Source organism: Hyla sarda, chromosome 8 (genome assembly GCF_029499605.1).
Source record: "Hyla sarda isolate aHylSar1 chromosome 8, aHylSar1.hap1, whole genome shotgun sequence".
In the NCBI taxonomy this organism is placed as follows: domain Eukaryota; kingdom Metazoa; phylum Chordata; class Amphibia; order Anura; family Hylidae; genus Hyla; species Hyla sarda.
The window spans coordinates 107,704,826-107,826,721 of NC_079196.1; the positions used below are offsets into that span (position 1 = coordinate 107,704,826).

General features: G+C 43.8%; 1 protein-coding gene across 4 annotated transcripts; it reads right to left on the minus strand.

Moving 5' to 3' along the window:
• Positions 1-27,549: 27,549 nt before the first annotated feature.
• DYTN (dystrotelin) lies at positions 27,550-120,256 on the minus strand. Of its 4 annotated transcripts, XM_056534208.1 has the most exons (8): positions 114,631-114,816; positions 113,449-113,552; positions 110,448-110,536; positions 110,033-110,244; positions 71,988-72,058; positions 68,073-68,232; positions 36,388-36,832; positions 27,550-28,438 (listed from the first exon to the last, which is right to left on the minus strand). In XM_056534208.1, the coding sequence occupies exons 4-8, from the start codon at positions 110,033-110,035 to the stop codon at positions 28,335-28,337; spliced, it is 783 nt and encodes a 260-aa protein (XP_056390183.1). In that variant the 5' UTR covers positions 110,036-110,244; positions 110,448-110,536; positions 113,449-113,552; positions 114,631-114,816; the 3' UTR covers positions 27,550-28,334. The 4 variants fall into 4 exon arrangements, with proteins under 4 accessions (XP_056390183.1, XP_056390181.1, XP_056390180.1 ...); XM_056534206.1 differs by lacking the exons at positions 110,033-110,244; positions 110,448-110,536; positions 114,631-114,816 and adding an exon at positions 114,853-115,523 and having other exon boundaries at positions 27,554-28,438; XM_056534205.1 differs by lacking the exons at positions 110,033-110,244; positions 110,448-110,536; positions 114,631-114,816 and adding an exon at positions 115,556-120,256 and having other exon boundaries at positions 27,555-28,438.
• Positions 120,257-121,896: the final 1,640 nt, after the last annotated feature.

Here is a 121,896-nt window from a genome sequence, read left to right on the forward strand (position 1 = left end):
GGAACGTGATATTGTTATCCTTTTGCAATTCTAGAATGGCTTTTTCTCTTTAAAAGTGATATTATTGTTTTTTTGGTTGGGTTTAATGTTTAATTTTCTGATGTCTGTTTCAACAGCTTTTTTAAAAATGAGGATATCAGGGCCTATCTCATGTTTGGGATAAAAAGTGGATTTTAAAGTGCGATTAGTGCGAGTGTATTTGGTTTTGGGAGAGATAGGGTTAGTGATGGGCTTTTTGATAAAGTATTTTTTAAGACATAATTTTCTTATATACTTCTCTAAACCAATATATGTGTCTAACTTGTTCAGCGGTTGACTGGGTGCAAATTTTAAGCCCTTATTGAGTAGTTTAGTTTGTGTATCTGTAAGTGATTTTTTACTTAGATTGACAATATTGGAGTTTTCTAGATGGTTTTCCTTATTTTCAGTGGTGGTTGTGTTCCTCGTTGTGGTTCGTTTTTGTCTTCTTCTAACCCTCTTTTTTTTTGGGGTGTTGGTGTGTAGTGGAATGGTGGAGGGGATCAGGTGAATCTCGGCTTGTACTGACTGTGTCTTGGGATGGTATGGTGCTAGATTGTGTGTGTGTGGATGACGTGTGGGAGGTGGGTAGCATGTACTAATTTGGCCCCTTCTATTTGCCTGTCCAGACCCCTTTTATGAGTTTATTTTTATTTTACTTTTATTTTTATTTAATTTTTAATTTTTAATTATTTTTTATTTCATTTCTATATCAATTTTTTATTTTTATTTTATTTTATTCCTTTTTACTCCCATTCTTGTATTGATGATTTTTTCACATTTTTTACCTACATATTGCATTTTCATATTCATCTGTATTTCTATATCCCCATTTATCCCTATTCCCATCTAGTCCCAATTTTTTTTCATTGTTTCATACCTATATATCTTTTGCACATCTGTTGTACATAGTCCATATTTTATACACATACAACAGATTTTATATAGATATATATATATATATATATATATATATATATATATATATTTTCTACACCCTTATTTTTATACATTTTTTATTTTCATTTTTATTTACATTTCCATGCTATACACACGTTCCTCCTAATAATGGATAATAAATACTGACTAAATGAGTCATTATGCATATCTCTCCCTCTTTCTTTTTCTTTTCTCTTCTTCTTTTCCCATGTGTGGATCCATCCCTTATTTTATACTGAACTTCCACTAGCCAGTTTCCATGTTTTACTTGCCTCTTTAACCATTATGACATCACTGTATGTAGACCATATAAATACAGACCTTTCTATTCATTATACATACCTTTTGGTCACTGGTCAAGAAAAGGTCCGTGGCTTTGAAACACGTCTGACCAAAATCCATTGTGTATATCACTTTAAAAGACTCTATCCACTTATTCCCGGCTTGCAACTGATGGGTGCCCGTGGAATTAGGACCACTACAAAGCGCATTGCTAGCACATCATTTAGACACGCACCTGTTGTCAGCCATTCACTCACAGCCCCCGATGGCAGAGCTCCTGGATACCATCCCACTAGGCCGGACGCCTCCCTGTGCCAGTCCAGGACACTCGGAGTCCCCCGGAGAACCACTCACCCTGACCGCAACACAGACAGGCACCGCAATACAAGCAAGACATCGCTCTTACAGGACGTGGCTGTACAAGTTCGCTAAGGAGGGTGAGTGGTGCTGTGCACCGCGATTCATCGCTGACACTATCTTGCTACATTGTATCCAAGACCGCAACATAGTTGTAGGTCTTATAATTGATGTGATTCCCACAATCTACCACTGACGATCAGCGCTATTAACATTGAGACTTTCTGATGCTTCTGGTACTTGTGGTATTCCTGACATTTGTGATATCTGTGGTACATCATTCATGATTGATGGACTTGGTCCTTGTACATTAATTGAAAGAGACTTATAATAACTGAAAGAGACTCTTTGCAAATCCATCTTCTTCAGTTTTTTACAGCGGATATTCATTATATTTTTACTAATAATAGTTTTTTGAGCTATTTTACTGTTTTACCTGTATTAGTATTATTTAATTAGGAATATACCTTTCACGTGATGCAAGGGCCCTGCTAGGTGATCGGTTATATACCTTCGATTATTATATTATATTATATTCCACATATTAAATCTATTTTAATTCAATCATCTGGATCCACATATTCTTTCTTTTCTCTTTTCTCTTTACTACATCCCCTGTGCTCTTGAGGACTGGTATATACATACATTCCTTCTCATATTGTTTCAGGCCCATTGGGTAAGGACATCACCTTTAACCTTGAGCACTTCACCCCTCTCCATATCCTAAGTGAGCTACACATTTTTATTAATTTTCTTTTGTCAAAGTGTTGATGTGGCACCATGGATATTCTAATCTGATGCATCAGGCATTGGTGGGTGGAAATCCTGACTGATCCAAGCCTGATTCATCTTGAAAAAGGTCAGTCTCTGCACATTTTTGGATGACAGGTTAGTTCTCCTTGGGGTTACCATGGCCCCTGCCACACTAAACACCCGCTCTGATGCCACACTACTGGCCTGGCAGGACAGCTTTTCCAGGGCAAATTCTGCTAGTTCCAGCCACAAATTCATTTTAGCTGACCAGAAGTCCAGCAGATATTCCATCTTGGTTGGCAGGGTCATGACCAAGTATGCCACCACCTGCTGGTTCAGTTCCTGCTTAAGGTCTACCTGCTTCTACTGATTAGTTGCTTCACTATGCGTGTGAAGAAAGCTACTCATCAGAAACTGTAGACTAAGGCTGCTGCTGATGGAGCTGGTACTGCTCCTGCCACTCCACCCCTTCCCAGCAGTCATGGCAGTGGAATGTGAGGGCAGAGGGCCCCCCAGTCAGACCTGCGAGAGGATGGACGATAGCGCAGATAGGCATCGGCCCATTGACTAAGTAGAATGTCTCTGTAGTAGGTCAGTTTGTCCTCCCTCTCAGTGGGTGTATAAAAGCCCCCCATTTTGTGCCGTTACTGAGGGTCCAACAAGGTTGGACAAGTGACTCGGAAGGACTTCCTGACTCCATCTCCACTTTATACTGCCACGGTGTGTCTAGGTCCTCTGTCTCATCTTCCTCATCACCCTGTAGCTCCACAGCCTGCTCCTCCTCTCCTGTCAGCTGAGTATAAAAACCACCCATTTCACTACACATTGCCTGTGCTCCACTGTTCCCCTCCCCTCCTCCTCTTCCAGTTCAGCCCCCACCGGGCTCATGTGGCCGTGAGATGTAGGCACCAAGTCTCCAGTGCCCTGACCTGCCATTGTTTCCACCATCTGTTGTAGGAAATGAATCAGTGGAATGACATTGTTCATCCTGTAATCCTGGCGAATAACTAATAATGTGGCTTCCTCAAAGGGCCTGACCAAACGGCAGGTGTCACGTATGAGCTGCAACTGGTTGACATCGATGTTACACAGGGGAGTACCCCTATCCGCTTAGATCAGCAAGTAATCGTTGATGACCTTTCTCTGTTTGTATAGTCGGTCCAACATACGGAGGGTGGAATTCCAACGGGTAGAATCGTTGCATATCAGACTATGTTGGGGGATGCCGTTCTGACGCTGCAGCTCAAGGAAGGTGTGCTTTGCGGTATACGAGTGGCTGAAGTGCATGCAAAGTTTCTTCCATCTTGCGAATCTTAGGATGTCTTGCAGATGGGCGGAACACTTTTGGAACTGCTTGACAACCAGATTGAACATGTGTGCCATGCAGGGCACATGGCTCAGTCTTCCTTGACGCAGCGCAGACAAGATGTTCTTCCCGTTGTCAGTCACCATGGCTCCCCCATTTTCAGTCATGGAGAAAGCCATGATTTGATTTCTTAACAAATCACTTTCAGCAGTTCCTCCCCTGTGTGACTCCATTCGCCAAGGAAAACCATGTGAAGAACAGCCTGACACCACCATGCGCTGCACACTTGGTACGCAGGAGGGGCACTGTGTCTTGTCGGTGCAGTGGAGGCTGAGGACATGGCGGAGGATGAGGAGGCAGAGTCAGGCATTGTCGCAGGACCAATGGCGTGAGAGCGTAGAAGCAGAAGCGGCGTGACCTGGCCAAGTTGCTGGTGTGGCTGTGCAGGAACCAAATTCACCCTGTGGGCCATAAAGGACATGCATTGTCCCTGATTGTAGTTACAGCTCCACGCGTCGGTGCTGCTGTGCACTTTGGTACACACCGACAGGCTCAAGGACTGACCCACCTTCTGTTCTACATGTTTGTGCAGGGCTGGTACTTCCTTTGTCGAAAAGAAATGATGGATTGGGACTCTCCACCTCAGCTCGACACAAGCCATCAGTTCTCTGAAAGGTGCAGAGTCTACCACGTGAAAAGGGAGGGACTGCAACACCAGAAACTTGGACAGGAGCACATTCAGCTTCTGCACTATTGAATGAGTGGGCGCATACTGCTGTCTCTTGGAAATCGCTTCCATGAAGGATTGCTGCTGGAATGACTGATGAGAAGTAGAAGGAGCAGAAGCATCTGGACCAACAGAAGATGGGAATGACAGACAGCTCGCTGATGTGGTGGAGCCTTGGCTGGCTGAAACAGGGAGCGGCGTGCCACTGGTTGATGCATCGATTGCTGCAGCAAGCTGGACCACCACATCAGAGTCACGGTTCTCCCAGGCCGCTTTATGGTGACGCTGCATATATTGACACAGGGCCGTGGTGCCAAAATTGGCTCCCTGGCCAAGCTTCACCTCCTGCCGACATATGTTACATGTGGCTATGTTAACCTCCTCCGGATACTTGACAAAAAACTGCCACACCGCCTAGTAGCTGATTTTCCCCCTAACCATCCGCACAGACTGACTGCTACTACTGCGGACTCCGGCTCCACTACCTCCCGGGCAGCTAGGCTGCCGCAAAGCAGTTGGTCTACCCCGGGCATGTTTGGCTCCAGGCTTCCCACTGCTGCCACCCTGCTGACTCCCAACCATGCTACCACCTTGCTGGCTCAGCTGCTGCCTCACAGGCAACCTGCTGCCCTCTTCTCCTGATGATGATGAAGCCCCTTCTGCACCCGGCATCCAAGTTCGATTGGCTTCATTATTATCGAGTTGTGTCTGCACGTCACTGATGTCATCCTCAAGTTCCTCAACGGTGTCTGTTTCAGGAGACCAAACGCTCGCAACACCACCTCCCATGCCACTCTCCTCATCCCTATGTCCTCGCTGTATAGTGGATCTGTGCCCACAGCATACAATACTTCTCTGCTTAAGGGAACAGCATAGGACAGAGGCAGTTGGAGGATAGGGATTGCTCCTGGGCCATGTCAACTGAGGATTGTGTCTGAGGAACCCACCGACTGTTGACTGGATGTCACTTGAGATGAAGTGGATGACCAAATAAACCAATCAATGATGGCTGCTGGGTTGCTGGTTGAGACACGACCGCTAGCTGACAGCGAGAGCTCAGACCTATCGCTGCGACTGCTGCTGCTACACGCGCCCCTACTCTGCTGTGACCTCTGCCTGCGCCTGATAAATTTAGGCCTCTGCCATTCCTCTGTGCATGGCATGGCACTTCTCTGCCTGACATACTTGTAGAACAGTATGGTTGCACCAGAAATAAGCGTAACAATCTAGTGCTTTTATATTTACTGCCTATTAGCTTTAACCAAAAAAAATGTTGAACTGCAGAGTGCGTATATTTTTCACTTTTTTACACTAATACACCCCAGTACAGTTGCACCAGTAATAAGCGTAACAATCTAGTGCTTTTACACTTACTGCCCCCTATTAGCTTTAACCAGAAAAAACATAGAACTGCTGAGTGCGGATATTTTTCACTTTTTTACAGTAATACACCCTAATAAGGTTGCACCAGAAATAAGCGTAACAATCTAGTGCATTTACACTTACTGCCACCTATTAGCTTTAACCAGAAAAAACAGAACTGCGGAGTGCATATATTTTTCACTTTTTTACAGTAATATACCCCAATACGGTTGAACCAGAAATAAGCGTAACAATCTAGTGCTTTTACACTTACTTCCCCCTATTAGCTTTAACCAGAAAAAACGTAGAACTGAGTGCGTATATTTTTCACTTCTTTCTACAGTAATACACCCCAGTGTTGGTTGCAACAGAAAAAAGCATTTTCTCTCTCTCTCTCTCTCTCTCTCTCTCTCTCTCTCTCTCTGAACTCTGCCTGCCTGCACTGTGGTTGCTTGCAGTCTTTGAATGGGGAGTCACAGTGCTTCCTGTGATCACTGATGATCTCAATTGGCAGACTATGAAATTAAGTCTAAACTCTCCCTGCCTGCCTGCAGTGATGCAGGCTTGAGGTCAATGGATTTCCTCTCTGTTTTGTCAGTAACAGAAACGCTGATTAGAGACCACAGAGTGCCTGCTCTCTCTCTCTCTAGCCACAATGAATGCAGGCTTGAGGTGAATGGATTCGCTGCTAGACAGATCTCTATTGTCAGTAAGTAACAGTCCCTGCTCTCTCAGCAGAATGCAGGTCTTCTTTAATGGTTGCCAAATATGTAGGGCTGTGACATTACAGGGCTGGCTGGCTGCTGATAGGCTGCATGCCTCCATGTGATTCAGGGTGATCCTGCTTACCCACCTTCCCAGAGTTCCTTGCCCCATGTCCTCACACATGTAGCTGCCATTTTAGCCCCCCGGCCCATACAAAATGTGGAATATTATTGTGGATTTCTACGAGTTTATATAGGGGCAGAGGAAAAAAGAGAATAATGAGCAAAAGAAGAAAATGAGAAGCAGTCCACTTCAGCTCATTCCTACTTTGCGTTCAAGAGGTACTCGGCTTTCCATTTTTCACATTCAACTTGGTTAAACTTTCTTTGACCCTTATTTGAACATGCTATTTACTAAAGCACTTAATAAAGCACAATGACTATGAACCAGAATAAACTTTGAGAAAAGCAAACTTACTGCAATTTTCTTATTGAACATTCTTAAAGAACTAAAAATTAGATATGTATTTATTGTTAAAAACATTTTTATTTGGTTTTGCCAAATTCAAAAAGTACATCACATCATAAAATGACATAAGCAATAAAAAGCAAGAAGATTTTATCAGACATAACACAGTAGCACTAACCCTTTGCATTTACTTCCAAGGAGATACTACAGGAGAGAGGAGACTTTTTGATACCTTTAAAAGTGAACAAAAGGAAGCAAGTGTGTGAGCATGCTAGTGTCGCATACAAAGTGTATGTGAATACAAATTATGGGGGTTTAAGACTAAGGGACTTAAGAAAAATGTCCTCCTGTTTGTTTTAAAATATACTCCATGTTTGACAATGCTATCCATTGTACATCTTGCTCGTATGTAATCCTTAAACAGAGGTTCGATTAGTCTTGCACATATTGCTGTGCGAAATTTGTGTTAGTTGTTCATTTGGAAGCCCAGATCCTAGATCTAAAGGAGCAACTGGCAAGTCTGACAGTGGTATAGAGGTGCAGAACAATAAGGCAGCTAGCTGGGTTGCAGTTAGAAAACCAGGTAGGAGGAAAAGTGTCAAGGAAGTTAGTCCTGATCCAGCACACCCCAACAAGTGTGCCCAGATTGGGGTGGATATTAGTATAAAGGTTTGCTTTTTATATATATATATATATATATATATATATATATATATATATATATAAAAATACCCCAATTAATGATTACGAAGTAGGAGATATAGCCAAAAACAGACCACTGATTAATTATCACAAGAATAAAACTTTTGCCGACATATTGAAAAAACCTTATAAAAATATACTGCTAGAAGAGATCGTCCGCATCAGACTATGAACGTCAGTAGTATTAATTTAGGTAGTCAGGAGATACATAAAAAAGAGTTTATTACTTGCAGGAGTTCATATGTGGTCTACTGCCTATGTTGCCCGTGTGGGTATTTTTATATCAGTAAAACTAAGTGACAACTATATACAAGGTTGAGTACAATTGAGAGCACCTCAATTCACTCCAGACAGGAAAAGGAGCCCCATGATTTATCCTTCATATGAAACACTGCCATACTAGTGATTCAAAATTACTTAGATTTCAGGGAATCCCTGTTCTGAGTGACAGGAGTGATAGAGATACTTACCTCATATAATGTGAAACCCGATGGATAATAAGTTGCAATGCTCTCGGCCCCTTAGGTTTCAATGATCGTGCAGAATTTGGGCCATTCTTGTACATATGATTTAACACTTTGTATTTGCAGATTTTAATGTATTTTTTTTCCACGGGTGGTAGTCCCTCCCTTTTCACTTGTGATATAACACACCCAGGATGTAGAGTAACAATTTGCAGAAGCTGGAAGAAGCACCTGACAGGTGCAAAACTTTGCATGAAGTCCTACTTGTCTGTGTATGTCTCTCCACAATAGCTGTTACCTATGTTTGGATTTATGAAGATTCAAAGTATTTTTATGCAGCATAAACGGTGATCTGTCCATTACCTTCTTTACAGATTGTTATTAGTAGAGTTAGCACTACAGCAGCAAGACACTGCCTCTGACAGCCAGGGGGTCTCGGCACCAGTGAGGAGGAGAGGAGGAGTGAAGGGCACACAGGGGATGGTAGGGAGGGACTCAATTATTAAAGGAACAGACAGGGCAATCTATTATAAAGACCAGATCATTTAACAGTGTGTTGTTTTCCAACACAAATTCGGGACTTTGCGGATTGGTTTGACAGATTGCTAGAAGGGCCTGAATTAGACCCAGTGGTCATATTGCACAATTTCACCAATGACAAAGTAAGAGGTAAGTGGAGTGTCCTTAAAAAGGAACTCAGTTTGACTGTAATTCATCAAATGATAGCATTTTGTTGTTCCTAAGTACATCAGAGATGTATTTAATGCCCAGATCCTCCCAATGTAGAATGTTCAGTTTAGGGAGAAAGAGCTGGAGAGATTGGAGTGGTATCGGGGAGTCCATGGTACCCTCAATTTTGTCAATGTTTATAATACTCGAACTCCACACTTTTCCCGCTATTGAGAGGGTTGGGGGAATTCCAGGTCTATTAAGTAATTGGAAGCGTGATTTATTTAATAGGGTAGTGCTCCAGTTCTCTATTTTAGTAATATTTGATTCAAGCTTAACCCATGGTTTCTGTTGTTCTAGGGGTATTAGCCATTCCAGGGATTGCCTGATAATAATAGATTTATAATAGGCATGATAATTGGGTAGTCCCATTCCTCCATGTTTAAAAGATTTTTGTAATGCCACTAGGGAAACTCTGGGTTTAGACTGACCCCATATAAATGATGTCATTTGTTTATTAAGACTGTTTAGTATGTTGGCTGGCACGTAAACTGGAAGGGATCGCATAACATATAAAACCCTGGGCATAATAAACATTTTGTATATGATGGAACGACCCATCCAACTCCATTCACCTTTCGTATATTTATCTAGAGAGGATTGGAGATCTGACTTTAGGGTGGAGAAATTTGTTTTCACCATGCACGAAATGTTTTTGTTTAAGATTATGCCTAAATATTTCATTTTCGGTGGGTCCCATTGGTATAAGAAGCGTCTCATTAATTGCTCCTTGGTGGGTGGGTCAATATGAATGCTTAAAATATTAGATTTAGGTTCATTGACTTTGTAATATGTGAGTTTGCCGAATCTGTGTAGAATATTTTGTACTATCGGGAGAGAAGTGAGAGGTTCAGATAGAGATAAGATTATGTCATCTGCGAATAATCCTATTTTCTGGCTTTCTTTAGATATAGGGATGCCTTTGATGGAAAGATTGTCTCTTATCATTTTTGCTAATGGTTCTAATGAGATAAGGAATAATAATGGAGATAGGGGGCAACCTTGCCTAGTTCCATTTGTTATCTGAAAAGGGACTGAAAGAATGCCATTGACCAGGACTGAGGCGCTCGGGTTGCTGTATAGGGCAAAGACGGATTTTATAATTTCATCAGGAAAGCCGAATGATTTCATTGCTTTAGACGCATAAGTCCAGTGGATCCTATCGAAAGCTTTCTCTGCATCTAATGATAAATATATGGATGGATGTTTATTTTTGTTTGACCAGTGAATTAAATCAATTATTTTCCTGACCCCATCATTTGCTTGTCTATTAATCATAAATCCTACTTGGTCATCGTGTATAATGTGGGACAGGACTAGCGAAATTCTATTAGCTAATATCCTAGCATAAATTTTCACATCGTTATTTAGTAAGGATATGGGTCTAAAATTAGATGGCCATGACGGATCTTTCCCTGGTTTCGGAAGAGTCACTATAGTCGCCTCTAAAGATTCGTTAGGGAAATGTCCATTCAATTTTGATTCATTGAAGAATTGTTCCAAATAGAGGAGAAGTATGGACTCAAACGTTTTGTAATATTCTGACGTAAAACCATCTGGCCCAGGGGATTTATTTAGTTTCATGGAGGTAATGGCTTCTGATATTTCTTTTGGAGAGATAGGGTGGTTAATTACAGTCAAACTACAAAATACCCGAATCCGATAAAAAATATTACAACATTCTACAGAAGCACTTGCAAAAATTCCCTGAATCCTATTCTACGCTCCCAAAAAGCCTTCATACTTGGTTCCTTGATCCTGTAAAGGAGAAAGAAAAGGGACTTAAAAACTTTTATTCCTATTTTAATGAAGACAAATGGTTAAACAAAAATTCGGGGATGGTACGATGGGAATCCGACTTGGGACAATCCTTCTCTGAATCTAAATGGCTGAATACATCCTTAAAGATAAAAAAAGCAACAGTATGTGCTAATTTATGGGAACATCATTGCAAGTTTGTCAATAGATGGTACTACACACCTAAAAAATTATCTTTGATTTTTCCTCACCTGTCGCCACTATGTTGGAGGGATTGTGGGGAACAAGGCTCCCTAAAACATATCTTCCTCACTTGTCCGGCCATAGTTACCTTTGTTTCAGAAGTAAAAAGTATGATTTTGAAATTGATCCCTCATTGCTCACAACCTAAAGATGAATTACTTCTATTACTTCTGGGTCTGGAAGATCTCCCAAAAAACATACAAACTCCGATTGTACACATATGTTTGTCATATAAAATGTTACTAGCCTCCAAATGGAAATCAAAAGAGATTCCACACATTAACGAATTAATAAATACACTGCTATCTCATTATAACTATGAGCTAATATTTTTTGGTCAAAAGGGAAAAAGAGATGAGTGTACAGCCTCATGGGAATCCTGGATTAAGCTTTATAAACCCCCATAGACCCTTACTATCTAAACTACGTTATGATACAATTTAGCTTACTACACACAAAAGAGCGGTTCTTCGAGTGTATAAGACGGCTGACCCTTGTGACACCCTTGTGACACCTCGATTCTGAATTCTACCAAATACCAGACAACTGCCTGATTCAGCAATTTTGATTGATTTTGTAGAAGTTATGGAGACTCACTATTTTATTGTTTTATTGTTTTCCTTCTTATTGTTATTTTCTTGCTCTCAAATTTCAATTAAGGTCCCTTTGGACCTGATAGATCCTTTGTGAATATGCATGACACTGTTTGGATGAACAATTATGCTCCACCAGTCAAGGTTGTTATGCATGTTCATATGTAAACTCTGACACATCTGATGTCATAATATGTTATATGTTACATTTCTTATGTTTATAAAATTCAATAAAAACATTGTGAAACTTAAAAAGGAACTCAGCATCAAGCTAAAGGCAAGACCTTGAAAGTAATAATGGTTTGGAGAACTGGCCTGACTTCTACTTTGAGTGGTGCTCAGGGAGATGATAGCCAGAAAGGTGTAGAAGTGTTTAAACTAGAGCCTGGCAGTGGGGGTTACTTACAATATTAGTGGACAAGACATTGTATATAGAGAAGTAGGACTGATTAATGTACCTGGGGGTTAAGTGGAGGGAGGGTTCAGAATAATTAATAGGAATAGGCTTAAGAGCATAAAAACTCATACACCTCAAAATTGTATGATGCCCAATGCTAGAAGTCTGACCAATAAAATTGACAAACTGGAGTTGATAATATTTGAGGAAAAAATATGACATAGCGGGAATAACAGAGACATGGTTGGACAATAGCTATGAATGGGTTACTAAACCTACAAGGTTATAGTCTGCTTAGGGAGAGGAGCTTTCCTTAATTTAATTTATGATAAAATGATAAAAGGGAAATGATAGTCAATATGTGGAGTCAATATGGGTGGAAATATATGGAGAAAAAAGTAATACAATTTTGATGGGATTTTGCTATAAGGGAAAGGATCCATTATTGAGGCAAATAAACAAGGCAGCAAATCCCAATAAGGTAAGGTGGTTATTATGGGGGACTTTACTTATCCCAATATAAACTGGGAAACTGAGACCTGTGAATCTCATAAAGGAAACAGGTTTCTGACTATAGCTAAAGACAATTATCTGTCCGAAACGGTGCAGGGACCAAACAGAGGGGGATGCCCTTCTTGACCTAACATTAGCTAGCAGAAACAGACAGTGTAACTATTGTGCAGCTAGGAAGACACCTAGGTAATAGTGATCATAGTATAATACTATGTCCTTCAATAAGGAAACTTTTTGAGAAGTCACAAGAACAATGGAAGGCAATGTTTTATCAGCTCAGAGAAGTTTGATCAGCTCCTTAACTTATAGATTGTCCTTAAAAAAACAAGAGTAAAGTTTAAAATATTTTAAAGTGAGAGGTGCATAACTTATGGGCACAAAAAGGTCAGGAAGAAAGAAAGCTAATGTGGATGTACAAAAATATAAAGCGGCCAATAAATCACAGAAAAGGCTTTTTTAAGGTTTTTATTTCAAATATTGGAAACAACATCTTGATGGACAAATGCAAAGTCTTAGGGGAGAATGTATCATTGTCTGTGTAAATGAAGTTATCTTTACCTGTTTCCCTGGCATACGTCATATGTCCTTCCCCCACATTTATCAAAGAGGTGCGCATTCAAAGTTATTTGTGCAAAAACTTTGCGACTTTCACCCACTGCGCAAACAATTAGCACATTTTTAACACACACAAAAAAGGGTAAAACCAATTATAAATTACCCCCTTAGAGTTTCCTTCATAGGTTTCTTTATTTATGATCTGTTCCAGGCTTTGTATTCAATCCTTGCAATTAAAAAAAATTTACATGTAAACATATCCCTACACAATATAACATTTCAGAACATTTACTTATTTTAAGCAGCTACTGGAGGTGGTCAGAAAGCAGAGAACAGCAAAGCAGGCGGTTTTACGCAGTTTGTGTAACACCCATTGACTGTGAGCTACATTGTTTATGTAATTCCAGGAGTTACAGAAACAGTATAACTGACTGTACTATGCTGTTCATGTTGATTAAAGTCAATGGGAGTTATGCAAATTGCGTAAAACAGCAGGCTTGGCAACATGACGAAAGCTGCAATAATAACAGTCTAGAGAAATGCTTATCTTCACTGGCATTCTTACATGTGAGGGTATATGAAAATGCTTTATGGATCGATAAAGGAAAACCTGTAAGGGTCCTTTCACACTATGAGCATTCATCCATTATTTAACATCCGTTTTCTGTGTAAAAATGGACAGGGGCGGGCCCTCGTCCGAAGGCGCGCACGGGGGAAAGGGCCCGCTGTCCGCCGCCTGCCACATTAAATAAAATAAAAATGTTATCTAATTGCCCGGCACACACCCAGACCCAGGCCTGGCACACACCCGGACCCTGAGAACGGTGCTGCTGACTGCTGTTTGGCATCTCCCAAACAGCCACGGCTGCCCTGTAAGAGAACCGCAGTGGCTGCCTGGGAGATGCGCTTTGAACTTCGGCGTGGCGGTGTGACGCCGCGGCGCGTGAGGTCGCATCACCGTGGCCACGTCGGAGGTCACGTCACCACGCCCACGTCGGAGCTCACTGTGCGCCCGCCGCCCTGCTCGCTCGTACAGGGCCCACTTGTCCTCAGATATGGAACCCCGCTTTTCCTCAGGTATTGAGCCCTGCTTGTCCTCAGTGTACGGAGCCCCGCTTGTCCTCAGTGTACAGGGCCCCACTTGTCCTCAGTGTACAGGGCCCCACTTGTCCTCAGTGTACAGGGCCCCACTTGTCCTCCGAGGACAAGCGGGGCCCTGTACACTGAGGACAAGCGGGGCTCTGTACACTGAGGATAAGCTGAACTCTGTACACTGTGTACAGAGCCCGCCTGCCTCGGTGTACAGAGCCCCGCTTGTCCTCAGTGTACAGAGCCCCACTTGTCCTCAGTGTACAGGGCCCTTCTTGTCCTCAGTGTACAGGGCCCCCGATTGTCCAGAGTGTACAGGGCCCCGCTTGTCCTCAGTGTACAGGGCCCCGCTTGTCCTCAGTGTACAGGGCCCCGCTTGTCCTCAGTGTACAGGGCCCCGCTTGTCCTCAGTGTACAGGGCCCCACTTGTCCTCAGTGTACAGGGCCCCGTGTGTTCTCAGTGTACAGGGCCTGCTTGTCCTCCGAGGACAAGCGGGGCTCTGTGCACTGAGGACAAGCGGGGCACTGTACACTGAGGATAAGCAGGGCTCTGTACACTGAGGATAAGCGGGGCTCTGTACACTGAGGATAAGCGGGGCTCTGTACACTGAGGATAAGCGGAACTCTGTACACTGTATACAGAGCCCCGCCTGTCCTCAGTGCACAGAGCCATGCTTGTCCTCAGTGTACAGAGCCTTGCTTGTCCTCAGTGTACAGAGCCCTGCTTTTCCTCAGTGTACAGGGCCCCGCTTGTCCTCAGTGTACAGGGCCCCGCTTGTCCTCAGTGTACAGGGCCCCGCTTGTCCTCGGGTACAGGGCCCCCTTTGTCCTCAGTGTACAGGGCCCAGTGTGTCCTCAGTGTACAGGGCCCAGTGTGTCCTCAGTGTACAGGGCCCAGTGTGTCCTCCGAGGACAAGCGGGGCTCTGTACACTGAGGACAAGCGGGGCTCTGTACACTGAGGACAAGCGGGGCTCTGTACACTGAGGACAAGCGGGGCTCTGTACACTCAGGACAAGCGGGGCTCTGTACACTGAGGATAAGCGGGGCTCTGTACACTGAGGATAAGGGCCCCGCCTGTCCTCAGTGTACAGAGCCCTGCTTGTCCTCAGTGTACAGAGCCCTGCTTGTCCTCAGTGTACAGAGCCCTGCTTGTTCTCAGTGTACAGGGCCCCGCTTGTCCTCAGTGTACAGAGCCCTGCTTGTCCTCAGTGTACAGGGCCCTGCTTGTCCTCAGTGTACAGAGCCCCGCTTCTCCTCAGTGTACAGGGCCCCGCTTGTCCTCAGTGTACAGGGCCCCGCTTGTCCTCAGTGTACAGGGCCCTGCTTGTCCTCAGTGTACAGGGCCTCACTTGTCCTCAGTGTACAGGGCCCAGTGTGTCCTCAGCGTAAAGGACCTGCTTGTCCTCCGAGGACAAGTGGGGCTCTGTACACTGAGGACAAGCGGGGCTCTGTACACTGAGGATAAGCTGGGCTCTGTACACAGTGTACAGAGTTCTGCTTATCCTCAGTGTACAGAGCCCCGCTTATCCTCAGTGCACAGAGGATAAGCGGAACTCTGTACACTGTGTACAGAGCCCCGCCTGTCCTCAGTGTACAGAGCCCTGCTTGTCCTCAGTGTACAGGGCCCCGTGTGTCCTCAGTGTACAGGGCCTGCTTGTCCTCCGAGGACAAGCGGGGCTCTGTACACTGAGGACAAGCGGGGCTCTGTACACTGAGGATAAGCAGGGCTCTGTACACTGAGGATAAGCGGGGCTCTGTACACTGAGGATAAGCGGAACTCTGTACACTGTATACAGAGCCCCGCCTGTCCTCAGTGCACAGAGCCATGCTTGTCCTCAGTGTACAGAGCCTTGCTTGTCCTCAGTGTACAGAGCCCTGCTTGTTCTCAGTGTACAGAGCCCCGCTTGTCCTCATTGTACAGGGCCCCGCTTGTCCTCAGTGTACAGGGCCCCGCTTGTCCTCAGTGTACAGGGCCCCGCTTGTCCTCAGTGTACAGGGCCCCACTTGTCCTCAGTGTACAGGGCCCCGTGTGTTCTCAGTGTACAGGGCCTGCTTGTCCTCCGAGGACAAGCGGGGCTCTGTGCACTGAGGACAAGCGGGGCACTGTACACTGAGGATAAGCAGGGCTCTGTACACTGAGGATAAGCGGGGCTCTGTACACTGAGGATAAGCGGGGCTCTGTACACTGAGGATAAGCGGAACTCTGTACACTGTATACAGAGCCCCGCCTGTCCTCAGTGCACAGAGCCATGCTTGTCCTCAGTGTACAGAGCCTTGCTTGTCCTCAGTGTACAGAGCCCTGCTTTTCCTCAGTGTACAGGGCCCCGCTTGTCCTCAGTGTACAGGGCCCCGCTTGTCCTCAGTGTACAGGGCCCCGCTTGTCCTCGGGTACAGGGCCCCCTTTGTCCTCAGTGTACAGGGCCCAGTGTGTCCTCAGTGTACAGGGCCCAGTGTGTCCTCAGTGTACAGGGCCCAGTGTGTCCTCCGAGGACAAGCGGGGCTCTGTACACTGAGGACAAGCGGGGCTCTGTACACTGAGGACAAGCGGGGCTCTGTACACTGAGGACAAGCGGGGCTCTGTACACTCAGGACAAGCGGGGCTCTGTACACTGAGGATAAGCGGGGCTCTGTACACTGAGGATAAGGGCCCCGCCTGTCCTCAGTGTACAGAGCCCTGCTTGTCCTCAGTGTACAGAGCCCTGCTTGTCCTCAGTGTACAGAGCCCTGCTTGTTCTCAGTGTACAGGGCCCCGCTTGTCCTCAGTGTACAGAGCCCTGCTTGTCCTCAGTGTACAGGGCCCTGCTTGTCCTCAGTGTACAGAGCCCCGCTTGTCCTCAGTGTACAGGGCCCCGCTTGTCCTCAGTGTACAGGGCCCCGCTTGTCCTCAGTGTACAGGGCCCTGCTTGTCCTCAGTGTACAGGGCCTCACTTGTCCTCAGTGTACAGGGCCCAGTGTGTCCTCAGCGTAAAGGACCTGCTTGTCCTCCGAGGACAAGTGGGGCTCTGTACACTGAGGACAAGCGGGGCTCTGTACACTGAGGATAAGCTGGGCTCTGTACACAGTGTACAGAGTTCTGCTTATCCTCAGTGTACAGAGCCCCGCTTATCCTCAGTGCACAGAGGATAAGCGGAACTCTGTACACTGTGTACAGAGCCCCGCCTGTCCTCAGTGTACAGAGCCCTGCTTGTCCTCAGTGTACAGGGCCCCGTGTGTCCTCAGTGTACAGGGCCTGCTTGTCCTCCGAGGACAAGCGGGGCTCTGTACACTGAGGACAAGCGGGGCTCTGTACACTGAGGATAAGCAGGGCTCTGTACACTGAGGATAAGCGGGGCTCTGTACACTGAGGATAAGCGGAACTCTGTACACTGTCCTTACAGAGCCCCGCCTGTCCTCAGTGCACAGAGCCATGCTTGTCCTCAGTGTACAGAGCCTTGCTTGTCCTCAGTGTACAGAGCCCTGCTTGTTCTCAGTGTACAGAGCCCCGCTTGTCCTCATTGTACAGGGCCCCGCTTGTCCTCAGTGTACAGGGCCCTGCTTGTCCTCAGTGTACAGGGCCCTGCTTGTCCTCAGTGTACAAAGCCCAGTGTGTCCTCAGCGTACAGGGCCTGCTTGTCCTCCGAGGACAAGTGGGGCTCTGTACACTGAGGATAAGCGGGGCTCTGTACACTGAGGATAAGCGGGGCTCTGTACACAGTGTACAGAGTTCCGCTTATCCTCAGTGTACAGAGCCCCGCATATCCTCAGTGTACAGAGGATAAGCGGAACTCTGTACACTGTGTACAGAGCCCCGCTTGTCCTCAGTGTACAGAGCCCTGCTTGTCCTCAGTGTACAGAGCCCTGCTTGTCCTCAGTGTACAGAGCCCTGCTTGTCCTCAGTGTACAGAGCCCTGCTTGTCCTCAGTGTACAGGGCCCCGCTTGTCCTCAGTGTACAGGGCCCCGCTTGTCCTCAGTGTACAGGGCCCCGCTTGTCCTCAGTATACAGGGCCCCGCTTGTCCTCAGTGTACAGGGCCCCGTTTGTCCTCAGTGTACAGGGCCTGCTTGTCCTCCGAGGACAAGCGGGCTCTGTACACTGAGGACAAGCGGGGCTCTGTACACTGAGAATAAGTGGAACTCTGTACACTGTGTACAGAGCCCCACCTGTCCTCGGTGTACAGAGCCCTGCTTGTCCTCAGTGTACAGAGCCCCGCTTGTCCTCGGTGTACACATCCCCGCCTGTCCTCGGTGTACAGATCCCCGCCTGTCCTCGGTGTACAGATCCCCGCCTGTCCTTGGTGTGCAGATCCCCGCCTGTCCTCGGTGTGCAGATCCCTACCTGTCCTCGGTGTACAGAGCCCTGCCTGTCCTCAGTGTACAGAGCCCCGCTTGTCCTCAGTGTACAGAGCCCCGCTTGTCCTCAGTGTACAGAGCCCTGCCGAAGAAGTGCCCTGATCTCTCTGCCAGCTTTCTCAGTCGGCATCTGCATGGACACATAAACAGGCTAGCCTGGCCAGGTGGGTGGCTTATGAATTGTATAATTGTATGTATCTTCTACCTGCCTTTCACCGCTCCCTACATGATGAAACAGTCTGACTTAGTTATATGTGAAATTTAACTTATATCTCTGACTGTGCCATCATGTAGGGGGCTGTAAAAGGCAGATAGAAGATGGAGTAGGCTTCCCAGCAGCACAGAGTATTTCAGACAGTCTGCCTCACTACAGTTCTGTGCTGCTGTGCTATTTCTGTAATAAATCTAAGAGGCCTCAGCCTCACCCAAGCAAGGGAAAAAAAAGGTAAAGTGTGTGGCTTAAGAATGGACTTGTTGCTATTTTCTACCTGCCTTTCACCGCTCACTATATGATGGCACAGTCAGAGATGAGTTATATATCTGACTGTGCCATCATGTAGTGAGCGGTGAAAGGCAGGTACTCCTGTGAAAAACTTTTTTTTTTTTAAATCCACTGGTACAAGAAAATTAAACAGATATTTAAATTATTTCTATTAAAATTTTATAGTCCTTTCAGTACTTATTAGCAGCTGTATACTACAGAACAATTTCTTTTCTATTTAAGGGATTTCTTTTCTGTCACGACCACAGTGCTCTCTACTGACACCTCTGTCCATTTTAGGAACTGTCCAGGGCAGAAGAAAATCCCCATAGCAAACATATCTCCCAACATGGACAGAGGTGTCAGCAGAGAGCACTGTGGTCGTGACAGAAAATAAATCCCAAATAGAAGAGAATATCCTCTGTAGTATATAGCAGCTAATAGGTACTGGAAGGATTAAGAATGTTTTTATAGAAGTAATTTGCAAATCTGTTTAACTTTCTGGCACCAGTTGATTTAAAAAAAAGTTTTCCACCGGAGTACCCCTTTAAAGGTGAGTGGAGGCTGGAGCCAAGTTGGACTGGGTATCACAGACAGAGATCCCAAGTTGACACAAAAAGGAGGAGTTCAGTGTTTTAAGGCACTTGGGGGGGGGGGGGGGGAGATTCATCAAAACCTGTCCAGAAGAAAAATTGCTGAGTTTCCCATAGCAACCAATCAGATCATTTCTTTCATTTTTGAAAAGGCCTCCGAAAAATGAGAGAAGCAATTTGACTGGTTGCTATGGTCAACTGGACAGCTCTTCCTCTGCACAAGTTTTGATAAATCTCCCCCTCTGTGTAGTTAAGGTGATTGGCATTGCCATCCCTAAAAGTACCCCATAGCCTCAAGCCCACTGCACCCCCTATTCCTTTCTATGGCAAATATTCATATGCATACTGTATTCAATCCTTGCAATTAAAAAATTTTTACATGTAAACATATCCCTACACAATATAACATTTCAGAACATTTACTTATTTTAAGCAGCTACTGGAGGTGGTCAGAAAGCAGAGAACAGCAAAGCAGGCGGTTTTGTGTAACACCCATTGACTGTGAGCTACATTGTTTATGTAATTTCAGGAGTTACAGAAACAGTATAACTGACTGTACTATGCTGTTCATGTTGATTAAAGTCAATGGGAGTTATGCAAATTGCGTAAAACAGCAGGCTTGGCAACATGACGAAAGCTGCAATAATAACAGTCTAGAGAAATGCTTATCTTCACTGGCATTCTTACATGTGAGGGTATATGAAAATGCTTTATGGATCGATAAAGGAAAACCTGTAAGGGTCCTTTCACACTATGAGCATTCATCCATTATTTAACATCCGTTTTCTGTGTAAAAATGGACAGGGGCGGGCCCTCGTCCGAAGGCCCGCACGGGGGAAAGGGCCCGCTGTCCGCCGCCTGCCACATTAAATAAAATAAAAATGTTATCTAATTGCCCGGCACACACCCAGACCCAGGCCTGGCACACACCCGGACCCGGAGAACGGTGCTGCTGACTGCTGTTTGGCATCTCCCAAACAGCCACGGCAGCCCTGTAAGAGAAGCGCAGTGGCTGCCTGGGAGATGCGCTTTGAACTCCGGCGTGGTGCCGCGGCGCGTGAGGTCACATCACCGTGGCCACGTCGGAGGTCACGTCACCACGCCCACGTCGGAGCTCACTGTGCGCCCGCCGCCCTGCTCACTCGTACAGGGCCCACTTGTCCTCAGATATGGAACCCCGCTTTTCCTCAGGTTTTGAGCCCTGCTTGTCCTCAGTGTACGGAGCCCCGCTTGTCCTCAGTGTACAGGGCCCCACTTGTCCTCAGTGTACAGGGCCCCGTGTGTCCTCAGTGTACAGGGCCTGCTTCTCCTCCGAGGACAAGCGGGGCCCTGTACACTGAGGACAAGCGGGGCTCTGTACACTGAGGATAAGCTGAACTCTGTACACTGTGTACAGAGCCCGCCTGTACTCAGTGTACAGAGCCCTGCTTGTCCTCAGTGTACAGAGCCCCACTTGTCCTCAGTGTACAGGGCCCTTCTTGTCCTCAGTGTACAGAGCCCCCGATTGTCCAGAGTGTACAGGGCCCCGCTTGTCCTCAGTGTACAGGGCCCCACTTGTCCTCAGTGTACAGGGCCCTGCTTGTCCTCAGTGTACAGGGCCCCGCTTGTCCTCAGTGTACAGGGCCCCGTGTGTCCTCAGTGTACAGGGCCCCATGTGTCCTCCGAGGACAAGCGGGGCTCTGTACACTGAGGACAAGCGGGGCACTGTACACTGAGGATAAGCAGGGCTCTGTACACTGAGGATAAGCGGGGCTCTGTACACTGAGGATAAGCGGAACTCTGTACACTGTATACAGAGCCCCGCCTGTCCTCAGTGCATAGAGCCCTGCTTGTCCTCAGTGTACAGAGCCCTGCTTGTCCTCAGTGTACAGAGCCCTGTTGTCCTCAGTGTACAGAGCCCTGCATGTCCTCATTGTACAGGGCCCCGCTTGTCCTCATTGTACAGGGCCCCGCTTGTCCTCAGTGTACAGAGCCCTGCTTGTCCTCAGTGTACAGGGCCCTGCTTGTCCTCAGTGTACAGAGCCCCGCTTGTCCTCAGTGTACAGGGTGCCGCTTGTCCTCAGTGTACAGGGCCCCGCTTGTCCTCAGTGTACAGGGCCCTGCTTGTCCTCAGTGTACAGGGCCCCACTTGTCCTCAGTTTACAGGGCCCAGTGTGTCCTCAGCGTACAGGGCCTGCTTGTCCTCCGAGGACAAGTGGGGCTCTGTACACTGAGGACAAGCGGGGCTCTGTACACTGAGGATAAGCTGGGCTCTGTACACAGTGTACAGAGTTCCGCTTATCCTCAGTGTACAGAGCCCCGCTTATCCTCAGTGTACAGAGGCTAAGCGGAACTCTGTACACTGTGTACAGAGCCCCGCCTGTCCTCAGTGTACAGAGCCCTGCTTGTCCTCAGTGTACAGAGCCCTGCTTGTCCTCAGTGTACAGAGCCCTGCTTGTCCTCAGTGTACAGAGCCCTGCTTGTCCTCAGTGTACAGAGCCCTGCTTGTCCTCAGTGTACAGGGCCCCGCTTGTCCTCAGTGTACAGGGCCCCGCTTGTCCTCAGTGTACAGGGCCCCGCTTGTCCTCAGTGAACAGGGCCCCGTTTGTCCTCAGTGTACAGGGCCTGCTTGTCCTCCGAGGACAAGCGGGCTCTGTACACAGAGGACAAGCGGGGCTCTGTACACTGAGGATAAGTGGAACTCTGTACACTGTGTACAGAGCCCCACCTGTCCTCGGTGTACAGAGCCCTGCTTGTCCTCAGTGTACAGATCCCTGCTTGTCCTCAGTGTACAGAGCCCTGCTTTTCCTCAGTGTACAGAGCCCCGCTTGTCCTCGGTGTACACATCCCCGCCTGTCCTCGGTGTACAGATCCCCGCCTGTCCTCGGTGTACAAATCCCCACCTGTCCTCGGTGTACAGATCCCCGCCTGTCCTCGGTGTGCAGATCCCCGCCTGTCCTCGGTGTGCAGATCCCCGCCTGTCCTCAGTGTACAGATCCCCGCCTGTCCTCGGTGTACAGATCCCCGCCTGTCCTCGGTGTACAGAGCCCTGCCTGTCCTCAGTGTACAGAGCCCCGCTTGTCCTCAGTGTACAGAGCCCTGCCGAAGAAGTGCCCTGATCTCTCTGCCAGCTTTCTCAGTCGGCATCTGCATGGACACATAAACAGGCTAGCCTGGCCAGGTGGGTGGCTTATGAATTGTATAATTGTATGTATCTTCTACCTGCCTTTCACCGCTCCCTACATGATGGAACAGTCTGACTTAGTTATATGTGAAATATAACTTATATCTCTGACTGTGCCATCATGTAGGGGGCGGTAAAAGGCAGATAGAAGATGGAGTAGGCTTCCCAGCAGCACAGAGTATTTCAGACAGTCTGCCTCACTACAGTTCCCTCCAGAAATACTCTGTGCTGCTGTGCTATTTCTGTAATAAATCTAAGAGGCCTCAGCCTCACCCAAGCAGGGGGAAAAAAAGGTAAAGTGGATTTGTTGCTATTTTCTACCTGCCTTTCACCGCTCACTATATGATGGCACAGTCAGAGATGAGTTATATATCTGACTGTGCCATCATGTAGTGAGCGGTGAAAGGCAGGTACTCCTGTGAAAAACTTTTTTTTTTTTTTTAAATCCACTGGTACAAGAAAGTTAAACAGATATTTAAATTATTTCTATTAAAATTTTATAATCCTTTCAGTACTTATTAGCAGCTGTATACTACAGAACAATTTCTTTTCTATTTAAGGGATTTATTTTCTGTCACGACCACAGTGCTCTCTACTGACACCTCTGTCCATTTTAGGAACTGTCCAGAGCAGAAGAAAATCCCCGTAGCAAACATATCTCCCAACATGGACAGAGGTGTCAGCAGAGAGCACTGTGGTCGTGACAGAAAATAAATCCCAAATAGAAGAGAATATCCTCTGTCGTATATAGCAGCTAATAGGTACTGGAAGGATTAAGAATGTTTTTATAGAAGTAATTTACAAATCTGTTTAACTTTCTGGCACCAGTTGATTTAAAAAAAAAGTTTTCCACCGGAGTACCCCTTTAAAGGTGAGTGGAGGCTGGAGCCAAGTTGGACTGGGTATCACAGACAGAGATCCCAAGTTGACAAAAAAAGGAGGAGTTCAGTGTTTTAAGGCACTTGGGGGAGGGAGATTCATCAAAACCTGTCCAGAAGAAAAGTTGCTGAGTTTCCCATAGCAACCAATCAGATCATTTCTTTCATTTTTGAAAAGGCCTCCGAAAAAAGAGGGAAGCAATTTGACAGGTTGCTATGGTCAACTGGACAACTCTTCCTCTGCACAAGTTTTGATAAATCTCCCCCTCGGTGTAGTTAAGGTGATTGGCATTGCCATCCCTCAAAGTACCCCATAGCCTCAAGCTCACTGCACCCCCTATTCCTTTCTATGGCAAATATTCATCTGCATACTGGGCGGGAATAGGGACGGGGCAGAGGTGGGTCCAGGGGTGGAGTCTTGCTGGGGGCCCTTGCTTTATTTGGTCCGGGGGCCCCGGGTGGTGTCAGTCCGCCCCTGAAAATGGATGTATAATAACGGATGAAATAACAGGTGCTAAAGGCTGAATAACCTCTGTCAAAATAATAGGTATATTCATCCGTTAAGACCCGTTATAACATCCCTCATGTACGGCCGTTATAACACCTCTACCTACAGACTCCCACAGCCGGGGACTACTACTACTCCCATCGTAGAACAGACTTGTTTCCATGATGGGAGTAGTAATCCCCTGGCTGCGGGAGTATGACAGTGGCTGGGGAGGCTACATTAGTGTGTGTACTACTACCCCCATCATGAAACAGAGTCTGTTCCATGATGGGGATTGTAGTACAGGGGCTGAGGGATTGATCGCACTGGGTCTCACTTCTGAGACCCTATGTGATCATAAGTTATTAAGCAGGGGAGCGGGCGGCATGCTCTGAAACCCTGCGAAGTATCGTGTTTTAACTTTCATTTTTAAATCCCCCACAGGGAGGCCTGAATGACTGGTACCGAGGAGCCATTCAGGGCTCCCAGGGTTTTTTTTTTTTAAATGTACATTGTGAGTGGCAATGGGGGGCCATATTTATATTAAAAGCGCTGTGGGAGGCAAGATATATAGCGCTGCAGGGGGGGGCAGACATATAGCCTATATATCTAGCCCCCCCCCCCCCCCCGCGCATTTATAATATGCCCCCGCATCTCATTAATAAAGACATGAGCCACGTCAGCGCATATATGTATATATACCCCCGCCAGCGCATTTATATATATATATATATATATATACATATATATATATATATATATATTATATATACACACCAACCGCCGGTGCATATATATATATATATACATATATATACCCCCTGCCAGTGCATTTATATGTATATATATATATATATATATATATATACACCTCAGCGCATTAATAAAGACATGACCCCCGCAGTGCATGTATATATACACCCCCGCAGCGCATTTGTCATAATATGCAACCGCAGCGCTATATGTGAAAAGTATTTCTATCAGCAGGGCATAGTGCCAGCAGCCGGCCGGCCCAATGATGCTGATAGAAATACTTTTCTTACATAGCCCTGCGGCGGCATATGTATATAGAAGCGCTGTGGGGGGCAGATAACGCTATAGGTCTTCCCCCCCCAGTGCATCTATATACATATACCCCTGCAGCGCTATGAATGAAAAGTATTTCTGTCAGCAGCGCATAGTGCCCTGAATGGCTCCTCGGTACCGGCAATTCAGGGCTCCCCGAGGGGGAAGTAAAAATGAAAGTTAAAACATACGATACATCGCAGGGTTGCGGACCCTGCTGCCCGCTCCCCTGCTTAATAACTTCTGATTGCATCGGGTCTCAGAAGTGAGACCCGGTGCAATCAATCCCTCAGCCACTGTACTACAACCCCCGTCATGGAACAGACTTTGTTCCATGATGGTGGTAGTAGTATAAACACTAATGTAGCCTTCCCAGCAGTCTGCAGACTCCCGCAGTTTACTACTCCCATCATGGAAACCAGTCTGTTCCATGATGGGAGTAGTAGTAGTAGTAGTCCTTCAGCACTGCAGAAGTCTGCTGATGCCACCTCTTCTGAGCATGCTCAGAAGTAATAACGGATATTATAAACCAAGTGCAAACGGATGACATAAAGGCTCCCCTGTTTGCCATAGACTTCAATGTTAAAAATAACGGCCGTTAATTTATCCGTTTCTTGTGACGGAAGAAAAATTAGTGTATGTGCCGTTTTTTCTTCCGTCACAAATAACGTCCTTTATTTATGAGGGGCTATAACTGGTCATAACGGATAATCAAAAAATCCCATAGACTTGAATGGGATTTTGTAACAGACATTTAACATCTGTTATTAAGGCTTTTCTAATGGATGTTTATAACAGATCTTTTAACAGAACAATTTTATAGTGTGAAAGGGGCCTAAGCCATGATGGTGAGTGCAACTCTTCTTTTCCTTGTATGGGATAATTTTGACAGACAGTTCTATTATAATAGAATTTGAGCACCACCATAGTAATACCAGTAACTACAGCTTTCTTGGCAACACTAAAGGAAAGATTTATTAATCTGCCTGAAAGCAAAACTGTATTGTTTGTCCATAACAACCAATCACAGCCAGTGCAGTCTTTAATTTTGATTGGACCCCGGGCAAGCAATTTTTCTGACCACCCCCCCCCACACACAAACAATCGCACAGGCAATCTCAATGCCTCATTACCACATTAGGTACCATTAGGTACCACAGCATAGCTCCCCCACATTAGGTAGACAGCATAGTTCCCCCACATTAGGTGGACAACATAGTTTCCCCACATTAGGTAGACAGCATAGTTTCCCCACATTAGGTAGACAGCATAGTTCCCCCACATTAGGTAGACAGCATAGTTTCCACAGATTAGGTAGACAGAATAATACCCCCACATTAGGTAGACAGCATAGTACTGCCACATTAGGTATGCAGCAGTGTTCCCCCACAAGGTTAGACAGCACACTCCCCCCCCCCCGCCTGACTGAAGTACACACACTAACAGCCTGCGTGAGTCTGTGAAGGAACATCACTTGCGCGACGTCCCCTGTCAGTTCCGGCTGCAGGCTCACTGTTTTAAAGGCCGCGGCGCCGCTTTAGAACAAACACTGAGCCGCAGCGCAGCAGCAGAGCCGGCCCAAGACATTGTGCTGCCTTCAACCAAGAATGAAATGCTGCTCTCCCCCCCCCCCCCCCAAATAAAAAAAATCCTCAAATACACGTGCACATATACATAGTTAACATGACAATACTGTATACCTAAATATACTAGTCGTGCAGTTAACAATTGATACCACTAAATAAGGAGCAAATAATACCTAACATTATTGCAACCTGACCAGATCGGGCATACTGAGACCAACAATACCAATAATACCGGTATGCCAAGATAAATATTATTAATATTACTGCTATATAAGGGACACATAATACTTTCACACAAGGACCATTACATCACAAAGCGACTAGTGACTGGATAATTCCACTATACTGTTATTAAATAAAATCCACTAGATAAAAACCAAGATTCCCCAACTACCACCCCCCCCCCCCCCCTGTGCAATTTTAATTTCCCCCTATGCCATTTCATTCACAACCCCCTCCCCTGTGCCATTTTAATCACCTCCAATCCCCCTGTGCCATTTCATTAACCCCCCTCCTCTCATCCCCTGTGCCATTTCATTAACCCCCTCTCCCCTCTGGGCCATTTCATTAACCCCCCTTCTCCCCCAGTGCCATTACATTATCCCCCTCTCTCTCCTCTGTGCCAATTCATTAACCACCCCCTCCACTCCTCCCCCCTCTGCCAATTCATTAACCCCCTCCCCTCCTCCCCCCTGTTCCAGTTAATTAAACACCCCCTCCCCTCTGTGCCAATTCATTAACTCCTTCTCCCCTCCTCCCAACTATGCCAATTCATTAACCCCCTCCCCTCCTCTCCCCCGCTGTGCCAATTTATTAACCCCCTTCTCCCCACTGTGCCAATTCATTAACCCCCCTTCCCCCCACTGTGCCAATTCATTAACCCCCCTCCCCTCTGTACCATTTAATTACCCCCCCTCCCCTCTGTACCATTTAATTACCCCCCCTCTCCCTCCGCTGCTGCCTCACCTTAACACACACTCACCAGGCCTGTGAATCCAGCAGGCTCAGGTGGTGCACTTTGTCCGCAGTGTGCACGCCTGCTCTCCTGCGACGGCCGCGACTGACGTGTGATGTCAGTGACGTCCTCCTGAGTGGGTCAGCGGAAGAATGTCGCAGAAGCCGCAGGAGAGAAGAACATCTGCATGATTAAGTCGGAGCAGGCTTAATTAAGGTGGCCTTGCTGACTATTGAGCAGTTTGGGCTGTGCCGTGGCCGCTTTACAACAATGAGCCGCGGGCTAGCTGCTTTGGGCCCCCAGGAATGACAGGGCCCAGGGCAGCTGCCCCTTTTGCCCCGCATTAAAGACAGCCCTGATCACAGCTCAGCTTTCATGCTGCCAGAGCTTGTTAAGATATGGAAGCTAAACTGTGATTGGTTGTTATGGGCAAAACCAGACAGCCTAGAACCATTTTCTACGTGTAAGAAAATGTTATCAATGAACAGCACACTGATCCTGGCTGAATGACAGACCATGTTCTCTCCAAAATTATTTGAATGCATTTAAAAAATATTATGGACACGTAGTTTTTATTAAAGACACTATAAGTTTACAGACAATGGGCAACCCAGGCCACACATGCAAGAGAAAATCCATGAATACATTTCTCTTCTATTAAATATTAGATTGGGCTTAGAACACATCTGTATTTCTGAACCAGCATGTAAGCACTCTACCACTAAAACGTGAGCCATAGCTTGCCCATATAATATGTAAGCATGTACAGTGCATGGATGGAAAGGAAAGACCAAATATTTCAAAAGTTACAAATGCTGGAGCATAAACATAACAATATCATCTTAATGTTGGCTCAATTATTTTGCTCAAAAGATTAGTGTAGCATCTGGAAACTTGCCCCGCAGCGTGCAGCAGTTCCTGTTTGATACCTGGTATTTGTCCTAGAAAAAAATAAAAATTACATAGACTGATTAACTTTTTTTTAATTCAAAATATGTCAACATCTATATATCATAACTATATATATATTTGCTAAGCAAAGAACCTACAAGTTGCCAGATTGTATGAACACATTTATACAACTAGTGGGGTTGTTTTAAAGCAGTACACACCCAAAAAAAAAAAAAAAAAATTACTAAATATGTGTCCAGAGGTACTACAGCAAAAATAACTTCTTCTTTATCCATAAGTGTCAGGTCGCAGGGGGTCCAACCGCAGGGACCCCCCACCATCTCCTGCACGGCCCTGGCTCTTTGAGAAGAGTGCATGCTGAGGGCGGCACACACTCCATTCATTTCAGTTTGGTTGTCTCAAGCTAAAAATGTAGCAGTACATTGCAGTATTAGAACATGATAATCTATTGAAAAATGTAGTTGAGGAAGTTATTAGTGTAGTAGTGAGTAAAACATGCACACTGCCAACTATTGTCCCCCTGTGAATTTGGTAAAAATAATTCAAATAGTACTTTTCTTTCTTTCACAGGTAACTATAAGTGCTTACATACACAATATATCACATGTTCTGTTATGACCAGGTCACCTACTTCTTATGTGACAGGTAAAACTTATAAAATAAAAAATTTCATAAATTGCAATACAAAACATGTGACATATGTGGGTGCTTGCAAATCCTGCAAGGTACAATATGTAGGATGTGCAACAAACCCATTGAAGAAGCGCACCAGATGGCCTATTTCAGACATTAAAAATGCCAATTTCACTAATCTACATTTTCCAGAGACTTCAGGGAAAGTCATGTAGGAGACATTACATGTATGACAGTAATGGGCATCTATGAGGAACACTGTGTAAATACACAGGGGGAGATGTATCAAGGCCTACTGTATATAGAGGAAAAGTCAAACAGTTGGCCAAAGCAACCAATCAGATAGCTTGGGGGGGTGGGGGGTGGAAGGGATTTGATGAAGCACAGTATCTGTAATATTAAATTGTATCTCATTTTGGAACAGGGGAACATCTTATCTGCCCAGAATTGAATCTACTGAACACTGAGTGACCCTCTCCCTATTGTATTCTACATATGACTATGATGATATGAAGAAGGTTGGGGGTAAGAAAAACACTGCACATTTGCATTAATATTTTTTTCAGGTGCCATTTATTGTTGGTATTAAACACGTCGGAGGGGAATGCCTCCCAAACCTACACAAAGAAGATCGGGTGGGAGCAATTCCCCCAAGTACTCTGTACTAACAGCATCAGGGAAAATTGGAAAGTACCCATAGCAACAGGCATACATCTCCATCTTCAAATCAGTTTAAACAAACAAATGCTATATCAGGATCACTGTTGCGTTATGCGCTCTGGCCACACATGCTGGCCGTGAGTGCATGGTCCCCTTACCTTCTGCTGCTGACGGGGCTGGGACTCGCATCGCGGGCTCTCTCTGGGTGTTTCTCCTGCCTCTGCCTCTCTGCTCAGGCGTGCATGTCCCATTCCCCGAGGGCACCGTAATCCACCTGTGGCTCATTTATAAATTCCTCCACCCTCCTCAGTTCCCTGCTGGATCTTTGTTGCCTTGTGCCTTTGAGAAAGCTTTCCTCTGTATTGCCTTGCAGTGTATCAGATTTCTTGGGACTTGACCTTGCTCCTCTGCCGCCTGTCCACTGAACTCCTGCTTCGCTTTGACTACGCTACTGTGCCGCCTGCCCATACCTTCTGCTATCCAGACTACGAGTTGCCTTATCCCTCCTGTGCTTTGTGTCTCCTCAGCCGCCTGTGTGGTCAAGCCATGCCAGGGGTAGCGACCTGGGTGCCGCCTGCCGCAGCAAGTCCTTCCCACTTTGCGGTGGGCTCTGGTGAAAACCAGCGGCACCTTAGACTCCACTCCCTGGTACAGTGCGAGTCATCTGACACACAGGTCAAGCAGATGCACATCCACCGGGGTTCCTGTCTTCAGAAACGTGAGTGTTACAATCACGTTATTCGGTGATACAAGAAGGAGACATAGGAGGAGAGTAGGAAGATCCTGGGGTCAACCCTCCTGTATTAGAAACCATATTAAAAGTGGTCCAGCAGTCTAATGGGGGAGGTAGAGAGGGGGCATGAAACTGATGTCAGGAAGAGATCTGCTGGGATGGCAGAATTGTTGGGGAAGGGGGAGTGGAGGGGGGACTCCCTGTGTGGAATTTTTTTTTCTTTTCTGATTTAAATGGCACTTAGGATTATTCTATGGAAAGTCCGTGGGATGGGAGGGAGACGTAAAAGACGGGCAGTTTTTGACCATGTTTTGACCAGTTTTTGACCTTCCTGCAGTGATAGCCCTGGTTGAAACTCATGTAAGGGCTGAAACAGAGCAATCACTGAATAGGAAGTGGTCAAAAATTGTATTACACTAAAAATTTTATAAATTCTCCTCAGGGGTGTCAATATATTTTCATAGGAGTCTTCCAAATTGATTTAATTGAAAAAGTAATTGAACAACGGGGTAGATATTTTTTGTATGCTAATATGCTGATATTGCCATTCTTTTATATTCCTCCTCCATTTCAGGTGGGTCCACTGAATTTGTTTCTGAAATTCTTAAAGGGGAAAGAGGATATTCCGATGTTTATTTGGGGCTATTTTAATAGTGTAATGTATAAGGAGAAAGATAGGAGGAATGTCGGGAGGAGTAAAGATCAGTTAAAATCACCTCAAACTCATTTGGCTAGATTATTGGGAAAACTAGGTTGGAAAGATATGTGGAGACAATTATATCTGACAATAGATGTGTTCTCCTGTTATTCAAATTCCCACCAATCTTCCTCTCGCATAGACCTGGGGTTCTGTAATGATAGCGATCTTCCAATGGTGAAATATATGTCATACCACCCAAGATTAATTTCTGACCACGGTTTAGTGGTAACTGAGATTGGTGGGGAGTTGTTGGGAAGTTCACTAACTTTCGAGTAAACCCCTATTGGTTGAGTATTATTGATAGGAGAAAATGTAATTGAAACCCAGCTTAAGGATTTTTTAGATATAAACCTTACATCAACATTGATACAAATAGTATGGGACTTCTTTAAAGCCTACATTCAAGGGTTACTGTTTTGGGAAATATCTTATATGAAGAAGGAATTTGGAGAATTTGAAAAAAAAATTGAAGGAGGAAGTTATGTAAGGGGAGAGGGAGTTTGCTAGGAATCCGGTACAAATAGAATATGATTGTTTCAAACAGTCACAAGATAATTTTACGAAATATTATTGCCCACATTATTGAATGTTTTTACTGAATCGTTTAAGGGTGGCAAACTCCCCCCATCTATGATGGAGGCAAATATTACCTTAATTCCTAAGAAAGTACAGTCTATAATAGAGCTCACTGCATTGAGACCAGTCTCATTATTAAACGTGGATGTGAAAATCTTAGCAAAAATTCTGAGACTTAGGTTGGTTGAGGTAACACCGACGCTGATTAACTGGGACCAATCCGATTTTATACCAGGTATGCAAATCCATGATAATATAGCAAAGGTTTTGGCCACTATGCAGATGGAAGGGGATTCCTCCCATTCCGCCCTGTCATTGGATGCAATGAAAGCCTTTGACAGGGTGGAATTGGAGTTTCTATGGAGAGTTATGGACCAGTTTGGGTTTGATGAAAGATTTATTAGATGGGTGAAATTGTTATACAGTGACCCCGTTGCTAGTATAATAATTAATGGAAGATTGACGGATCCTTTTCCACTTTCTAGGGGAACTAGACAATGCTGCCCCCTCTCCCTGCTCCTTTTTGTATTATTTATAGAACCACTGGCTGAGGCAGTTAGGAGGTTGGTAGATATAAAGGGATTCAGTATAAAGGGAGGGAATAACAAGATCCTTTTATATGCTGACGATATGATATTATTTCTAGATAAACCCAATGATGTGATACCAACTGTTATGGAAATTGTCAAGGAATTTGGAGAAATATCTGGAATGAAGGGGAATTATGAGAAATCCTTTCTATTGCCAGTAGTGGAAGAGACAAATAATAAATCAGGGGATAACATGTTTTAAAAAAGGTGAATCCTTAAAATACTTAGGGATAGAAATTACATCAATGGTAGTAATTACATCAATAGTAAAACATTCATGGACGCAAATATTAAACCTTTGAAGGAAAAAATCTAGAAAAAGTTAATATATGGTGTAAATTACCGTTATCGCAGGCAGATCGGGGGCAGCACTAAAAATTATCTTCTTATCGCAGACTTTGTATGTTATAAGGGCCCAACTCTTGGTTTACAGGTCTTGAAGCAATTCTTAATAGATTAATATGGGGATGAGGTCGAGTAAGAATAAAATACTCAGCTCTTACTCTTCCAGAAGGGAAAGGAGGACGGGCACTACCAAATTTTAGATTTTATCTCCTGGCGGCAAAAAGTACAGGATATAAAGCAAGGTACCAGGAATACTATCTCAGAACCTCTGATACATTTTTACCTCAGGGACTATAGAAATATTTTTTAAATTTTTGAGTCACAACCAAGGGAGCACTCTTCTAAATTTTTCTCACAATTTGAGATATACTATAAAGTTTGGAATGAAATAAAATGTATTTGTGGAATAAGACACAGTTTTGGATGCACAAAGATTTGGGGGAATTATAAATTTAGTGAATTTAATAGAGGTTTGGAAAAGCAATTTTGGGTTCAAAGGGGTATTGAATTTGTACATCAGTTTTATGATCAGAGGGATTCGAGACCCTTTGATTCACTGAGGGTAGAATATAATATTAGGGAAGGGAAGGAATTTTTCTACCTTCAATTAAAGGAAGCGGATGAATACACTAGGGATAGAGATAAATTCATTATAGGAACACAAACTTTTCACATATATTTTGCAATCACAGAGCACAATGAAGTCCCTGAGGAATGTTTACAAAGGTTTAATTCATGAAACATCTTCTATATTCCAAGATCAGATAAAAAATAAATGGGAAAGAGATATAGGTCCCCTGGAAGGTCCTACATGGGAGAAAGTTCTGAATAATGTTATGCTGGGGTCCTCGAATAAAAAATTCCAGTATTTACAGTTAAGGATTGTTTATAGACTATATTATTCCCCAATGTTTCTTGAGTCGATCAACTGTAAACAAGACTCCACGTGTCCAAAGTGTTCGGAAGATAAAGCAAATTTTACACATTTGCTATGGAGTTGTAAAAAGGTGAGAAGTTTTTGGGGGCATATAGAGGATTGTCTGGGGGAAAAGTTTAAGAAGAGAATAAGTTTGGGTGTTAGGTCAGCAATATTGAGAGATATGAATGATTTTGGGAGCTTGAAGGATCTCCTGTTGAAAGTAGTAACGCTAGCTAAATATTTTGAATTGGTTTGACCTAACCCCCCATATATTGAACAGTGGCTATGACTGGTGGAGATGATTAAAAGCTATGAAAGATTTAGAATAGGTAAATCAAAGAAAAAAGAGAGTTTGGAAGGGTATGGGGTAAATGGTAGTGTGTGCGATTACACAGTTATAAACAGGAACTATGGCCAGGAACTTCCCAACTGGTTATGTTTAAATAACTAATTGTTAATTTTTTATTATTTTTTTTGTCTCCACATAGTGAGGGGGGGGGGATATGTAATATGTATTATGTGAACCAATGTATACTGTATGAATATAAATATAAAAATAAAGGAAGAAAAAAAAAAGAGGACAGGCGACTCATGTAAATTTTTACTGTCTTGTTTTTGAGTCTGTAAGTACTGCCTTAATCCCTCTCCTCTCAGCTCTGACTACAGAGCAGTCCCTGTATTAAGTTTAACAACATCAAGAAGCTCGGCTGTTATAAACTATTGCAGGAGAAGGGGCATAAAGGCTCTTTATCCAGAATCACATATATGTTGGAGCCCTGGCTTTATAGCCTGATGGGTAAAGCTTATATGAAGCTCTGAAGTAAAGAGGAGCGAACTTGGCAATGAAGGAGTTAAGTTGCGCTATTCTAAAACAGGGAGCCTCCAGGTATTGGTAAAATACACCCTCCATCCCATTGTTGCCAAACTACAACCAGTCAAAGTCTGTCTGGGAATAATGGGAGTTGAAGTTTAGCAACACCTGAAGGCTCCCTGTTTGAGAAAACACTGCCAGAATGGCTGACATTATACATTTTTAACAAGCCTTTTTTTTAAAAAAGTGAACTGGCTCATACATATCACCATCGTTCCAGGCTATGATCTTCTCCTATAGCTCTGCCTCTAGTGACGTCATTACTAGCGATGAGGCTACAAAAGGCGGCAGCAGATATGAGGGTTGGTAAGTAGACTTCTGCTTCCCACATCAAAATGGCCATATACTTTATACCCCCCCGCCCCCTCCCCCAAGGAGTTAACTCATTCCTTGCTGAGCTTGTGCACAGTGCTCCGCCCAGGAATAATTTAAAGCATGGGCTGTACCCACGGCTGTCTAGCTGTCCCGAGCCGAACCTGGCAATTTTCAAAAGTTCAACGAGCCGCGGTCCCCAAAAAATCGTTCAACTCCATTCTGGAGCACAGTATAGTGTACTTCAAAGGAATCTAACTGCTTTTTTGAAAAGCAAATCTAGATCCCCCTGTGGCCTGATCTGACACTGTCAATAGATCAAGAAATAACCTGGGCTTATTCTTACACCAATCCAAAGAAACCTTCTTAAAAAGAAAGGTTCACAATCAAATCCTTAAAAAAAAATTTAAAAAAATTATAAAATAAATATATTTCAATGCATCTAAAAAATGTGAGCAACTTTGGACATAGTTTTAATTAGAAATATCCTGTTCATTTTCCCATAAATTCCTATGTGGATCCATATATTTCTATGGTAACAGACAACATATTTTGTGTCATTTACTCCAGCAGTTGTATTGTCATCCATATGTCCCCTACTTCTTGATAACCTGCCATATGTAGTTAGTAAGGGCCTTATTGCACAGCTCGACCCATGCTGTAAATGAGTGATGACCTTATTGATTGGCAGTTGTTTACAGAACTTATTATACAGCTTAAGCAATGTGTGGGGAGGGATGCATGAACAATCGCTGGATCGTTCATGCAGTCCTTTGCTGCCATCAGGTGTTGGCTGCACATCTTCCTGTGTAATTGGGGATGTGCAGCTGACGCCTGATGGCAGCAAAGTCAGATTATATTTTTTTGACAGGTTAATTCACTGCGATCAGCCCATGCTTGATTGTTCGCTGATCATTGACCCTATTGCACAGGGCGATATTGGCATTATTAGCTAGTATTCATACTAAGTAATTGGGCCCTAATAAACAAGTGAAAGTATTCTGGCAGTTTCTTTGTAGTCTTTAACCATGGAAACATATGAGCTATAGATACAAAATGATTAGTTAGATCATTGCAAAGTTGCTTCATTTTCATTTCAGTCATTGGAACAGTAAAAAAAATCCTAAAAAGCGAAGCCTACCCTTTATTCTCTCACAGGCTGAAATAAATGCTAATCATGAGTAATTGTAAAAGACATTACTATGAAGATTGTTTGCAATAATGAAAAAGATAACTGGGGAAAAAAAATCTAAAAAAAAATAAAAATGTGATAGTGCAACTATCCAAGTATGGACCCCAGTGGCATTTTTTATAGCAAGTCTATGCTGCTGTGAATAGATTGTGAAATGATGCTGCTGTCAGATCTCATAATAGGCATCTGGTTATGTTTATTAATATCAATGTGGGAAGCAAAGATAATTCAGCAGAAGTGGTCACATGCTGCTTTGTGCTTGTAATTACACCCAAATTATTTGATTTCTATGTATAAAACTGAAAAAGTTAAGTTCAATATGAAATATTTTAGACTAATCAAGAATTTATGCAAATTATCTGCCAACAAATACCTTAATTTTATGCTTTAGAATAAGGTAAAAAGAATAAAAAATCACTGAATGTTTCCTACAGAGTTGTATAATACCTGGTTTTATTTGAAGGGATAAAGCATACTTCAATTTTTCTATCATCTCCTGAAATTCTGCTTCTTCATTTCTCACCGTTATAACTTGAGATTCGGATACAGGTGGATTATCTGTTACATCTTCTATTTCAGAGTCACATTTATTAGGTGTTACTTTTTCAGGGCTGAAACAATAGCCACTTGCCATTCTTTGTCTTTCTTTGTGACTAGAGGCAGTCCTAATAGACTCACATAAATGTCTCATATGTGTCAGTGCCCTTCTGTTTTGTGCCTTGAGATGGTCATTTTCTCTCTGCAATGTGCACTGCGTTCTTTGGAAGTCCTTCTGCTTTGTGTTAACAGAGTCTCCCATTACAGTAGGATCCACTGCATTCCACTTGGAGCTGGAAAACCTTTTTGCTCTCACATTCAGTCCTCGCTTTAGTTTGCAGCACTGAATCATACCCTAAAGTAAAATATATAAAATATGATTAAAATGGATAAAAGTAAACATAAGACTCTTTAACGGCTATTATACTTTCCCTGCTACACTAATAGTGTTTTTTCTTATTGGAGATTTTTTGCCATCAAAAACATTCTGTGGATTCAGAGAGGCATCTGTCTTGTCTCAACCAATGTCTTTCAAAGAAAAAGGGGACAATACATTTTAAATTCTAGTGTATATCTGTTCATAAGAATGTCTTTCAGATAGTCAGACCCAGTACACATGGGTCAGAACATCTCCAAAAGAGTAGGTCATATGGGGGCATTCCTGCAACAGGGTCATGGATGACGAGAGCTCATTTATGCAGGGAGCCAAAGCCAGCTCATCTGGTCTGATAACACTTAATAGCTACTGTCAAAGTAGTATTTATAGCAAGGAACATCAAGGCATATGCCTAAATGAGTACTGCTGCCAGAGAAATGTCAGAATATCTGGCAGTAACAGGAAAGAAGGTGAGCAGAGGATTGCAGGAAAAGTGACACAGAGGAGGATGTTTGAGCAGGATGGCTGTGCAACTGCTCTGTCAGTAGTTCTTGTAACCTCTATAGATATCTGCTTTATCGACTTGCTAAAATAACTGCCCGCAGACCCTCCTCTGCTGTCTTACACAGCTCCAAGATGTAACCGAGCACTGTACTCGGCTATCTCCATTTGATTCTATAGACAATGAATGAAGCGTGTGCCCACCTACCACTTAATTCAGCAGGGAGAGTCAGGTCCCCGTTCTAGAGATCCTGGGGGGGTTCCTGAGGGAAGACCCCTTAAATTCAGAAACTTCTCACCTATCTTATACATTTTTTAAATGCTGGAATACCCCTTAACCCCTTAAGGACCAAGCCCATTTTCACCTTAAGGACCAGGCCAATTTTATTTTTGCGTTTTCGTTTTTTCCTCCTCGCCTTCTAAAATCCATAACTCTTTTATATTTCCATCTACAGACCCATATAAGGGCTTGTTTTTTGTGTGACCAATTGTACTTTGTAATGAAACCTCTCATTTTACCATAAAATGTATAGCAAACGCAAAAAAATATTTTTTAGGGAGGAAATTTAAATGAAAAACACAATTTTGCACATTTTGGAGGGTTTCGTTTTCATACTGTACATTTTACGGTAAAAATTATGTGTTCTTTATTCTGTGGGTCAATACAATTAAAATGATACCCATGGCTAGATACTTTTATTTTTTTGTACCGCTTAAACAAAATCTAAAACTTTTTGTACAAAATCAGTAATCCATACCACCTATAACTTTTTCATTTTTCTGTATATAGGGCGGTATTAGGGTTAATTTTTTGCGCCGTCATCTGTAAATTTGGAATAAAATGTGACAAAAAAGCAGCATTTTTTGATTTTTTTTTTTACGTTAACTCTGTTCACCATACGGGATCATTAACATTATATTTTGATAGTTTTGATATTTTGATAGTTTGGACATTTACCAAATATGTTTATTTAAAAAAAAAAAAAAAAAAAAACGCTTTTTGGGGGTAAAATGAGAAAAACAGACAATTTTCATTTTTATTGGGGGAGGGGATTTTTCACACTTTTTTTTACACTTTTCATGTCCCCCATAGGGGACTATCTATAGCAATCATTTGATTGCTAATACTGTCCAGTGCTATGCATAGGATATAGCACTGATCAGTATTATCGGCTATCTCCTGCTCTGGTCTGCTCGATCTCAGACCAGAGCGGGAGAAGTCGGGAGATGGACGGAGGCAGGTATGGGGTCCTCCGTCCGCCATTACAGATGATCGGATCGCCGCGGCAGCGTTGCGGGCGATCTGATCATCTATTATAACATGCGCATTGCCGCAGATGCCATGATCTGTACTGATCATGGCATCTGAGGGGTTAATGGTGGACATCTGCGCGATCGCGGATGTCGGCCATTACCAGCGGGTATGCTTGCGGTCATACACAGGACGTAAATGTATGTCCTGGTGTGCAAAGTAACGCCAAACCAGGACGTACATTTATGTACGTGGTCATTAAGGGGTTAAATGACATTAGCTGTATGTTATTAGACCAGAAAATTTGTATAGTCTACAACGCAAAATGCGTTGTCTTTTGCCAATACTAACATCATTTTACTGCAAATAAAAAACTCATGTTATATTACACCTGCCAGTGTATGTGATCACTGAACTAACTTCTTACAAGTACAAGGGAGAAGTCCTTGTCTGGTTTATGTAAATGTTCCTTTTGCTTGCCACTATTTGGAGATACCATACTAATTAGCCAGGAGAGCCACTTTAATAAGTACAGCATATCAAGAAAAGGATCCTATGGTTGTTACGTGCACAATGCATTATGGTGAAAATGTGAGTGGCGTCCACAACACTGCTCATTTGGGATATTTTCTCCCACTTTTAAATATTTCTTTTATTCTCATTGTACGCATTGGCTGTGAAGTGGAACTTCAGGACCTATTGGATATTGGTTCCCGTCCAAATCGATTATTATTTGATGCATGCATCGAAGTAAGTGAATAACACACTGACACGTTCAGTACAGAAATTCTTCCTTCCTTTTATTACAGCATTTCACAGGGGTTTATATAGACTTCAGAAGTAACATAAATTACCACCCACATTATTGATTAATTATTAGTGACGTGTGTGTTTAAGATACATGTACATAGTTTTTTTTGTCATGTGCAAGCTTGACTTGTTTTGCTTCTAAGCGCTAAGCAATTATTAACCTTGTTCTTCTCCCCAAATATCCAAATGTCATTTTGACATTACTTTATCTCTCTGCAAACAGTTCAATCTTGATTGCAAGGCTACACTGGGGGGGCTTATGATTTCTTTCAGGTCAGCTAATATTGAGCAAAAGAACTAAGCTGATGTAAAATATGACATTTTATACCAATAAAAAAATAAATAAATATATATATATATATATATATATATGTTTATGTATCTTAAATCTATTACAGCTGTATGTTTGATTTGCTGTCCTGCTGCAGAATAAAAATTTGGAGCCAAGTAAATGGAAGGCGTCTTACGATACTTCCACACAAACCTAAAACTTTTTCACATCACTGCATATACTGTGTGCATGAAACTCTTGCTACAGTTACTGTTTCAGACCCCTTCCTATTTTCACATTTTTGTTATGTTGAGGCTTTGTACTTAAAAAAACATTTCCCCTATTATACTGCACTATCCTATAATGGCAAAATGAAAACAGAATATTAGAATCTTTGGGAAAAGGAAAAACTAATATTTTGCATGGACTTAAGCAGGGGTGTTGCTGGGGTGGGAATAAGGGGGCTGTTCTTTTCTTTTGAGTTATTGCCACTGCTGTGTAAAATAGATGAGGGATCTGGAGAAGGATATGGACAGAGGTGTCTGGAGTAGGAAGCGTACATAGGGGTCTGGAGAAGGATAAAGACAAATGGGTCTAAAGCAGGAGGAGGCAGACAGAGAAGTCTGGAGGAGGAGGCGGACAGAGGGGTCTGGATGAGGAGGCGGACAGAGGAGTCTGGAGAAGGAGACAGACAGATGGGTACGGAGGAAGAGGCGGACAGAGAGGTCTGGAGGAGGAGGTGGACAGAGGGGTCTAGAGGAGACGGACAGAGGGGTCTAGAGGAGGACGAGGCAAAACAGAGGAGTCTGGAGGAGAAGACAGACAGAGAGGCCTGGAGGAGAAGAACAGAGGTGTCTGGTGGAGAACAGAGGGGTCTGAAGGAGGACAGTGCAGGGGTGGGATACAGCCGAACTGAGAAGAAACAGTATGTGACAGTACTATTATTACAGGTACAGTGTGTGACAGGGGGCACAGTTTATGACAGGTTATATTCAGGGAGCACAGTTTACGGCATGGTTATATTCAGATGGAACAGTGTATGGCAATGTTTTATTAAGGGGCATGATGTCTGTCAGGGTTTTATTCAGGTGGCACAGTTTCTGGCAGGATTATAAGGATTATTATCTTCATACAGAGGATGAGGATCTGCAGAGAAGATGTAGCTGGAGAAAGTCCTGGTACCTAAACAAGATGAATAAGAAAAGCGAAGCATTGACAAAAGAGAAGACATCACTCAGACTAATATCAATGTGTACTCTCCCAACTGTCCCATTAGAACTGTACTCACTTGAAATGTTATAGATAATAGATACAAAATGAAGATAATTCTTCATTCATTCTGCATCCTGTACTACGCCCTGTATTACCATCCTCTTTTGTCACAAAGAGAATATGATGAAATGCTTACGTAAAGTAGTCTGCTAACCATATGTAAGCTGCTAACCAATTAGAATGCTTACACAATGTGCTATGCCCTAGAACCATTTTGACTCAATTGTGTGTCAGTGTTTTATCTAATTTGAGTGGTCACTTGGAACGCATCCAAAACATTTTGGCACCCAACCTGGGGCTCAAGGTGGTCACCTCTGAGGTAGCATGCCGGAGGACAGGATAATCTATCAACGGACATCGGGATTGCAACCCGTAAATCAGGGTAAGAAAATCAGTAATCTTACCTCTAATAGTGTCACTTGTTAGAGTTAGTCTGATGCCTTGAGGGGCCTGAGTAAGAACCCCAGGCTGAGAGCATGTGGTTGATGTTCTGCGAATTTTTTTCAGTGAAATCTCATTCCCTTGTGATATTGCCACTTCTGAGGTGTGAGGTACTTCTCAAATTCCTGAATTGAAATCAGCCCAGTGTCTGATTCAAGGACAGATGGGGAGAAGGCCGCAGTAAAGGCAGCTAAAGGTGTCTGTCTACAGCCAATCACAGTTACAATACACATAGGGAGCTGAGAGAGATGTCCCCAGTAGGTGCAAGAGATGGGCAATAAATTAAATGTGCCGAAGGGATACTATACTCCCGTGCAGTTTGTAGCGGACATGTGAGACAAATTCCTAAATTGGAAAAGTATTATGAAATAATTAAGGAAGGAATACTCAATTTAGTGATGTTTCTCCTCCGAGATAAGCGAGGCAAACTAGAGGATGATGATTTATTAGATATGGTCTGTGTGTGGCTGTACTGTAGTAAAGAATTTGTAAAGACGGGGGAGGCAGCAAATTTATGATGAAGAGTGTAAATGTTATTTCTATAAGATAGAGTCAGGGCACAGGCAGCCACAGCCCTATAATGGCCCCGGCCAAAAAAAAAAAGGAGGGATGGGTGTGTTGTGTCCAACAGAATCCCTCCCTCCGAGAGACTTGTTTCGTCTGTGGAGCTTCACATCCACACTGCCACACTATCGTGAGGATCACCCCTGTCCCTGGTGCGGCCCCATCTATTTCCCAGCCAGCACCCCAGGCTGGTCTCTTAATTTCCCTTGGGCCAACCCAGATATGCAAGCCCTGGTTCAGATAGCAAAGGGATTGGAAGTCTCCACTAAGTAGGAAAAAACGGCTGTGCTGGTAGTCTTGACTGGAAGTCCTCAGGATCTGCCCCCAGCCAGATGCTGTTATGGGTGCGGCAAACTTGGACACATAAAGAGGAACTGCTGCAATAGTCACCTATGGGCCACCCACAAAGCTGAACAGGATGAGTCCAACAAATAGAAACCTCCCTCCACAACAGCATAGGAAGCTGGCAAGCCAGTGACAGGAGGGGAAACTGTGTGTATGGCCCTAAAAAACTCCTGCTGGCCCAACCCCACAACTAACATTCACAGTGGGAGGGCAGGAACTTCCCTTCCTGGTCTACACTGGTGCAGCCCACAGCGTTCCTACATGATCAGGCCATACCTCCACCCTGGCTTACTGATATGCAGCTTCCTTGTACAGGGCTTAAGTTCAGCACAACTCTATTACGCATCCTCTCCCGGTTACATTGCCGCAGCTTCAAAAGACAGCGAGTTTCTGTTTGCCTTTACCCATGATGGAGGCCAATACACTTGGACAGTGAGGCTACAAGGAGCCTTGACACCAACATTTCACTCTTGACTTTCCTGGCGGATTCCAGCTGCAAGGTATCGCAGCAGAAACTCCAACTTTGTCTTCCTAAAGTGCTTTTCCTAGGCCACTGCATCAGCCAAGGAGCCAAACACCTTACGGACTAAGGGCATAAGGACATCTCGGATATCCAGGAACTGGACACTTCACACCAGCTTCAAACTTTCTTGGGCCTCGTCTCCTCCCATGGATACAGGATGCCTCCAAGCTCATGCAACCCCTGCATGACTGCATTCCCAAGGATCCTTGAACACCCTTCTTCCCCACCACAGATGCTGTTCGCCCCTTCCACTCACTCAAGGTCTCCATCTTCTCTGCATCGGCACTGGGCATTTCCAATTATGCCTTCCCATTCAGGTTCTATGTCATGGAAAAACTAGGCCACGCCACAGGTGTCCTCACCCAAACTCACGGAGGCCGGAATAGGCCCTTGGGATAATACTTCAAATGTTTGGACCCTGTAACCAGAGCGGCCCCCTCTTGTGTTAGAGTTGTCTACGCAGCCAGTTCCCTCCTGGATGCCACCTCTAACATAGTTTTTGAACATCCTCTTACAGTTCTGGCTCTTTATGACATCTCAGCCATTCTTCAGCAGACTCAACCACGGCACCTCACTGCTACCCGACACCTATGACTCCAGTGCAGCCTAATGCTACCGGACAACATCATGATTCAGCGCTGTCACATCCTTAACCCAGCCGCACTTCTTCCTCTCCCAAGGGGGAAGTATGAGCAGAAGGATGGAGAAAACAAAATTGACCTCATGGCAGAAGAAGTACTTGCAAGACCTCTGGGCTTCCACAGAATCCCTTTATAGTGGGGGAACCACATGACTGCCTCCCATTGATGGACGCTGAAGTCGGACCACCTCCTACTGTGCAAGATACACCTTTGGACAACCAGAGCCATGTGTTGTTCTTGGATGGCTCCTGGTTTGCTGATGACAAGGGCAGGCCCAATTCTGGCTTTGCAGTAACATCTGAGCACCAAGTGTTGCACATGGAACAGTTACGGCCAGATCAGTCTGCCCAAGAGGTTGAATTACGGGCTTTGACACAAGCTTGCAACATGGCGCAGGATGCATGCAAGTGGTAGCGGAATTAATGTCAGCAGTATTACTGCCAAAACAGGCGGCGGTGATCAAGGTCATGGCCCATACCAGAGCAAACACCACTGAGGCGAGAGGGAATTCTCTGGTTGATCAAGCAGCAAAGAAGGCGGCAGTGGGAGAGAAAGTAGTGGGAGGAGAAGGAAAGGAAGAGACTGCTGTTTGCTTGATGGTAACCCAACAAGGGCAGGCACAATTCTGGCTTTGCAGTAACGTCTGAGCACCAAGTGTTGCACATGGAACAGTTACGGCCAGATCAGTCTGCCCAAGAGGTTGAATTACGGGCTTTGACACAAGCTTGCAACATGGAGCAGGATGCATGCAAGTGGTAGCGGAATTAATGTCAGCAGTATTACTGCCAAAACAGGTGGCGGTGATCAGGGTCAAGGCCCCTACCAGAGCAAACATCACTGAGGTGAGAGGGAATGCACTGGTGGATCAAGCAGAAAAGAAGGCAGTAGTGGGAGAGAAAGTAGTGGGAGGAGAAGGAAAGGAAGAGACTGCTGTTTGCTTGATGGTAACCCAACAAGAGGATCCACAGAAAGTCTCATGGGACCTATTGCAGAAGATGAAAGAACAAGCAAGTCAGGAGGAGAAGGAAATGTGGAAGAAGAGAGGAGCATATCAGAAAGGAGCTGGACTCTGGAATCAAGAGAAGAAAGAGTGCCTACCCCAAGCACTGTATCCAGTGATTGCAGCCCTGGCTCATGGACCCACTCATCAGTCCAAAACCGTCATGAAGGAGCTGATTGTGGATTGCTCCAGGAATCACACCAGCCCTGGTCAAGTACTGTTAAGCCTTTCTCATCTGTGCAGAATGAAACCCATGAAGGACTGAGTCAACTTATACTGTATGGAAAATACTAGGGTCTCGCAGCCTTCCATACACCCTACAGACCTCAGAGCAGTGGCAAGGTGGAAAGACTAAATGGAATTCTAAAATCAAAACTGCTCAAAATGACGAGAGAGACAGGCATGAATTGGGTGCAGAATCTACCGATAGCCCTGTTTAGTGTAAGGCACAGACCCCAGACAAGTTAACTTCATATGAGATACTGTCACGATGCCGGCTGGCAGGTAGTGGACCCTCTGTGCCAGAGAGGGATTGGCGTGGACCGTGCTAGTGGACCGGTTCTAAGCCACTACTGGTATTCACCAGAGCCCGCCGCAAAGCGGGATGGTCTTGCTGCGGCGGTAGTGACCAGGTCGTATCCACTAGCAACGGCTCACCTCTCTGGCTGCTGAAGATAGGCGCGGTACAAGGGAGTAGGCAGAAGCAAGGTCGGACGTAGCAGAAGGTCGGGGCAGGCAGCAAGGATCGTAGTCAGGGGCAACGGCAGAAGGTCTGGAAACACTGGCAAGGAACACACAAGGAACGCTTTCACTGGCACTAAGGCAACAAGATCCGGCAAGGGAGTGCAAGGGAAGTGAGGTAATATAGGGAAGTGCACAGGTGAAAACCCTAATTGGAACCACTGCGCCAATCAGCGGTGCAGTGGCCCTTTAAATCGCAGAGACCCGGCGCGCGCGCGCCCTAGGGAGCGGGGCCGCGCGCGCCGGGACAGAACAGACGGGGAGCGAGTCAGGTAGGGAAGCCGGGGTGCGCATCGCGAGCGGGCGCTACCCGCATCGCGAATCGCATCCCGGCTGGCAGCAGGATCGCAGCGCCCCGGGTCAGAGGACGTGACCGGAGCGCTGCAGCGGAGGGAGTGAAGCGAGCGCTCCGGGGAGGAGCGGGGACCCGGAGCGCTCGGCGTAACAGTACCCCCCCCCTTGGGTCTCCCCCTCTTCTTGGAGCCTGAGAACCTGAGGAGCAGACTTTTGTCAAGGATGTTGTCCTCAGGTTCCCAGGATCTCTCTTCAGGACCACAACCCTCCCAGTCAACTAAAAAAAAATTTTTCCCTCTGACCTTTTTGGCAGCCAAAATTTCCTTGACCGAGAAGACGTCCGAGGAGCCGGAAACAGGAGTGGGAGGAACAGATTTGGGAGAAAAACGGTTGAGGATGAGTGGTTTGAGAAGAGAGACGTGAAAGGCATTAGGGATACGAAGAGAAGGAGGAAGAAGAAGTTTATAAGAGACAGGATTAATTTGACACAAAATTTTGAAAGGACCAAGATAGCGTGGTCCCAACTTGTAGCTAGGGACACGGAAGCGGACATATTTAGCGGAGAGCCATACCTTGTCTCCAGGGGAAAAAACGGGGGGAGCTCTTCTCTTTTTATCCGCGAACCTCTTCATGCGTGAAGAAGCCTGTAAAAGAGAATTTTGGGTCTCTCTCCATATAATGGAAAGGTCACGAGAAATTTCATCCACAGCGGGCAGACCAGAGGGCAAGGGGGTAGGGAGGGGGGGAAGAGGGTGACGGCCGTACACCACGAAAAATGGGGATTTGGAGGAAGATTCAGAGACCCTGAAGTTATACGAAAATTCGGCCCATGGAAGGAGATCTGCCCAGTCATCCTGGCGGGAGGAAACAAAATGTCGCAAATAATCACCCAGGATCTGGTTAATTCTTTCTACTTGTCCATTGGACTGGGGATGATATGCAGAGGAAAAATTTAATTTAATCTTGAGTTGTTTACAGAGAGCCCTCCAGAATTTAGACACGAATTGGACCCCTCTATCCGAGACAATCTGCGTAGGCAACCCGTGAAGACGAAAAATGTGTACAAAAAATTGTTTAGCCAACTGAGGCGCAGAAGGAAGACCAGGAAGAGGGATGAAATGTGCCATTTTGGAGAATCGATCAACGACCACCCAAATAACGGTGTTGCCACGGGAAGGGGGTAAATCAGTAATAAAATCCATACCAATCAGAGACCAAGGCTGTTCGGGGACAGGCAGAGGATGAAGAAAACCAGCGGGCTTCTGGCGAGGAGTCTTATCCCGGGCACAGATAGTGCAGGCTCGCACAAAGTCCCCAACATCCGTCTCCAGAGTCGGCCACCAATAGAAGCGGGAGATGAGTTGCACAGATTTCTTGATGCCCGCATGACCTGCGAGATGGGAAGAGTGACCCCATTTGAGGATTCCGAGGCGTTGGCGTGGAGAAACAAAGGTCTTTCCTGGAGGAGTCTGCCTGATGGAGGCAGGAGAAGTGGAGATCAGGCAGTCAGGTGGAATGATGTGTTGCGGAGGGAGATCAACTTCTGAGGCATCCGAGGAACGAGAGAGAGCATCGGCCCTAATGTTCTTATCGGCAGGACGAAAGTGAATCTCAAAATTAAATCGGGCAAAGAACAGAGACCACCGGGCCTGGCGAGGATTCAGCCGTTGGGCCGACTGGAGGTAGGAGAGGTTCTTGTGGTCGGTGTAGATAATAACAGGAAATCTTGATCCCTCCAGCAGATGCCTCCATTCCTCAAGTGCTAATTTAATGGCTAGAAGCTCTCGATCCCCGATGGAGTAGTTCCTCTCCGCTGGAGAGAAGGTCCTAGAGAAAAAACCACAAGTGACAGCATGCCCGGAAGGATTTTTTTGTAGAAGAACAGCTCCAGCTCCTACTGAGGAGGCATCGACCTCCAATAGGAAGGGTTTGGAAGGGTCAGGTCTGGAGAGCACGGGAGCCGAAGAAAAGGCAGACTTGAGTCGTTTAAAGGAGTCTTCTGCTTGAGGAGGCCAGGACTTGGGATCAGCATTTTTCTTGGTTAAAGCCACGATAGGAGCCACAATGGTAGAAAAATGTGGAATAAATTGCCTGTAATAATTGGCGAACCCCAAAAAGCGTTGGATAGCACGGAGTCCGGAGGGGCGTGGCCAATTTAAGACGGCAGAGAGTTTGTCTGGATCCATCTGTAGTCCCTGGCCAGAGACCAAATATCCTAGAAAAGGAAGAGATTGGCATTCAAACAGACATTTCTCAATTTTGGCATAGAGTTGGTTGTCACGAAGTCTCTGAAGAACCATACGGACATGCTGGCGGTGTTCTTCTAGATTGGCAGAAAAAATTAGGATATCGTCCAGATATACCACAACACAGGAGTATAATAGATCACGAAAAATTTCATTGACAAAGTCTTGGAAGACGGCAGGGGCATTACACAGTCCAAAGGGCATGACCAGATACTCAAAGTGTCCATCTCTGGTGTTAAATGCCGTTTTCCACTCGTCCCCCTCTCTGATGCGGATGAGGTTATAGGCGCCTCTTAAGTCCAATTTAGTGAAGATGTGGGCACCTTGGAGGCGATCAAAGAGTTCAGAGATGAGGGGTAAGGGGTAGCGGTTCTTAACCGTGATTTTATTAAGACCGCGGTAGTCAATGCAAGGACGTAGGGAGCCATCTTTTTTGGACACAAAGAAAAATCCGGCTCCGGCAGGAGAGGAGGATTTACGGATAAAGCCCTTTTTTAGATTCTCCTGGACGTATTCGGACATGGCAAGAGTCTCTGGGGCAGAGAGAGGATAAATTCTGCCCCGGGGTGGAGTAGTACCCGGGAGGAGGTCGATAGGGCAATCATAAGGCCTGTGAGGAGGTAGAGTCTCAGCTTGTTTTTTGCAGAAAACATCCGCGAAGTCCATATAGGCCTTAGGGAGACCGGTTACTGGAGGAACCACAGAGTTACGGCAAGGGTTACTGGGAACCGGTTTTAGACAGTTCTTGGAACAAGAGGACCCCCAACTCTTGATCTCCCCAGTGGACCAATCCAGGGTTGGGGAATGAAGTTGAAGCCAGGGAAGTCCAAGGAGAATCTCCGAGGTGCAATTGGGGAGGACCAAAAGTTCAATCCTCTCATGATGAGCTCCGATGCTCATAAGAAGGGGCTCCGTGCGGAAACGTATGGTACAGTCCAATCTTTCATTATTTACACAATTGATGTAGAGGGGTCTGGCGAGACTGGTCACTGGGATGTTGAACCTGTTGACGAGAGAGGCCAAAATAAAATTTCCTGCAGATCCAGAGTCCAAGAAAGCCACTGTAGAGAAGGAGAAGGCAGAGGCAGACAACCGCACAGGCACAGTAAGACGTGGAGAAGCAGAGTAGACATCAAGGACTGTCTCACCCTTGTGCGGAGTCAGCGTACGTCTTTCCAGGCGGGGAGGACGGATAGGACAATCCCTCAGGAAGTGTTCGGTACTAGCACAGTACAGGCAGAGGTTCTCCATACGGCGTCGTGTCCTCTCTTGGGGTGTCAGGCGAGACCGGTCGACCTGCATAGCCTCCACGGCGGGGGGCACAGGAACAGATTGCAGGGGACCAGAGGAGAGAGGAGCCGAGGAGACGAAACGCCTTGTGCGAACAGAGTCCAAATCTTGGCGGAGTTCCTGACGCCTTTCAGAAAAACGCATGTCAATGCGAGTGGCTAGGTGAATAAGTTCATGTAGATTAGCAGGAATTTCTCGTGCGGCCAGAACATCTTTAATGTTGCTGGATAGGCCTTTTTTGAAGGTCGCGCAGAGGGCCTCATTATTCCAGGACAATTCTGAAGCAAGTGTACGGAATTGTACGGCGTACTCGCCAACGGAAGAATTACCCTGGACCAGGTTCAACAGGGCAGTCTCAGCAGAAGAGGCTCGGGCAGGTTCCTCAAAGACACTTCGGATTTCCGAGAAGAAGGAGTGTACTGAGGCAGTGACGGGGTCATTGCGGTCCCAGAGCGGTGTGGCCCATGACAGGGCTTTTCCGGACAGAAGACTGACTACGAAAGCCACCTTAGACCTTTCAGTGGGAAACAGGTCCGACATCATCTCCAGATGCAGGGAACATTGGGAGAGAAAGCCACGGCAAAACTTAGAGTCCCCATCAAATTTATCTGGCAAGGATAAGCGTATCCCAGGAGCGGCCACTCGCTGCGGAGGAGGTGCAGGAGCTGGCGGAGGAGATGACTGCTGAAGCTGTGGTAGCAACTGTTGTAGCATAACGGTCAGTTGAGACAGCTGTTGGCCTTGTTGCGCTATCTGTTGTGACTGCTGGGCGACCACCGTGGTGAGGTCAGCGACAACTGGCAGAGGAACTTCAGCGGGATCCATGGCCGGATCTACTGTCACGATGCCGGCTGGCAGGTAGTGGACCCTCTGTGCCAGAGAGGGATTGGCGTGGACCGTGCTAGTGGACCGGTTCTAAGCCACTACTGGTATTCACCAGAGCCCGCCGCAAAGCGGGATGGTCTTGCTGCGGCGGTAGTGACCAGGTCGTATCCACTAGCAACGGCTCACCTCTCTGGCTGCTGAAGATAGGCGCGGTACAAGGGAGTAGGCAGAAGCAAGGTCGGACGTAGCAGAAGGTCGGGGCAGGCAGCAAGGATCGTAGTCAGGGGCAACGGCAGAAGGTCTGGAAACACTGGCAAGGAACACACAAGGAACGCTTTCACTGGCACTAAGGCAACAAGATCCGGCAAGGGAGTGCAAGGGAAGTGAGGTAATATAGGGAAGTGCACAGGTGAAAACCCTAATTGGAACCACTGCGCCAATCAGCGGTGCAGTGGCCCTTTAAATCGCAGAGACCCGGCGCGCGCGCGCCCTAGGGAGCGGGGCCGCGCGCGCCGGGACAGAACAGACGGGGAGCGAGTCAGGTAGGGAAGCCGGGGTGCGCATCGCGAGCGGGCGCTACCCGCATCGCGAATCGCATCCCGGCTGGCAGCAGGATCGCAGCGCCCCGGGTCAGAGGACGTGACCGGAGCGCTGCAGCGGAGGGAGTGAAGCGAGCGCTCCGGGGAGGAGCGGGGACCCGGAGCGCTCGGCGTAACAGATACTGTTCAGTTCCAGTCTTAGACTAGGGGTCTATTACCCACAACAAATGCAGTTGAAATATGAGTCAATGGCAAGATATGTTGCTGAAATTAACAAATGATTGTCTAACATACATGGTTGAGTCTTTGCTTCCCTTCCAGATCCTGATCTCATTTAAGGCTCACATCTATCAGGGTCTAGGGGGATATCAAAGTGATCGGTGGGGTCTGACTGCTGGGCCACTCACAGATCACCAGAATAGAGGAGTAATGTCCCCAGAAATAAAGAGGGTGGACAAGCACTCCATGCATCCTCTATGGAGAGGCACTGCTCTATATACCATGAATGTGAGTGTTGGTCGCATATGTGCAGTGTTTTGTGTACGGTAGTGGGACAATATTAAAGGAGGAGGCTGGGGGGCCTGTCACAGGGTGTGGTTAGGGGCGTGGCTGGGCTATGGGCTCTAGCCCCATGTCTTTTGGAGACCTAGCAACGCCCCTGGACATAAGTATTAAGACCCTATGCTTTGATACATGAAATTTAGCTCTGAGGGCCTCCCATTTCTCTTGATTATCTATATAAGGTCTCATAGCTGACAAGGCATATCAGAGCAAAAAACCAAGCCATAAGGGAGAAAGAACTGCCTGTAGAGGATGTAGACAGGATTGTGTAGTGGCACAGATCTGGAAAAGATCCTGTGGGACTGAGCTACAAAGATCCTGTGTGCAGATGGGAAAAACTTCCAAAAGTTCAACCATCATTGCAGCACTTAATAAATCTGGCCAGAAAGAAGCCTCTCCTTATTAAAAGCTTTAAGTACAGAATGATCGGGAAAAGCCTAATTCTTTTTGATTTTATTGTAGCACCAGACTGCAACATAACAAAAGATGAAAGAAGTGAAAGGGTTATGCAGTCACTTAAGGGGTTAAGCCATCATTGTTTCCGAAACAATCCCAAATTTGGGGATTACAGTATTCACAGTACAGTACACAAATAAGATGATATTTCTATGAAAGTGCTTTAATAAGGACATTACAAAACAATAGATTTCCATATTGCAGACTCTGTTCTGCTGAACCCCCAGAAAAGTGTTAATAGCATAAGATAGCTGTCATGTACTATGTCATGTCAGTACAGTAGGAGGATAGAAAATATGTTACAACTTAATACGTGAAGATGTTGCCAAGTGAAATACTGCAAAATGTTTTAATAGTGAGCTATAAATTGCTTTTTCCTTTTAGGTTCAACACTCATTAATTATAGCCTATTATTCAGACTCGGAGAGGCAATAATACATCTGAGGTGATAATAGCTAGCAAACCTATTTCCTGAAAGAAGCATGTTGAGGCATTGATTTCATTGTATCCAGCAATGATCTGTCTGAATAGCTTGGGTTACAGCTAAATTAATATGTATTACTGTACTATCATGATTTTTTTTTTTTTTCAAGATGTACAAAATGACGAGGCTGACAAAAAAGGCCTAGTGTATGGCCATTCAGTTTAGCCTATTATCCTGCTATGTTTTCCAGAGGAAGACATCCCCCATGCATATAAGATACAGTGCCTTGCAAAGGTATACACCCTTTTGGACTATTCTTCCTTTTGTCATCGTATAACCACAGATTCAAATTTATATCATTGCAATATTATGTAATGGACCAACCCAAATAGTCCATCATATGGAAGTGGGAGGAAATATTACACAGTTTTTAAAATTATTAACAAATAAAAATCTGAAAGGTCTGGTGCGACAAATTGCCTTCACAAGTTACGTTTGCAAATCACGAAAGTAGTAAATAGTGTTCACCTACGTGCAACCTCATCTCAATACAAAGACACCTGTTCTTTGAAGGCATCAGAGTTTGTTAGAAAGCATAAATAAACAAACAGCACCATAAAGATGGTAGGGTCCCAGTAGGGATATAGCTCACCAAACAGGAGCTTACCTAACTGATTTTGGTGTTTGTGCCAAAATTACTAACAACGTGTGCCAAATGATAAATTTGGTACACGTCCGCAAAAATCGAAGTGAAAAAAAAATGGTAAAAAGAAACTGTCAACAGGCAAAATTGATAAATACCCCCCTATATTCCAAAATACATTCACCATACAGAGGTAGATACCAGCTGTACACAGGATCTGTATACCATGTAAGTGATTATATACAGAACCATATAGAGGTAGATACCAGCTGTACACAGCACAGAAAGACAAAGTAACAGCACAACTCCAAGGTTTCAGTGTTCAAATCAGGGCTGAAGATTTATTGCACTATAAAACAAAGCACTTTATGTTATATGGTGCAATAAATCTTCAGCCTTGATATGAACACCAAAACCTTGGAGTTGGCCTCTATAAATGATTAAGAGTACGTTCACACCTGCATATTTTCTGCTGGAGATTTGCAGTAGAAGATTTTGCTACAGCTTAAAGTCAGTGGGCAGCAAAATCTACTAAAGCAAATCTGCAGCAGAAAATACACACATGTGAACGTAGCCATAAAATTACATCTAGAAACTCACAGATGGTGTCTTTTCTGATCAGCGGCGTACTCTTTCCTTTTCTTCTCCATTACGATCAGACCAATGTGACGGCTTCTTTCAGCCAAAACTTCATCTCTTCTGCATCTGCAGGAAAAACATGTTAGACTCCACATTTTTCCAGTGCCCTCCTCTACACAATCTCCCCATCTATAGGCCTCCATACTATAAAAAATGCCCCCATGGTGTCCCGCTCAGTAAAAATGGGCACTTAGGTAGCCAAGTAGTCAGTTATGTAGGTAGGTAACTAGCCAGATAGTTAGGTAGCCAGTTTTTTAGGTAAGTAGGTAGGTAGTCAGGTATGTAGCTAGGCAGTTATGTAGGCATGTATGTAGATAAGTTAGGTAGCCTGATATGACAGTAGGTGAGTGTTTCCAAACCAGGGTGCATTCAGCTGTTGCAAAACTATAACTCTCAGCATGCTCAAATAGCCTTTGGCTGTCTAGGCATGCTGGGAGCTGTAGTTTTGCAACACATGGAGGCACCCTGTTTGTGATACACTGCCTTGGAAGGCTTCTAAGGTGTTCCCCAACTAATGTACCTCAAGCTGTAGCAAGACTACAACTCTCAGTTTGCTCAAACAACCCTTGGCTGTCTGGGCATGCTGGGAGTTGTAGTTTTTCAACACCTGGAGGCACCCTGGTTGTGGAACACTGCCTTGGAAGCCTTTCAATGCAGTGTTTTTTTTAAACCAAGATGCCTCTAGATGTTGCAAAACTACAACTCCTAGCAAGCCCAGTCTGGGCATCCTGAGAGTTGTAGTTTTGCTACATCTACAGGCAGCAGTTCCCCCACATTAGATAGGTAGCATAGTTACCCCACAGTAGGTAGCAGTTTCCCCACATTGGTATAGTTTTCCCACATTAGCATAGTTTCTCCACATTAGGTGGCAGTTTCCCCACATTAGGTAGTTTCCCCACATTAGCATAGTCTTCCCTCCCACCCGACACAGACAGACAGAGACACACACACACAAACACGACGTCCTCCTGCGCAGGTCTGTGGAGCAATGCCACTTGCGTGACGTGCTATGCAAGACTTGGGCCGGCCCACTCACTGTTTTGAAGTGGTTGCTGCGCCACGGCCGCTGGTCCCCGGCGATGCCTCTGCCTCTGAGAGCAACCTGGATAGGCAAACAAGATTATTACAGGCAGAGGCCAGGTGGATCATCTGGACAGGAGCCACTGGCTTATTGGGACTAAGTGATAGGAATGACCTGTCATCTTTTTTGTGATGCTGTGATATTTTATCAATCGCTGTAGTGCATCCTCGTTTGTACGCTCCATGCTCAGCAATAAAGCAGCAAGTTGTGGCAACTGAATCCTGGGTGCCTTGTTAATCCTTCTCTCTCAGGTATTATATGTAATCTGCATTGTGCGATCGTGCCTGCGCTTGGAGACACTGAAGGTTGGTGTAGGTGGAGTGGTGCCGACTCAATTCTAAATGGACTAGTGCACTTAAACTACACTGCTCAAAAAAATAAAGGGAACACTTAAACAACACAATGTAACTCCAAGTCAATCACACTGTCCACTTAGGAAGCAACACTGATTGACAATCAATTTCACATGCTGTTGTGCAAATGGAACAGACAACAGGTGGAAATTATAGGCAATTAGCAAGACACACCAATAAAGGAGTGGTTCTGCAGGTGGTGACCACAGATCACTTCTCAGTTCTTAGGCTTCCTGGCTGATGTTTTGGTCACTTTTGAATGATGGCAGTGCTTTCACTCTAGTGGTAGCATGAGACGGAGTCTACAACCCACACAAGTGGCTCAGGTAGTGCAGCTCATCCAGGATGACACCTTAATGCGAGCTGTGGCAAGAAGGTTTGCTGTGTCTGTCAGCGTATTGTCCAGAGCATGGAGACGCTACCAGGAGACAGGCCAGTACATCAGGAGACATGGAGGAGGCCGTAGGAGGGCAACAACCCAGCAGCAGGACTGATACCTCTGCCTTTGTGCAAGGAGGAGCAGGAGGAGCACTGCCAGAGCCCTGCCATATGACCTCCAGCAGGCCACAAATTTGCATGTGTCCACTCAAATTCAGACTCCATGAGGGTGGTATGAGGGCCCAACGTCCAAAGGTGGGGGTTGTGCTTACAGCCCAACACCATGCAGGATGATTGGCATTTGCCAGAGAACACCAAGATTGGCAAATTCACCACTGGTGCCCTCTGCTGTTCACAGATAAAAGCAAGTTCACAATGAGCACATGTGCCAGAAGTGACAGAGTCTGGAGTCGCCGTTCTGCTGCCTGCACCATCCTCCAGCATGACCGGTTTGGCGATGGGTCAGTAATGGTGTGGAGTGGAATTTCTTTGGGGGGGCGCACAGCCCTCCATGTGATTGCCAGAGGTAGCCTGACTGCCATTGGGTACCAAGATGAGATCCTCAGACCCCTTGTGAGACCATATGCTGGTGTGGTTGGCCCTGGGTTCCTCCTAATGCAAGACAATGCTAGACATCATGTGGCTGGAGTGTGTCAGCAGTTCCCGCAAGAGGAAGGCATTGATGCTATAGACTGGCCTGCCCATTCCCCAGACCTGAATCTGATTGAGCACATGTGGGACATCATGTCTTGCTCCATCCACCAACGTGGCACCACAGACAGTCTAGGAGTTGGCGGATGCTTCAGTCCAGGTCTGGGAGGACATCCCTCAGGAGACTATCCGCCTCAGGCATTGTAGGGAGGTCATACGGGGACGTGGATGCAACACACACTACTGAGCCTCATTTTGACTTGTTTTAAAGGACATTACCTCAAAGTTGGATCAGTCTGTAGTGTGGTTTTCCACTTTGATTTTGAGTGTGACTCCATATCCAGACCTCCATGGGTTGATACATTTGATTTCCATTGATCATTTTTGTGTAATTTTGTTGTCAGCACATTCAACTATGTAAAGACGAAAGTATTTCATACAATTAGTTTATTCATTCAGATCTAGGATGTGTTATCTTAGTGTTCCCTTATTTTTTTCTGAGCAGTGTATAATTTGTTCCTAGAGAAGCCATTTAGTTTACATAAACATTGTTTGTCGTGCTTGTGGAAACCTATCTGCTCTTATTTCTCAGTGAATTTCAACTTCTGAGGACATACCAATTGATGGAAGCACTCTCGATGTTTGTAACTAAAAGTGGCACAATTGCTTGGAAAGAATTTGAGATGAGAGTGCAGGAAGTGGATCTTTAGAAACATATCACAACCTAACTTTAGGTAACATAGAATGTGTCAGCAGATAAGAACCATTTGCCACATTTAGTCTGCCTAATATTCTGAATACTATGAATAGTCCCTATCATATATAAAGGATAGCCTGAGGCTAAGTTTCCACTTGTTTTTTTTTCTGGAAGTTTTTGGAAAACTGTCACTGCAGTTTTTGAGCCAAAGTCAGAAGTGGATCCATAAGGGAGGAGAAGTGTAAGTCCTTCCTTTATATGTCCTATTCCTTATGGATCCACTTCTGGGTTTGGCTCAAAAACTGCAGTGGCAGTTTTCCAAAAACTGCAGTGGCAGTTTTCCAAAAACTGCAGTGGCAGTTTTCCAAAAACTGCAGTGGCAGTTTTCCAAAAACTGCAGTGGCAGTTTTCCAAAAACTGCCAGAAAAAAAAAAAAAAAAAAAAAAAACAAGTGGAAACCTATGAAAATACAGTGAAGGAGTTTAAGCATAGGGATAGGCATAAGGCTATCCTACATATAAAATAGGGCCAGGGACTATTCATAGCATTCAGATTATTGGGCAGACTAGATGGGCCAAATGGTTCTTATCTTCTGCTGACACATTCTATGTTTACCAACATTTAGGTTGTAATATGTCGTGGAAAATCTGACCTGAACATAACTTTATCTATAGATTAACTTTATTATTGTCTTTATTGTGTATTATGTTTTTTTCTATATAAATTACAGTGAATTATTAGTGAATTATTTTTGCCATGTAAACCTTCACCTTTTGGCATTTTTACCTTTTGTCTATTGTGTATATGTTTATATGGGGGCTTCATCAATGAATTTACTTTCATTAAATTACATATTTTACACATTTAATGAATTGGGTTGTTAGATTTTCTTTATTCATTTATTGGAGGGTTTTGTAGGAGTAATATTTCTAAAAATAAAGCCTGTGTGGCTGGTGTGTCTACCTGGAGAAAACTCCAGATGGCCAAAGGTGAATGACTGTCTATATAATAACAGAGTAGCAGCTGCTGACCTGCAGCAGCTTTTTATGTAGGGGGTACTAAACAGTGTACCACCTCTATGAAGTCCATATGCCTTAACAAGCCATATATAGTCGTTCTCCTAATAGGACTAATCCTCTAAAGCACCAAGGACATGGTATTACAGAGTTAGTATGGTTGAAAAAAAGACCCATGTCCATTAAGGTCAAGATGGTAGGAGATAGATGATGGTAGGAGATAGATGAATGGAGGAAATTGGATTATATAGTTCTACATACACATTAAAGGGGTACTCCAGTGGAAACCTTTTTTTTTTTTTTTTTTTTTTTTTTTTAAATCAACTGTTGCCAGAAAGTTAAAAAGATTTGTAAATCACTTCTATTAAAAAATCTTAATCCTTCCAGTACTTTTTAGGGGCTGTATACTAAAGAGAAATCCCCCAAAAAAATGCATTTCCTCTGATGTCACGACCACAGTCCTCTCTGCTGACCTCTGCTGTCCATAGCTGGAGAAAATCCCCATAGCAAACATATGCTGCTCTGGAAGTTTCCTAAAATGGACAGCAGAGGTCAGCAGAGAGCACTGTGGTCATGACATCAGATAAAATGCATTTCTTTTTTGGATTTCTCTTTAGTATACAGCCCCTAAAAAGTACTGGAAGGATTACGATTTTTCATAGAAGTGATTTACAAATCTGTTTAACTTTCTGGCACCAGTTGATTTAAAAAAAAAAAAAAAAGGTTTCCACGGGAGTACCCCTTTAATGTTATTTTGTTCTAAGAATGTATCTAAGTCTGTCTTGAAGCCTTCAATTGTTTTTTGCTTTGACCTTGTACTGAGATAGATTGTTCCATAAATTCACAATTCTTATGGTAAAGAAGGTTTGTCACATTTAGTGACTAAACCTATTTTCTCCAAGTGGAGGGAGTGCTCCCTTGTGTTTTGGGTGGGTTTTACCTGGAACATTATCCAGTATTTACCTGGAACAGTTCTTATTGCTAGTGGAAATAAAGAAAACTTGACATCCAGGTGGAAGACAATGGCCCTCATTTACTAAAATTCGAGTGTTCTTTCTGGAGTGTTTTAGATTTCACTTCTCTTTTTCTGGGGGCTGATTTACTAATGTGTCACACGTGTTGCATGTTTTTTTTTTTGTGTAGCACGGGAAATATGTTGCACATACTCAGAGTTAAAAGAAAAAAACTAAAAACATGGGTATAGAATACAAATCATCAATAGCATGTGCCAAACCAAACATGCAAAACACAAGATTTAACGGGAATTAAGCAACAAAATAGAACAAAAAAAATTTAATGGACTTTAATTTAAATGGACCATCTAATATAGGAGTTTAAACCCCACCCCCCACCCCCACACAAAATATATATATATATATATATATATATATATATATATATATATGCAATTAAAGGCATATTTTAAAGTTTAAAATGCATTGCGTATTCTAGAAATCCTTGTGCAGAACTGTAAAATAAGAAAAAAAAAGAAACTAGTTTAAGCGCTCCCCACCACGTTAAGCTGTGCCTTTGCCAACTCGCTTTTGGTCGTTTTTACACATCCTCTTGGCTGTCGGCTATTCTGTGAGCCAAACTCACACTTTTTAGGGAGTGATTTGGAAGTACTCCAAGTAATTTCAGCTTTTTGTCAGGAACACACCCATTTTTGGTTAACCACGCCCATTTTCTTGTAATAAAAAAACCTCCAAGTGTTTTCAAAAGTGTAGGTTGTGCGGTGTAAAATTTGGGTGCAGAATTAGTCGCACGGATGGTGCGACAAAAATTTAGGTGCATAAACCGAGAAAAAAATCGGTTGGACTTTAGTAAATCAGGGCTAATATGTTTTGTAAATGCAAATGCTACCACAAGCCATAAGAATATCCGCCAATGACGTTTAACAATAAACATTTTAAAATATTAAACAGCTGATCTATTAATTGTCTTGTGCATACACACTGGCTGATTGGATGACACAGGTCAGAGCTGGTGCAGAGTTTGCATCTACCCAATAACTATTTTTAGTGTTAGTGACATATCTTATAATCCATTATGCGCATAATTTATGTAGCACTATTTGCGTAACATCCTGTTAACGAGTTAATTCTGTCCAATATCTAAAGACAGGGCATTATTGAAGACTAAACTGTAAAGCTATTCTGGGAACTATGTAGCTCTGAGGTGGTTCAGTTTATCATCTCCTGAGAGATGAAGGAAGGAATTAATCACATTGACTTAAACGTGCTAGGTACTTCATATGTGGAGGAGACCGCTCGAATCCTTGCTACCGCAGCTGTGCCTGGGCTGTAGGGTAGTGCCACCCCTCTCCAATACAAACGTAGAAAATGATGTCCAGCACCAAGCAGCAAGTAAAAGTCCACTTTATTGAAGCAGAACAATAAAAGTACAGGCAGAGTGTAGCAGCCTACGCGTTTCAGACAAACATGTCCTTAGTCATGCCATGAATAAGGATATATTTGTTCAAAACACGTAGGCTGTTACACTCTGCCTGCAATTTTATTGTTATGCTTCAATAAAGTGGGTTTTTACTTGCTGTTTGGTGCCGGACATCGTTTTCTAAACATGCTAGGTACAGCACACCACAAAGGTTATAATAACATAACAATACATATATTTTCTCATTTATGTCTGCCTCTTATTTAAACCTCAATTCAGTCACTTAAAGGGGAACTGCGGCCCGAGACATCTTATCCCCTTTCCAAAAGAGTCCCCTATGACAAGTGGGTGCAGCAGGGAGATTGCGGGGGTCAGTAGCCCACTTGTCACTTGTCATCAGCCTCACGGAGTGAAGATCGATCCGTGTCTGATACAGGGACTGGAATATTGTGATGTCACGGCTCCGCCCCCTCGTGATGTCACGCCCCAGTCCCTTAATGCAAGTCTATGGAAGGGGGCATGGCTGCACGATGGGGTGGAGCCGTGATATCACGATACAGGGGCCAGAGACGGAATGATCTTCGCTCCGTGAGGCTGATGACAAGTGGGTGGATACGGGATAGGATGTCGTCTAGGGCAGGAGTACCCCTTTAAGATATATGACATAGCAAACAAAATGTTAAATGACTAATACATAACTGGAATGACTTTGTACCTCATTCCATAAATTACAATGAAGTGTAGAATATCCGTATATATATGTATAAATGTTTTACCAGTTGTTTTTCCTGAAATATATGAACTATACATATATACATGTGAACTAATTGTGCATTCCGCTGAAATCCTTAAGATAACTGGTAGTAAAATGTTACATAATATATTCTCCAGTCTAGTAATTACCTACAGTTAAGAAAGCCAGAAAAAGTTTTCAGTCTTCCTTGTTCCTTTAATTAAGCTCAGTTGAAAAGCTGCAAATCTTTTCTTGATGTATTGGAGGTCATGTATGAGAATGGCTTCCCCTGTAACCATCATATTAGTTCTCTTAATGCCAAAAAAGAAAGACATTATATTGTAACATCTGCGCTCTGGCCAGACACACTGGCCATGAGCGCTCTCTTGTCATGTCCCTGCTGCTGGCGGGGCTGGGATTCGCATCATGGTACACGCTCGAATCCCAGCCCGTCACTCACCTCCCTGGTCTCGCAGCCCTGGCGCGTGAGCCCCCGCCTCCTAGGGCGCGCGCGTGCTGGAGCTCTTTCATTTAAAGGCCCAGTACTTCCCTAATTAGTGTATTCACCTGTGCTCTTGTTATAAGTACTTGCTCCTCCCTTGTATCCCGGCCGGATCTTTGTTACCTTGGGCCCTAGTGAAAGCATACTGTGTTCCTGTGTTCCTGATATCCGTGTTTCTGATCCTTGTTCCGTTACCTGTCCCTGCACCTGTGCCACCTGCTCTGACCTACTGCTATCTTGACCTTGTCATGCCAGTTTCCTTTTGTGCCACGCCCCATCCCAGCAACCTGTGTGGACGAGTCATGCTGGGTGTAGCGACCTGGGTGCCGCCTGCCGCAGCAAGACTATCCCGCTTTGGTGTGGGCTATGGCGAAAAGCAGCGGCACCTTAGACTCCACTCCCTGGCATGGCTCACGTCATCATCCACCCAGGCCCAGAGGATCCACCACCTACCGTGACCTGTTACAGTTAGATTCGGCCATGGATCCTGCTGGGGTGCCTTTTCCAGATGTCTCTGATCTTTCCACCTTATGGCTCAGCAGTTAGCCCATCAGGCGCAACAACTGAATCAACTCTCAGCCATGGTGCAACAGCTTCTTGCCTCTCAGCAGCAACAACAGCAACAGCAGCAGCCCCCTGTTCCTGAGCCACCTCCTGTGTCTGCAGCTTCTCCTGGGACCAAGCTTTGTTTGCCCTTGCCTTCTAAGTATGACAGAGATCTTTGAGGCTTTGTAACACAGTGTTCTATCCATCTAGAACTCATAGCGGATTTGTTCCCGAGGCCTACTAAAGTGGTGTTTGTGGTCAGTCTACTATCTGGAAAACCTATAGCCTGGGCTACTCGTCTCTGGGATCGTAGAGATCCAGCCTCCTTGAACCTGTCAGCCTTCCTTGCAGAATTCCGCAATGCATTTGAAGAACCCGTGCGAGCCTCCTCTGCCGAGTCAGCTCTTCTGAACCTCTGCCAAGGGAACTCCTCCGTTGACTACTATGCGGTTCAGTTCCGCACTTTTGCCTCTTAACTTGCTTGGAAAGACGAGGCCATGTGTGCTACCTTTAAAAAAGGACTTTCCTCTAGAATCAAGGATGCTCTCGCTGCACGAGATTCTCTGTCTAACCTGAGCGAACTTTAGCCACTTGAATTCATGTGCGTTTTGCTGAGAGGCAGGAAGAACTTCCTTTGGAAAAAGAGCCTGCCCAAACACAGCGATTACCTTGTCTGGCCCCCGTGTTCCATCATCCACTCCTACTGTCTTCTTTGCCTCCTGCCAAAGAGGCAATGGAGGTGGACGGTTTTCACTTAATGCAGCAGGAAAGATCCCGTCGATGCAATGAGAATTTGCGCCTATATTGTGCCAGTCCGGAGGACTTTCTCAAAGACTGTTCTGTACGTCCTCCGTGTCCAAGAGAACGCTCTCATCTAGGACAAGTAGGAGTGGCATCCCTAGATGTGAATATTACCTCTCCTCACTTGAACACCTAGGTTCAAGTTTTTTCCTCTGCCAAGACATCTTCCATCGCTTCTGCTCTTTTGGAGCGGAGTCTAAGGTGCCGCTGGTTTTCACCAGAGGCCACTGCAAAGCGGGATGGTCTTTCACGGCAGGCGGCACCCAGGTCGCTACCCCCGGCTTTGGTTCGGCTGGCAACTTCATTGGTGCCTCCCAGGTCCATAAACACCGTCTTCCAGTGACGTCTTCCTGGTCTCGCAGCCCTGGCGCGCGTGCTAGGACACGCACACGCTGGAGCTCTTTCATTTAAAGGGCCAGTACTTCCCTAATTAGTGTATTCACCTGTGCTCTTGTTATAAGTACTTGCTCCTCCCTTGTATCCCGGCCGGATCTTTGTTGCTTTGTGCCCTAGTGAAAGCATACGGTGTTCCTGATGTCCGTGTTCCTGATCCTTGTTTCGTTACCTGTCCCTGCAGCTGTGCCGCCTGCTCTGACCTACTGCTACCTTGACTTCGTCTTGCCAGTTTCCTTTTGTGCCACGCCACATCCCAGCAATCTATGTGGACGAGTCGTGCCGGGGGTAGCGACCTGGGTGCCGCCTGCCGTGAAAGACCATCCCGCTTTGCAGTGGCCTCTGGTGAAAACCAGCGGCACCTTAGACTCCGCTCCCTGGCACGGCTCACATCTTCATCCACACAGGCCAGAGGATCCACCATCTGCCGTGACCTGTTACACATACTGCACATTTGTTACAGGCCATACAGTATGTTCTCTGTATACTGTACGTTGGCATATTAGAAGAATGGTATACTGATGTATACTGCAGCTTACCTGAGCCATGCCCACTCATTTCTATGGACCAAATATAATCTACTAGTGACTATGTTCTGTCCATTTATGAACTTATACTGTAATTTTGCAGGAGTCAGGAATGTCAATTCACTATACAGTGAATGTAGGGAAATAACAAATGTGAATATAACCTGATTCTGGCGCTTGTGCCACTGTTAAGTATTCAGGGCCTTTTTTTGGCTTAGCGTGGCCCTGGGCAAAATCAAAAGTGGGGCCCCAAAAGTCATAATAGTGCACTAACCAGATTTGTACATTTTTGGTCACTTCAAATACCATAAAGAAATATCTAAAAAAGCAATTGAAAAGTCCCATCAAAACAAAAATGGTACCAATGAAAACTACAAATCAAAGCACAAAAAATGACCCTCATACATCCCCATATACAGAAAACTAAAAGTTATAGGGATCAGAATAGTGCAATTTTATATTTTTGTATAGTTCCCCCACATTAGGTTGGCAGCATAGTTCCCCCACATTAGGATGGCAGTATAGTGCCCAACATTAGGATGGCAGAATAGATCCCCCACATTAGGTTGGCAGTATAGTTCCCCCACATTAGGTAAGCAGTATAGTTCCCCCCACATTAGATTGTAATTCCCCCACATTAGATTGGCAGTATAGTTCCCCCACAGTATGTTGGCAGTATAGTTCCCCCACATTAGGTTGTCAGTATAGTTCCCCCACATTAGGCTGGCAGTATAGGTCCCCCACATTAGGCTGGCAGTATAGTTCCCCCACATTAGGTTGGCCGTTTAGTTCCCCCACATTAGGTTGTAGTTCCCCCACATTAGATTGGCAGCACAGTTCCCTCCACATTAGGCTGGCAGTATAAGTCCTCCCCACATTAGGTTGTCAGTATAGTTCCCCCACATTAGGTTGGCTGTTTAGTCCCCCCACATTAGGTTGTAGCTCCCCCATATTAGGTTGGCAGTATAGGTCCCCCCAAATTAGGTTGGTAGTATAGTTCCCCCACATTAGGCTGGCAGTATAAGTCCCCCCCACATTAGGTTGGCAGTATAGTTTCCCCACATTAGGTTGGCAGTATAATTCCCCTACATTAGGTTGTAGTTCCCTCACATTAGGTTGGCAGTAGTTCCCCCACACAAGGTTGTAGTCCCCCCACATTAGGTTGTAGTTCCCCCACATTAGGTTGGTAGTATAGTTCCCCCATATTAGGTTGTCAGTATAATTCCTCCACATTAGGCAGGCAGGATAAGTCCCCCCACATTAGGTTGGCAGTATAGTTCCCCCACATTAGGTTGGCTGTATAGTTCCCCCACATTACGTGCAGTATAATTCCCCCACATTAGGTGCAGTATAGTTCCTGCACATTACGTGCAGTATAATTCCCCCACATTAGTGCAGTATAGTTCCCCCACATTAGGTGCAGTATAGTTCCCCCACATTAGGTGCAGTATAGTTCCCCAACATTAGGTTGCAGTTCCTCCACATTAGGTGCAGTATAGTTCCCCCACATTAGGTGCAGTATAGTTGCCCCACATTAGGTTGTAGTTCCTCCACCTTAGGTGCAGTATAGTTCCCCACATTAGGTGCCGTATAGTTCCCCCACATTAGGTGCAGTATAGTTCCCCCACATTAGGTGCAGTATAGTTCCCCCACATTAGGTGCAGTATAGTTCCCCCACATTAGGTTGTAGTTCCTCCACATCAGGTGCAGTATAGTTCCGCCACATTAGGTTGGCTGTATAGTTGCCCCACATTAGGTTGTAGTTCCTCCACATTAGGTGCAGTATAGTTCCCCACATTAGGCGCAGTATAGTTCCCCCACATTAGGTGCAGTATAGTTCCCCCACATTAGGTGCAGTATAGTTCCCCCACATTAGGTTGTAGTTCCTCCACATCAGGTGCAGTATAGTTCCCCCACATTAGGTGCAGTATAGTTGCCCCACATTAGGTTGTAGTTCCCCCACATTAGGTGCAATATAGTTCCCCCACATTAGGTGCAGTATAGTTCCCCCACATTAGGTGCAGTATAGTTCCCCCACATTAGGTGCAGTATAGTTCCCCCACATTAGGTGCAGTATAGTTCCCCCACATTAGGTGCAGTATAGTTGCCCCACATTAGGTTGTAGTTCCTCCACATTAGGTGCAGTATAGTTCCCCACATTAGGTGCAGTATAGTTCCCCCACATTAGGTGCAGTATAGTTCCCCCACATTAGGTGCAGTATAGTTCCCCCACATTATGTGCAGTACAGTTCCCCCACATTAGGTGCAGTATAGTTCCCCACATTAGGTTGTAGTTCCCCCACATTAGGTGCAGTATAGTACCCCACATTAGGTGCAGTATAGTTCCCCCACATTAGGTGCAGCATAGTTTCCCCACATTAGGTGCAGTATAGTTGCCCCACATTAGGTGCAGTATAGTTCCCTACATAAGGTGCAGTATAGCTGCACTACAGACATACAGCCTTCAGCCAAATACAGTGTTTGGCTGGAGGCTGTATGCCTGTGTACTGCCCCACTTCAGTGCTCCTTCCACCGCTCTTCCGGTTATGGGTCACAATCTACTGCTATGGCCTATAGGTCATATTGTAGTTCCCGGGACTGGAGGAGCGGTGGTCGGAGCACCGAAGATGACGTGCAGGTAACTTACCATGCGCGCACGTCCTCCTTCTTGATGCTCCGTTCCTCCATTCCTACGGAAGCACGCATGGGACGTCAGTGACATCCCTGCATCCGCTACCTCCCGGAGGCCCCTGCGTTTCTAAAGTTAACGTGGGGCCGCAGAAAGGTAACCGGGACATCCTTGTGTCCTGAAAAGATCTTTCGAGACACAGGGATGTCCCGAATGTGACGGGGCCCCCTGCGGGCTGCTCAGTGGCGGATCCCCCCCCTGGATCTGCCACTGAGCAGCCCGCAGGGGGCCCCCTGGAGGATGGGGAATTGCCCGGATTGCCCCGCCCTAACTCCGGCCCGGGAAGTATTGAACGGTTTCTATGAAAGTCACCGATTTGTCCATGAAAGTTCATGATTTGTCTACAGCCATATACACTCTTTAAAGAGGACCTGGGGCCAATCCGGGGGGGGGGGGGACAAGATTGTACTGTGATAAAATAGCCCATGAAAGTTTTTCAATACATCCTTCCCTACTTGAGATATGTTGGTTTATAGTTTGTCTGACAGTTCAGGGAATTAGTCAGATGGGCGTGAAATTAATTTAAAGGGGTTGTCCAGGAATAGAAAAACGAAGTTGATATCTTTCAAAAACCGCTCCCAGTCTGTCTCCAGGTTGGCTGTGGTTATGTACCTCAGTTCAGTGAGGTGAATGGAGGCAATGTAATCATGTAATTGGTGGGATTATATATTTAGGGGGGGGGGGGGGGTTTATACACACCCCCTGACTGTTTAATCCCATCTATCTCCTGAAATTCACTCCCATTATTTTAATGAATTTAGATAATTAATTAGCTTATGCACATCTGACTGATTCCCTGCATTGTCAGATAAACCCTTATAGCTCAGGAATGGAAAGGCATGTCAAGAAACTTTTAAAAGGTGTGTGATCCGGAAATGCTAAACAATTTAATCTTATTTTTTAGGGGTTGGCCACAGGTCCTCTTTAATGTGTATCTCCACTCTCCTAACTTTGTACATAATTGGTTTAGCATGAGCAAACTAAACAATTTAACAAGTATTTTGTTTTTGCTATTATTTCAGAGTTATTTCATGTATTCAAGTTTCAGATATAATATATCTAGAATATTAAACAAAATAATTATATATAAAAGGGGTTTTAGTAAATAAGTCACATTCATGGAGCACTCGTCCTTTTGTGTAGGTATTCAACCCAACCCATAAGAAACAGTCACATTAGGTATTCAGGCTTTAACCCCTTCCCATCATGGCAATTTAAATTTTTGGCTTACATTTTTTCTACTTACCTTCTAAGATCCATAACGTTTTTATTTCTTCATTAACAGAGGCATATAAAGGCTTATTTTTGTGGGACAAGTTGTAATTTTTATTGGCACCCTTCAATTTGTTTTAAAATGTACTAAGAAATCAGAAACAAACATTGTGGAGTGAAATAGAAAAAAAACTACAACAAAAAAATAAATAAAAGCAATTCTGTAACTTTGGAGGGTCTCATTTTTGTGATGTTCAGTTTTTTGGGGGTTTAAGGCATTCACCATGCAGGATCATTAATGATATATATTAATAATTCAGACATTTCCATATGCAGTGATACCAAATATGCCAATATTTTTTGAGTTTAGACTTTTTTTTTTTAATACTTTATCTTTTTTTTTTCAGTATGGATTGAACATAGGATCTTCTGTGTGTAAGGCAGATGTGATGTACACTATGGGCAAAGTGGGGAAATTAGGTGTGATTTAAATGTTTGTAGTAAGCTATGACAGTAGGCCTTTACAAGGCAACTTGCAATTGCTTCATGGAGGTGCCCCCTGATACTGGTCACTGATAATAAGTGTTGACTGGAAGGCTGCTTATAGCAGCCAGCACCTACCATGTTACAAATGGGCTCAGCCCCTGAGCTCGCTCCACACATCTTTACCCAATGTATGATGTACTTGTACATCACATCTTGGATAAAAGTTAAGGTCTTCTTCATACATATGTCCCCTGTTTAACACACTGTAATTCGCGGCTGTATTTTATTCATTTTTTTTCTTTTTCTTTTTTTTTTAAAGCAATAGCCAGAAATGTGTAAAAATAGGACTGAGTATTATAAAAGAAGTACCTATACTTTCTGCTAGATCCCCTTTTATCATCATTTGGATCTGTTGCTGGATCAGTTATCTTATATTAGGATTCAAGTGAAAAAAAGTAATTTTGGAAAACAGGATACTGCACCTGCATATTGTGCCTTAGCTCTTTTAGTTCTTTCTTCACGCATTCATTGCTCTCTGCTAGCATATGTATCTGGGTCTCTACTTTGCAGTGATTGTCTTCTTGAGACTCCTGAAGTGCTTGCACTGCCCCAGTCCAGTGGCTTAACTGCTTCCTTAGTAACCTGTATGTTAGAAAATACATTGATTAAAGGATATGTGACCTGAGAAAGCATTTTACTTATGCACTGATAAATAGCATATGTGATCTGAAGGGAGAAATGCTATTACCATAACCCAACACCTCTCCCAGCTTAGTCTAAACGCTTGATATTACTTACTGTTCTGTCTATAACAGAGAACTGTTGTCTTATCTCATATTGTGATTTTGATTATTACAGTTCAGATAAGGACGTTAGGTTTTCATCTTGTGGTGGACCACCGGTGTATGGGGGGACCACGGGTGTAGCAGTGTAGGTGGTGGGATCAGATAGTATTAACCCCGGGGGCAAGATGATATTAACCCCTAATATTCGTGACGCCAGAGTGGTTTTTGGTACCGGAACCACAGGAACAGTATCTCCGCTATTCCAATGGCTAGTTAAGGAAGGGAGAGTCCACAATCAGTTATGGTTTAACAGAGGCTTTACTGAGTTTAAGACAGATAGTATTATCTTCACAGCTAGGCCAGATTCCCAGAGAGGTGGCCAGGAACACAGAAGAACCTCGCAGCTTGCTGGGACCAATTATACTTGTAATAGACTTGAGACAATTATCTTGAGGCTTGACTATATGTAGGAGTAGACTATTTGTAGTGACAGCAGACATAGACTTTTGACTTATTGGAATGACTGTAGCTTTGTGGCCTCCCAGATGCTGATCCCTAGCACTGAGATCTCTGGTGTTTGCTGTGCTCAGCAGCAGGTGGATTCTGAGAAAAGCATGAACTGTAATGGCCGCCCCTTTATATAGGGGGCTGGACTAAAGCCCATTGGTCAAGCTGCGGGTCATAGATTAAGCTAGTGCTCTCTGGGCGAACATGTGACAACAAATCATGTGACTGCATAACATAACATGTGACAGACTTACACAGGTCCTTTAGATCTCTCACAGGTCCTCTGCTCTATCTATACATTAGGATCCTGTCTATACATTAAAGCAGTATACACAACATTCTGGAAACAACTGGGGGAGACCCTAGGTCACTTAGGGTCTCAACCTGACAGGGCATAAGGGTAGTACAGGACCATGTCCTCTGCTGGGACATTACAATCTACTTATTCAATACTACCCAAATACAATTTTCAGATAAGAATGCACTAACTTGGCTACAACTGTATAAATGATTAATTCAACACTGTTAGAGGTGGGAACCCTATGACTAATCCACTTTTGGAGACACTGCACAGTCTTTGACAACGTGTCCATTATGAGGTGGGTTGTCATAAATTTGGAAGAAATCAGGAAAAGTTTTATTCTCTGACATGATAAAAACTGGTTTTCATCTAACAATTTTGCGTAATGGCCGGCTCTTAATGTTTTGTAAATGAAAAAAAAGTCCCATTTAGAAAGCTTACACAACACACTGCACTATGACTTGACTAGATGAGGCAGTCCAGTGAGGGTTGGTGTCTGATTTGTATCAGTGATGCTTTTTGACCATTCACCATTGTTCACCATTAATGTAAATGTATGTCACAGTGATGGAATGGGCACAGGAGCTGTGCTCATGCTATTAACTAAGGATGGCAGTTTTCATCTCACTCTTATGGAAGATAAACTCTAAACTCAGACAGATAGTTACAAGTCTAGCAGTGCCCAAACATCTTAGTCTAAGGTTGTCCGACATTGGCGGGTTCGCCTGACTGTCTAAGTTGTATGGTGGTCTCCAGACTCTCCACTGACAGATGATATTAGTGTAGAGTAGGGTTGTGCATGTTTGATTTTACTATCTGACAATAGTGGTCCCAGGGAGGTAAGCCACCTGTAACAATCATACATGGCCAGGTTTCCAGTGCTGCACTCTGGCAACTCAAGAGCAGTAAGCACAGTGTCAACCTGACCTTAGAGACAGCACCCTCCTAACTTGTCTTTTTAAGGCTTCAGTATGCTTCTAGACTTTGCTTGCAATTACAGCCCATACCTTTGTCTCTAGCATTCTGTCTGCATTGCCTTATGTTTCTCTGACCTCCTGCCTGTTAATTGACTATTCTTTTACCTGCCGTTCTGTGCCTTGTAGTCTGTCTGGTTTGACCCTGATTTGTATTCAACTTCCTTTGACTTAGTGTATTGGTACTTTGCAGTCCTCTTGGTATTGACTCAGGCTAGTTTACTACTCAATTTCTGTGAGTTTCTTTTCCTCGTTTCCCAACATGTTCCCCTGGCTTGCACTGTGTTTGTTTTGTTCTGACTTGTTGCCCCTGCACTAAGGTTCAGTGGAGGGACCATCTCCAAGTTGGGGAATAGTCTCTTAGGGATCTGGGTATAAGCAGGATTGCATTTCCCTGTCCAACGTCACACCATCAGGTCTGCTGCCTGGCTGTGGCTTGGCTTACTCCACCCCATGGAGAAGCGTGAACATTCAGCCTTGCCAGAAATTTTATACGTTCAATAAAATATTTTGTTAAATTCCCAAATCTCATTACGGCTCTAAAAAGTTGGGAAGAAAAAAATTGCAGCACCTTGAAAGAGACATAAAAGGTTGTGTTCTTGAAAGGATAAAAATATATAGATATATTGTAGGTTTTCCACTGCATTTGTAGCATTAGTTATCTGTTGGAATTTAGCAAATGAGCATTTAGCTGGTAAAAAGTTAAACATTGGCCCTGATTTATCAAAATGTGTGAGAGAAAAAACTGGAGAGACTTTTCCCAAAGCTCCAGTAAAGTGAAAGCTGAGCTGTGATTGGTTGTTATGGGTTCAGTCTTTACTGTATGTATACCAAGGCCCTGCTGTGGTTGTTTTTGAAGGGAGGTCCTGTTTCCTATGCCAGGTATTGCTTTGCAATATGAGGGATTCCAGAGAGGACAATCCTAGACTGTACCTGGCCTGAAAACTTGGTGTTGGTTTGTTACAGGGGCAGACTTCTTCAACGTACATGCAGAAACTTGTAAAATAGCACGGCATGTGGTTGAAACTATGTCTGTTTGAAACCATTCAAGAATGGTGCCTCTGCTCTTACCATCAATATACCCTGGGCTCTTTATGATATGATGCTGTCATCTTCTTTTGTGTCATTGGGGTCAAAGAGGTACCCCTGTCACCTCTATAACCATACCAGTGAGCTAAAGAAATTACACAGACCCCCATAATTTCCAATCTTGCTATTTCTCTGATACACACATTTTCTTAAAAACAGATTGCCATTTCAGCCACCGTTGTCTGGCAAAAAATACAGTTGCTTATCAGAAAATAAACAATTAGCTGATGAACAGGAAACCTACTCATGTGTAATCAATAATGAATTACCTTTTTTCTAACAGTCTAAAAACAGACTGCAAGTAAAATGCAAATGTGTACAAGGCCTAAATACAATAGGTAAGCAATTTGACCGTGTAGTAGGAGATGTCGGTGCTGGATGAAGGAACCAGGAGGAGTGCAGCATAAAATCAAGTTGGGTTTATTAGTTGCATCTAATAAACCCAACTTGATTTTATGCTGCACTACTCCTGGTTCCTTTATCCAGCGCCGACATCTCCTACTACACGGTCAAATTGCTTATCTACTGCCTCTGAAGAGGGCTGCGGATGAGGACACAAGCATATACAGGCGCTTTCCATTGTTGTGTGTGTGCACACAACCAACTCTGGTAAGCGGCGTGGGATAGATCGTTTCCCTTTACCTATGGGCCTGACCTGCTGATCCCGCACATGGAGCTCCTTCTGCTTTCCTTTTAGATTAAATGCAATAGGGGAAAAAACAAACAAACAGTGAACTGTACCGTCTTTCACTCTGTAGTTCTTTTATGGTTTTCTGTGTCTTCAACAGCTCAGATTTAATAAAATGCAGTGCCTTGAAGAAAGAAAAAACAATCAGTCAGTCAGTCAATCAATTATTCATTCATTTCTAGTGGTGAGGTAAATGAACAGTTCTCCAGTTTTCAGCCATTGGAATAGGATTGGTGCAATAGTTACTTTGTAACGAAATAGTAATGTTAACGAACTTCTGTTTCTCTTTAAGTTTTACAACAAACTAAGTGGTTGGAATTGTCATTGGAGGCACAAAAGCTTAGAACTTATTTTCTATTAATATTTTTGTTTTCTAAACAGAAATAAACAGACATAGTGGCAAAAAAGAAAAAAGATGGAAAAAAGAATGACAACAACCATATTTTGTAATGAAATACTAATATATATACAAATGTTTACTTTGTAGTGTCCATTTGTAACATCATATTTAAGATAATTTAAGATAATTACATGGAATATAAAATGGTAGATCTCAATGTGCCCCCCATGTGACATCATTAGACAATTTAATGCTGGCTTAACACAGTGACCACATATTCTTGTGAAATTGTGACAAAATACAATTTCGAAAAAAAAAAAGGATATAAAGCATACATTTGCACATACTAGCTAATAGTATAAATAGGTAACTTTGCACAAAGATGTAAAAATATGCGTACAAGTAATACACAGTGTAACATAAAAGCTATGAAAGAATGAGTAAATAGACCGAATAATATATTATTGAAAACAACTATTCTATTGATCTGAGATCATAAATATATCAGAAAAGATAAACACATAAAGGGAGATTTATTAAAACCTGTCCAGAGGAAAAGTTGCTGAGTTGCCCATAGCAACCAATTAGATCACTACTTTCATTTTTGAAAAGGCCTCTGTAAAATGAAAGAAGATATCTGATTGGTTGCTATGGGCAACTAAGCAACTTTTCCTCTAGACAGGTTTTGATAAATCTCCCCCATACAATATATACACTGTGGGGGAGATTTATCATTGCTTTTAGAGCATTTTTTTGTCTATGTTTAGGCGCATTTCAGGCGCAAGCATCATATTTTGAGTCTTTTATGCGCCTTTTGATATAGACAGTTTTACTCTTTTTGTCTACCAGTAGAACTTTTTCTTTTTGACCATGTCAAAAGTCACTATAGGTACTTTTTTAGGCGCAAAGCTACACCACCTACCAGTAGGCATTAGAATAATTTCTACCTTCCACAATTCAACCTTTAACCTCTTGTGGCCGACAGCGTCCCACTCCCCTTCTATGACACGCGCTCAGGAGCTGAGCGCGGGTCATAGCTGGGTGGTCCTGGCGGCTTTCTGCCACCAGGTACCATTTCTAATGCCAGACATTACCGATCAAGCTTTAACCCCTTAGACACTGCAATGAAATTTGATTGTAGCGTCTAAAATGCAAGTAAAAATGTCCCGGCAGCTCTGTGAAAGTAAGTAAAAACACTTAACCTGACAAATTCAGGACCCGGAAAAGTGTCTACTTCCCTCCCTCACAAGCATCTAGAAAAAGTGTATGTGGTAGAGCTTTTCCCACCCACAGCAGAGCTGTCCAAAATTCATCATCCTGCTGCACCTTCTTGATAAATAAGATGCACGCTAGTCAAACCCACCACCCAAATAAACGTGGGAAAATAGCTCTACCGTAGACATTCTTTGATAAATCTGGGCCTGTGTGCAGAACTCATTTTATTATAGAACAACTACAGTTCTCTCTGTGAATTCAAAATGTTAATAAACCATAAAAGGGTATTCCCATCTTCATAAGAAATGTTTAGATTGTAGAGTACGTAAAGTTATACTTTTTTGAAAATATATATCCTTTTCATGTTACAGATGCTTTTCTCTACCTGTTATTTACTGTTATTGTTTAGGCTACAGATCACCTTTTTGCACTCTGAAAAAGTGGACCTGTTGCTGCTGAGGTCACAAACTCTGCACAGAGTTGGAGAGGTATGTTATCTCTGCTTGGAACCTTATCTTCATCATCATCATTGAAACAGGCTCTTCTGCTTGTATGCAAGCTGTGCTGTGTCAGTGAGCCATGCAAAGTGCTAGTCATGTGCACACAGACAGCAAAGACACTTCAGACACACAGTCCTGTGTGTCTGAAGCGTCAATCACAGAGCAAAAAGCCATCCCTACTGAAAGCAGGAAGAAAGGGGAGGCTGGGCTCTGTTCTGGCTAAAAAAGACAGAGGAGAACATCACTTTAAACCTGAACATTTAAGAAAAGTGAGGTTTGGTTCTTTTTTTTTAGTAATTATTGGGCAACTATTAGTGTGCATATATATCATGTAACTAAATGAAAAAGAAACTTCTCCCATTTCACTTGTTTATTTCCATTTGTTAAAGAGAATAATTAACAAACAACTCAACATTTACAAATAAATATTTGTGACAATTAAAATAAAAAATCGGTGACCAAGATAGTCACCTTTATTTTCAGAAATAGTCATAAGACAATCAAATTGTTGTGCAGCAGCAGCTACTACAGTCCCAAAGACACTGTTCAGAGAGGTAAACAGTTTTCTTTCTCCATAAATCTCCTGTTTAAGAAGAATCCATAAGTTCTTAATGGATTTAGGTCAGGAGATGAAGGGGCCTTGTCATTATTCTTTCATCTTTAAAGGGGTTATCGAGGAAAGGAAAAACAGAGCTACTTTCTTTCAAAAACAGCTCCCCATCTGACTTTATGTTGGGTGTGTTTCTGCAGTTCAGTTCCACTGAAGTGAATGTAGCCAAGTTGTAAAACCACACCCAACTTGGAGACAGGTGTGGAGCTGTTTTTTAAATAAATTAGCTGTGTTTTTTCTTTTCCTGGATAACCTCTTTAAGGCCTTCACTGGCTAGCCATGCAGTAGAGTACTTCAATGAATGCTTTGTTCTGCAGAAAAATCCTCCTCTTTTTGAAATATGCAGACTTTTGCTGTACCTCTGCTTAAAGAAAGTGGCTTCTGAAAACTGGAAGTAAGTTTTGAAGTTGACTTTGAGTCCATATTCAACTAGAAATGGTCCAACTAGCTCATCTTTGATAATACCAGTCCATACCAATACCCCACCTTTACCTTGCTAGCGTCAAAGTGAAGCTTTGTGCCAGTTACTAATCCAGACACTGGCCTATCCATTTGGATGGTTAAAAGTCACTCTCCCCTTAACAGTCCATAAAACATTTGAAATTGTATCTTTAGGTATTTCTTGGCCCAGATGTTACAAGTGATGTGTGTTGTTCAGTGGTGGTTGGGTATTAAACTTCCTTACTTAGGTCAAGAAGAAAAAGAAAACAGAGCGCTCCAATGTGTAGAACGATTTGATGGTAAAAGGGGGGCCCCTTTAATAGAAGGACTCACCAGATATAGTTGTGCTAGGATAGAGGCACAACACTCGTATGCATGATCTCCTTTCGGAGGTGGTGGAATCCGATGTGGACCGCAGCTTATTCCGCCCAGGCAGCAGCATGGGAATTGGAACGGCAGAGTTTTCACACCAGTCAGGTGTGAGGGGATGAGGGATAGATGACAGCGCTGTCCACAAGCTAAGTATGGATAACTTTTATTCACATGTAACACGTTTCAAGGACGCTCCGTCCTTTTCCTCAGACATGCTCAATATACATAAAAAGCAACACATATATACTCATTTGGTTATATGAACCGGAAATGACATCACAAATTAATTTGCATAAAATGTTTCCATGTGATCCAAGATAATATATATAATTTTTTTTTTTATACATAGATAAATAAATAAAACTTCGAACCTATCATTGAAATGTTTTATCTATTGTCTCATTTAATCCCCTTGGCTACAAGGAGTTAAGGGAATAAATCCAAAAGGATTCCCTATTCACTAATTTTTGAAAGCAGTCATCATATTCTAAACAGATACTTTCCAAGATAGTTAGTTTCAAACAATTGTGGTTACTGTTGTGTAAAGCTGTGGTGTGTCTTGATACACTATGTAATATAAAATAGTTTTTGATATTATATCTATGTTTATTTATGCGGGCACGTACAGTTTGTACCGTATGGCCCACATACTGAAGCCCACACTCACATGTAAGGAGATAAATAACAAAGGAATCGGAGGAGTTAAATTTTTCTTTCAAAGGAAAAACTTTGCCTGTAGAGAAAGATGTTACTGAATCACAGGGAGGAAACGCAATCCATTCGCAGCACAGACAGCGTTTTTTATTGCAGCGGAATGTACCAATCATGGTAGGTTTACAGATATTTGGTTTGATAGTTTTATTTTTTAGTTTGCTTGGGGCTAAATGATTTCTTAATGTTTTTGCTCGTCTGAATGTTAGGGTAGGACGTTTTGGGATTAATGATTTTAAAATAGGATCCGTCATAATAATTGGCCAGTGTTTATTTAATATGTTTCTTATTTTGTTTGCGGCATTGTTAAAAGTGGTAATAAAATGTAATTTGGGTGCTTTGTTTTGTTTTTGTTTTACCTCATATTTAATTAAATCAGTCTGTTTTAGTCCCTCTACTCTTTTATATGCGTTTGTTAAAATTTTTTGGGGGTAATTTTTTTCTTTACACTTATATAAAATTTTTGATTGTTCTTTAACCCCTTAAGGACGCAGGACATAAATGTACGCCCTGGTGCGATGGTACTTAACGCACAAGGACGTAAATTTACGTCCTGTGCATAACCGCGGGCATCGGAGCGAGCGTCCGCCATTAACCCCTCAGGTGCCGGGATCAATACAGATCCCGGAATCTGCGGCAGTGCGCGATTTAAATGAACGATCAGATCGCCCGCGGCGCTGCTGCAGGGATCCAATCATTCAGAACGCCGCACGGAGGTCCCCTCACCTTCCTGCTTCCGGCGTCTTCTGCTCTGGTCTGTGATCGAGCAGACCAGAACAGAAGATAGCCGATAACACTGATCTGTTCTATGTCCTATACATAGAACAGATCAGTATTAGCAATCATGGTATTGCTATGAATAGTCCCCTATGGGGACTATTCAAGTGTTAAAAAATTTTAAAAAAAATGTAAAAGTAAACATAAAAAAAAAGTGAAAAATCCCCTCCCCCAATAAAAAAGTAAAACGTCCGTTTTTTCCTATTTTACCCCCAAAAAGCGTAAAAAATAAATTTTATAGACATATTTGATATCGCCGCGTGCGTAAATGTCCGAACTATTAAAATAAAATGTTAATGATTCCGTACGGTGAACGGCGTGAACGTAAAAAAAAAAAAAAAAAATCCAAAATTGCTACTTTTTTAATACATTTTATTAAAAAAAAAATGATAAAAAATGTATTAAAAGTTTTTTATATGCAAATGTGGTATCAAAAAAAAAGTACAGATCATGGCGCAAAAAATGAGCCCTCACACCGCCACTTATACGGAAAAATAAAAAAGTTATAGGTCATTATAAACGTACTAATTTGGTTAAAAAGTTTGTGATTTTTTTTAAGCACAACAATAATATAAAAGTATGTATTAATGGGTATCATTTTAATCGTATTGACCCTCAGAATAAAGAACACACATCATTTTTACCGTAAATTGTACGGCGTGAAAACGAAACCTTCCAAAATTAGCAAAATTGCGTTTTTCTTTTAAAATTCCCCTTAAAAATAGTGTTTTTTGGTTGCGCCATACATTTTATGATATAATGAGTGATGTCATTACAAAGGACAACTGGTTGCGCAACAAACAACCCCTCATACTAGTCTGTGGATGAAAATATAAAAGAGTTATGATTTTTAGAAGGCGAGGAGGAAAAAATGAAAACGTAAAAATTTAATTGTCTGAGTCCTTAAGGCCAAAATGGGCTGAGTCCTTAAGGGGTTAAAATCCTCGGAGGAAGAAAATGAATTAGCCCTTCTAGCTAAGGGCCTTTCTTTTTGCCCGACAGCAGCACCAAATCCCTTCCAATTATTTTTGGTCCTAAATGACTATACTAGAAAATGTACTCTAGCGAGGCATTTTTATATTCAAAATAATAAATTTCATAAAAATGATAAAACCCAAATAAATGACAATATGAACACTAATGATATGACCCCAGAGCCTAACTTTAGACATGTTCATGTAGTTCCCAAATCCTCCTTCTACCCCTTGAGTTACCGTGGAAGCTTCATAGAGACTTTTTATGCAATGGTCAGCGAAGATTTTCGCATTAGACCTGCAGATAAGGTTGGGGGGGGGGGGACTGTGATTTTAAATAGAGAAGACTACAATCATGAAGCCCTGCGTGTTACCGTATATCTGACACAGATTATTACACTATTTTATGATCAGATCCCTCAGTGGAGTATTTTAAAGAATATAATAATTTGATACAAGAAGCAGATAAAAATAATATTCTGAATAAAAAAGAGAAAGCTTTCTTACAAGTGAAACAATATTCATTACCAACATTTTATTACCTGCCGAAGGTCCATAAAGATCCTAAAAAACCTCCGGGTCATCCAATCATATCGGGCATGAATGCAATAACCTGTCACTTATCACATTATGTGGATCTCTTTTTACAAACTTACGTTTTAGAATTACCAGCGTATTTAAAGGATTCTATGCAACTTATTAATGAATTATCTATTTTAAATGTAGAAGGAGATTTCGCATTCCTAACACTGGACGTGAGTGCATTATATTCAAATATTCTTGAAAATAAGGGGCTTGGCGCAATAAATAATTTTTTAGTCAATATCTGATATTCAATCCCAATTTTTATTAGATTCGATTAAGTTCATCTTAAATCATAATATTTTTTCTTTTAACCTCTTCAGTACACAGGGCGTATGTATACGCCCTGCATTCCTAGTCCTTAAGGACCGAGGGCGTATCCATACGCCCATGGGAAATCCGGTCCCCACCGCTAGCCAGTTGGGGACCGGAGCCGGATGCCTGCTGAAATCATTCAGCAGGCACCCTGGCACATCGCCCAGGGGGGTCCTGAGACCCCCCCATGTCAGCGATCGGAGAAAATCGCATGTCAATTCAGACATGCGATTTTCTCCAATTCCGGGCTGATCGGGTCTCTAGTGACCCGATCACCCGGAAAATAGGGCTGATCGGAGTTGTCAGCAACAGCCCCGATCAGCCTAAAGGATAGGAGTAAGGTTGCAAAGCTGCGATCTAATCCTATCCCCTGGCATTAGTCAGAATGGAGTTCTGACCAATGGCAGCGCAGGACAGGGGGTTGCCATGGCAACCCCCCATTCTGCCCGCCCCTGGATGTCGAGTGGCTCTGAAAAGAAGATGGAGGCCGTACCTGCAGGAGAAGATGCCTGGGGACCTGGGATCTTCGCTGGAGCCTGCAGGATCCTGATCAGGTAGGGAATCGACAGTGGGGGTGGAATTGAAAGTGAAAGTAAATCGATCTTTACTGTGGCAACCACTAGAGGGGCCAAACTGCAACTCCCAGCATGCCCAGAGAGCCAAAGGCTGTCTGGGCATGCTGTGAGTTGTAGTTTTGCAACATCTGGAGGGTCACAGTTTGGAGACCACTGTTACAGTGGTGCCCAAACAGTAGCCCTCCAGATGTTGCCAAACTACAACTCTCAGCATGTCTCGACTGCCCAGGCATGCTGGGAGTTGTAGTTCTGTAACATCTGTCCCTTCAGATTTAGCAATTTTCATGACATTTTTGAAAATTGCTGCTCTACTTTGAAGCCCTCTAATTTTTTCAAAAAGCAAAAGTATGTCCATTTTATGATGCCAACATAAAGTGGACATATTGTGTTTGTGAAGAAAAATAAAATTTATTTGGAATATCCATCTTCAAAGTTAGAAAAATGCTAAATTTTCAAAATTTTCATGAAATTTGGGGATTTTTCACCAAAAAAGGATGCAATTAACGCCAAAAATTTACCACCAAAATAAATGTATACAGAGAAATTGGAGTTATAACACCACCTTAAGTATAAACGTATAAATCTTTATTGAAAATGTTTTACATAAAAAACATATAGATGCAAAAAAGTGAAGTATTGCAATGGAAATCCAACACAAAAATATCTGGCGCAGAGTAAGAATAATACATACAAATGAGTACATAGAAATTGTCCACACCCTGTATATAGCAATCTATGGAATAATACAGTTTAGCCACTATGGGCTATCCATACAAATGCTGCTTAATAATGTATCAGGATTAGCTAGTAATATAACCCAGAGCTGGTATATAGCCAGGTCTGAGAGTGCATAGTGAAATACAGTGATATTGGGGACAACATGTCTAAGTATTCAGTGAGAATCAATATGTAACCTACCCATGTGGGATAACGAACTCTGCAACCGACCCCTACGATCGTTTCGGTTTCCCTTTTTCAAGAGGTACTGACTACGTGAGTGGTGTGGTGGTTTATATGTGTTGCCATAATGATGTAAATTACCTACAGCGGTGTGGAGATTCCATCGGCGCCTGCGCCATGTCTCGCCGGAACAAAAGGCTGGCCCCACTTCCGGCGTCTACGTCCATCTGCGCAGGACCGAGAAACAATGTTCCCGGGCATGCGCACTGGACTCCAGTCGCTTCGGAGGGCCGCGTCACTGGCGAAGAACACGGCGCAGGCGCACTGGACATCGCGCCGCTGAGAAAAATGTCCTAAGTAATCACTGCATTCACCATGCACTCGCTTACATACCTGGAGGATCAGAAAAATATACAAGTGAGAAAAGAACATAAAATAACATAATCACAAAATCATATTAGTGTATCAAAAATACAGAGTACAAGAAAGACTGATTATAAACAATCAAGTGCAAAAAATATATATAAAAAAATATGTAAAAAAAGGGGGGAAAAAAAAAAAATATATTAATATAAGTTGTATTTTATAATGTGTGATGGTGAATATAAAATGTGATACACATGAGGATCCAAACTGTGATCATATAATAATCTAAGTGTCTCAACCACTAAGATATATGTAGCTGACTAGTGAAAAATATATAATAATTGGTGAAATGAATGTGTACCGTGAATACACCAAGCTGCAAGCGAAAAAGAGGGTGAATGCAGGGAATATAATATTTTCATATCCACTGATGGTTCCTTATGGACCAGATGGGTAATACAGTACTGCCAACATCTAAACCAAACCAAGACACCATGTAGAACCATGTGAGATGGGTCCTAGAAAATAAACTCAAAAATGTTCTGTTAACAAACAAACTGTTAAAATTGAACACACGGTAAAAAATATATTAAAAACAATATTGGAGACAGACGGATATAGTTTGCCTATATATTTAAAGTAAGGGATGCTGCACAATAGATCCCGTGCTATAATATGTAACACCCTAATAGTATCCTGGGGTATACAGAGTGTGGGGTTGAATCAAAAAGATTTAAACCACATGAGGAGGGAGAGAAATTAAAGAGTAGAGAGTTCACCCCCCCAGTATACCCTATCTAGGGAATTGAATCGGCCATAAATTTACTATGACTAATAGATATGGAGATTTTAAACTGCAAGCCAAGAGAGTACAAACAAGACCATCTACCACTGGGAGAGAGATGCTACTATAGAGTCTCAATATCTAAGAATAATAATAATAATTCTTATGCTATAAAAAAAGGGGAAAAGCTCAATTGCTCATTGAGTCCATTAGGGACCATCGTATCCAGCATAATGATCCAGCGGCACTCCTTTTGCGCCAACATTTTTTTCAAATTACCACCACGAATATTACCTTGAATTTTTTCTATACCTTTTATTTTTAACCCGTTTGGGTCACAATTATGTTTTTCTTTAAAGTGTCTTGGTATCGTTTTTAAGATGGACAAATCAATGCAGTTCCTAGCCGACAATATGTCACGTACATGCTCGCGCACACGGATACGTAGTTGTCGAGATGTTAACCCTATGTACACCTTCTGACATTCACAGGTAGCATAGTAAATCACGTGTGTGCTGCTGCACGAGACATATTGTCGGATGGTGTATTCACGATTACCATTAGTTGAAGAAAAGGTTTTAGCTCTTACTACATTTGAGTTGTTACAAGCTAAGCAATCACCACAGGGATAGCATCCCACCCTTTGCTTAGCTTGTAACAACTCAAATGTAGTAAGAGCTAAAACCTTTTCTTCAACTAATGGTAATCGTGAATACACCATCCGACAATATGTCTCGTGCAGCAGCACACACGTGATTTACTATGCTACCTGTGAATGTCAGAAGGTGTACATAGGGTTAACATCTCGACAACTACGTATCCGTGTGCGCGAGCATGTACGTGACATATTGTCGGCTAGGAACTGCATTGATTTGTCCATCTTAAAAACGATACCAAGACACTTTAAAGAAAAACATAATTGTCACCCAAACGGGTTAAAAATAAAAGGTATAGAAAAAATTCAAGGTAATATTCGTGGTGGTAATTTGAAAAAAAATTTGGCGCAAAAGGAGTGCCGCTGGATCATTATGCTGGATACGATGGTCCCTAATGGACTCAATGAGCAATTGAGCTTTTCCCCTTTTTTATAGCATAAGAATTATTATTATTATTCTTAGATATTGAGACTCTATAGTAGCATCTCTCTCCCAGTGGTAGATGGTCTTGTTTGTACTCTCTTGGCTTGCAGTTTAAAATCTCCATATCTATTAGTCATAGTAAATTTATGGCCGATTCAATTCCCTAGATAGGGTATACTGGGGGGGTGAACTCTCTACTCTTTAATTTCTCTCCCTCCTCATGTGGTTTAAATCTTTTTGATTCAACCCCACACTCTGTATACCCCAGGATACTATTGGGGTGTTACATATTATAGCACGGGATCTATTGTGCAGCATCCCTTACTTTAAATATATAGGCAAACTATATCCGTCTGTCTCCAATATTGTTTTTAATATATTTTTTACCATGTGTGTTCAATTTTAACAGTTTGTTTGTTAACAGAACATTTTTGAGTTTATTTTCTAGGACCCATCTCACATGGTTCTACATGGTGTCTTGGTTTGGTTTAGATGTTGGCAGTACTGTATTACCCATCTGGTCCATAAGGAACCATCAGTGGATATGAAAATATTATATTCCCTGCATTCACCCTCTTTTTCGCTTGCAGCTTGGTGTATTCACGGTACACATTCATTTCACCAATTATTATATATTTTTCACTAGTCAGCTACATATATCTTAGTGGTTGAGACACTTAGATTATTATATGATCACAGTTTGGATCCTCATGTGTATCACATTTTATATTCACCATCACACATTATAAAATACAACTTATATTAATATATTTTTTTTCCCCCCCCTTTTTTTACATATTTTTTTATATATATTTTTTGCACTTGATTGTTTATAATCAGTCTTTCTTGTACTCTGTATTTTTGATACACTAATATGATTTTGTGATTATGTTATTTTATGTTCTTTTCTCACTTGTATAATTTTCTGATCCTCCAGGTATGTAAGCGAGTGCATGGTGAATGCAGTGATTACTTAGGACATTTTTCTCAGCGGTGCGATGTCCAGTGCGCCTGCGCCGTGTTCTTCGCCAGTGACGCGGCCCTCCGAAGCGACTGGAGTCCAGTGCGCATGCCCGGGAACATTGTTTCTCGGTCCTGCGCAGATGGACGTAGACGCCGGAAGTGGGGCCAGCCTTTTGTTCCGGCGAGACATGGCGCAGGCGCCGATGGAATCTCCACACCGCTGTAGGTAATTTACATCATTATGGCAACACATATAAACCACCACACCACTCACATAGTCAGTACCTCTTGAAAAAGGGAAACCGAAACGATCGTAGGGGTCGGTTGCAGAGTTCGTTATCCCACATGGGTAGGTTACATATTGATTCTCACTGAATACTTAGACATGTTGTCCCCAATATCACTGTATTTCACTATGCACTCTCAGACCTGGCTATATACCAGCTCTGGGTTATATTACTAGCTAATCCTGATACATTATTAAGCAGCATTTGTATGGATAGCCCATAGTGGCTAAACTGTATTATTCCATAGATTGCTATATACAGGGTGTGGACAATTTCTATGTACTCATTTGTATGTATTATTCTTACTCTGCGCCAGATATTTTTGTGTTGGATTTCCATTGCAATACTTCACTTTTTTGCATCTATATGTTTTTTATGTAAAACATTTTCAATAAAGATTTATACGTTTATACTTAAGGTGGTGTTATAACTCCAATTTCTCTGTATACATTCATTTATGGAGTTCCCCTGTCCTTGACAGGATTAGTACACACTCCCCTATGGGTGCCATTGGGGCACATGGGAGTGTATGGTGTATTTTTTTAGGACTTTGGTATTCACCACCAAAATAAAGTAGAATATGTCATGAAAAAACAATCTCAGAATCAGAATATTCTGTAAAAGCGTTTTTGCGTTATTAATTTGTAAAGTGACGGTGGTCATAATTGCGAAAAAGGGCTCAGTCCTTAAGGTGAAAAAGGGCTGCATCCTTAAGGGGTTAATAATGTGGTCTATCGCCAGACGAGAGGCTGTGCGATGGGCACACGTTTCGCACCAAGCTATGCAAATTTATATATGGGTCTATTTGAGAGTGTGTCCATCGCACAGTCTCCCTGGTATTTTAATGGTAATATTATGTATTTTAAGAGATTTATAGACGATCTGTTTATTTTGTGGAAAGGGTCACGGGAAGAAGCTTTTGAAATTGTTGTATTTCTAAACAAAAATTATTGGGGTCTTATCTTTACCATAAATTTTTCTTTTATTTCTATAGTTTTTCTCGATCTGGAAATTTTTTTAAATGTGGATTCTAAAATATGTAGAAAAACGCACTTTAAAAAGGTAGATGTAAATAGTTTCCTTGGCTTTGATAGTTGTCATTATTCTAAGTGGCTTACAAATATCCCCTACGGACAGTACCGGAGGATAAGAAAAAAATTGTACTTCTTCCGAGGATTTTAAAGAACAATCAAAAATGTTATATAAGCGTTTTAAAGAAAAAAATTACCCCCAAAAAATATTAACAAACGCATATAAAAGAGTAGAGGGACTAAAACAGACTGATTTAATTAAATATGAGGTAAAACAAATACAAAACAATGCACCCAAATTACATTTTATTACCACTTTTAACAATGCCACAAACAAAATATTAAATAAACACTGGCCATTTATTATGACGGATCCTATTTTAAAATCATTAATCCCAAAACGTCCTACCCTAACATTCAGACGAGCAAAAACATTAAGAAATCATTTAACCCCAAGCAAACAAAAAAATAAAACTATCAAACCAAATATCTGTAAACCTACCATGATTGGTACATTCCGCTGCGATAAAAAACGCTGTCTGTGCTGCGAATGGATTGCGTTTTCTCCCTGTGATTCAGTAACATCTTTCTCTACAGGCAAAGTTTTTTCTTTGAAAGAAAAATTAAACTGCTCCGATTCCTTTGTTATTTATCTCCTTACATGTGAGTGTGGGCTTCAGTATGTGGGCCGCACGGTACAAACTGTACGTGCCCGCATAAATAAACATAGATATAATATCAAAAACAATGTTATACTACATAGTGTGTCAAGACACACCACAGCTTTACACAACAGTAACCACAATTGTTTGAAACTAACTAACTATCTTGGAAAGTATCTGTTTAGAATATGATGATTGCTTTCAAAAATTAGTGAATAGGGAATCCTTTTGGATTTATTCCCTTAACTCCTTGTGGCCAAGGGGATTAACCCCTTCATGACCCAGCCCATTTTCACCTTCATGACCTGGGCATTTTTTGAAAATCTGACCACTGTCACTTTAAACATTAATAACTCTGGAATGCTTTTACTTATCATTCTGATTCCGAGATTGTTCTGATTCTACTTTATGTTATTGGTAAAATTTCACTGATATTTGTATCCTTTCTTGGTAAAAAATCTAAAAATTTCATGAAAATTTTAAAAATTTAGCATTTTTCTAACTTTGAAAGTCTCTGCTTGAAAGGAAAATGGATATTCCAAATAAATTACATATTTATTCACATATACAATATGTCTACTTTATGTTTGCATAAAAAAATTGACAAGTTTTTACTTTTGGAGGGCACCAGAGGGCTTCAAAGTTCCGCAGCAATTTTCCAATTTTTCGCAAGATTTTCAAAATCATAATTTTTCAGGGCCCAGTTCAGGTTGGAAGTGGATTTTAAGGGTCTTCATATTAGAAATACCCCATAAATGACCCCATTATAAAAACTGCACCCCTCAAAGTATTCAAAATGACATTCAGTAAGTGTTTTAACCCTTTAGGTGTTTCACAGGAATAGCAGCAAAGTGAAGGAGAAAATTCTAAATCTTCATTTTTTACACTCGCATTTTCTTGTAGACCCAATTTTTTAATTTTTACAAGGGGTAAAAGGAGAGACATCACCCTAAAATTTGTAACCCAATTTCTCTCGAGTAAGGAAATACCTCATATGCGTATGTAAAGTGTTCGGCGGGCGCAGTAGAGGGCTCAGAAGGGAAGGAGCGACAATGGGATTTTGGAGAGTGAGTTTTTCTGAAAGGGTTTTTTGGGGGGCATGTCCCATTTAGGAAGCCCCTATGGTGCCAGAACAGTGGACCCCCCACATGTGACCCCATTTTGGAAACTATACCCCTCATGGAATTTAATAAGGGGTGCAGTGAGCATTTACACCCCACTGGCGTTTGACAGATATTTGAAACAGTGGACTGTGCAAATCAAAAATTTTATTTTTCATTTTCACAGACCACTGTTCCAAAAATCTGTCATACACCAGTGGGGTGTAAATTCTCACTGCACCCCTTATTACATTCCGTGAGGGGTGTAGTTTCCAAAATGGGGTCACATATGGATATTTATTGTTTTGCGTTTGTCAGAACTGCTGTAACAATCAGCCACCCCTGTGCAAATCGCCGCAAATGTACATGGCGCACTCTCCCTTCTGGGCCTTGTTGTGCGCCCCCAGAGCACTTTGCGCCCACATATGGGGTATCTCCGTAGTCGGGAGAAATTGCGTTATAAATTTTGGGGGTCTTTTTTCCCTTTTACCTCTTGTGAAAATGAAAAGTATAGGGCAACACCAGCATGTCAGTGTAAAAAATTTATTTTTTTACACTAACATGCTGGTGTAGACCCCAACTTCACCTTTTCATAAGGGGTTAAAGAAGAAAAAGCCCCCCAAAATTTGTAAGGCAATTTCTCCCGAGTACGGCGATACCCCATATGTGTCCCAAAACTGTTGCCCTGAAATACGACAGGGCTCCAAAGTGAGAGAGCGCCATGCGCATTTGAGGCCTGAATTAGGGATTTGCATAGGGGTGGACATAGGGGTATTCTATGCCAATGATTCCCAAACAGGGTGCCTCCAGCTGTTGCAAAACTCCCAGCATGCCTGGACAGTCAATGGCTGTCCGGCAATACTGGGAGTTATTATTTTGCAACAGCTGGAGGCTCCGTTTTGGAAGCAGTAGCTTACCAGATGTTTTTCATTTTTGGGGGGGGGAGGGGGGCTGTGTAGGGGTATGTGTATATGTAGTGTTTTTTACTTTTTATTTTAGGTTAGTGTTAGTGTAGTGTAGTGTTTTTAGGGTACAGTCACATGGGCAGAGGTTCACAGCAAGTTTGCCGCTGGAATTTTGAGCTGCAGCGCAAAATTTGCGCCATTTCAAACTTGCAGCACTCACTGTAAACCTCCGCCCATGTGAGTGTACCCTGTACATTCACATTGGGGGGAGGGGGCAAACATCCAGCTGTTGCAAACTCCGAGCATGCCCTTTGGCTGTCCGTGCATGCTGGGAGTTGTAGTTTTGCAACAGCTGGAGGAACACTGGTTTGGAAACACTAAGTTAAGTAATAAACTTTCAAGTGTTTTGCAACCAAACTTAGTGTTTCCAAACCAGTGTGCCTCCAGCTGTTGCAAAACTACAACTCCCAGCATGCATGGTCTGTCAGTGCATGCTGGGAGTTATAGTTTTGCAACAATTGCAACAGCTGGAGGCACTGAGGTAGGAAACGGACAATGTTTCCCAACTAGTGTGCCTCCAGTTGTTGCAAAACTACAACTCCCAGCATGCCCAGACTGCCCAGGCATGCTGGAAGTTGTAGTTCGGCAATATCTGAAGGATCAGATGTTGCCGAACTACAACTTCCAGCATGCTTGGGCAGTCTGGGCATGCTGGGAGTTGTAGTTTTGCAACATCTGGAGGTCCACAGTTTGGAGACCACTGTATAATGGTCTCCAATCTGTGCTCTTCCAGATGTTAGAGAACTACAACTCCCAGCATGCCTGGACAGACTGAGCATGCTGGGAGTTGTAGTTTTGCAACATCTGGAAGAGCACAGATTGGAGACCATTATACAGTGGTTTCCAAACTGTGGGCCTCCAGATGTTGCAAAACTACAACTCCCAGCATGCCCAGAAAGCCAAAGGCTGTCTGGGCATGCTGGGAGTTGCAGTTTTGAAACTCTCAGAGGCAGCAGTGAGATCGCTTTACGGCGATCTCACTGCTGCCAATGAAGACGCCGCACTGCTGCTGCAAACTCACCTCCAGGACGCAGCGCAGCCGGGACCGCATGGAGGACCCCGGGACCGCTCGGGACACCGCTCGGACGGGTAAGTGACGCCGGGGGACGGGTCAGGGACATTTAGCAGAGCGGTGTGTGTCCCGATCCCCGTGATCGGGACTCACACACCGCGCTGCTAAGTATTTTCATAGCGAAACGCTGCTATCAGCTAGTCAGATTTGACCAGCTGATAGCAGCGATCGCTGGGGGGGGGGGGGGTGGGGGATGAAACCCCCCGTGGTTGCACGGTAAGATGGCTGGCTATCAGTGATAGCCACCATCTTTCCGGGCGCTGCGGGATGCCGCGAGTAGCGGCAGTAATGTTCATGACGTACCTGTATGTCATGGGTCGGGAACACCTTGCCACCCATGACGTACAGGTATGTCATAGGTCGGGAAGGGGTTAAATGAGACAATAGATAAAACATTTCAATGATAGGTTCAGAGTTTTATTTATTTATCTATGTATAAAATTTTTTTTTTTTTAAATTATATATATTATCTTGGATCACATGGAAAAATGTCATTTTATGCAAATTAATTTGTGATGTCATTTCCGGTTCCTTGAACCAAATGAGTATATATGTGTTGTTTTTATGTATATTGAGCATGTCTGAGGAAAAGGACGGAGCGACCTTGAATAAAAGTTATCCATACTTAGTTTGTGGACAGCGCTGTCATCTATCCCTCATCCCCTCACACCTGGCTGGTGTGAAAACTCTGCCGTTATCTTGGTCAAGTCTCTGAGCACTGTCAATCACAAGGGATCCCATATGAGTCCCAGGGCAATACTAATATTACCAATATCCCTTTGGGGTAACCCCCTCAGGGACAATAAACCCTTCCACTTAGGAGCGCATTAAAATATAACTTTTAGTGTGTCTTGTTTAAAAGAAAAGAAAAAGAAACATACATCTAGGTGTATCACACGTGAAAATTAAAACTCAGTGGTCAGTTTGCATGTAATTATTCACTTTTTCTTATATTGTCGCTTATATGGTTCAGTGGGTGTTACACAAAAGAGAGCGAGCTTGACTCAGCTCATACCTCACTGCCACATTAGGCAAACTTTGTAGCAAACTTTATGGCTGACTAATATCTCACCTTTTTCCACTATGAAGTAATAGTAGGAGGTAGGTCCGCTCACACGATCCCCTGCAAGGCTTAAAGGGGTACTCCGGTACCACAGTTTGTGTGTAGTGAGTTTAGCACTTTTGTAATTCCCATGTTATACATCTGTCCACAGCATATATGTTTTTTACTGACCACTTTTCTGTGAAGGAAGTTCAGTAATTTTTCTGGTTGCTTTTGACTGTCGTCCACACGTTTGTTCACTGTTGTGGACAAGATGTCTGTGCTGCAGGCGTTGCTATTTTTTTTCTCCTGCAATGGTTTTGCCCCTTTTCCACACCCCTGTAATGAATATTCATTGAATTGTTGCAGGAGGATGGTTGCCTCCTCCAGCTGTCAGCCTGCCCTGTATCAGCTCTGCGGCTGACATGTAACCCCTTCCCCACCATGGGGAACGTGCGCCCGCGGGGGGAATCGGTTATCATGATTCCCCCCGCGGGCGCATGGTCCCCATGGTGGGGGAATTAGTAACATGTCAGCGGCAGCACTATCATGAATCCCCCCGTGGCAGTCCCCACATCAGGGAATGAATTTTCAGCTGCAGCGCACTGTCCCTAGTCATATGTGACCCGTAGGCACTGCTCTGCTTCTTGAGCCCCCCCACCCCATCCCTCCCCCAAGCGATGTCCCCGCAAGGGTTAACTGTGAGCCGCAGCAGTGGTGTACATTCTCCCCACCCGTGCTCACATATCATTCATTCCCCAACGTGGGGAGAATGTCACAGCTAAATGACATCTGTACTAATGAATGTGACATATTCCTTTGCCCGGGCTGCAGAAAATAAACTTTGACTCACCTTCCTACGTTCCCCCGTTGCTATGGTAACGGCTTCACGGTCCTCTGCTGCGATCCTCATGGTGTCAGAGAGCCGTCAGCGTATCACCGGCCGCAGCGATGTCCCGCCTCTGCCGGTGATAGGCTGAGTGCACTGTGATGTAAGGAGCCGGCCGGGGGGTCGGGAAGCAGAGCAGCGCCTGCGTGTCACATATAACTAGTTCCCTGATGTGGCGACAGCACACTGAGTCTGGCAATTCATTCATTCCCTGATGTGGGGAGTATGTACAGAGCTGCTGCTGCTCACAGTTAACCCTTGCGGGGACTTCGATTGCGGGGAAGCAGAGCAGCGCCCATGTGTCACATATAACTAGTTCGCTGATGTGGGGACAGCGCACTGCTGCTGGCAATTCATTCATTCCCTGATTTAGGGACTGTGGGTTGAGAAGCTGACAGTGAGGGTGGGATGAGTATACTAATGAGCAGGGTGGGGAAAGGGAGTGCTAAAGGGGAAAGAAAAAAAAGAAGTTGGGCAGGGCACTGAAAGAGGAGACAGGCTATAAGGCATGCTGGGAGCTATAGTTTCTAAAGCAAAGGCAAAATGGAAAGAGATGCTACACTACATGGACACACTTGTGCAAAGAAAGGAAAAGAAAGACAAACAAAGAGCAAGCACAAGACCAGAGATAGCAAGAAAACTCACCTGCAAGGGTAAGTAGAAACTGAAAAAACACATTGGCCACCGGAGTACCCCTTTAACTCCAAAAGAATAGCCAGACAATAGAACAGCCAGTGGTAAATTATGAAAGCTTTATTCAGAACCAAGTAAAAAAACGCAAGGCAAGCGGTACAGCCAGCATAAAACAGCAACAGTAGAGACAGGAAGCCCTGGAAGGGATAGCATAGGACTGGAGGGGCACATGGCAGGGGGATTATACAGTGGGTCAGGGGTTAAAGTGTAGGGCGGGAGAAGTATAGAGAGGAAGGGGAGGAGTTAGGATGGGGTTAATAGGACAGGAAGAGGAAGTCAGGAAAGTCGGGAAGAAGAAGTGGACACGTGCGGACGGAGCTCCCTATCTGATGGCCGACATGGAGGAAATGCTGCGGAGGGTGAGGGAGGAGGCGCTGCTCCGTGGGCCCCAGTGGTTTGCGGAGCAGTTTCCTTCTTTCTCTGCTCCTGCTGCGCTGCCGGTGAGTGGGCCTGGGCCTCGGTCTAGCAGCCGGCGCTCTTGCCCGCCGGAGCGCTTGTCTCCTGCATCCTCCCCTTCATCGCACCACCGGCGGGTGAGTCCTTCGGCCGCCGCTGCTGGCAGGAGGTCCGGTGAGGCCAGTGGTGCGCGGTCGGGGGCGTGCACATCGGCGGTGGTGCTGCTTCAGCCAGGAGCACGGGGCAGTTTTTTCTGGATGGTTTGCATGCGCTGCTGCGGGGTAGCGGTTTGGGGGTGGGGGAGTCGCCGGTTCCTGTGTGGGGCGCAGCGACTAAGGTAGCAGGGCAGGGTGCGCCGGGGGTTGCGGTGGCTGCGGCGCCTGCTGGCGGTGCTGGGGTTAGCCTGGGGGGGTCTTCTCCGGTGGTCGCAGCTTCGGGGGCTGGTGGGGGTGTTCGGTTGGCTGATGCGGCTAGGGGGGAGGTCTATGTTTGCTTCGAGAGCCCCTTGGGGGTGCACCTGAAAGCGGAGGTGAGAGAGAAAATTTGAAAGCAGGAGTATGTGGATATTATTTTGCTACTCCCGCTTCAGAAATTTAATCTGGACAAGGTTCGGCCTGAGGAGTCGAAGCGGTTGGAGAAAGTGGAGAAGGAGGAGCGTCGGCGATATCGGCTGATTCCGCGGACCTTCTCGAACTGGCTTCAGGCCTTTGCGATTTTGGCCAGTGTAGTGGGGGAAAAGGCGTCTGAGCACTGCTCTGGCCTCTTTTGCTATATGGATGCTGTGGGTGAAGCTTATCGGGTCTATGGGGGATTAGCTTGGCTGCGGTACGATGAACAGTTCCGGCAGCTGATGGCGGTGCGTCCTGACTTGCGTTGGGACCATAAGGATATCGGGTTGTGGATGCAGCTTATGGTGGCTCAACGCAGCGGGACCCGGTTGCAGTCCTTTCGGGAGGGTTTTGGGGGAGTTGGGTCAGGGTCGGGCCGGTTGGCTGGGGCAGGAAAATGGGTGTGTTGGCAATTCAATGAGGGGAATTGCAAGTTTGGAGCCGAGTGCCGTTTTAAGCACGAGTGTTCCGGCTGTGGGGGGGGGGGGGGGGGGGTAGTAGTGCGGAGTGAGTCCCGTTTGGACTCAGTGTTGCACTACCTGGACGACTTTCTTTTCCTGGGTCCGGCTGGATCTCGGGTGAGCGCCATTTTGTTGCAGGAAATGGAGCGGCTGGCGGGTTGGTTTGGTGTCCCTTTGGTTCCGGATAAAACGGAGGGTCCTGCAACTTCGGTGAAGTTCTTGGGCATAGTTATTGACACTGTGGCTATGGAGTGTCGGTTGCCAGAGGACAAGTTGGCTAAGCTGAGGGAGTTGGTGGCGCGGGCATGTCGGGTGCGCAAGTTACAACTGCGGGAGGTCCAGTCATTGTTGGGCCGTCTCAATTTTGCTTGCCGGATCATGCCCATGGGGAGGGTCTTTTGCTGGCGCTTGTCGGCGGCTATGGCTGGCATCACTAAAGCTAACCACTATGTGAGGTTGTCGGCGGGTTTGCGGGCTGACTTGGGGGTATGGCAGGATTTTTTGGGTCGGTACAATGGTCGGGCAGTGGTAATGGGTAGGTCGGTGTCTAGTGTGGATTTGGACCTATATACTGATGCGGCAGGGGGGCTGTGGTTTTGGGGCTTACCTTCAGGGTCAGTGGTGTGTGGGGCAATGGCCGGTGGTTTGGCAGGAGTCAGGTTTGACTAGGAATCTCGCTTTCTTGGAACGGTTTCCGATTGTGGTGGCGGTGGTGGTTTGGGGTGAGTTGTTTCGCAATAGGAAGGTGTGCTTTCATTGCGACAACAGTGGGAGTGGTCTTGGCCATAAACAACCAGACGCTACTGCGGCACTTGGTGTTGAGGGTGTTGGAACTCAATTTACACGTGGTGGCGTTGCACGTGCCTGGGGTGGATAATTCAGTGGCTGACGCTCTCTCTCGCCTACAGTGGGACCGCTTTCGGGAACTGGTGCCGGATGCAGAGGAGGCCGGCATTCCGTGCCCGGAATGGCTGTGGCGGCTGGTTTAGAGGTGGCGCTTGCTTTAGTCTGTCGGACAGTGAGCCAGGCAACTTGGGTGTCATATCGGCGCTGGTGGACGGATTGGGAAAAGTTGGTGGGGCAGTTGTCCATTGTGGGTGTCTCCTCTGACTGTGAGGCGGCTCTGTTGTTTTACATTGGTAGGACATTTTGCGAGGGCGTGTCTCCGTCGGGTATTAGTCGGCGGATGTCGGCGTTGGCTTTTTGGTTTCGGGTTAGGGGTTTGCCCGACGTGACTAAGTTGTTTTTGGCGTGACAGGCGCTGCGGGGGTTCCAGAGGGGGGCGGTGGCCAGGGATGTGCAACGTCCAGTGACTTTTCCGATTTTGAGACAGTTGGGGGCGGCTTTGGCGGGGATTTGTTTTTCGGACTAAGAATGTCGTTTGTTTCGTATGGCTTTTGCGCTGGCGTTTTTCGGGGCATTTCGGATCTCGGAGCTGGTGGCTCCTAGTTGTAAGCGTGTTGGGGGTCTACTTTTTTGGACGTTTGTCTTGTCAATGGGGTGTTGGGGTGTTTTTTGCGGCATTCAAAGACGGATCAGGTTGGTCGAGGGGTGACTGTTCATTTGTCGGCCTTGCGGGGCTCGCAGATGTGTCCGTTTTTTTGTTATACTGCATTTTTGGAGGTGCGGGGGGGTTGTGGGTCCTCTTTTCATACATGCGGATGGCAATTTTTTGTCGCGTTTTCAGTTTATTGGGGCTTTTCGGAAATGTTTGGCGGCGATTGGGTGTGTGGTGGAGGGATACAGCTCTCACTCCTTCCGTATTGGAGCGGCCACCGAGGCGTCTCGTTGGGGCCTGGGTCCAGAGGTTATTAGGCGGATTGGGAGGTGGGAGTCGTTAAGGTTTCAATTGTATGTTCGTCCTCATTTGGTGTAATGCATGTGTTTTGTGTGCTGTTGTTTGTATTGTATTTGTCTTTGATCGTTTCAGATGCTGATCCGGGATTGATATGGATCATCGGGCACTCCTATGTGGTGCGAGGTGGGGTGCGGGCAGGTGTGCGGCCGGCTGGTCGTCAATTGGGGTTAGCTGGCACTGAAGGGCAGGTTCATTGGTTGGGAAAGAGTGGGATGAGGTGGGCCGAGTTGTTGGCGAGGATCCAATTTTTTGTCTAGCAGGATAGGGCTCCCGATGTTATAGTGATTCATCTTGGGGGTAATGATTTGGCGGTTCAGAGGTCCCGGGACTTGATTCGGGACGTTAAATTGGACCTTTTGAGGTTGTGGTCCTCCTTCCCGGGCCTGGTAGTCGTTTGGTAGGAAATGGTGGCCAGGCGCAAGTGGCGGCAGGCCTGCTCGGTTGTTGCCTTAAACAGAGACAGGGTTAAGATCAATAAGGTTGTCAGCAAGTTTGTGGCGCGGAATGGGGGCCTGGTGGTACGCCACCGGGATCTGGAAAACGGAGCTCCCGAGTTCATGGATGATGATGGTGTCCATCTCAATGTGTTTGGCATGGACTTGTGGCTTTTTGAGATTAAGGAGGCGGTGGCCAGAGCCCTTGGTTTGTGGAGGAGCAGGGACAAGTGAGGGGGGGTCACTTGCTGCCGTTGTGGCGGGGGCAGGAGTGGGACCTGGAGGCACCTGTGTATGTAATGATGGAGATGGGAGAGAGTGTGGAGGTGGGCTGGGAGCGGTTCCCAGCCTGATGGAGAAGTCACGGGTCACATGGGTCACGGTTGGGGGCCTCAAAAACGGTGACCCTGTGCAGGCGACTTGCGGCTAGGGGCAAGTGAGGCCCCATAAGAAGTTGGGTAATAGTGCCTTCAGGTCCTCCTCCTGTGATAGGGACATTTCTACGGTTAAATGTTTTATTGTTTATGTATGACGTTCATACAATTGTTGTTCACAATGTTATAATTGATTGTTATTTATTAAAGGGGCTGCTGTGGCCTGTTTACACCAACACCTGGTCTTGTCATGTTTTAAGTTAAGGGGTCATGGAGGGAAGTGGTTGGTGGTGGTTATGGGAAAAGGTAGGCCTTAGCAGTTATAATATCCCCTAGTCAAGGAAGCCCTGGAAGGGATAGCATAGGACTGGAGGGGCACATGACAGGGGGATTATACAGTGGGGAAGGGGTTAAAGTGTAGGGAGGGAGAAGTATAGAGAGGAAGGGGAGGAGATAGGATGGGGTTAATAGGACAGGAAGAGGAAGTCAGGACAGTCGGGAAGAAGAAGTGGACACGTGCCCGCCCGCCCTTGAATTTGTCACGGCAGCGGGGGCAGGAGTGGGACCTGGAGGCACCTGTGTATGGCATGATGGAGATGGGAGAGAGTGTGGAGGTGGGCTAGGAGCGGTTCCCAGCCCGATGGAGAAGTCATCAGGGGGACATGGGTCCCAGGACGGATGGGGGGCCTCACAAACGGTGACCCTGTGCAGGCGACTTGCGGCTAGGGGTAAGTGAGGCCCCATAAGAAGTTGGGTAATACTGCCTTCAGGTCCTCCTCCTGTGATAGGGACATTTCTACTGTTAAATGTTTTATTGTTCATGTATGACGTTCATACAATTGTTGTTCACAATGTTATAATTGGTTGTTATTTATTAAAGGGGCTGCTGTGGCCTGTTTACACCAACACCTGGTCTTGTCATGTTTTAAGATAAGGGGTCATGGAGGGAAGTGGTTGGTGGTGGTTATGGGAAAAGGTAGGCCTTAGCAGTTATAATATCCCCTAGTCAAGGGTGGACGCATTTTGGTTAAGATCCTTCGTCAATGCACACTGGAACTCAAATACAGTCAGGTATATATAGGGATCCGGAAGTGTGGAGGATAAGCAGGGAGAGAAAACACCTCCCTTTAACCCCTACCACTCTACGAATGGATGAACCTGTACATAATACAATCGTGATAAGACACTGACATGAATAAAAACACTGTCATAGGCAGAGAAAAACAGGGACATTTACATAGAAATTATTACTTATGGGACTGAGGCAAAATTGACATCCATTCTAAAATAATAATAAAAAACAAAAACAAACAACCATCACAGTTAGTAACGAAGTATTAGATCTGTTCTGTAATTTACGCCAAACGGTTGGGTAATATGTAAAGTGTGTATCCAAAACAGCTCTCTGTTTCGCAGCAACTTTACATGATCACCGCCTTGCCATGGTTTTCATACCAGCTCCACACCATAAAAGCTTAGCAAAGAGATATCACCCAAGTGGACGTCACGGAAGTGCCGAGAGGCACCCAAAATGTTCACATGGTGGTGATTCGCTATAGCACGAATTTGCTCCTGAGTCCTCTTCTTCAAAGGATGTATGGTACTATAAATCTATATATATATATATAAAACTCAACTTGTGTGTGCATGTGTGTGTGTATGTATGTTCCACAAAAATGTCCAAACGACTAAAGATATTAACATGAAACTTGGCACACGTTACTTATATGTCAACAACAAACATAGGATAGGTGATTTAACCCTTACTCACCCCAATATTTGCCTGGGTCGGGGTTTTTGTTTAAAGTCCCATACAAGTCTATGGGAAATATGTTACTGCATAATTTCCAAACGGCTGGAGATATTTCGATAATACTTGGTCACATGTTACTTATATGTCCACTTAAAATATAGGATAGTTAATTTAACCCTTAACTACCCCCATTTGTGAGGGTCAGGGTTTTTGTTTAAAGTCCCACGCAAATTAATGCGAAATGTATGTTCCCACATAACTTCTGTACGTCAGGAGATATTTCAATACCTGGTACACATATTACAGGTCGGCATATGAGGACAGGATGGGAGGTCAAGATAGGAGGTCAAGATAGGAGGATGGGATGGTCGGGATAGGAGGTCGAGATAGGAGGTTGAGTTAGGAGTTCGGGATATAAGGTCGAGATAGGAGGTCGAGATAGGAGGTCAGGATAGGAGGTCGGGATATGAGGACAGGATAGGAGGTTGAGATAGGAGGACAAGATAGGAGGTCGGGATAGGAGGACTGGATAGGAGGTCGGGGTAGGAGGACGAATAGGAGGTCGGTATAGGAGGTCGGGATAGGATGTCAAAATAGAAGGTCGGGATATGAGGTCGAGATAGGTGGTCAGGATACGAGGAGGTGATAGGAGGTGGAGATATGAGGACGGGATAGGAGGACGGGATAGGAGGAAGGGATAGGAGGACGGGATAGGAGGACTGGATAGGAGGACAGCATAGGAGGTCGGGATAGGAGGTCGGGGTATGAGGACGGGATATGGGGTTGGGATATGACAACAATATATGGGGATGGGATTTGAATTCAAAAGCTTCCTCCTTTGTTGATTTTCCTCCCCAACAAGGATGAGGAAGGAAAAACTGGGCAACGCCGGGTACTCAGCTAGTGTATGATTTGTGACCGGGGCTACACATTTGTGCTCATGATTACAATGATATGTACTTACCTGTTATATAAAACATTTAAACTTAACATATCGGTCTGAAATTGTGCCCAATGACCGCGACGGAGGCCACTCCTTTAGTGGGCATGCCCTGTAATGGATGAATAGATGAAAGAGGGAGGGTTGGGTGGGGTCCGCAGATTGTCACAAATGCCCCACAGATAGGAGGATAAGAGCATGAAGTACGTGTTAGTGACATGAGCGTATATCGTATAAATGATATGAGCAGCAACTTGAGGCTGAGATCTTATGTACCGTATAAATGTGATCATGTGCACCATGTTTGCCAAGAATGCTACGCACATATGCACCAAGTAACTATACACAAAACACCTGAATAACCTAAGACCATTTGTATCGCGTCAATGTTACACCTAATGCATGTATCGCATAAATGCTTATGAGCCTATGAAGCATGACCGGAGAGAAAAGCTATGAGGTTACGAAAACTAAAAACGTATGTATAATATGCACTATGCACAGTATCACGCTATAAGCTTGTGAACAGTATTGTTGTGATCATATATATAATGCAGTATGAAGCTAAATAAAGTTACCGCTATGGTCGCATGTTTCATGTAAATTGCACAAACGTATGTACAGTATAACTTGCACCAGTATGATGTGTAGTATCACCACAAGCAAATCTGCGGTACTAATGATATGAGCGTGTGTACCTAGAAGTGTCAACGTGTGTACTATGTCAATGGTATCGACTAGAGATGAGCGAACTTACAGTAAATTTGATTCGTCATGAACTTCTCAGCTCGGCAGTTGATGACTTATCCTGCATAAATTAGTTCAGATTTCAGGTGCTCCCGTGGGCTGGAAAAGGTGGATACAGTCCTAGGAGACTCTTTCCTAGGACTGTATCCACCTTTTCCAGCCCACCGGAGCACCTGAAAGCTGAACTAATTTATGCAGGATAAGTCATCAACTGCCGAGCCGAGAAGTTCGTGACGAATCAAATTTACTGTAAGTTCGCTCATCTCTAGTATCGACAAGTACAGTGTGCTTACTAGCCTAAATAGTACAGGAGTATATTCATACCAACTGCTATGGTAACAAGCACTAACCTGTGTATGGTATGATTGATGCCAACGTATGTACCATATGCCAACTACAAGTGTATGTACATTGTAACAACTACTAGCACATGTACTGTATAACAACTACAGACCCAACCTCTAATATGTATACAATATAAATGGCACGAAAATGTGTGTGCAGCAATCAACTACCGAATAATGGCAAAAATGTATGTCCAGTATAATAGAACAAGCATATGTGCAGTAACCAAGTACTAGCGTGTGTACCGAATGATAACTACAATAAAAACAACTATAAGTACATGTACTGTATAACAACTACTACAGTCCCAACCACTAGCATGTGTACCGTATGAATGACACTAAAAACGTGTGTGCAGCAATCAACTACCAGCGTATGTACCGTATAACTAATTAATTTAAGTCCAGTATAATAGTATGAGCATCTGCAATAACTAAGTACTAGCATATGTACAGAATGACAACTACTATAGTGACAACACTAGTTTATGAAGAATGTAACTAGTACAAGCGTAATCTATAGTGTGTCCAGCATAAATAGTACCCGCGAATATACAGGATAATCGTCACAGGCGTATGTGTAGTAACCAACTGTTAGCATTTGCACAACCTGACGGCTATTATCATGAACAATCACTAACGTAAGCCCAGTATGAATGGTACTGGTGTATACACTGTATGAGCGTATCAAATGATGTGCCACGACCTGTAACCGTATACTTATAACTTATGTGCAGTTTCAATACCATGAGTGTATGTGCAATAAATGCTGAGAGCGTACCTGCCGTATGAATGTCACAAAGAAATGTGTGGAGTAATACCATGAGCGCGCGTGCAGCGAAGGGTTGTGGGCGTACGTGCAATGAGACTGGTATGGCCTGCGTGCAGTACAAATACTAGGACGAACATGCAGTGTAGATTCTATAACCCAGAGTGCATATGCTGAATCCGTGCATGCAGTATACGTGCTAAGCCATACGTGATGCAATAAATGCTGCGAGTGAATCCGAATGCTGAGAACGAAACAAAGTATGCTTGGAGTAACTGTAGCTGTGAGAAAATTAACGGTGTAACGAAATGAGTGAATACATGATATGAAAATGGTGACCGAATGCATAGAATGAAAGCGTGATATAATGAAATAGTAGTAGCGTATAAACAATGTGAATAGTACAGGCGTATGTGCAGTGATCAACTACTATCGCATGTACAGCATGACCACTACTACAGTACACTACTAGCGTATGATACCAGCGTATGAGCAGACCAACTCTTGGCATAAATACAGTAAACAACGGTAGTTGACCCACCATTGGCGTATGACCAGTATAGATGGTATTACGTATGTGCAGTGACTATTAACACATGTATGGTATGGTACTAGCATAAGTACAATATAAAAAGTACTAGCAAAATTATTATAATTTTTTATATATACTAGCATCTGTATGGTATGAGCGGAACTAGCGTATGAAGAGTAAGCATTGTACCGTATTAACTGGTACTAACATATGTACGGTACCACTGGTACTAGAAAACGTACAGGAGTAGATGGTACAAGCGTGTATGTAGTGTGGCAATTAACGTATGTACAGAATAACTAAGTGAAAAATTACGCTATAAGCGTAATTGCTACCAACTGAATCGTAGCTAACCTACAGCATGTAACCTCCAGTCCCATATCACCCCGCCAAGCAAGACTCTCAATCCCAACCAACACCCTTACAATAGCTATTCTGACCACAGCTGGGGTTCATTACAGTGTGCATCCGGCCAATAAGAGGAGAGCTGGGCCTCACGCTTGCCGTGGCTCCTCCCCCAAACGCCGCTGTTAAACACCGGCCTGCAGTCCTGGCTGGATCTCGCTATGCCCGGCCAGAGAAACCGGGAAACAAGTAAGCTAAACCTTTGCCCAGACAGCCCCCCTATTTCCCCGCGAATGAACCGCCGCACGGCGGCCTTACATTACACCAACGATCTGAACCACGAGTGGATTATCCACGAGCAGACACATCCGCAGATTGTCACGAACGCCCCACCGATAGGAGGCAGGGGCGTTCTATACCCTTGCCCCCATACGCAACCCCTTGTGTCCCACCTGGATGTGAAGGGGGTGGGGATACTCCCGCTCCTCTCATAAATACAGTCTAATTAGGCTTTAAACAAATTACATGTGTTGCAGCAGATTCTATAAACTACGTAAATGGATTGGCAGTTGATAAATGCATGTATTGGAAAACATTTGTTGGTGTCCTGACTAGAAATAACATTGGATTACTTTTGATATAATCTATAAACTGGGTTGATCTATTCTTGTCAGATGACCAAATAACAACAATGTCGTGCACATATCTTCCAAAGGAGGCTCTTAAATACCTACTTTCCCATAACTTTTTTCCTTTGATGGGGATTTTTTAAATCTAAAAGACAGGTGCCTCAATGGGCACGAAGGCCTCACCATCTATAGCCAACATTTTTGTTTTCTGGTGGAAATAACACTAAGTCTTCTGTGATATTAATCCCTTTCAAAAAGACATTGTTTACTTTGGAAGTTATGTGGACGACATTGTCATGGTGATCTGACAAGAATAGAGCAACCCAGTTTGTAGATTATATCAATAATCAACCTTATAACCTGTAGTTCACTTTTTCCTGGAATCCAATTCAGACTCCTTTCCTGGACATTTTATTGATTGCCAGTGGCTCCTGTGTGCAGACTTCACTTACCGTAAGCCAAGTGCCGTCAATTCCCTGTTAAGGGCTGAATCATGTCATCCCAGACATACAGTTTCTGCCGTGACAGTGGGCGAATTCATACATGCTAAATGTAATTGCTCCTCAGAAGAGCTTTTCCACAGTGAATCAATTGTGGTGAGTGATCGTCTTGCACACAGGGGCTACTCTTCACAACTTATCAGCAGGGCTAAATCCAAAGTATTTAATAGAAATAGAGATGACTTATTAGTCACCTCCAAAAATAAATCTAATAAGTATGGCTGTTCCACTCATTAAGATAGTTTTATATCTGTTACCTCCTACAGTATAGAGTACCATCAAATAGTTAAAATTTAAAAAAAATACTTACCCATGCTATCCCAGGACCCTATTTTGGCTAAGTTCACACATAAGGGTTGCAGATTCTCGTCTCGCTGGGCACCTACCCTAGGAAATATACTGTCCCCCAATGCACCACTTGGTTGCATATTAAAGGTTTTCACAAATGCGGTTTTCTATGTTGTGTAGTGTGTAAATATGCTCTTTAAACCAATGTTATTTCTAGTCAGGACACCAACAAATGTTTTCCAATACATGCATTTATCAACTGCCAGTCCAATTACGTAGTTTATAGAATCTGCTGAAACACATGTAATTTATCATACATTGGTAGTGCCATGCGTCCTTTGAAGAAGAGGATTCAGGAGCACATTCACGCTATAACGAATCACCACCATGTGAACATTTCGGATGCCTCTCAACACTTCCGTGACGTCCACTCAGGTGACATCTCTTCGCTAAACTTCTATGGTGTGGAGCCGGTACAAAAACCGTGGTGAGGCGGTGTTCATGTAAAGTTGCTGCGAAACAGAGAGGTGTTTAGGATACACACTTTACACACTACCCAACCATTTGGCTTAAATTACAGAACAGATCTAATACTTAATTACTAACTGTGATGTTTTTTTGTGTTTTTTCATTATTTCAGAATGTATGTCAATTTTGCCTCAGCCACATATGTAAATGTCACTTTGTTTTTCTCTGACTATGACGGTATTTTTTATTCATGTCAGTGTCTTATCACGGTTGTATTGTGTACAGGTGGATCTGTTCGTAGGGTGATCGGGGTTAAAGGGAGGCGTTTTCTCTTCCTGGTCCTCCTCCACACTTCCTGATCCCTATATATACCTGACTGTATTTGAGTTCTAGCGTGCATTGATGAAGGGTCTTACACGAAATTTGTCCACGCTGTCTCTACTGTTGCGGTTTTATGCTGGCTGTACCACTTGCCTTGTGGTTTTTTACTTGGTTCTGAATAAAGCTTTCATCATTTCCCACTGGCTGTTCTGCTGTCTGGTATTTTCCACTATGTTTGCCTTATTGTGTTAACAGCCACCTAGGGATGTATTGTAAATGACTAGAGAGACCACTGTCTAAAAGATCACTCGCCTTCCCGATGTTTCACCAGCTCCCTGGCTTTGTCAAGGTTTGGGAGGCTAATGGCATTTTAATTGCCCATTCTTCTATTTATGGATTCTTAATGTGACGTGTTTCCTGTATCCATCATCATTGTATCACTTCCGGCATTCAGTGCACCTATCCCCTACCTATCCCCTACTTTATCTCTACCTATCCCTTGCTGTAACATCACTCCGCATCACTTGGAGTCATGTGATTAGAGTTGGTCATATGTCTACCAACGTCACTCCATGTGATCACACTGTCCGTGCAATCATGCCCACCGCTTCATCTGCGCCTGTCATTAGACACAGTGCGCATGTCATTTGACTTGGCTGATTCTCCGATCTTCTCATTGTCTGCGCATGTGCGCAGACTTAGTGTTTACATTGAGCCCAATGCGCATTTCCTCATACTTCGCTTGTTTTGTAGGCAAGTAAGTTAGAATAATGTTAGTAACACTATTTGACTTTTTAGGACTGTTTCTAGTCCTGATATGTAAATTTGGGAGGAGAATCTCCAATGAAGTGTTGGTTTATATAATTAGAAATCAATATTTATAGATTGCGGGATGTTTCATGACTGGAATAGTGACTATTTATACAGTATGTCAAGATAAATCCTAATAGAATATGGAACATGTAGGAGAATAGGTACAGATTCTTTTGCAAATAATATTAGTAGTGAGTTTGGACCAATACAGTATGGACAACCTTCACTTGGTATCCTTGGTATCCATATTATCCTAACATTTCTACATAACATATTATGTCTCTATACAGTAAAGTATACCATATTTCCAAGTGTAGATATATTTCCAAATATAGAACTCTCCTCATAGCATGAGGGATTCCAACTTCTTCTCTTTATTGGGCCTTAGTTGTTATTCCATTTTTACTCACTAGTAAGGTTTAGGTTTTCGCCAAGACTTCTATCCATCATTTCTTGGCACATCATCCCATGCCATCATCGGTAACTATATGTCCATAAAAGGTGACGAACAAATCCGACTGAGTAAATTACCATATTTTTACTATTATTATCTTTTAACTCAAAAAGGCAGAATATGAGAATCCTTCATTTAAATCAGTGTTTCCCAAACGCGGTCCTCAAGCACAAGCACAAGCATGTTTTCAGGATTTCCTTAGTCTTTTACAGGTGATATCATTATAGTCAGTGAATCAGGCATCACCACAGTCATATCACCTGTGAAAGACCTGTTGGGGGTGCTTGAGGACCGCGTTTGGGAAATACTAATTTAAACCTATTGGTTGTTTGCTGTTCAATCGAAATTTCCATTTTGCCTCTTCTCTCAACAATTGCTTATCTATGTCTCCTTTTCTCAGGGCCAATTTTAATTGGCACATGCCCCAGAATTTCATCACATCTAGCTTATTGTCATGATAGGTCTTCACATGTCTTGCTATTGGAGTATCAGCTTGAGTCTGTATTGTGCTCAGATGTTTACTTATTCTTTTACGCAATTCTGGTGTGGTCTTTCCTTTATAGATTTTTGGACAGGAACATTGTGTTATGTATATAACATTTTGGCTGCTGCAGTTGATGAATTGTCTAATTGAATAACTTTGTTTATCTGCTGGATTCTCAAATGATTTTACATTTGGCATAACTTTACAAGTGAAACAATGTTCACATGTATATGAGCCCATAGGTGGTTACAACTAGACAGACTGCTTACAACTACACAGATTGTGAAAACTAGATCGGACATGGTTATTTTTGGTACACAGAGAAGAATTTTTAAATATATTTTTCTGTTTCAATTGTAATATTAGGAATAGTACAGTAGGATAAAACGAATAGTGCTATGGTGCTGGGATTTTTTGTGCATTTTTTATGTTTAGTGTTTTTTTAGGGTAGGTTCACACATGCCATATTTAGCTGCATATTTTCTGCAGCTGATTTTGATTTCAATGGGTAGGAAAAAACGCAGCAACAAATGTGCAAAAAAATATGACATGTTTTAAAAGGGGTTTAAATGCCTCAAAACCCTTTCATCCACCTGCCATGCACACCATGTGGAATGTTTTTCGAAAATTTGCATTTACGGTATCCCTGCAGATCTGCTCTATTGTTGTAAAATAGCTTTACTTTCTGACACATTCCAGGATTTCTGGCTAACCAGGCTATGTCATGTAGAGCGGTGATACTTTCATAAAATACAGATCGATACGGACATGTGGGGTCGACACTTATAATGAATGTCATGAACTATTCAACTTCCGGGGCCTGGAGTATAAAAAAAAATGCATAAAAGCAGCCCTGCATTCATAACACGAGAATATTTAGAAGTTATATACTTTTTAACTTATTTGCTCATTCATTCTAGTAGTAAGGTCAACATAGTGTCATAGTATCTATCACATTTTCATTACCACAAATTTAGCAGAACTGAAGCTTCTTAGTGTATGTACCTTATTGTCTTTGTAAATCTTTACACAGGGTCATTTAGTTGTATACATAATGATAGTACAAGGTTAATGATAGGAAAAAATATGTTTAACCAGGGCACTGAGACTATTAAAGGAAATAACAGTAAATTAAAATATGTAAAACATGTACTGATTTTTATGGCATCCGTAATGCCTTTGGAGTGTATTATTATCATCCCTATAATACTAGAAACACATGAATAATGATTAACAACTGTAGAAAATATGCTACTCTTAGCTGTTTTTGAAAGAAATATACTTATCTTATAGAAGCTCCATTGTATTTGACAACTGAATTTGTATATATGAACTGTTAAAAGTTATTAGATCAATATTTGTAAGACTACTGTAGGTAATAGAGGATTTCACAGAAAAACTATTGGAAAAATAAAACAAAAATAATATTCAGAAAGAGGAATGGATGTGATCTAAAACATGTATGTAATAAGGGGCATGCTGGGGTTCTCTTTAAGAATGGTTATGGAGCATAGGAGTAAATAGTAGTCTTTACTTCTGCACAAGAAGGTAGAAACACTTGATGCAGATACAAAGATTGGTATGAAAAGCTTAAAGGGATACTCTGCCATAAACATCTTATCCCCTATACAAAGGATACGGGATAAGATGTTAGAATGCTGGGGTCCCGCTGCTGGGGACCCCCACGATCTCCATGCTGGCAGCGGCGGTGTTAGGAAAGCGGAAGCTTGCAACTTCCACGTTCGTGACGTCATGCCATGCGCCCTCCATTCACTTCTATGGGAGGAGGCGTGACGCCTCCTTCCATAGAAGTTAATGGAGGGGGCGTGGCGGCCACATCACTAGTCATCAGGCACGGAGCGTGTGCCGAATGACGGGGTGCAGCGCCGAAGATCATGGGGTCCCCAGTGGCAGGACCCTGGTGATCTAACATCGTTTGCGGCGGAGTACCCCTTTAATAGTTGCAAAGCACATTTGATGGCACTAAACACTTGTGCATTGCAAGAGGTAACTCATTTTACTCCAGTGGTGTACGGGAACTTTGTGATACTTTTTTTAAAAGTATTTATTTAAGCTTTTAGTAATAATACAACAAGAGATCCAACAGGTACACCAAAACAAAAACAAAGCCCCAAGGCAACATAGTTCAGCAAAGGTGTCAGGGATTACATCGTCCTCCCAGGGAACATATCCCACAATGAACGCACGGAGGCAGGAGAAACACAGTAGCATGCCTGCAGCATAAAAAAGTAGGATATAGAAAGCAGCCATGAGCACCTGGTGCCAGACAAACAACATAGCACAACCACTCCAACAGACAACCAGTCACACAACACATGCACACTCTGGAAGATTCCCCCCCAGCCCAAAGATACAAGACAGAGGAAAAACAAAGCCCACTAGACACTCAAAGATATCCGGAGCATCAGTAGATTCTCCAATCAAAAGCCAGAGTACTCAAACCTTGTCAAATTTTTTAGGGCATTTCCTACTAGTATACAGGGATTGATATAGGAGGACATATTCCAGCGAGACAAAGGTGAGGTCACGGGATCTTTCCATGCCATAATAAGCACCTTACAGGCACAAAATAACAAAAATCTGATTAGCAAGCACCTATTGGAGCGCGTCTCCAGACCATTAACTAGGCCCAAAAGACAAACCTCAGGGGTCAAGACATAGGGAAATTCCAAGTGATCTGAAAGTAAACCCATCACCTCTCTCCAAAACTGGACCACACAGACACATTCCCAGATAGCAGGTAAAAGTGTGCCAACCTTGGCCTGACATCTAAAGAAGGCATCTGAAAAGGAAACCCCAATTCTTTTCAGCCTAATCTGTGTATAATAGAGACGCAGAATAAAACGAAACTGGATTAACAAGTCCCTTGCACTGACAACAGTAGAGTAATAGGTCAGGACCACCTCCTTCGACATATCCTCCGAGAGCATAGGAATATCCTCCACCCACTTCAAACAAGCAATATTAAAAGGACTAGGACCCACCGATTGAAGGAGAGGTTTAACCAGATCAGTGGTACCCAGGAGCAACTCCACATCATTAAAAACAGGAGTAACTTCCAGGGAGCCAAATTGTGCCCACACCGCAGGTCTCAGCTGCAGATACCTAAAAAATATACTACTGGGAACATCAAAGCGGTCCTGAATGTCAGAAAAGGAAGGAAAGGAGAGACCTTTCCCAAACAAATGCGAGGTAAACCTGACTCCATGGGAGCTCCAAAATCCAGCAGCCTCCATCCCCCCGAGGTGAGGAAAATGTGAATTCGCCCACAGGGGTGCATGGGGAGAGACTACCGGCTGGGGGAAACGGCTAGACACCACTGACCAAACCACAGCAGTCGTGCGTAACGGAGTTGGGAGAGAGGACAACACAGTGCTCCTATAAGCAACGCTTATTAGTGAGAGACTCATAGGAACCCATTGGCGCACCCGCCAAGCCTGTAGCAACGTTTGAGAGACCTAGGTCGATCCACCAGGCTGCGTACACCAACAGCAAAGCAAGAAAATAATCGTAGAGATTCGGAGCTGCCAAGCCACCTCGATGTTTAGGCACCTGGAGAAAAGCTTGACTCAATCTAGGAGATTTACCCTGCCAAGAGAAGGACTTCAGCCCAGAATACAAACAATGGAAAAAGAATTTAGGAGGAATTGTAGGGAAGAGATGAAAAAGATAAAGAAATTTAGGAAGATAGATCATTTTAAAGATGTTAATCCTTCCTGAGAGACAAGGGGAGAGAAGACCAGGAGGAAAGCTTAGACTCAGTTAGGGAAAGAAGAGGTTCAAGATTCAAGGAGAAATAGTCAGATAAGTAAGCAGAAACCTGCACACCCAAATAGCGAAACCCATTAACGACCTGTAAAGAAACAGAAAGTATAGGTGGGAGGACCGCAATCGGAGTGAGCGGCATGAGGGATTGACCTGGAGGCCCAAAAAGGAGCCAAACCAGTCCAGAAGGGCAAACAAGGTAGACTAGGGTATCATCTGCATACATGGACACCTTCTCCACTAAAGACCCCCAACTAATACTGTGAATATCAGGGGAGGCTCGAATGGCCGCCGCCAATGGTTCAAATGCCAGAGCAAACAGGAGGGGCGAAAGAGGACAGCCCTGTCGAGTACCTCTACCCAGGGAGAATGGAGCTGACACATCCAAGTTTGTACGAATTTCAGCCCTAGGTTGGTCATAGAGAAGACTAACCCATGAACGAAAAACAGGCCCAAAACAGAAAACTGCAATGTTAAGCTGCAGGTGGCGGACATGAACGTCCGTCGCCCTACCAGGCATAAACCCAGACTGGTCAGGATGAACGAGGGAAGAGACAACTCTATTTAGTCTGTTGGATAAAATCTTGGCCATAATTTTAATGTCCACGTTAAGCTAGGAAATAGGTTGATAAGAGTCAGGTCTACTGGGGTCCTTACCAGGTTTGAAAAGAACCACTATCAACACCTCACTCATAGAATCAGGGAGAGAGCCCGTCTCAATAGCAGAATTATACAAACGTAAAAGGAGGGGGATCAACTTCTCCTCGTTCATCTGATACCATTCCGCAACCATATCGTCCAATCCCGGGGTCTTACCGAGCGGCAGGTCCCTAATGTCTTGAGAAACTTCCTCAGCGGAGAGCGGATCATCAAGAGCCAAACGCTGGAAGGGAGTAAGGGGAGAGAGGGACAGACTACGTGAGAAGGGAAGCAAGCTGTCAGGGATAGCAGGAGAGCGAGAAGCATAAAGATCACTATAGAAGTCCCGAAACACCCCGTTAATAGCTACAGGATCAGATATCAGAGACCCATCCGCACCCTGAATACAAAGAATGGAGGCCACTGGTCGACTCTCCCTCGCTAGATAAGCAAGAAATTTCCCATTTTTATCAAAGAGGGCAGCCTCCCTATCTACCAGTTTCTTCTGAACTCTATCTTGCTGAACCACTTATAATGCCCGCTGTGCCTTAGCCCAAGCACGTTCCCCATCAGGGGAAGGATCACGGACCACCTCCGCCTCTAATCTAATGCCCTCAGACTGCAAGGACTGCTCCTGAGCCAAGTAAATAGCCCTCTGACCTGCCACCCCAGCAATGAAAGCACCCCGAAGCACAGCCTTATAGGCATCCCATTGAACCAAAGGAAAGGACTTCCATTATGAGCCCAGTACTCATTATGAGCAACCTCCACCGCCCCAGCAACTGCACCAGACTGGAGCCAACCAGGGTGCATCCTCCAGAGCTTAGAAGAAGGACAGGGACCCACAGAGAGGGTAAGAACAATAGCTGAGTGGTCTGAGATCCCCCTACCGATGCAGGATATTTCTTACCATAGGTAGAAGATTCGATGAGGCAAAGGCTAGGTATATTCTCAAGAAGGACTTGTGCACAGAGGAGTAGAAGGAGAAAACATTATCAGTCGGATATTTCCACCTCCACACTACTGTAAGATTTAATGCCAGGCGCCAGGAGGTGAGGACGGAGGATCCCAAATCTACAGCACTGGTGCAATCGACCAATGGATCAGGATCAGCATTAAAACCTATGAAGAGAACAGGATCAGAGGGAAAAGTGAGTAACTTGGCAGTAATAACATCCAATACATCCACACGGAACAGAGGAGGAATATAGATAGACACCAACGTAAAACGGAAAGATCTAAGTGAACAATGCAGAATCACAAAACTCCCTAAATGATCATAGACTACCTGAGACACTTCCAGGGATACTAACATAGAAACAAACCTCACATAAGTAGAGTAAGTGGCATGATACCCCTTCGCAATCCAAGCCCGCTTCAATGCCAGCACCTTCTGACCAGTAACATGCATTTCCTGTAAACAAATAAAGTGGGGAGAATGATGTTTGACAAAATCAAGGCATAGGGCCTGCTTAAGACCCTGGACATTCCAGCTTACAAGCCTAAGAGACCCCATTATAGCGGAGGTCAAAGGAAAACACATGAGAATACATAAGGGGCAGAAAAAATGGAAGAGGGAGGGTTCCAGAGCATACAACCAGCAAACACACAGACAGACAGGACACACACAAAAACAAAAAGCATGAAAACAGAAAAACAGCAAATAAAACATTCCCAACAATACCCTGTCTAGCACTAATGGAACCAAGTGTAGACCTATACCCTAAACACTAACAATTAAGAGAAATGGACTTGAATTAGCTGAGTAAGTAACTGCAAAACAAAATCGCCCCCCCCCCCCCAGCAAGAACGGCCAACTCACCTAAGGCCAGACCCCCTAAAAGGGCACCTTAAGGGAACCGAGGGAGGCCCTAAACACAAAGTTTTCAGCCTACAGCCTACGGCTGCGGGAGGGGAAAACTGGGCGCTCCCGTACCCCAGCCGGATGAGGCGACCAGAGTCAAACGGTGACTTCGGTCAGCTCATTTTTGACCTGTATCCGGTTTTTTGACCGGACCTAAAACCGTAGTAGGCTCATTATAGTAAAGGGATTTCAGCGCCGGTCCAGCTGGGGTACGGGAGCACCCGGTTTTCCCCTCCCCCAGCCGGATCCGGCAACAGTTGGCTGAAAAACAAGGTGGGAATGCCGCCACAGAGCACAAGTCCCAGCAAGTTCCAACAAGAAAGGGACTCCTGGACAGCACCGCAGCTCCAACAGCCCAGCACAGACACAGCGTGCACCCGCCTGCGGCCGAGACAGGACAAGCCAGGGACCTTCAGGAGACCCACAGGGATCAAGCAGGTGAGTTATGGCTTCAGAGGGTGGTTATTTCATGGTAATTGGTAGCTGAGATAGCGGGAGCTCCGGACCACACGTCTGCTCGGGCTATGCATTCAGGCCACGCCCCCCAGGGATTTGTGATACTTAACCACTCCTCTGAGCATTATGTTATATCCAGGGTTGGTGTCAGCTCTTGCAAATCCTTTAGCGCCTCTTTGGAGGTCGTAAAAGTTACCTTCTGCCACAGGCTTATGTAATGATTTCTGGGTTTTTTAAACATAAGCTAACAAGGAATTGCTTGCAACCACTTTTACTTGTAAATGTGCAAATGTGCATGTCATATAAGTCATTGCATAACAGGAATACAGTCTTAGACTACTGAGTGCCCAGTCACAGCCTACTTCTCTGTTGTAAAAAGACACTACCTCTCAAAAGACTGCTCACTTTTAACTTTCTGTAACAACAACACAATAGTACAACTTTAATAGTAGATTACTTTCACATGGGTCAGTGTTAATAGGCCAACCGTCAACTTGTCACAGGTTAAATTCCTATTGCAACATAGAGCATACCAGATGCAACTCCACTGCCATTTAGCCCAGTCTCCAAGGCACCAATCTGTTCCCTGGGAGAACAGGCAACAACAATCTCTCTTTAGGTAAAAATAGGTATTACCTCACTGCAAACTCCCCTTTACTTACCCTAAATACGCCCCCCCCCCCCCCACTTACACACCTTCGAGCACTCCAGCATTAAAGTGTATTATTCTTGTGTCATAATGTTATGGAAATATACATGTGCCATAATGTGGAGGTACCACTGGGGGTATCAGTGGTCAGACCCCACAAACTGGGGTAGTCCAGTATTAGAAATGGGGATCTAAAGGTATATCCAAGGTATATAATATTATGATAGTGTTGTCACAAATTGTACTTGCTTCAGCATGATTTTGTGCGATTCACCCCTGAAGTTGGAAGTTGTGTAGTTCTTTAATTTTCAATGTGATATTGCTTCAGCAGCTCCCTGGCTCCTCTCTTTCTCCCAAGACAATACTTCATCTGCTGTCTCAGGAGGCTTGGCTGGATCATGAAATGTCACTGATTGTGCATCAATCTGCTGTGATATAAGATGTCCTGCAACAGCTATGCGTGGGGACCTGGAAGAAGTGCTGTGGGAGAATGTAGACATGGTGGAAGAACTGTAGCGAAGAGCTCAGGGAAAACAATGCATACTGAGCAACTGCTAACCGGAAAGTAGAACCAAGCAGTAGAAGACAGACTCCTAAATGGATTTGGGGGGGTCGGGGCTTCAGGACTGGCACAGACAGGTGAGCAATGCTTTATGCTTCTGCAGTATTTTTATATATTTTTTCCTGATGTCGGAGTACTCCCTTAACAAAATTTTGCCTCGAGATACATAGAAAAATCAATGTTGTCCAGGACTGCACAAAATATTCCCTTTTTCTTCTGAGTAACATGGAAATTACTTTGACTGTAAGCTCTGTCTTCACTGTACATATAAGAGCTGTCAGAGCACAGACCAAGTGTGGCTGGTCCATGCTGCTGATTTAAAGCAAACTTTGCAACTATAATCACTGGTTTTCTGTATAGCTAGTGGTACACTTTAATGTCTACCATCAGAAAAGCCCTTTAATGGGGTACTCTGTTGCTAGACATCAAAGGATGGGGCATAAGATGTCTCATTTCAGGGCTTCAGCCACTGGGGGCCAACCGCGATCTCCATGCAGGCACCTGGCATTCTGAACATTATGTTCAAAACGCTGGGTTTGGGAGGCCATGGTCGTGACTTCACGCCACAGCCCCTCAATTCATGTGTATGGAAGGGGGCGTGACAGCCTCTTGTTCTGAACCCAGCATCCTTTGGATAGGGGATAAGATGTCTAGCAACGGAGTACTCCTTTAAAGAAGATGCCCAGTGGGTAAAAATGTATCCCCTATCCACAGGAATAAGTTTAATAAGGAATACGTTTTTTCTGCTTACCTAATATTATTTATATGATGGCATAACACAGGTTATTGTCCTACCTGCAGTGATGCAGTTTCTGATATTTCAGGAATATGCATCTCCCCTTCCTTGTATTCTCCATATGGTTCTATACCTCCTTGTTCAGGCTGATGATTATTCATTTCTAATCAATAAAAAATAACATATTTACAGGTTATTAGAAAATATACCCAGATTTAATAGCCGCACTGCAAACTAATTGCTTTATTCTTTATGCAGGAACACTATTTGTATATTGAATAGTCAGACCTAACCTCATTTGCCTTTTTGGGTCTTTTAGCTGACCTGTTTTTTCATTAGATTTTTATGCTTATTAATTATTTGATACTCTTTTTAAGTTTCATTTCATTTAAAATATATACAGTGAAAGGTGTTTCATTTATCCTATTGGCTACTGACACCATTGCACTGAATTTTATATTACTGTTTATTGAATGCGGAATGAAGCCACTTTCTAAATAGTCTTCATAAAAAAATGTCCTATTATTTAGCTGCTGCTCAGTGAGATAAGAGAAAAATTAGTCTAACTTTCTGTTCTCCCACCTTTACAGATAGTAGCAGAGAAGCTGTTGCATTCTCTCTCCACATGAACACAGTCCATATGATTCTTTTTTGCAAAGTGACTTTTGCTTCAGTCCTCCCTGCAGCCTAAGCTGCCCTCCATATATGTTCTCCCTTCTCTCCACACATTAAGTTGCTATGTACAGCCCCCCACCACTCTGCTGCTAACAGAAAGCAGAATGTCTGTCAACATTTGATCCCGGCATTTAAAGGGTTAATGTCGGACATCGGCCTGATCGGTGATGTCCGGCATTAGCCACAGGTCCTGGCTGCTGAAGTAACCCATTTGATATTGCTGTGTGTGGAAATGTCTAAATTATTAAAATGTAATCTTATTGATCCCACAAAGTGAAATGCGGACTCAGAATGGTACAGATAAACTACAGATCATGTCACAATAAATGAGCCAAGTAATTACTCCGAGCCATATGCACTATTTTTAGAGGACTCAAAAGTGCCATATGGCATATATGGCCTAAACGGAGTTACTAGTTGACATCATTCAGGCCACTGAAATGAATGCCATCCACTGCTACAGGTGGCATGCCGTTCTCAGTGGGATGGTGACAGATACCATTCATGGAAGCCCTAATCACAAAGTGTGAACCCAGCCTTAGGGTATGTTCACATGGGAGGATTACCTGCAGGTTTCTTGCTGAGGGTTTAAGCTACAGCAGGTATCCTGTGGTGTAAAATCAGCAGCAGATTACATTATTGACCTCAAATAGATTTTCAGCCGTTAAAAATACCACTGCGAAAAAACTGCCACGGCTCAAGCTTGTAGCTGGAAACTTGCGGTTAATCTGCCTGTGTGAACATACCCTCACACAAGTTTATACTATTCACAATAAAGTCACACCTACCTCATGATCTGTGTTCACATGTTCAGGTTCTTTATTGCCTTTATTTAATACAAAGCTAGAAATGGGTTTGAAAAGAGCGTAAGTCCCAGTCTTTCTCTTATACATGTCCACCATTTATGATCTGTTTCTGTCTTTGTATTCAATAATTGCATGTTTTCACTTGGGAAATGGAGATTGAAATGGAGTGTGATTATTTGAAAAAGACAGTGGATACAGAGAAAGGGGATGTGGTCTTGATTTGGACTTTTTTTTAGAGCAGAATAGACAATAAAAGCTGCGGTTGTTATGGCCAACAACATGTTTCCGTTAGACAGCTTCATAAAACTCCCTGTGCTTTTTACATAATCTGCACAAAAAAACCTGCAGCATTTCTTCTATGTGTATTCGTACCCCAAAACATGTGATATAAGGTAACATAATTTTTTCATGCTGTTTCATTTGTTGCCATAGAAATGTATATTCAGCAAAGAGCAGAAGCAAGAAAATAAACAAAATGTAGTATATAAGAGTCTGTACGGTCTGTAAGCAATATCAGTATCAACGAGCACATTATCCTTTGATAGCCTTCAGCTACTACCAGAGCAGGAATGGACAAATGGCAACAAAAGCACTTTATACAAAATTTTTCCTAGGCAGGGTCAACCTGTTGCTATACTTTAAATTTCCATATTCTTCCGTGCAATCTGATATAACAGCCTCCTACCTTTTACTCTTGTGCTCGCTGTCTTCTCCCGTTAGTAGTGCTGCACAAATAAATAAGCAGAGATACTGATCCTCAAAGCAATAGGTTCTGCAAACAGGGCTAATAAAAAGGGGCATGAATTAGTCATGTCTGGCTTTAATAATTAAAGTAGCCTCTTTCATCTCCAATTCAGTAGATCATTTCACCCTTATTCCATAGTCATGTTATTTTTTTAAGCAGGACAATACACAAAAATTGCCAGTTGCTGTAGAAACCAAATATCACCATAGTAACATTACAGCAAACGGAGACCTTCATGTTTTAGCCTGGAAGTATAAAACCTCCATTAGATTATTAGATGCCCCCTGTACATGTAGGAGAGGGGCGTGATGATGTCAGGGTTACAAAAATGAAGCTGATCAGAGGTTAAGTGAGACACTTTAACATTAGACACACCTTTACTGTTCAGTCCAGTCTGCTTTATTGATTTTGAATTTATTTACTTTTAAATTTACAATAAAGTATTCAATTGCAATGCCACAGTGTTTTTGTCAACAACACAGAGTAACAAGTAGGCACTGCAGAAGCAAATCTATTCAGACAATTGTACAGCTCTAAATTCAAATCCGCAATAATGACCATGTGGTGCTCTGAATATTAAGGGTATATTCACACATACAGTATTCTGTGCAGATTTGATGCGCAGGATTTGAAGCTGTGTTCAGTCATTCAGTTTACATTGAAATCTGCAGCAAAAAATCCTGCGCATCAAATCTGCCCAGAATACTGTACGTGTGAATAGACCTTAAAAAAGCACCAACCAACTATTTGATAAAAGAAGGCGTATCACTTGTCAGTCATATTAAAATCTTTATTATAACTTTGTTAAAAGCAGAACAAACAAAGTGTTATGACAACGCCAGGGAGAGTTAAGTTGCAGGTGCAGGGGGCATGTGTAGAGGCGACAAACCATTTCACATCATTACAATGCTTCTTCCGGCCTCACAACTTCACTTCATGTGCAATAGGTGAGGAAATTACAATAACCTCTACAATATTCTAAAATAACAAATACTCTTAAAAACAAGTATAAACATTATATGAACAGGAAAATGCGACTTATTAGAAGCAACTAAGACCATTTCTCTCATTCAGTCCTATAGGACCTATGGCATTTAGCCTAATTATCCATTTTTTTGTTGAAGCAAGAGAGTATCACAATGACTACTAGCACTTGAGGATTTAACCCGTTCCAACCCTGAAAACAACTAAAATTTAGAGAAGTTTTTTTCATCTAAGATTGGTAGGAATGTACCAATAAAGGAGGGAGAAGTTTCTTGTAAAATAATTACAATATAATTACAAAATAAGTACAATTGGTTTTGAGGAGAGAGGACGTCATGCCGCACGCATCGGAGGGTTCCTCCTCCTCCTCCGGCCCCCTTCCCTCTCCCTGGGAGGCTGCGATCCCTCCCCATGGTGGGGAGAGAGAGCGGGCGATGGACTGGTCTATGGTATACTGAGGTGTCGGGCCATGGTCGCAGAAGGGGAGACAGAATATGGAGGAATGTGAGAAGGGCCGTGGTGAAGAGAAGAGCTGTCGGGGGAAGAAGTGGTGAAACTGTGCAAGATGGAGTATGGTGAGTGATAGAGGATAGCTGCGCCTCTCCCCCTACCTGAAGTCTGAGATGGTCAGTTCCGGGGCTAAGTGGGGCGGAGGAGAGACACCACGTGATGATGCAGTAACGTGGAAACCTCCCAGCGTGCTGCCGAGGAGTGCGCACAGCAGCGCTGCAACAATCAAGCTCCGGGCAGGACTTTTGCCTCAAAGAAGATGGGGGACATCCTTTTTGTCCAGCAATGTCTCAACTGAACAGTGCTGTATATTGTTGGAGTTAAACACATCTGAGGGGAATGCCTCCAAAACCTACCAAAAAAGATCGGGTGGGAGCAATTCCCCTAAACACTCCGTATTAACAGCATAAGGGAAAATTAAAAAGTACCTTAAGACCACCCCCCCAGTAGCCTCAAATACCCGCAACAGCAAGTATACATCTCCATCTTCATATCAGTTTAAACAAACAAATGCTATACCAGGATCAAGTTAGTCGGTTCTGATGCAAGAAGGAGACATGGGAGAAGAGGAGGAAGATCCTGGGGTCAATCCTCCCGTATTAGAAGCCATATTAACCCCTTAAGGACCAGGCCAATTTTATTTTTGCGTTTTTGTTTTTTCCTCCTCGCCTTCTAAAATCCATAACTCTTTTATATTTCCATCTACAGACTCATATAAGGTTTTTTTTTTTGCGTGACCAATTGTACTTTGTAATGAAACCTCTTATTTTACCATAAAATGTACGGCAAACCCCAAAAATTAGGGAGAGAATTTAAATGAAAACAACAATTTAGCACATTTTGCGGGGTTTCGTTTTCACACTGTACACTTTACAGTAAAAATGACATGTGTTCTTCATTTTGTGGGTCAATACGATTAAAATGATACCCATAACTGGATATTTTTATATTTTTGTACTACTTAAAAAAAAATCTTAAACTTTTTGTACGAAATCAATAATCTAAAATCGCCTTATTTTGACCACCTATAACTTTTTCATTTTTCTGTATATAGGGTGGTATGAGGGCTCATCTCTTGGGCCATCATCTGTACTTTTTATCGATACCACGTTTGCCTATATAAAACTTTTAAATCATTTTTAATAAACATTTTTTTGAATAAAATGGGACAAAAAAGCAGCATTTTTGGATATTTTTTTATGTTTACGACATTCACCGTACGGGATCATTAAAATTATATTTTGATAGTTGAGACATTTACGCACGCGGTGATACCAAATAAGTTTATAAAAAACAAAATTGTACGCTCTTTGGGGGTAAAAAGGGAAAAACTGACAATTTTCATTTTTATTGGGGGGAGGGGATTTTTAACTTTTTTTTTTTTCTTTACTTTTATGTCCCCATAGGGGACAATCTATAGCAATCATTTGATTTCTAATACTGTTCAGTGCTATGCATAGGACACAGAACTGATCAGTATTATCGGCTATCTCCTGCTCTGGTCTGCTCAATCTCAGACCAGAGCAGGAGATGCGGGGAGACAGACGGAAGGCAGGTGAGGGGACCTCCGTCCGCCATTACAGATGATCGGATCGCTGCAGCAGCGCTACGGGCAATCCGATCATCCATTTTAACTTGCACATTGCCGCAGATGCTGTGATCGGTACTGATCACGGCATCTGAGGGGTTAATGGCGGACATCCACATGATTGCGGATGTCGGCCATTACCGGCGGAACCTGCCGTGTATGAAGCGAGCACTGCTCCGATGCTCTCGGTCAGACACAGGACGTAAATGTACGTCCTGGTGCGCGAAGTACCGCCAAACCATGACATACATTTACGTCCGTGGTCGTTAAGGGGTTAAAGGAGGTCCAGCAGTCTAATCAAGCCATGGTTAATTTGAACATGCAAGTGGGAACACTTTCTTCAGAAATGTCTCTTATGAGAGACGATGTGGGTAAACAGAGAGAGGACATTAATGGAAAAATTGGTCCTCACAATGGAAAAAGGCCTCTTGGGTCTGACAGCGGAAATTAAAGGGGCATTCCAGGAATTTTTTTTATTTGAATATGCTACAGGGGCTGTAAAGTTAGTGTAGTTCATAATATAGTGTCTGTACCTGTGTGTGACGGATTTCTCACAATTCTTCTGTTTCACTCCAAAATTTATTTTTATCAGCATACAAAATGACTCACATTTTCCCAGCTTGCAATGCGGCCGAGACCTGACTCACTAGTCAGCTGATGACAAGGAGCATGTCTGCTTCAATGGATGGAGGGAGGGATCGCTTGGTGGGAGAGAGATCAATCTGCAACTAATGCAACAGCTGTAGGCACCCTGATTGAAAACCACAGGTCTTTTGATGGATGCAGCTCATTTATGTTTCAATGGGTGGGGTGGCTGATGTGTGGGATGGAGGAAAATGGTATTGTGGGATTTGTAGTCAGAAAAAGAAAAGTCAAACAGGAAAAACCAGTTCACAAAAAGCTAGCCCAAGTGTTATGGTAATCTCATGACATAGCCATTTAGCCCAAAGACAAGCGCAGATCCTTCCTAAGCATGTCCATTACTGCCTGCCAGGTACGTACTAAAATCACCTTATGGTGGATAACCCCTTTAACTCTTTGAAGAAGGAGGTGGAAAAGTTAAAAGAGAAAATTATGGACATTGAAGATAAGAATAGACGGAACAATGTCAGACATGTGGGAATGCCAGAAGGGGTGGAGGGAGGGGATATAAAATCTTTTTGTGTAAAATGGATTGAGGAAGTGTTTGGGGCTCAATGTTTCTCGGCATGGTTTGCCCTGGAGCGGGCACACAGAGTTCCATTTATTGCGCCCCCCTCCAGGCAGTCTGCCTAGGACAATACTGATTAAAATCTTTTGCTATAGTGATAGGGATATCCTGCTGAGGAAGGCGAGAGAGATGGCACCATTGACACATAATGGTTCAAAAATCTTTCCCGAGTATTCTAGAGCCACGCAATTGCAAAGGGCCTCCATTAAAGAGGTTAAGAAAAAGCTTTTTGAGGCCAAAGTGGCCTTTTCATTAATATATCCAGCTAAATTAAGGGTATCTCATAATGGGAATTTTTTTTTCTTTAAGGATTCTGCAGAGGTGCAGGAATGGATGGGCCGTGAGGGCATGGTGTAGTAGAATGAAATGTTTTTGTTATACCATAGTATATTTTACTCCTTGAATGTAAGGGGGGGGGGGGGGTTGGGGGGTTGTGAAGGTAGAAGGGGTGGGAAACTGATGTCAGGAAGAGATCTGCTGGGATGGCAGAATTGGTGAGGGGGGGGGGGGGGGGGGATGGACTCCCTGTGTGGAAATTTTTTTTTTCTTATTTCTCCCTCTCTGATTTAGATGGCACTCAGGATTATTCTATGGAACGTCCGTGGAATGGGAGAGAGACGTAAAAGAAGGGCAGTTTTTGACCATGTGGAAAAATTCCTTCCTGCAGTAATAGTCCTGGTTGAAACTCATGTAACTGCTGAAACAGAGCAATCACTGAATAGGAAGTGGCCAAGAATTGTATTACACTCAAAATTTTCTAAATTCTCCTCAGGGGTGTCACTATATTTTCATAGGAGTCTTCCGATTGATATAATTAAAAAAGCAATTGACCATCGAGGTAGATATGTTTTTGTATATGTTAAATTTAGAGAGCAAATGCTGATATTGGCATTCTTTTATGTTCCTCCTCCATTTCAGGTGGGTCCACGGAATTCTTTGCTGAAATTCTTAAACAGGAAAGAGGATATTCCGATGTTTATTTGGGGCAATTTTAATAGTGTAATGGATAAGGAGAGTGATAGGAGGAGTGTCAGGAGGAGTAAAGATCAGTTAAAATCACCTCAAACTAATTTGGCATGATTAATGGGAGAACTAGGCTGGAAAGATGTTTGGAGACAATTATATCCGACAATCGATGTGTTCTCCTGTTATTCAACTTTCCGCCAGTCTGCCACGCATAGACCTGGGGTTTTGTAATGATAGCGGTCTTCCAATGGTGAAGGATATGTCATACCACCCAATTGAAACCCAGCTTAAGGAATATTTAGATATAAACCTTGTATCAACATCGATACAAATAGTATGGGATTCCTTTAAAGCCTACATTTGAGGGCTGCTTTCTAGGGTAATATCCTATAAGAAGAAGGAATTTGTAGAATTGTAAAAAAAAAATTAAGGAGGAAGTTATGGAAGAGGAGAAGGAGTTTGCTAGGAATCCGGTACAAATTGAAAAAGTCACAAAAAAATCTTACAAAATTTTAGCAGGAAAATGCTCAACAAAAAGCCTTTTTTCGGGGACAGGAACAGTTTATTGAAGGGGCGAAACAGGGCAGTTTGTTAGCCAAATTATTGAGGATACAAAGGGGCAGTATGGATATTGGAAGTATTCTGTGAAATAGTAACTCAGCCTAAAGAAATATGGCAGAAGGTTCTTGAATGTTTTTCTAGCTTATATAAATCAGATATTAAATTCTCTGAGAATAAATGGGAGTCATTTATGGGGTGGATAAAGCTACTAAAACTTACAGAATTATTAAGGGATCATTTTGAAAGACCTATAAATCTGGAGGAAGTTAAAGCAGCTCTTGATTCTTTATCTGAAATGTCAGCCCCCGGTCCGGATGGTATCCCAGTAGGGATATATAAGGAATGGTGAAGAAATATTGTTGCATGTTTTTAATGAATCCTTTAAAGGAAAACTGTCAGCTTTCTCCCCTCGCACTAACCAGCCCTACTGGCTGGTAGTGCGGGGGACGCTGATCAGTTTGA

What these genes read in the sequence shown, in the direction of transcription:
- DYTN (XM_056534206.1), bottom strand. Translation starts at nt 113,550, where the DNA reads ATGAATAATCATCAGCCTGAACAAGGAGGTATAGAACCATATGGAGAA. An exon ending in CAGAAACTGCATCACTGCAG is followed by an intron (nt 72,059 to 113,448) that starts GTAGGACAATAA and finishes TCTTTCTTCAAG; the next exon opens with GCACTGCATTTTATTAAATC. An exon ending in GAACTACAGAGTGAAAGACG is followed by an intron (nt 68,233 to 71,987) that starts GTACAGTTCACT and finishes TCTAACATACAG; the next exon opens with GTTACTAAGGAAGCAGTTAA.